General features: G+C 41.3%; 4 protein-coding genes across 4 annotated transcripts; all 4 read right to left on the bottom strand.

The window, feature by feature from the left end:
• Positions 1 to 42,404: 42,404 nt before the first annotated feature.
• On the bottom strand, positions 42,405 to 74,469 carry LOC310991506 (vasorin-like). The gene is made up of 2 exons (XM_083979235.1): positions 74,193 to 74,469; positions 42,405 to 47,431 (listed from the first exon to the last, which is right to left on the bottom strand). Exon 2 carries the CDS (start codon positions 47,408 to 47,410, stop codon positions 45,290 to 45,292), a length of 2,121 nt encoding a protein of 706 aa, XP_083835361.1. The 5' UTR covers positions 47,411 to 47,431; positions 74,193 to 74,469; the 3' UTR covers positions 42,405 to 45,289.
• A 12,335-nt stretch (positions 74,470 to 86,804) lies between these two features.
• On the bottom strand, positions 86,805 to 88,475 carry LOC310987288 (tripartite motif-containing protein 16-like; the record flags this gene model as incomplete). Its single annotated transcript, XM_083973478.1, has 3 exons — positions 86,805 to 86,992; positions 87,086 to 87,209; positions 87,402 to 88,475. 3 exons carry the CDS (start codon positions 88,473 to 88,475, stop codon positions 86,805 to 86,807), a joined length of 1,386 nt encoding a protein of 461 aa, XP_083829604.1.
• A 3,008-nt stretch (positions 88,476 to 91,483) lies between these two features.
• Positions 91,484 to 119,683, bottom strand: LOC310987180 (E3 ubiquitin/ISG15 ligase TRIM25-like; the record flags this gene model as incomplete). The annotated part of the gene is made up of 11 exons (XM_083973374.1): positions 91,484 to 91,585; positions 92,059 to 92,142; positions 104,055 to 104,207; positions 105,605 to 105,691; positions 106,478 to 106,543; positions 107,668 to 107,758; positions 108,467 to 108,575; positions 111,169 to 111,325; positions 111,665 to 112,142; positions 118,017 to 118,200; positions 118,294 to 119,683. The coding sequence occupies 11 exons, from the start codon at positions 119,681 to 119,683 to the stop codon at positions 91,484 to 91,486; spliced, it is 2,901 nt and encodes a 966-aa protein (XP_083829500.1).
• An 8,922-nt stretch (positions 119,684 to 128,605) lies between these two features.
• On the bottom strand, positions 128,606 to 132,542 carry LOC310989989 (beta-1,3-galactosyltransferase 5-like). Its single transcript, XM_083977192.1, has 2 exons — positions 132,463 to 132,542; positions 128,606 to 129,866 (listed from the first exon to the last, which is right to left on the bottom strand). The coding sequence occupies exon 2, from the start codon at positions 129,859 to 129,861 to the stop codon at positions 128,815 to 128,817; it is 1,047 nt and encodes a 348-aa protein (XP_083833318.1). The 5' UTR covers positions 129,862 to 129,866; positions 132,463 to 132,542; the 3' UTR covers positions 128,606 to 128,814.
• Between the last annotated feature and the right edge of the window lie 11,637 nt (positions 132,543 to 144,179).

Genomic DNA, 144,179 nt, shown 5'->3' with positions numbered 1-144,179 from the left:
GCAAATATCACACGTCAACCTGAAGATGAAAATGTCCCTTTTGGCTAAAATCTGGCGCATTTTGTCTGACTAATACGGACTAAAATAATCCAGCTCACCCCATAATGCACATTAAAATACTCGTCTTTCTCAAATGAGGGGACAGGAAGAGAAAAATGTGCAATGAAGACCTCCATCAGACAAATTTATGAGACTGTCCCGCTCTGTAGAGTCAGTGTCTCCCTCCCTGTTGAATCTCCGCGTACCTCCTCCCCTGCAAACTTTCCCAGGTCAATAAAAAGAGGAAAGACAGTGTTGTGAGATGGGAACGCTGTGCTGGGTTATTAGTGAAATGGGAGAGAGGGAATAACAAGTCACCTCCCCTGTTAGCCTTAAGTCTTGACTGCAGAGTTTTCTCTCGGTGGTTGAGATGATTGTTACCTTCCCTGTCGGCTCCGCGGCCAAATAAACAGCTCGCTGTGTAATATTTCACCCCGGCTGCACTCAGAGCTGTCTCTGCATCCACTGTAAGAGCCCTGTACTTTCGGATAAAAGCTCCTCCACCGATAATTAAGACTTCATGCATCATATATATCACAAGAGTGGATTGTGAAGGAACTTTTATGCATCTGTGCTGGAGACAGATGTGATGTTTAAGATTTGTTTGTCTGTACTTTTCCCATTCTTGTGAAGGCCACAACCCAGAAACACTTTGAAGGAACTTCTTTAAACTTACTGTAGTACAACCCTTCATTTGGACTCAAGGATGAAATGATTAAAAAAAAATGTTGCCCCCCCCCAACCCATACAGTATCACAGAGTAATAATAAGCTAAAATAATAATAAAAGAATAAGAGCAAGTAACATAAAAACACAAGACATGTTAGCGTCCAAACACACTTTTGCGTAAAGTCCAAATTGTCACTGCATAGCAGCATAATTTGGTGGTCAAAGGTCATTGTGATCTTAGAACACGTGGCCATGACCCCACAATTCATATACTATGACCTATTTAATAGGATCGAGTGATGAGATTAATATATTTCACGCCCCAAAAGGTCAAAGTTCAACCTCACTGTGACATCATAGTATTCTGCTGAAACTGTTATTCAACATCCTGACTGAGGCGGTGGTGATGAACTTGACAGGTAGGCGTAGGGATACGAGCGTGAAGCCGTAGTTCGAGTTCATCCTCTTATAAGACAATGAATGTCTGTTCTGGAAGTGTTGAAATGACAGAAGAAGTGATAGACGTCGAGAAAATGTTTCACGTCTTTGGCTGGACTGGACGCCACCTGTGTTGAGAGCAGACATCCGTCCACAGCAGAGCTCCACCACGCCCTCACTGGGGCCGTAGCTACGGACGTCACACTGTTCCCTGCTACTGAATGCAAGTTGCTCATGTAGAATAGCTTCATAATGCTGTAATTATTCAAATGGGACGTTGCTGGCTGAAGGCATACAGCAAAAAGAGCATGAGAGAAAACAACGATGAGTGGGTTTGGGGAGTTTTTGGAGGCAGATCCACAGAGACGACTTAGGTTGAGAGCATATTGAGTGTTGGGGGGGGGGGGGGGGGGGGGGGGGGGGGGGGGGGGTTAGTGGTGGAGACAAGTCTGACCCAGTGTCAGTTTTTGAGCTGAAATCAAGAGAGATTAAGAGAGAAAGAAGGGAAATATGAGGGGAAAGTTTCAGCCCCACTTGTCTGTTTGTGCTGATGTTATTAAAGCAAAGAATCCACAAAATAAATAGAAAATATCTCACTTCTCCGTTTGCACTTGGCCCTTCAATCCCCCTTTTCATTCCTCATCGTTCACAACCCAGTGCTCCTTCAACTTACTCAGCACTTTTTCATGAAGTCTATCGTCCGCCGCTCTCTGCTGTTTTGTTTTCAGTCGCTGTTCTCAAAGAGCTGCCAGAGGCAATTTAAGTACTCGCATATGCCCAGTGCTGCTGGCTCTGACACGTCCACCGGCTCTCACTGTGGGTCGCTTCACTATTTCACATTGCGTGCAGCTCGGAGCCGATCACCATGTGTTTGTCCTGCTGCTAACGGGCTGATTTGAGAAATACGCACTTCCAATCCGCACTAGCTAAGAGGTGGACACATAAAAAGAGAAGAAAGCTGTTTTATGGCATCAGACTGCCAGTGAGTGAAGCACTGATCCATATTTTTATATGAACTATTGATAAAATTATTGGACGTTTCTCATAGTGACTAACTCACAGAGAATCCACCATCTCTGACTACAGGTCTCCTCAGCTCTAAGGGACATTTTAGCTTCCTATTAAACTGAAGGTCCTCATGTGGTCAAAAATATAAATCAATGAATTGTGTTAAAGGACAATTCCAGGCGAATTCAACTCGGGGGTGTATTTTCCTATCATTTTAGGAAACTTTTCCCACTGCACCTGAACACACCGAGCACGGCAACTGGGTCTCGCGCGAGACTCCGGGAGACTTTGAATTAGATCTAGTTTTACAAACATGTCTGCTTGCTTGAAGTAAATAAACTTCTCGGTGCATGTTTGAGTCGCCATCTGCGGAAAAAAATTGTGGCTTTGAGGGCTGGAAACAGCCTAAACAGCGGAACTTACATCCACTTTCATTCATTGCTGCCGTGGCGATGCGGGGACAGACGCAACTACCGCAAAACAGGAGCGATTAAACTGAAAATCTTCAGATTCATTCTTTTAGACCTAAAATGTTAGGAAAATACACCCCCAAGTTGAATTCGCCTGGAATTGTCCTTTAAAGCAGTACTAAAGAACTTTCAGTTTTGGTTGAGTTTGGCGGCGCCAGTGGCCCAAAGCGGTAGTGTTTTGCCTGAAGGAAGACTCCATTTCCCATGAGCACTAGCGCGTAGCGCCGTAAACATCCTGATCTCCCGGTGCATGGAAATTAACAGAAGACGTCCAAACTAAGTTTCTGTTTCCAGCGGATCATTTCTCAGTAAACACACATACACAATCCGACAGAAAGGTGCCGCATTGCCTGCTCCCTCCTCGTCGTGACTCGCGAAAGTGAAAGTGAAACTTAAGTGAGAGCCGGGTTCCTACCATGCTCCTCAAAGCTGCTTAGTGCCAGTGAAGGCGATACAGACCCCCTCAGGCCATGACAGCGGTTTCATTCAACCTGTTGTAAGTCGATGTACCATCACAAAAGTTATGAAAATATTATATGAAGGTTGAAAAATTCCTTTGTGTTGGTTTAATAGGCAATATTTGCAAACATATTTATTGCAATAATTTTATAATGTGGGAATATGTGTATGGGAATATGCTGTTTTTTAGCTTGTGGTGCTGCCCCAAGTGGCCATCACTGAGGTTTAAAGGAGCTATTTGTATGTTTTTCTACCACTGCACAGCTAACGTTAGCATCACCAGCTGTTTACATACCAGCAGAACCAGAGTAAACATTGCGTTCATTCTTTGACTCTCTATGGAAAACAACAGCAATGCTGACTTGTGTCTATAACATTGTTTCTCCACTGAAGTTAGCATGCTAACCAGCTAGCCCCTGATAGCAACAAGACCAACATTTAGCAGCTGAGATAATATGCAGCCTCTACAATACTATTAAAAACCCCCATTAAAATAAAGTAACATATTAGCCTACTGCCATTTTCAACATTAAAATTAGACTAAGACGGGCTTAAAGCAGAATAATGTTCATTGTTATCAGTTGTTTGATTTCAGAACAAAAGTCACTTATATCTTCATAGACTTAAAGGTAGACTGAAAGATCACTGTTTATTTCTGCATTAAATAATATATGAATTCAGTAAATCGCATATTTTACTTCTCACTTTATAGCAAAGAAACCATCACTCGTCATAGCCTGCACTATTGTACACATACATTGAAATTCTTCGTCTTGCACTCTGACCAAGACAAATAAGAGATGGATTAAATCTTTTCTCAGTTGTGCAGGATAAAATAAACTCTTCGCACCGGTTTCCTTTGCCAAAAAGTTACGTTAATAGCCCAGAATGTAATGTAACAACAACATGGCATTTGGTTTGAGTGCAGGGCAGAAGCTGGAAAGAAAAAAAAAAACCCAACCTAATTCGTCTTTCCACTTACAGGTAATCAACAGCTAATTTAAGAGGGTTGACGTCCCAGAGTGTGGAAATCTTAGCGTTTAAGTGGAAACAGACGTAGCAGGTTGGAAAGTGGGTGCACCTTAAAGGTTAAATACACCGAGTGTTACTATTTTATATGAAGCGGCCATTAGGATCTATTATATCTGATGTTCCATGAGTCTCCAGTGGTGGAATATTCCCCTTAACCTCCTCATTCCCCCAGAGGAGCCTCTCAGTGGCCGGCAGTAGAGGGCTGTGGTTGCACTGGGAAACGTCCAACTGTGGATTTATATAACTGTATGAAGCGGTATGGTGCTAAAACAAGCATGTACACATTCTTGGAAAAAAATAAGAACCCCCAAAAAACAGGGTCACATCACCACAAACACTTCTCAAACCAAAAAAGAGTCGGTTCCTCTCTGCTCCTGCAAGGATCAAACCGTGGGCTCGTTGCCAACGGTCCTCCACGCCATAGCTTTTAGTAGCTATTAAGCCCGGCCCTCGCGATGATCAAAGTGATTATTTGGGAAGCTTATGGGGGACTGTTGTTGTCTTTGGCCAGTGGTTTCACAGCACATTGAGAATAATACTGTGTCTGGAGAAGCCATTACCAGTCAGCATCAACAACCTCAGGACACCAGAGCCTGAGCGGAGTGAGCGGAGCAGAGGCCGAGCTGAGTCCGAAAAAATATACCAGGTCTGTTGACAGAGACTACATGAGAGGAATGAGGAGTTATAGGAGATACAAGAAGAAAGAGAAGAGAAAAAGGGAAGAATGAAAACAGTCAAACACTGTTCTTTGTGTGTTTCTCCTGCATGTTTTGCAGGTATTCAGAAAAGAAAATTGAATTTGAGCCCATGATGGGTCTTAAAATTAGTGTAATCACTCATCTATCAGATGATGTAACCCGAACTTTGTCCAAAATTCTATTTTCGAGTAAATCCGTGGTGAAAGTGGGGTAGTTTTTTTCCGCGTTGGATAATGTAGGAGCACAAATTATGTGTCACGTTGCTCATGATTCATCAGCCAATGATATTGGATCTGTCAATCAAACGTCTGAGAAAAACGAGGGGTACGATGGAGGAGACTCCTCCACCACCACCGACAAACTCTCCTCCACCAGATCCCAGCAGTCCATCACTTAGCCTAGCTAGCTAACAGTCAGCTACGTTAGCTAAACACACACACACGCACACACGGGCGCATGGCGTCTGTCCGACTACCCATTTCTCCGACCATACATTTCTTTATTTTTGCGTCCATTAGTCCGACCTCCCATTTCTCCGACTTAAGTAGCCCTAACCCTTTACCTCACCCTAAACCTAACCTTAACACTGTAGAATGGGTAGTCGGAGAAATGAGCCGTCGGACTTTTGGGCAGTCGGACTGATGTATGCTCCCCCACACACACACACCAAGCTTGGTCCCGCCCCAAACATATCCCGACCGCTTGATAATGACCAATCAAATTAATTTTCCTTACTCAGGTAAACTCCTGCGGCAACTCGTGGAAACTCATTGAGGGAGGCGTGACAAACAGGACAATTTCTCATTTCTGAACACTTTTAACTTTTTTTTCCCAGTCTCTATGCTAAGCTAAGCTAACAGCCAACCAGCTGTAGTTTCAAGTTCAGCAATGACAATAATATCAATCCTCTTATCTAATTCTCAACTAGGCAGATTTCCCATAGTGTCAAATAACCTTGACAACCACATCCATACTGTAAGCTCAACTGACCTAAAACATATCTAGGCTATTCAAGGATAGAGGCAACAAAAACAGCCAACAAGGGTAGGATAATTCAGCAAGAAGAGTCACTCAGATTCATAATGGTTATGGTATTAACTTCACATGACGCCTCAACGTTTGAGGTTTATTCCCATGGGTTACATACGTCTGCACAAGTTTACTTCATAATGTTTGTCTGAGTCGATGAATAAACAGATTGTTTCTAGTTTTTCCTCCTCGATGTCTGGTGTCTGGTGTCTGGTGCTAGAGGTAAGACACTACGGCCGGGCAGCAAACACATCTGGAGGCTGAAGTGTCAATGCCGTCTTTGTACACTCGTTGTAATAAAAAAGTCACAAGTGTTCAGAGCCCTTGGACGAGTTTAGTGAGTGCAGTCATACTCTTCTACTTTTGTGACAGTTGGTTTGGTTAACCATGACCAATCTGAGCATGCTCCAACTTCCTCTTGTTCCAAATCATTGAGGCAGAACGAGATCATGAGATTCAGTGACATGGCGAAGAATAGAGGAGGAAGGAGGGCTACTTGAACGTGTGAAATATGTGAAGTCATGGAGGATGCAGACTTGGACCGGGTGTCACAAAGTGCTTGGACACATGTTCACCCATTAACGCCAAGAGTCTCCCGTTATTTACAGTGTTGTTTATGGAGATGCATGCGGGTGTGCATTTGTACTGTATACGTCTCCAAGCAACCCATCCCGTTTAAATCATTCAGAGTAGGCCATGCTTGTCGCCACAGGTGCAACACACGCTTGTCTTGCAGGAATCAGTCACAGTTTTACGCGTTTTTGACGTATGTGGTTGTTGTTTATATAAATTTTGCACAGTCTGGTGCAAATGTACAGATATCAAAAGAATATTATGGACCATCTGTTTTCACCGGTGTTCCCAGTCAAGGCAGATTTACCAAGGGAAGGACATCTTTTCAGCAAATGTGAATGTGGATGTTGTGTGTTTTGTCGTCCTGTCACAGTACACTTGTCAACATCCTCTCAGTGAGTAAACACACAAATCTGAAAATCTTTTGCAGCTTTGTCAAACCAAACCAAACCAAAAAATAAAAATAAAAAAGAAACACTGAAGTAACGAGCATGAAGGTGTCGGTGTGTGTAGCCTACGTGGTGTTTTGTTAAAAGGTTTTGTGGCAAACTATTGAAGGGAGGCCAAGTTAAACAACATTGGTGGTCTTCCCGCTTCTCACAGTACGTGTGGAAAAATATACTTGTTTCAATCCAGCGCTGAGATGAAACAGTGATGCCCCCAAGGCTGTGATTTATTTACACATCTCAGCGTAGAAGCAAAGATGACAGCCGGAGATGGTGACAGATTACATTCCTCTTACTGTCAGTGTGTGTAAGTAAGGACGTTTTCACAAAGGAAACTACTGTTGTTAAGACGAAAATACAGCTTTTTTTTATTTGCAGGCTGTACCTCTGATATTGGCCTGTAAGGTTCAAAGCACTTCCAGCTGTGCACTTTTTTCTTGGATCTGCTTTCTCTTCTCTTTTACTGCAGTTAGTTCACATGCATATTATTAAGGAGCATGTAGGGACTGACTGAATATGTTGTAGTTTGGAATCGAAGCTTGATTCAAGCCAAAACACGAATCTTCCTCCCTGATCATTACTATATTTCCTTGAATGTATTTTGACAACTCCCAGAGAGAGGAGATGTGTGGACTGCACTTGGGTGTACATGGGTATTATCTGTAATGAAAAGCAACATGGCAATACTGTAGCCAACACACGGATCACCATGCAATAGCTAAGACAGTTGATTTGATAAGAGATAACCAGTTAGAAACTGTGTCTTGGCCTTTGCAGTGATATTTTTTCTGGTCATTGACCAACTGAGGTCAAAAAACATTTTATTTATTCCAGTGGAATCATTATAAAACTTTATGGAAGCGCTCGGTCAGTGTTGTAAATATATCAGCTGATGTATTTTCAGGATATGTTGGTTGTAGCTGCACTGGACATATTTCCATCCCCATGGCCTAGAAATTGATGTACTACGAAACGGTTTTGGCACGTTAGAGGAATTGTAATTTTGCTGCCTGGACTCTCTTCATAGGCAATGTTTTTTTTTTTTTTTCTCCTGTTTCCAGTTCATAAAGTGTTACATCCCTGAAACAAACAAAGGGCTGTGGAGGAGGACGTGGTGCTGGTCGGTGGGTGTAGCCTACAAAGCACAGGCCATGGTGTTCACATCCTGCATCCAGCTTGTGGTTAAAGTTTGGGCTGTTTTTATGAAAGCGGGGGAAAAACTGTGGTTTTGGTTACATCAATGCAAAAAGGTTAACATCCTGCCTCGTGCCACCACTGACTGTTTTGATACCTATTAAGATTAACGTTTCCAAACTGTAATCAAAAGCTTTAACATAATGTGACCAGACCACAGTCTGAATATTGTGTAACTTTGCAGATATATTTACCTCATTACGCTGTTTAGAAAAACCATAATCGTTGTGGAATCACTTTTCTTTGCTTGTTGATATCATTTCCATGAGACCTGGATGGTATTTAAAGGAGCTAATTTGTAAGTTGTGCTATTGCTGCATAGCTAGTGTAGCAATAACAGCTGTTTACTCACCAGTCTAAAAGAAATGTGACAAGCTTAGCATCAAACTTCACCGGTTTACTCAACAAGAGATGTTTCCAGTGGTGGGAAGCAATGCCAGTGTTAACTCTTGTCTTTATCAAGTATTTTCTTTCATTGAAGTTGGCATGCTAACCAGCTAGCCCCAGCCCGTCTTTATCACTTATGATGTTGACTCGTTATAGCCATCAATCAAGACGCTATGTCAAGCTGCAGATAATGTCCCTTTGAATATTATAACAATTCTACATTGAATTGTATCTGCAATAAAAACAGGAAATAAAAACTTTAAACTTTTAACCCTAACCCCATCAATCATCAAATTAAAAAACACACAGTAGCAGTAGCTGAGGAAATGCAGCTAACGTCATGTCGAAGTCTCAGACTCAGAGTCACTAGTTTTCCAGGTTGGATTTTGTTCGTTCTTAGCCTACTTGAAGCTTTAAAAAGTGATGTAACGTCTGAACATTTGCTCCGTGCTCGCTGGCATATTCAGGACTAATTAGCCTAACATTTATTTGAGAAGGGGAAGTGCCTGAGTTCTGGTTTCCTGCTAAGTGGATACAGGGGAACACTAGTGTCTTGTCTATAGGGACATTAGGGAAATGTGAGGTGTTTTCTCCGCTGAGGTGATGTAGCAAACAGGCGGCACAGTGCGGAGACGCCCTGATGTGGAGATTTGTGGTCAGATTTTTTTTTAATGCTGCTGTAATGAGGTGCTAATGTAACAACCACAGTTCTCGGGAGAACATGTGCATAAATGCAGGCATGCTAACCTGGATATGCGCTTTGATGTTGTTCCCAATGCAGCCAGGAAAATACAGTGTTGCCTTTTGTTTTACGGACTGATATAAATCTTTAGTAAAATCCTGTCATGTGGTGACTACTCTCTCTCATCCCACTTCCCATTTTCCTATCTCTCAGTTCATCACAGGTTATTTACGCTCCCTTTTTCTCTTTGTTCCAGTTTTATCCAGGGATATTGAAATTGTTAAAGGCGCTGAAAAATGGTCCCCCTCCCATCTTCCTGAACCTTTCTTCTGCCTGTCTGTCCAACCACAATCCATCACATCCACTTCTTATCACACTATTCTTTATTTTTCCATCTGTAAAGTTGTGTGTTGCGTTTGAAACCACGTCGAAGTTTGCTGAAAGATCAAACTCAATGAGCAGATAAAGGACGAGAGAGAGACTGGAGATGAAACCAAACACTGTCATCGTCTGCTCCATCTCCTCGTCATCGTCGTCTCCTCACTGTCTCCTACACCGATCAAACGGACTAATGGGTCAAAGCTGTTGTTGTTGAGACGCTCTGTCTTGGATCTCAATGGAGAAACCACTGTTGTGTTTTTAGTTTACATTAAAGAAAGACATGGCTCTTGATGTAATGAAAAACTCTCATGACCTCATTTGGGGAAGCTTTTAGAAACCTGTCACTGATTCATTGGGTTTACTGTTGTCAGACATCATAATAAAAGAGCAGCAAGCCCACATATTGTCGCTTCCACATGATCAGAGGGACTCCTCTACCTGTGAAAAACCAAATGTACTTAAATTAGATTTCATTTTCATGTTTTACCTACTTTTCAAAGATGATTTCATAGCCATTTTGGGTGGGTTTAGAATTGGTGTGGTTTGCTAATTGGGAAAATCATAGTACTTTTACATATCGATCTGAAATTTACAACATTTAAATGTTAAATTTCTGTAAAAATCTTTATGATTCATAGTTTCTCTGTAAAACAAATTAACATTCAATTGAGGGAAAAAAATATGGAAGGTGCTACATTATCATGGAGATACAAGTGTTGATGTTTACACATTTATGGTACAAGTTTCTCATTAAAATTAAGGTTATTCTATTTGTTTCCAGTCGTTATGCCGAGGTAAGCTTAGCTAAGATTAACTTCAATCATATATCAATCCTCTTATCTAACTCTCAACAAGATGATGAAAAATTACCAGACCACATACATTTTAAATGAAACCTTTTATAGGAGTAGTAAGTGCTTGTCACTGTCATTCATGGTCTTTAAGGACCTTTCCACCATCCGTTTAAAGGCCAAGCTCCATCTCCTCATCTGCTGGTTTCCTGTGTGGCACAAAGCCTAGAAATCAAAACAAAACTGTTCAGACACTAAACTGCAAATCCCATGTTATTGCTGAGTAATTTTATCTCTGACTGTTTCTCGAACTGCAGTAAAATGCTGCCAATTTACTGTGTTTAGCCTAATTTTAGGAGCTGTATTGTTTTTGCAGCAGTGAAGTCGATGAGATGATGGTGGTTAGAGAGGATGAAGGTTGACGGGTTTGTCAGATTGATTGTTTCTTAAAACGTTTTTCCGAGAAAAGAATTCCACCGTCCAGCCCGGGCAGCTCCTCCAGTTTGTTTTCAAAAGATAAAAATAGAGGAGTGTTGTTTTTTCCTGATCATTCCATCAAGTGAGGGCAGAAATACCACCCTGCACCCCCCCACATCACCTTTGATCCTGTTTTAGTGCAACACACAAATACTACAAAGGTGACTGCAGGTGGTCCGGCCTTGACCTCTACACTATTAGTAGCAGGGTTAGTGAAGGGTTATGGAAAAGATTTGAGATGCCAGTTCATGTTTTATGTTGTACGAGTTTAGACATCTACTTGTCCTTTAATGTCTTTGAGTTGACACTGTAGAAATGTGGCTTTAAATGGCTCATTTCTGGTACCCTAATTTAAAACTTTATAGGAACAAAGACAACCGTGTATGCTCTTATTTACAATTTATTATATATTCTAATCGTTACTATTATGATTAGTAGTAGTAGTATCATCATAATTATATATTTTGTTGTTTCGAATCTTCATTGTATTGTTGTCATAACTACAGATGTAACGGGAGACAGTTAACGGACAGAGAGTAAATTGAAAAGGAAGAAAGGAGTGTATTTTGTTACATAAATGTAAATATCTTTGAGCACCTTATTGTGTCTTCTGATGTTTTAGGGATTGTGATTGTGTTGGTGATTTGTGTAAATATCTAGCCTACATTTATTGATTTGTGTATATTTTGTGTTCACGGAACAGCTCTTGCGGCGTTGATGTTGGCAAGGACGGTAGAACGACGTATTAAAAGAGCTGAAAACTAACGGCGCCTGGAAGTTTTCCAAAGTAAGTTATAGCAAGTGAGCAGACATGAAATATTTTTGGATTAATGGAACTCCTGTTTGGGAAAGACTGAATAAGTGTAAAAAGACTTTCACAGCAACAGCGACAGAAACCCAGTTACACCTTGCAGTAATTTTGTCAGGTATGGTTTGTACGGTAGGCTAGTGGCTGTATTTCATTGCAGTTGGAAAGGTATTTACTCTAACTGTCATGAATAATGGTGGAAAAACAGTGTACCAACAGACTCAGTCATCTTCAAATGGTTGTTGGAGGGTTATTGCCTCTGTGTTTTTTTTTTTTTTTGTTAAATTAGTTTGAGGTTTAAAGTTAGGGAGCTATTTTTAAGTTTTGCCATCAATACATGGCCAATATGAGCGGTTATAATACCCATTCAGCAGCACTTGTCCTTAGTTGTTAGACAGAAATCAACATTGACCTTTGTTTCCATGGAAACAGTCTGACTGAAAAGTGAGTAAAGGAATCAAGTTTGATACTTAAAGGTGTACAGAAATGGCCGTTTGTCCTGTTTGTCGCGCCGAGTTGTCACGAGCTGCAACACGAGTTTACCCGAGTAAGGAAAACGAATTTGATTGGTCGTTATCGAGCGGGCGGGATATTCAAAGCTTGGGGCGAGCCCGAGCTCCGTGTGTGTGTGCGTGTCTCAGACGTTTGAATGACGGATGACGGATCCAATATCAGTGGCTGGTGAATCGTGTACAGGCTGACGTATAATCCATGCGCCTGCATTATCCAATGCGGAAAAAAAAATACACACTTTCAGCCCGGATTTACTCAAAAATAGAATTTTGCACAAAGTTTGGCCTACATCGTCTGATAGATGAGTTATTACACTCATTTTATGACCCAGAGTGGGCTTAAATTCAATTTTCTTTTCTGTACACCTTTAACACACAACATTTCTTTCTTCTTGACTGGAAAGTAAACAATTATCATGTGTTATGTGCAAATGTTAGCTATGTAGCAATAGCAGTTAGTCGTGTTTGTGTGTGTGTGCTTCTGACACATTCCTTCTCCTCAAATTAAAGCAATAAACAACTACAAATCACAAAAATATGCTCAAAGTCTAAAGGAAAGAAAAAAAACAAGAAACAGTGTCGTCACATATTTTACTGATCAGTCATTTAAAGTGGTAATGAATGGTTTTGGATTCAGTTCCACCAAGAGAGAGAAAATTACCATTTGCAGATATGTGTGATATTTCTTCAAAGTCATAAATGTGCAGTGTGGTGCCTGTGGGGCTGAGGATGACTGTCTCCACCACAGCGCATTTCCTCTGGGATTTGGAGAAGTGACACAGTCAAAGATTCATTTGTTTTTCGAGATGACTCTGCCAGAAAGAGAAAAAAAACCAAAACCAAACAAAACACTTGAACGTTCACTCGATCAAGGCTGCATGCTGACTTGGCAAGAAATAAATATGAAATTATTACCTTGCAAAAGTCTGCAGCCTAACATTCATGGAGAGCGGGTTTTTTAGTTTTAGTTTGAAGAATGAAGTGTTGAAATAGACGGCTTGTGAAAACCCTGCAGCAGTTTAAAAAAAAAATAAAGTAGAGAAATATTTGTTTTTCCATTGCAGCACCACAGAGCAAATGAAAACTGCAGTGCTCAGTAATAATTTTGCTTTGGTTAAGATGAAAAGCTGGATTGAAAAGGAGAAGAGAGAACTAAAGAGACAGATGCTGTCTGAGAACGAAGTCTGAAGATAATTTATTAGTTTTCATGGAGCACACTCACTCTCAAGAATTTCCTCTCCTCTCTGATTCTCTTGTAGTTTCTCAGCATAAACACAATCACAGCTATAGTTAATGGGCCTCCTGCTCCTTCTCCACCAAACCAGATGTCAGTCATAACCATCTAAAAGACTTTATGGCTTTATTGATCATTGGCAGCTGGGCGTGTCCAATTGAATCAATCATTCCAGTCTAATGCATACCATCAGGTTAAGACAATGATAGAAACTCTTTAACTCACTGATGATTATAATATAGACTATTATTGATCTCCCTGTCGTCCATCTATCTCCATCCAATAACTATTGGGTGCCTACAGGTGAACAAGCAGCTCTGTTGTTGCACTAAGCCAGAGAACGCTAAATGCTAACTTTGTCTTGTAAACAATGATGATGCTAATCTGCTGATGTTTAGCAGATTGAATGTTTCTCATCAAGTTAAGCAGCAGATAAGAGATAATATCTTATCAAACAAGAGATATTTGCATGGGGAAAAAATGTTGTGAAGATAACTCTGGTTATCCTATCTGTGAAAACACCTGAGAACTGCAGTCTTGGTTCGACACCTTTGTGTTTTGAGATTGTGCTCAGATTTTGTTAGTCACTCAAACATAGATCTCCATTCATGATTCATCCAATTAGGCCGAAGTTTTTTTTAATCATATATTATTATTCATCATGAGTAGGGCATTCGTGTTTAGATTATTTGCTTCATCTTGTCATCTCTGTTCCTACTCTTATTCATTCAAGATTTAATATTACATGTTGGAATTATACTGTTATTCAGTCAATGAATGAAAAAATATACATAAACTAAACATTGTATTTGATTATTTGACAGTCACATTTGTGCCTTATACGTAGGTGAGGAACATATTCACAGCATGAACATCTTGTTCAATGTTTCTTTGCAGTAATTAATGGAGATTTCAATTTGAATAGAAAATACCAGCCCCATGGTGACATTAGAATAAAGTGACATGTTCAGACTGGTGCACTGACTTTTCTCCATTACTTTCCTAACACCACACCACTGGCATGATGAGAGAAACACATTGCTGCCTTGACTCTAGATATTTAATAGGTAATAGAAATGCTAAATACCACTGCTGTGACAGAGAGGAATCAGAGGTTGCCTCTGTTTTGCCACCATAAAATCATTGTTTGATGAGGCATCTGCCAGGCAGACTTGGTCCTTAATTCTGTGGATTTGATCCTTGACTCATGCAGACTTAGAGGAGGTAATGGTTTTTTGTGACAGCCATAAAAATGCCAGTTTCTGCTTTTCTTTCTGCCATCGGTACAGAAAGTTTCATACAAGATGTGAAGGACTGTGAATCAGCTTGAGGTCATGTGGTTAAAAACAAACAGCAGTCTGTATTTGTTTCATGCATATTAATGTCTTTGCCCATCTGAAGTCATGCTATCGTTCATTAGTGTGATGGGATCCAGCGCAGCCGCCTGCATGAGAATAAACCAGATTTATAACGATGGGAATCTCATTCAGCTCGTGAAGTTTGGCCTGAACTTGTGGCTCGGCCGTGATAGTTGTTAGCGTTTTAACATGTGTTGACAGTTGTGCGCCGTGCTCTGCCAACCTTGCAAAAAAAACAAAAAAAACAATACAGTCTTGGCTCTTGTAAATCAACATTGCATTAACAAGACAGGTTTTACTGGTCAGTTTACAAAGGGAAAACGTGAAGTTGATTTGGAGACGGTTTCTGGCAGAGTTGGATGTTCAACAGGAAGGTGTGTCCTGGCTCTATTGTCTCGAAGACAGAGGAGCTTCAGGCAGGATACTGATGGTCAAATAATGAGTGTAACTAACTCAGCAATAAAAAAATTAAAAATCAATAAGAATCAATAAACTGTTGATAGAAGTGTTTTCAGTGTTTGATGGAGAGGGAGACCTGTGACCTCCTGTGTGTGGGAAGGAGAGCGAGTTGGAGTCTCGCTGCAGTAAAGTCACATTCTGAGCTGCAGATGAGCCGTGACAGGACTGACAGCAGTGGGAGTCTTCATTATTAACAGCAACCAATAAAGACTAAGGTTTGTTTTTTTTCTGGTCCCGACCCCTGTGGACTCGACATTCACACCCTCACAGGCTCATGTGCAGTATGTTATATTCAGTTATATCTGTCCAAGTGCAAAAAAAAACAAACAAAAAAAAGATATAGACTTGAGGTGTAAGTCAAGGAAATGGTAGAAAATGAGATGATGTTTTTAAATGGTTAGATCATGAGGGAGAATGATGGACTGTAAACAAAGATGGACGTAGACTCTTTGGCGTCAGCTGTAGGTTACATAAAACTGGTTTATGACTAGTATCAGACAGTAAACATATTTAATTCTGCTGTACAGTTTTAACATGGGAGTCTATGGCAGGGCTATTACAAACAGGGCCGTGACAATCATGACATTTTAGTTGATGATTACAGTAATTGCCAAACAATTAACTGCAATTAATGATTTGTCTAATTATTTTCTGCAACTATTATAGTTTAATAATATACATACACCTTATGAAGGAGAAGAGCCATTTGTCAATAGATGCTCATTGAAATGCACTCGTCGAATATTAGAAATTAAGTGCCTCAGGATAGACTGTTTGTGGTGTTCATGACATTTCTGTTAGTTTCATCCAGCTGTTTTTATACAGCTTCCCCTTAAAAATTTGGTCACTTTTGACACAGGCACATCAAAAAGTGCACATGCTTTAACTGAGCAGGGTCCTATCAATACTTCTCTCCAATTTTATACTAAAATCAATCAAATCAAAACCCAGGAACACCTCAAAGTGCAAAAATAACAAAAAGTATTCAGTCTGTACTACCGTGGGAATTATGAAAGGCACATGAAATGTGTTTTTTCCCAGGTTTCTCTTTCCTTGCGGGACCACGAGATGGGCCACTTGGAAGTTGCTCCTGGGCCCCATGTGGCTCCTGGGCCGCCATCTGAATAGGCCTGGTCTATGACGCAGTTTTTGTTTCTCACATGTTCATCTTTATTTTTCAGCCTTGGAGGTGGACACTTGGGAATAATTATAATGGTTTGTAATTTGTCACTCTTGCTAGCATGTTATGTTTGAGGCACTGGAACATGGCGGGGGCTTTTTGCAACCCAGATGGTGCAACCGTGTATTGGAGGAAATCTCCAATGTGGAATTGTCCTATACTTAAAGATCAGAGTTTGGGTTAATTACCAGAATCAAAGCAAGATATCTACTCACCATCCTGGAGTTTGTCCTGCAGAACCTCGGCAGGCGGCTGGTTGACATACGTAGGTGTGTCCTCATAGATGTATCTCACCTGGATCATCCAGATGAGTCTTGTGCTTTTGCAGATTCAAACCTCAACAGCACATAGGCTATACTGTATCAATCATCCATGTGCTGCTTTCCTGGCTAGATCGCCAACACTTTATTTGTTATTTCTATTACCTAAGCTGTTTGTTTGTGGTATGACCTTTAACTGTTTTCCCATCTCAACACTCAAAAACAGCCACACGATGTCTTTATTACAAAGTCACCCCCTGCTGCATAACATTGATTAGCCTCGTTCTCAATCAATAAAAGTTTTTTCTTTCTTCAGCTCAGATATAATACAGTATGTAAAATGTGATTTGCACTATGCTGGTTTGTTACCCGTTTATATCATTATTACAAACCACTATTGAGCTGATACAGGTCGCTCTGAAGGTCAGATGATGTTGTTATTCAAATGTGAAATCGTGATTAGCACTGGAGCTTCAGTTCAACATTTGGTGTTTTTTATTAGATTTTATTGGATTTCAAAAGGTCATAACTTTAAGAGGACAAAAGTTCATTCCTGATCAGGAAGCAGTTTGCATTTTGTGGATTTTATTAGAAGATAGTTTGTTTTACTTCAAGCTCAGTAAAGGTGAAAAGCAGCAGGAAAAGGAAGAAGGTTTTTTGTTTAATATGTTTGTTTTTATATAACCTTCAGAGAGGAAACTTTGTTTATGTATGTTTCACATTGTTATCTGTACTTACAAAGGCCACACAGGCCTGAGTAAAAATCTACATATGATAAACACAGCACAGGGGCTCCTGTGTGGTGGGAAAGGAGGGTTTGGTCTTTGTAAGTGTGCGACCCAGTGTGGGGATGGAGATGCTTGTTGGTCGAGGGGGAGAGGAGAGAGGAGGGAGGAGGGAGGGGGGTATCCGTCACGCTGTGTCGTCTCTGATTCAGGTTGTCAGGGTCATGTGACGTCTTGACCCGACTGTTTGTCTTCACAGGGTTGACTGGGACTTGACTCCGTCTCTCAAATTGAAATCGATCCGCAGCTCTGTAATCAGCGCTAGGCAAACAAGACAAGGACGTCTGTCAAACACACACACACACACTGAAACAGACACACACACAGTCCAGTCCATTTAGTGTCCTTCTAACATGATCTTAAGTTACAAATGTCAGCTTGAGAGTAGCAAATTGGCCTGGCGTCTTCTTACCTGTAGCTGTGTTGGCTAAGAGACTCATGGGAATTGTAGTATTTAAAGCTCTTCTCCTGCCCAAACTAATGGAATAAATTACAATAGTCAAGCAGGAACCTGTCAAACCTGTCGATGTGAAATGTCTGTACAACAAGTCTCCCTTGTTGGGCTGAGTAACTTTTCATTAAGTGTTGAGAATTTACAGTTGTACAGTCGTGTACTTTCTTAATGAGCTTGTCACGGAAATATCTGGAAAAAAGACGGTTCCGCTATTTAGCCTTTTACAACCTTCCTGTTTGCAACATTCTTGTTTTAATTTTAAAGTCACAGACAGTCAACGTCTCGGCCCTCAGGCTCTCAGAGTGATGAAAGCTGTTTATGTATATACAGTAAAAAAAAAATGCACATTCACACATAAACTCATATTCAGAGCCTCTGTCTTCCTTCTTTTATGAATGCACTAACAGTAAATACAGGAAGCCCTCCAAGCTTGAATACGGGGGAAATTTGAGAATAAAAAAAAAGTCTTACTGGGACAAAATACCCGAGCCAACGAAGTCATAAAAGACTTATGGATATGAACTTTAAGGAAACAGACGTATGAGTTTTAGATTATGGGGTATAAATTTAACAGGAGTAGGCTGCGGACCCAGGAATAGTTTCGTCATCTCTGAATAAAACCTTCATTCAGGGGAACAAATTAGGGACAGGAGCGTCGGTTCACTAAGCAGGAGATGCAGTAAATCCATCACAGTTTACACCTTAAGTTTACAGCAGAGATACTCAGTGGGAAAGTGCTTCACTCCATCGATAACAATTGTTCACTGCTTTTTTTATTTTATTAATCCAGAGAAGGTTTTAACTGCTTCACCTAAAACCAACTCACACACATTTACACCCTCTCCCACATCTGTCTGAACCCTGAACTACGTTTTTACAATAACACCTCATGCAGTGGGAACGCTGGCTCCCAGTAAATACCACATACATCATTTTAAGGCTAAATGTCATCAGTCCTGTTGGTGCAGTAAAGAAAATCAGACTCAACTTGTGCCGATTTGGAATTAGCTGTCTACATATTTGTGGTCTTTTCTTTTCTATACAACAATAGTCCAGTTTTCCTCCTCTCCACTTTCACTGATTGTCTTTGGGCAACAACTGAGTTTGAAACAGATCAACATTTGTTTTCATCCATTCATCATCCACCCACAACACATCCATATGACAGCGATGCAAGGTTAGCTGCAGGGGCAGCAGCTGTAGCTACTGTAGCCGCTCTCTGACCTCAGGTAACCCCTAAAGGTCACTGATCAACATGTGATCCCTCCCCAGACTGTAACATGGCCAGCTAGGAGCAGCAGTTGCCATAGTCTTTTAATGGTTGCATGGCAACTCAGGCACATAACCCCACCTATAAAACAACACATTGTTAATTTTACGCATTAAAATGTTAACATGGATTTAACAAAAGAGAGCTAGTATGTTAATAATTAAACTTTATGGGTACTAATAGGCTGATTTTCTATTATCTTTTAATTATTTCTCCCTGTGTAAGGATAATGGCTCAGTATGTGCTGAGCCAACCGAGCATAGATTCTGTGTCAGCAACAAACTCCTGATATCTCACATCAGACCTTCTCTCTCTTTTGGCTTCGGTTTCACTGCTGCACTTATTAACACAGTTAAAGGTTGGGGAGGAGATCTTTTTCTGGAGCATTTTTTCCCTGTATTGCTTGAAATCCTCTCCACACCCCGATTGCAACCAATTCATTAAATGCTTTTTCACAAAAATGAAAAATCACCTCTGGCAAGGACAACCCTTTAAAAACACCATCCAATCCAGAGTCTTCAATGATTTACAATACGTTAAAGATGACGCTAGAGCTCATGCTAGCTTGCTGAATTCAACAAGACAGATGCAGCAATGTTATGGCAGAAAAGGACAAGCATTGCGTGATCCTGTGCTCTGGAGGCGTGGCTTCGGAGAGAAGTCTGATATTTTCAAAGTGTAGCCTGCTCGAACCGTTTGTCCACCGACTCTACCTTTAATGCTATTATGTAACTTTTTTGGAGGAAAAACAAAGAGTGTTATTAGACTGATGTGATCTGAGTTGAACAGATATTGAATTAGTGGATAAAGACGAGGAAGAAAATCAAGTGTAAATTCAAACAGATCAAGTTGAGACCAGAACTCCAAACTATTTTATACCATTGACACTGAGATGATATACGGTATCATCTGCATAGAAAATCCTTGAGAAAACTTAAGAATAGTAGCTCCCTCTGATTTCAGGACTTTCTAAATAAAATCCAAGCTCAAACAGATTCTTTTATGTTTCTATTTTTAGCTCGACATCCATGCACTTCCAGTTGTGACATGATTTGTCCGGGGCAGGATGAGGTTCAGTGGTTTTTACTGTCCCACAAACACAAAAACAAACCAAGACAACAAAAACGGCACAGAGTCGGACATTTTATTGGTCAGTTTCATGCAAGAACAAACTGACCACTTATAATTTAAAACACAGAGACATGTGGTTCAAGGACAAAATGAAAAGAAGAATTGAACTCCACATTTATTATTCATTGTATTCAGAATTTCCCCTCCTGACAGTTCATTCAGAGTTGTACTGTATACACACTCTGCTGTGTGTTATCACAACTTTTGACCATATGGCTTAGAAGAGAACGGTGCCAGATAATTTGAGCTTCATGAGTCATTTGCTAAAAATGCACCATCCATCCATCTGAACTGCGTCTTACCTGTTCCAACTTCCTGTATTTTCTCTGGCAGGGCCTTCATCACCGCAGTCTTCTCCCATGAAACCTCCGCGTGCATTAATTAAGACCCGCAACGATGTCTTTACGCCCACTGAGTGGCGGCTGATCCCCTCCTGGAGAGTGGGAAAGCCGGGGCTGATCTGACAAGCTCAGAGAGAGGGGAAAGGAAGGAGAGAGGGAGACTTATAATGCAATTTTGAAAAAGGGGGAGTTTGATTTCATCCTGCAGGTATTTGGAAAGCAGCGAGAGAGGCAGGCTTCAGGGATAAGGCTCTCCTTTGTGTAAACTTTCCACTGTATGAAAAAAGACCAACAGGAACAAAAAAAAAAGGGACTTACTTTGGTTTCTCTTAAAGAATACTGGAGAAGCTGTGGTGGAAAGTCAGGGGCAAGTGCCGGGCATGGTTTTGATTAAATGTTATGAGGCACTGAAGGGAGAGCTGCCAGAGGAGCTCGCACATTCTTAACTCGGGCCGTCAGTCAGCACTCAGTGTGCTCGTAGCTCAGAGAGCGAAGGACTAATGAGAAAACCAGATTCAGGTTCATTACTCAGATGGTGTATTAATCTCATTGGCTCATTTAAACCAATGTGAGTGGAAGAAGAAGAAGGAGGAAGAAAAAAAGGGGGTATTGTGGAGTTCATGTTTGCTAAGTGATGAGTGTGACCGGCCAAAAATGGACTAATCAAAAAAAAGCATTTGTATTAGGACTGTCAGTCTGCAAATTAATCACAGATTTTTATTGGATCATAATGTACTTTACAGGGATATTTTTCAACTGTTTAATAATGGACAAATATGATTCTTTATGCACATGTAACTTCATTATACATAATGACAAACAATGAAAAGTAGTGTCCAAAATACGTCAAAGACTTGGTAAAGAGGAATGTGCCTTAGATAATAACATGACAGCGTCATCTGGGTGGTAATTGTTAGCAGAGACGGTTTAGCTTGCGACATTGAACTGATTCAAACTATGAGTCGGGCCAAAGGCCAATGCCACAAAACATGCGTAAATTATGCGTTATAAAAAAAATGAGTGGCATTAAAAGGAATTTGCATAGACGTGTTATTATCGTGTTAACTTTGACAGTTCTGATTTATATTCATGATTATGTCCCACAGTAGTGGAAAGCTAATAAGCTAAGTTAGATAATTAGCTAATTAGTACTGTAGCAGCTCTGGAGCTTCCTGGTATGTCACAGTCTTCCTCTGCAGATGGAGGTTTTATGATCAAATTTGAATTTGCTCTCTTCAATCTTGCAACACAATCTCTTTGGCTTGAGGGGACTTTTTCTCTGTGAGCTGGAAGAAGCCGTTATAGGATAGTAAACGGTGGCTATAAAAGGATGCACATGGTCAACAACAACACTCAGATAAGCTGTGGCATTCAAGCCCTTTATTGGTATCAAAGGCCCAAATTATGGCAGGAAAACAAACCCCCACACGCTGTCCACAGTCCAAGCTGCTGGTGGTGGGATACACAAAGAGGCGGCTTGGGTCGATCGGTTCACGCCACTGCTGACACTGGGTTTTGGCTCGAACATCTGCATGAAATCGAACTTCATCAGAACAGGCTAAACTTTTTCCAGTTTTTCGGCAAGTCTGTGCCCACCACAGCCTCAGATTTCTGGTCTTGGCTGACAGCGGTGGAATAGGACATGGTCCTCTGCCGTTGTAGCCCATGATTAGTGACTGGATTTCTGACTATAACGCCACCTCCTTCTGCGCGCTTGACTAAGCCTGGTACAAAGCTACAGAATAGTGTTTTCTCAGAAAGTGAAAATAAAAAGTCACTTCAGTTCTCGTGACCTCAGATGCACCATGTTTGCTCCAGTGAGCTCCAATCATGGTGCCATTTCCCTAAAAACATACGGATCACATATTAATACCAGGTCTACTGAGTGTTCAGTCATGTATGGATCAGCTGTTGTGGTTGCATCTGTCAGAAAACATGACATGAGATGAATCAGGCTTCTTCAAGCAAGACAGCAACAGAGAGTAAGAAAACAATGAAAGCCAGGCATGTCAGATTGGATTTATGTTTTATATTCACTAACATTTCACAGTCCTCTCCACCTCATAAGATGGTATCACGGGAGGTGCAGTTGCAGCAGTGGTTTTGATTATCTTGCCTTGTGTAACACTGGCTCCTGTTTCCCAGTTAGTCCTGTAATCCATCTATTCATAATGTTATTTCCAAGCTTAATTAAAATGTTACATAACATACCTTTTTAACACAACGTTACACAACGGGAGATGATTAAGAGAGCTTGGCCAACGCAGAACAATAAAGTAAAAACATTGCACCTCACACTTGCAGAACTTGCTTTTTTGTGGAACAGTTTGTCGTTGCAACCACAAAGTTATTGGACCAGGAAACATTGGAAAATATTGGCAGCGTATCAGTTTCTGTTTGAGCAAAGGAAACATAGGGATACAAATCAAACTTTACGGCTTAAAGATGCATGTCACCAAACTGAGACATGAAGATTAGTTTACATATCTCAAGAAATCCTGCTTGAGATGTGTGACATCATCTGTGTTTTAGGAGGGGGTTTCCGGAGAGTTATTGTTGAAAAGGATCAAATCAGAGGTTTGAAGGAATTGGACAAGTGTTTTTGGGGCTTGATCTGCACCAACAGTCAGAATACCTCAGCCTCTGCTGCTGCGTCAGTCTCTTATGAGTCCCTCAACTTACCCCTCTAGATTGAGGGCCCATCCAGATGGAGATGAGCTCAGGGGTATCTGCAAAGGTTTAGATACTGTTTTGTACATGAAATCGGTGTTTTTGGAGCCCTATCTTCGGAAAAACAGGTCCAGCGTGGACAAATTTCAAAACGCCTTCCTTCTTTTTTCATGTATCCAACCAATACGCACCTTCTGTGAAGCAATGATGTCGTAGTCCCACTTCTCTAGCCTTAGCCACAACAACAATGGTGGACTACAGGCTTGTGTTTGTGCTGCAGAAGCTACAACAGCAGAATCTTCTACTCTACAACTACATTGAGCAGCAAATGGTCATGGACAACAACTTTAGCTTAAAGTGTAGTTAGTTTGGAGATTGCAAACAGCGAACAAACTTCATGTCTTCTTCTCCTTTTTTTGGTGTATTTCTGTGGCATACAGTTGTTTAGTTATTTTCATTGGTTTCGTCAATGTCCTGCAGGTGATCAAGGCTACAACTTCTAATGCATGATGGTCTCTTTCACTCTTTGTTGCATGTTCTACTTATTTCATGACACATGTCTTTCATCTACAGTATTTATAAGTTTGTTTTCATGGGACTTGTTCCTGTTGGATTCTTTATCTTATTTTTCAAATCCTCTTTCCTTTTCATCCTTTAAAAATCCTCAAATTTGCTCAAACTTCACCAGTTTGAGAGAGTTATCAGTTTATGTATATTGATAAAAACTTAATCTAACCACCTCTGCGTCACAACAGTCGGCCTGTTGAGTTTCCATATTTCGCATGGTTTTCGTGTCAGAATCAATGCATCAAGTTCATCCAGGAAATACACTCTAAACTGAATTACACTGTTGACGCCGTTTATTTAGACTCTTCACATTATGAGAGGAAGATTTGAAAAGCAGATAATGCAGAACAAATTTGTAGTCCTTCATAAGCTGCATCGGATCCTGGTGTCACACGAACACGAGAGGGAGGAAGCTTCTTAACAGATGAGCGTTGCATCATCATATTGTGTGTGTTTTCATGCTCACCATCTTGTTTGTGTTTAAAGCTTTCCCAAACAGTCTTTTTTTTGGACGGCAGATTCCACACAGCGTTGCTTTAAGTCCCCTAAGATTAGGTTGTCATCGTAGGTCTAGTTTTAGCCTCTGTTTGTTGGAACACGCTTCTGTTTTTCCGGTTCGACTGCTTCGGTTTTTATGCCGCACATCTGTCACAGCTGAATTAAGCAGGTTTGGCTCATTTGAAATGACAGGCTGACGATCAGTGGAGGGTTTTTTTTTTTTTCAGACATTCAACTGTGTTTATATGAGGCTTGCTGTAGCTTGAGGCAATGAGAGGAAATCATGCAGGTCAAAAACAAACACAGAAACCCATAATAACCTTATAATTAGCCTCAGTTGTTCTGGCACAAATTAAAGCATCATTCAAACTAATATAACCAGGATATTCTGCCCATATTTGCCTCTTCTAATGTATTCACGCACACATCTGTTTCATTAATCTGTGTCCTGTTAAAAATGCTTCCTCACCGGTTTCTCCCAGGCAACACATCACAACACACTCACACATCTGACCGATACATCCTGAGGCCTGGTTGCTTCTCAGTTCGACACCCTCTCATATCTCCTCTCAGCGGGTTCCACACAACTGCTGCTGAGTTTTAATATTCGATCTCTCCCACCCACCAGCTTTTCAGTGTTCACACAGTCCGCTGCTGATCCCACGCAATCCTAATCTCCCTGAGTGTGAGGAGGAGGCGGACGGTGATGTAATGTGATTAGTCTGAGTGTGTGTGTGTTGGGTTTCCTCTGGTACAAAACACTGAGAGAGAAGTTGGTTTATATTTAGAACTTCTTCTTTTTCTTTTTTAATTTTTATTATCAGCTGTCACTCCCTGGATCAGAAGAGTTCAATATTAATATAGACTTTCTCCAAATTTCTTCATAAATTATCCTTTTAATACCTTTTCTGTACTTTAAATCAAATGTAATACATTTTATGTAATCATGTTAGAAAAAAACAACTGCTTGTCTGCTATGAGTTTGAATCTGTCGGCCTATTATCATCATAATGACATCACATGTGTTAAAGTTATAAAGTTAGGTACCTTTTTATTAATGCATTCATTTTCTTTTACTGTTATAATAGCCGGTCTAATAAAACAAAGTCAGATTATAGAATTTTAAAATCAAGTTATTTTCATTTTTGCTCTCATTAACATGAATACACATGTGAATATGCAGGGAGTCAACACTGATGGTGGAAAATGAAAGTCAGAACAGTTTCACATCCGTCACATTCACTGTAAATGTTATATGCATCTAATTTGTCGGAGCCACAGAGTTCAAATCCTGCACAGCATGAAATGTATTTTCCTTTTACAGTACATCCAGCATGCTGTATAATTCTGTATTGATGCAAAACTAACAAGACATGCATAAAAAGAAACTCAGAGCAATAGTACTGTATATACCACTCTACTTAACAAAGTTACACAGTGCTTTACAGAAACAAGTGAGGAAATGATCATCTATACGATATATAGTGAATTCATTGTATTATTGAACAATAGAAACAACTGACGTTCCCGTCAGATGATGCGATGATAAAAGATAAATAATACATAGGTCAACTATAAATAATCATCAATCAGAAGAATCAATATGATGTATTATTTTTCAACACTACCAGAGTCTATATTAACTTTATTTTCATATTAGAGCGTAACAAAAGGCGACAAAAGGTGAAAGTACAACAGTGCGTGTACACAGTGTGTGTGTGTGTGTGTGTGTGTGTGTCTGTCTCTTACAATGGGAGCATAGCTGACCTTGTCTGTCTGGTCTCCGCGGTGAAACCATTGTGCCTTCAGTCGCCTGCACCTGCCGACCGAGTGCGAGTCTGAGGAGTTTTAAACATTTCATCGTTTCAATAGAGACGGAGACACAATGTCTTTTGTTTGAGGAGGAAAAACTCATAACTGAGAGAGGTCACTCATTTGTTCAGAGGCTCTTGGGGGGCCTTCTCTGTGTGAAAGGAAATGAGCTGATGTTTGTCAATCAACAGGCTTAGAGTGGCCAAACATGACTGAAGTGCAGATGTAAAATTAAAAAGGGGAGTTGTACGGACACTTTTCAGCACCTCTGTCAGGATAGTTCAGACGTCCTGCTCAACATATAACATTTAACGCAAAAAAGAACCGCTTTTATTCAGCGGAGGAAAGAAAACTATTTCAAAATGTAATAAGAAAGAGTGAAAGAGCACAATATGCTCGTAAAAGTGCAACAGTATGGGTTTTCATGAAATATTAGAAACACTGGAGACAAACCACACCCAATATGAAACCTTACATTTCCTGCTCTGGGTTCAGTTCAGTCTGTCTGTGACGTTCAGAGCCACGATTCAACAAACTAATTGAGTTTTCCACTGAATTCTGCAAATTCTCACTTGTTCGTCGTCTCTCGTCGTCTTTAACCTCCTCAGCAGGACGAGAAACCGGTCCAAACCATGTCCACCGTATAGGAAACAGTGAATGTGGAAGAAGACAGGCCCAGGAATTGGTTGCAGAAGCCACACTGAAAAAATAACAAACATAATCCTCCCTGAGTTAAAAACAAATAAGCATTACGACGGCTGCTCCGTCTGAAAAGCCACTGGAAAGTCCAGAGTACGTAAAACAACCTGACAGGAGTTCAAGAGGAGAAACCACAGAGATCTCTTCTCTTCTCTTCTTTTTAAATATCTCTGCTTCCTCTTTTTCTGAGCTTCGTTTTATGTTGACGGAGCCAGACTAACACCAGGAACACACTGTCTACAGCTTGCACATATGGTCACACTTGTTGTCTTTTTACAGAAAATGACACTGAAATAAAACTATAAACTAAACTGACAATAAACTATATGTCACTGTCCCTCTGCTAAAATGGAGAGAAAATTTGACTACAATAAAAGTTGTCAATTTTATGCCTGACATCAACAGGTTTTTTCTATGTTGAGACACTGAATGTGTGAAAAATAGGCAGAAGCTGAATCTGAGATGAAAGTCAAGATGTTCCACAGCTGCCACGAACAAGCCCCACATTCAGTACTCAAACTGTTTAACCTTGTACTCCCAGTCTTTGTGCTAAACTGATGCCGACCATAAACCAAAACTCTAGCATCCAAGTTTGGAATAAAATCTTCTTGATAGTTTGATCGTTTGGTGCAAACTAATTGTCTGACGTGTCTGAAGTCAGTGTTGACGTCTCGATAAAATCAAACATCTTGGCTCAGGGACATGAACAGTGTTAACAGGAAGTGGACAACCAAGAAAGTTTATTGTGAGCATATAGGTGCAAGAATGTAAGTGGTTTGGTGGAAGGCCTCACCGAGAACAGCAGGGAGGAAAGAGTGAATGGACACAGAGTGAAACCGGAAATACAGAGGAAGTTGTTACATAATAAAACAGGAAGTCATAAAAATACAAATTCTACACACTTATCTTTGAGCCAAATCATATATGTGAATTCCAATTCCCCCCTTAGCCCTAGCCCTCGGCCCTACCCCTTTGTTTTGCGCATTCACGTGAAGTGGTAGGGGTGTCCCAATTCTGGTTCAGACGAGGGTTAGGGGGAAGTGGTAGGGCTATCTGGCCCTTCAAACGGAGATTTTTCAGAGGCACACTTCAAACCGAGGGGTATGACAAGTTTCCCAGAATGCATCTCGCGGCAACCGGCAGCTGTTTTATTTCTCGCTGTAGCGCTGTTATTACGTCACTTTGTTAAGTTTTAATATTTTTTCATGCGAGAAAGTAACTGTTTAGATCCCCAATGTAAGGTCGGTTTATCCAAATGACGGCTGTTTAGACGTTTGCTCCGATGTTTTTCAGAGAAGTGAAGCTCGAGCAGATCAACGGCTGAGACACCACCCATCCAGAGAGCTTGTCAGCCGGCCAACCTCCGTCGTCATCCCGGGAGAAAATGAACTTACCCGCAGGTTTTTAGAGGTTTACCACCGGCTGGTTACATTCTTTTTAGGAGATAAATGCTGGTCTCATTGATGAACTGTAGCAATTGTGGCAGTCGCATTAGTTTGTTTAAATTAAAAGTGAAGGTTCATGTGTGTATTGGACAGAGGAGCAGCGCCTGGGGGCTCTGTAGCCTACGTACATAAATCACCACATTTACATTAAGTTAACATGGTTTTGAATACAGGATTTGTGGCAAAAGCTTGTCACGTCTGCTTATGTGAAAGCCAGCAGAGACTACAGAGACGTATGTGATTGTTGAAGGGGTGTCCCAATTCGTAATTCAATTCCCAATTCCTTGTAGCTCCGTTTCAAGGGGCAAGGGTTAAGGGCTAGGGCTAGGGGTAGGGATGAAAATTAGAATTGGAATTGGGCAGTACTGGTACTGGTTCTGGTACTGGTACTGGTACTGGTTCTGGTTCTGGTTCTGGTTCTGGTTCTGGTTCTGGTACTGGTTCTGGTACTGGTACTAGTTCTGGTTCTGGTACTGGTACTGGTTCTGGTACTGGTACTGGTACTGGTGTCCCAATTCAGGGGCTGCATCCTTCAGGCTGCGTCAACTGTTGGTAAATGGGACGGTCTAGCCTTCCTGATTGCGTCCCAATGCAATCGACGTCCTAACATCAAATTTGAGAGTAGCAGCTTTTTTACACTTTCCAATGGGTAGTCGGCTCCATGACATAGGGATATGTGCCTCCCAGCCGGCTGCCAAAGGTGGATGCCATGCTTACAGTGCGGTGCTGCCTCAACAGTCCAATAGCTAGCATGCTAGGTGGCTAATAATAACAGGTGCACAAAGAATCTTGGGATACGAGAGGCTATGTACAGTAGGATGGGTGCCGTGTGTCCACCTAGAACAGGCAAGAGAAGCCCGCATTTGGAGGAGCCTTCGAATGAGGACAGACCTTGCTGTGACGCTGTGACGTAATCGGCCTTCAAATGTGTCTTCCAAAGGATGCAGCCCCTGAATTGAGACATACTGTCGCTAGGAGCATGATGGAAAATAATCTCCAGGGGAGTCTAATTTTACAAAAGTGACTCTGCAAGATCTCAAAATCTCAGTGTGTGATGAAAAAGTCTTTGATTTCTCATTTGACTGAAGCACATATCCCCAAAACGTGTGTAACTAATCCGTAAGTCATGTGAGACACAGTTTGAATTTCAAGTTGACATGTAGTGACACAGTGTGACAGTTGTTTGCACAGTGATTGAATTACGTCGGTGATCACTGTAACAAGATGCAGTTTAAAACTAAAACACCAAATCTAATTTACTTTAAGAGATGTCAAATTATTTAACCATTACTTTAGATGCTAATTTACCTGTATCTCTGGAAGTTATGTTAAATAAGGATTTGGCGGCAGCTGTGATGACTCGACAGAAAACTTTTTGGTTCGATTTCTGATGAAGAAAAAAAAGGGGGCTGAGAAAAGATGAAAAGGTTGTGTGGCCTCAACTCACACAAGATTTGGCTGGATCAGCAGGAATGGCAGAGAAGAAATGAGAATCCAGTGTCGAAGCCAAGAGGGAAATTAGAAAATTAAAACATTCTTGAAATAATTAACTGGGTCGTGTCTGTCAGTAATTTTTTTTTTTTTTCTCTCTTTCTGCACATTTGGCTTCAGAAAAACCTCAAAGTCAAAACTGAACTGGAGCTTTAAGTTTTGGAGCAATAAAAATGCAAAAGAGGATTTAAGTTAATTTTACTTTAGATTCAATCTGAAATCAAACAGTGCAACACGCCCCCCAAAAAACCAACAAATACAATGGCAAATACGAAATCAACATGTTTGATATCGGCCAAATACAAATCACCACCTCCTTCGCCTCCCCCGTTGTTCCTCCCTCTCACTCCCCCCTGATGTCTTCCTGTCCTCCACCCCTCCACACCACCACCACCACCACCACCCACTTCTTCCTCCTTCATGCCAGGTCATGTCAAAACCTGCTTCACATCTGGCTTGACACAAACACCAATAAAACGAACCCTTTGTCACGGGGGGGGGAGAGGCGGCAATTCAATAACTCAATTGGTATCAATTTGATGAGGGGAGGGGTAAAGCCCAGAGGCTTACCAGACGTTTCCTGAGACCATGGGAGAAACAAACAGAACATGGGAGGGAAGGAGTAAGAGGTGAGGGAAAGAAAGAAAGAAAGAAAGAAAGAAAGAAAGAAAGAAAGAAAGAAAGAAATAAAAGTGTCTGAGCCAAATTGAGAATGAGCAAGAATGTCTCATTAAATTAAATAAAAACATACAAAGACAACGAGTGCAGAGAAAAATCAAAAGCAGCGTTGTAGAAGACACAAGAAGAAGAAGAAGGATGACAGAGAGCATTTAATTTAAAGTGACATGGATGGGATGAGTTACTGAAAATAGCTAAACACCCCAAACACATCCCGTCTTGTTGTTAGAAGTGGCCTGCTCCTGCTGAGGGTCAGAGGTCACCTGTTGAAGGGGGAAAGGTCAAGGGGAACAAGCCCTGCAGCAGTACGGTTTTTAGAGAGGGGCTTTGTTCAGTAAAGCTGAGAGGGATAAACTGAGAGGAAAAGAAGAATCAAAAGAAAATCTGTTTACTATCAACTGCTCAACCACCTGCAGGGTTGAAAGGTAGGTGTGTAAAGCCTGGAGTACGGTGTACATTTTAGGACATCCTCAGGTGTCACGCCGGGTTCACACCGGACGCCGAAGCGCCGCGAATAGCCGCGGAGCGGAGTCCGCTTCCATTCGGCGCCCTCGTTAACTGGTGTTGTAGTTCAGACTAGACGCGGAGCGTCGCGGTCCTCCGCGGTCGGCTCGCGCCGTGGAGCGCCAGTTTCGGCGTCTGCTCTATTTTGTGCGCGAGCCGCGAGCAATCGCGTCAATCTTGGCAGGAAGTCACACATGAAACAACGAGAGAATCCGGTCAATTTTCAAAATAAAACACTTTTCAAAATAAAATACAGCGATTGACAAATGCGACCGTATTTATATTTGTCAGACTCTCAACAGAGAGCGAGAGAGATGAAAACACACACACAGGATAGGGAGACACGGAGTGGGCTGGCTGCAGGGAGGAGGAGGGGGGGGGGGTCAAAACACACAAACAAACAGGGAAAGAGAGAGAGAGAGGCAGAGACGAGTTGTTGTAAAGTGGGAAAAAAAAGGAGGACGTGAAATTAATCTTGGAAGTGAAGTACAGGGAGTTGTGTGACCCACAGCACATGGTGTTATAATTATATGAGGTTATTTACTTATCCATGATGTAAAAAACACAGCTCTGAATGTGAGTGAACAACAGCTGAGGAGCAGAGGCGCTCGCGACCGCCGCGGAGAAATCAGCGTCTGGTGTGAACTGGAGGGACGCGGCTCGCGCGCGATTTCCGCGGCCGCTCCGCTTCGCGGCGCTTCGGCGTCCGGTGTGAACCCGGCGTGACAGGCTTCAGCCTCAGACTTTAGATGAAAAGGCATAAGGTCTTAGGAAAACCTCTGTCAGGTGTCCACTAAACAGCCTCAGAAAAAAGTTGTCAGACCAAAAGGCGTCAGACAAAAGACGTCAGAAAAAAGGTGTCAGAAAAAAAGTGTCAGACCAAAAGGCTTCAGAAAAAAGACGTCAGAAAAAAGGTGTCAGAAAAAAGACGTCAGAAAAAAAGACGTCAGAAAAAAGACGTCAGAAAAAAGATGTCAGAAAAAAAGACGTAAGAAAAAAGGCGTCAGAATAAAGGCGTCAGAAAAAAGACGTCAGAATAAAGGCGTCAGAAAAAAAGACGTCAGAAAAACGGCATCAGAAAAGGTGTCAGAAAAAAATCTGTCGGAAAAAAAGACATCAGATTAAAAACTGACTATTTTTATTTCTTCAAACTTTGATTTAACAGTCTGCAGACCATACTTTTACTTTTTTTTTTGCTCTTGTAAAATGAAAAACATCATGTTTTTAAATGTGACATGATAATTAGCACATACTAATTTCTTGTTATGTGTTGTCATGTAATTGCTCATCAAAGCTTTCTGCATAAATTTATTTATTCACATACAATCATTGAAACTGAAATTGTTGAATATTTAAATAGGCTATAACTTTATTTATAGGTTAAAATGTTGTAAATTCACGTCACATAACAAAACATGATGTTTTTCATCCTAGAGCAGTAGAAACAACAATAGCAATAAAAGTAAACCGTCAACACTCATGTCATGATTGTTTATTCAAGTTGTAGCCTATGACAGAATGACAGACATAACTATATAAATACTTAATGGAAACATCAGTACGACATATCCGCGCTGTTCTGGCAGAAGCGCTGCACAAAGGAAAATCACGCGCGAGCTGGAGCCCTCCCATTCACACCAGACGCGCATTTCTCCATGCCGGTCAACCAGCGCCTCTGCCTGTGTGTAGGCTGTGTGGGTCTGTCTTGGCTGCGTGTGTAGTGTATGTGTGGGTCGACTGTGGCTGTGTGTGTAGGCTGTGTGTGTGTATGTGTTGCCTAGGTATGTGTGTGTGTTCATCTTTCTCACGCTCTGTTTAGGTATATAAACACAAATAGATCACAAATGCAAACACACGGCTATTGTATTTGTCAATCGCAGTATTTTATTTTGAAAATTGCTTTAATCTTGAAAATTAACCTAATTCTCTCGTGTTTCTTTGGGTAACTTCCTGTCCAGATTGATGCGATCGTTCGTGACTCACACACAAAATAGACCAAAACGATCGCTACAGGGTGCGAGCCGGCTGCGGAGGTGCGCACCGCGGTGCGTCTGGTGTGAACAACACAATCGGTTAACAAGGGCGCCGGTAAGAAACAGACTCCGTTCCGCGTCTATCCGTGGCACTTCCGCGTCCGGTGTGAACCTGGCGTTACATATCGGAGACACGTGTTCCTTTCGGGGGCAGTCTCTTTTCTGCACAACAGCTCGTTACCGGTGTCGTGTTTCAATGACGTCATTAAATACAGCAATAGATAAATAATTTACTAGTCTGCCCCCCCCTCCAAAAAAAAAAGCCCCAACTGAATCAAAGTTTGAAGAAATAAAAATATAATAAAATAGTTTTTTTTTTTTCTGACACCTGTTGGTCTGACATATTTTTTTCTGACATATTTTTTTCTGACACCTTTTGGTCTGACGTCTTTTTTCTGAAACCTTTTTTCTGACGTCTTTTTTTCTGACGCCTTTTTTCTGACACCTTTTGGTCTGACGTCTTTTTTCTGACGTCTTTTTTTCTGACGCCTTTTTTCTGACACCTTTTGGTCTGACGTCTTTTTTCTGACACCTTTTTTCTGACGTCTTTTTTCTGACACCTTTTTTCTGACGTCTTTTTTTCTGACGCCTTTTTTCCGACGTCTTTTTTTCTGACACCTTTTGGTCTGACACCTTTTTTCTGACGCCTTTTTTCTGACACCTTTTGGTCTGACATCTTTTTTTCTGTCACCTTTTTTCTGACGCCTTTTTCCTGACGCCTTTTGGTCTGACGACTTTTTTCTGAGGCTGTTTAGTGGACACCTGACAGAGGTTTTCCTAAGACCTTATGCCTTTTCATCTAAAGTCTGAGGCTGAAGCCTGACACCTGAGGATGTCCTAAAATGTACTGGAGCTTGTTTACTTGGACAGTGGCAGTAGCAGTGAGATTCAGGTGGTAATTTTATTGCTATATTCTATTATATCATAATCTACTCTGCTTTGATTTAGCATGCATATGCACATTTGAAATTGCTTCAGTAATCTTACATAACCATTTCTGCAAAAAACGTTTATATAAAGTGATTTGTCGCCTTATTATTAAAGGGACAACGAGGAGTTTCTATTTGGTTATAAAAAAGTCTCACGTTAATGTGGATGAATCTACGTGACCCACACTTGGTAATGGCTTCATTTTTGATAAATATATCGTTTTGTCTCTATCGTTATTTTGTTATTATTAGTGGTGGGCGAGCCGACCGACGTTTCTTTACTTTAAGTTTTGTGGCGAGTCATGAGAATAACGCAGCCGAATCTCCGTTTATGGTCGGAACTACGACGGTATGTGATCGTCTTCGAACCTCTGACTTTAATTATTGATGAATGAAAACATGAGTCTGTCTTGCACCGGTCAAATAATTTCACGGTGCGCGCGGAGGCTCATAAATGTAGTGTGAAAACGCTTCGCTTTTCCAAAACTCCTCGTTGTCCCTTTAAAAGGAAAATTAGGTGTGAGTGCAGGAAGCACTGTGCTTTGAATGTATATAAGGTGAATGAAAAGGTCATAGGTCATATCCTTGAACAAACAGTCAACTTTTTATTGATAAGGGTACCATAATCAAGAGGATTTTTTTCCCCCAGGGCCTATAGTAGCAAACTGGCTTGGCACTGAATCAAAAGTGTTATTTCTGTTCTGAAGGTTTAGGCTGAAAGGCTGGACTTTGTTTAAATATGAGGTTACCAGCGCATACTTTCAGACCGCCTCTGCTGGAAATAATTCATAGAGTTCAGTTGTACTGATGGAAAGAGAGAAAATGTCAACCCGGCCTCCTCAACACCTCACAGCTCAGTGTGTCTGACACAGAGATGATTTACATGGCAGAGAAAGCAAAACTGTCACTGCACATGAAAAAAAAACTATCTGGCAGCACTAAAAAACAGTGCTGCCAGATAGTATATGTTATGATGACTTTACCATGTGCGAGACAGTCATTGATCTCTTCATTGATAAATTTAAACTACTGCAAAAAATATATTGCAGGTCTAAGAACAACCCTGATGTTTTCATCTTGTTTAACAAGCATTTGAAAGTTATTTTAAGGGTTTCAAAGGTTTTCATTTGACCAGATTTTTCAAATCCACTGAGGAGCATGTAATTATCATACTTCAAAAACATCAAAAATTGAGTTATATGGTTTTCACATGACAAAAATTCATAGTTTACAGGCAAGAAATTATAGATTTAACGTACAATACGAGCATAATCAGTGGTGTAACTGGTCCCTGCATCCGTGTTTCAGACATGCCTGCACGCATGAATGTGCCTTCCCATGCTCATGCATGATTTATGCCTCTTCATTGTAAGCTTATTTGCAAGCATATGGTTTACAGGCATGTATGCTGCACCGTGACGTATTATTAGTCTTGTGTGTTATGCTTTGCAGTGCAGGCCCGAAAAAGGTGCAAGTCCTCGATAATCCCTGCTCTGTGCAGTCATGTCACCTCCTATCACAACACGGCCCTGCCTGGCCCTGAGGGCCTATTGTTGTAAAAGTACTGGAGCCTGATAAACCCTCGGCTGCAGCTCCAAAGCCCAGCGTTCACTGCAGAAACTCTTCCCATCACCTACCTGCAGGTCACTTTTCTTTTCTTTCTGGCCTCCTTGTTCCTGGTTTTATCTCTGGTTTGAAAGAGAGGAATTTAAAGACTTTGTGTTCTTGCTCCAGTTTCTCCTCTCTCTCTTTCTGCTTTCTTCATCATCATTATTTCATCTCATCTATTAGTTTTAGTAGAGATGGCAACGACCCCAGTCCTCATACTTGTGGAAAATGTTTTTATCTAACAGTTCCAGTGATCTGTGACATCTCGGGTGGTCCTGTGTTGTGCTGTGTTAAAGACTTTTTCATGCAAGTTCAAATTCTGCCTCACAGAACGTGGAAGTGATTAAGAGCCCTGGGTAAGAGGAGACCTTTGAGTTCCTCGAGCAAATGAATGGCAATTAAATCTAATTCAATTAAACCTTGTGTTTTATTTCAGAGGGAAAAGGGGCCATCCACAACTTTATCCACTGTGATTTTCTCATGAGAATAAGGAACATGAGCCCTTAACCCAGACTGTGTGGGAAGCCATTTTGGAGAGAACTACAAAGCGAGGCTCTTCTCAAAGAGATTGGATTAGTCTGTTCCTCTTCAATCTAAAAGGTAACTTCCACACAACTGGATTTGGGATTGGTATTTTGCAAAGCGGGTAATTTAATTGAATCCCAATAAGAGTTGTTGTTACGTCATTTAAGTCAAACCAGAGTCAAGTGTCACATCTGTCTTGATGAGCAAATTCAAGCCAAGTCTTAAACCTCAAAGACTGACCATTAAATGAACAGTTTTCTTTAATTTGCCTGGAATTTATATAGGCCTAGCAGTATCCGATTTAACATTCAAAAGGGCTATTTGTAAATTGTCTTGCTGTTCAGGGTTTCTTGCTGGGTGCAGGTGGTGGCGGCTGAAAACTGAGCTTCAGCAGTTGTTGCATTTATAAGACGAGACATCTTCAGGCAAGACTGGAGGCTACAGATCACAGCTGGAAAGTGACGAAACAGACTAGAGCTAGCTGATTAGCATGGTAATGATACAGACATGTTGAAACATGATGGTTTCTACTACTGAAGACTAAAGAAATGAAGTTTGATGTTGAACTCGCAACTGGTAAGTTGCATGTGCAAAGTCTCAAAACCAGAGCTAGCTGGTTAGCATGGAGCTTTAGAAAGAAAAGACATGAAGCAAGAGTTAACATTAGCGTTGCATTACATTCTGCTGGAGATTTGACAGGAAGTCTTAAAAAGCCGGTGCTTTGGTTGGGTTTAGGCAATGAAGAAAGGTGTTGCATCCGTCTGTCCGTTCAGACTCCGCTTTTTGGAATAGCAGGGTCTTTAGAGAAAAAGGGAAACCCTGCCATTACTAAGAATGGAAGTCTATTTTCGGAACGGCGAGTTTTCGAAAAGGCGAGGTGTAACCCAAAAACACATTGGTCTGTTCCCTACTTCCCTCCTCTGTCTGCTCCTCACTGGTCAATATGAACTTTTAATAAAAGGTCACATTCTTTAAAAGTCTCAGTCGTATCCTAAACAGTTGGCAACTGTAGTTTTTAGCAATTGTTTGCCGTTGACTATACTCTCATCTTTGCTGTGATTGCATCAGCAAGGGACTGTACATGGGATCAACTCACATAAAATTACAGTGGGTTAGTTAATGAAAGAACATGTCACCCAGTGCAACACTGTGGTTCATTTATGTGTTTTTAATGGTTTTTGGACAAACAATGGAGCTCTATGCCACAGAGGAATACGATATCAGGCTTCAACTACACAGGCTTGTTTGTTGGATCAAATCATTGTCGGTTTTCGGTCTTTTAATGGGCATTGTTGACAAAAGGAAAAACACAAGTCTCCAGTCTTCCAGCTCTAGTTTCAAGATCAAGGGCATCAAAGTGCAGAGCTTTAAATTCTTGTATTTTACAGATGCCGCATTTGCGTTAATCATGTGGTTAATGCAGCTCCGGATCACGGAAAAGTCTTTCAACTGACAAATTTTGCCGCCTGTGACGAGTGAATGGAAATTTTATGGAAACTTTAGGAATTAGGAGTCATGCTAGATACAGTAGCCTGGTTTTTCAGATCCTGTTTGAGACAAGCTTTTTCTTGTTTGGTGGATTTAATGGATTTTCATTGCTTGCCCACATAGTTGGAGCCAATGATAAAGCTATCACAGCAAGACAAATGTAAAAGATTCAGTCAAGCAATCATGACTCATCATACTTTTTTTTTTTTTTTTTACTTTTCCCCAAAATATTGTTTCCGTACTCAATCATCCAATTGTTTACTGCCACAGATGCAAGTCCAGTCCCTGTGAATTGATGAATAAATGACTTCAGTACATGGCTGTGATCGGGATTTAGTGGGACTGGATCTGAGCTGAGGCACCAGGACATAAAACTTCAGAATTCCTCTTTAAATAGCAGAAAAATGTTCTGGAAAAGGATCTGTGTTATGAGTTAGTGCCAAAAGGTTTAGTGTATTAGTGAATGGTTTTAAACACTATGAAGTGCATGAATCCCTTTTTAACTGAGACATCTCTGCTCTCTGTGCCAGAATTTTTCTCCTCAAAATGCATCAACGTCCAACATCACATAAACCTTTGCCTTTCGTGTGCAAACAGCTGCAGTAAACATTCCCTATCTCTCGCTGGCTCTTCCTATATATATCACCCCGGTATGTCGGCATTGATAGAAAGATATATAGCAGCGCGGATGAGTTGCATATGGAATTCACAGTTGTAATGCGGTAAGTTAGGTGCAGTATTTGCACAAAAGTATGCATGCACACACTGAGCAGGGGGAGGGGTTGGGGGTTGGGGAGGGGGCTTAAGAGGCTTGTAAGGTCCGTTTAAACCATTATCAAGTCCAACAATCTGTCTGCAGTTGGATTTCACCGCACTCACTCTTTCCTCCCTCCTCTTTTCTCTGCTCGCTCCATCTATCCACCCCCAGCGAGCGCTGACCGCTTTCATTACAACCAGATTGTTCAAATAAATCAAGCCTCTCCCTCCTCCCCTGGCTTCTTTTTTTTCCTCCCTCTGTTTCTGTCTTTTCTCTTGGTGCCCCACAGCAGTCCATGTGGAGCAAGGTCTCCAAACGAGAAGCACATTTTGGGGCTAATAAGGGTGATGGGCTGTGAAGTTGGGGTTTGTTTTAATTTAGGGGCGTCACTGTGGCTCCACTGTACGCTGTATGCATTGTCCATTTTAATTAAGGAAGTTGAGCCAAAGCTTAAACCTATCAATGAAACCAACCCAAGTCAACCTTTGATCACGTTGGGAACCGGCCATGCTTTTTAATTCTTACCTTGGGTTGTGAATGTGTTACTGGCTCTGATTTAAGGTGTTTGTACTTGGAACCATTTCCACCAATGTGCGTCCAGGTCAATGTTGCATTGCCGAACCTACGCAGTAGATCAATAAAATGTCTTTACTTCATCAAATTTGCGTGTGCCTTTCTTAAATTCAGCACTCAAGTGGAAAGTTTTGTTGTTTAGAAACATTTTTTGCATTGCTGGTTACTAGCCAAATACCTTTAAGTAAAAAAAAATCTGAACATGGGTTGTGTTGTCTTTGCCAGGAGCAGGTGGTGGTGATTATTGCTTAACAATCTTGGCCATCATTGTGTTTATAAGACAAGAGGTTATTATTCACCCTCGGAGCACAGATACATCTTCAAGGCAGATTGAAGGCTGTGAGAAAGTGATGGGCTGGGGCTAGCCATTATCATGCTAACCTCTCTATGAAGAAAATATGTGGTACAAACAAGTGTTAAAGAGGAACTATGCAATATTTCCACCTTGATTAAACAGCTACGGAGTAGGTAAAATGACTTGTTACGGGGAGAATGGAGGCTCTCTGCCTTCCACCTAGCATATCTTGGCAGAAAACCTTGCAAAATCAGGGCCTCCGACCCGGTGTTTCAGATCTCGTCTCATGAGAAACATGGACTGCTTTGCAGCAGTACGACACAAACACACCTGGTAATCCGTAATCTCTTGTTAATGTTACCCACCTCAGTAGCCATTGCTCCATGGATTGCCTTTTTGCCAGCTTTCTTGAAAATAAATGCACATATCCGGGGGGCAGGGAGTAGGGTTAGCTGTGACTGTTAGAGAAAGAAAAGTGACCAAAACAGCGAAAAAAGCGACTGGACTTGTACAGTGACAATCTTTACTGAGCTTAGACTGATGAGAAAACAGTTCTAGCAATGTAGCAATAGCAAACCTTGATAAAATGCTAAGTAGATGAGTGTTCATGCCTTTCAAACTTTCCAAGTTTCAGTCATTTATGTGAATGACTGATTGACTGACTGAATGTCAGGCCTTGCCTCCATTAACACGAAACCAACAAGCTAGCTTAATAGCATTGCTATTTTGATGTGGCCCACTTGTTTCTCATCAGGCCTTTGTGGTGATGTGCGTCCTCCCCCTCTCCCAAACACAGAGTTTAACTGGTGGTCCACATCCATCAAGTTGGACCACTCACTCCTCACAGTGTAGAAACATCCCCCACATTTGTAAGTGACAAGTCTTACCTTTGATGCCAAACACATTTTTGTCTACACCTGCGTAAGAGCTTACGAACAGACTTGCCAGCGACCGCTTGGTTACCAAACTGATCTCATCTGTTAGATCAGTTACTGTCATCTTATATTAAAAAAAACTCTCCCAGTTCATCAGTACAAATTGTCTCATATCCATACCTCTGACAGGTTCAGACAGCGTGACACTGAATGCCATTCTAGCATTGTGGTGAAGTCTGTTATGTTTCTGGGGCAACATGTTGTCACGAACGGTGATCTGGCGCTAGTAAAATGTGTTGTCGTTGAATGGAATTCTTTTTTTTTTTTTTTCAGAGAAGAAAAATATTTCAGTCACAAACACGGTCCTCGTGGCTCCATGTCAGCTTCCTGTTATATCTCTCTGTGCTATTATTATGACATTTTATTAGATTTATATTGACTTTTGAGTACACTGCCCTCTGTTTTGCTGATTCCTAAAAAAAGAAATCTTTCCTTTCTGCCACAGTAATAGTACACCATCTGATGCCACGCCCTTTAAAATTAGGTCTAGTTTTAGCAAGCCCATAAAACAAACAAACAAACAAACAATCCTCACCCCACTAGTAATTTTCTGTGGAATTCAGGATGATAATCTGAAAGCCCGCCCTCTAAGCCACAGCGGCTTTAGCCAGTCCTTCAACTCTTTAAAAGAATCCCCCGAATTTTAATCTCTTTTTCATAAGAAACCAAAAGGCTGTAATTTGCCGCAGTATAACTAGGTATCTCTATTTCTTTATTGACTTCTTAGTGTTTATTCCTGGCCACTAAACTTGTTCGACTGATGCAGACCTCAGCAGGAGGTTGTGCTTAATGTCCTCCTGTATCTGTGTTTGTCTCAGCTGCTTGTAAACCAACGGCTGTCATGAATGTGCTCATACCGTAACAAGTGTCATTTGTAAATGGGGCACATGCTGCTAACACCTGTGGGGGGGGGATCAATTGTGCTCATGCAGATGTTTCCTGATGTGCTCACTGTTAGAAACTGCATCTGAGTCATGTGATTGGTGACTGTCAGGGTTTTCCATTTCTTAGGTCGTAATTCATTTTTTGACCTGTGTTTCTGTACTGCAAGAGAGCCTTCATCCCACCCCAAGTCATGGCCCATTGACCGTGTCTATTTTCTGCATTGAAAATATAGATTTTTAATCTCTCGATAATTAAGACTTTTCACTTACTAGCATCTGAATTCAAATGGAAAACATAATCCTTTGTCTCTAAAGCTCATCCACATTCTCACCACTGCTGCTTTATGAGTTTCCTCCAACAAATGAAGCAGAGCCTCTGGCGTCTGGGTGTGCCACTTCCAGGGCTTTGGTATTTTTGATGTTGGCTCACAGTTAAGTCTCACTGATTGATACCTGTGCACTGACCAATCAAAAATACTTCTCTTAAAATAGATCATGGAAATATAAATATAATTCTTCCAAAGCTCCAGAGCAGACATACCTGAGCAGTGAAGTCACTGCTGTCTCCATTTGTTTGGCCACAGTTTCTGATGAATGCATGTTGCTGAACCACAACTATCTGAATTAATAATCTGAACATCAAGCTGGTATAGGAATGATCTGCCAGATTCTCAGAAGAGAAATTAACCTTCTACCCTTACATGTTGCATCTTGTGTGTTTGGACTTTTAGTTTATTGTGTGTTGTTTTTGTTGCACTTAACTGTGGCTAACACGTGAAAAAATGTAAACTCTGAGTCAGCAAGCTCTGAGCAGCCACTGGCAAAGGCACCCGAGGTCTTGTAATCAAAATGATTTGGAAACTCTGTGCTATTTTGTAATTTTTTCCACTGGCATCTGTTCTTGGCGATTAGCAGGAAATACAGAAAATGACCTCCATCCACACACCAACATAACGTCACAAATAATCATGTTGTGGTTGAGGTTAGAGTGTGTGTGTGTGTGTGTGTGTGTGTGTGTGTGTGTGTGTGTGTGTGTGTGTGTGTGTGTGTGTGTGTGTGTGTGTGTGTGTGTGTGTGTGTGTGTGTGTGTGTGTGTGTGTGTGTGTGTGTGTGTGTGTGTGTGTGTGTGTGTGTGTGTGTAATGATGAATTGAGAGGTACAGGCTGTGCACAGTCTCATGTTGTTACTGGAAATCCTTTCTCAGTAGTTGTTTTTAACACGGCTTTATTACGACACCTCTGCACATTCAAAATGGACTTAATGGCCTAGAATTGGCTCAAATCCCTCAAATCCACAAGCAGGAGGGGGAAAACAGCTAAAGCCCTCGCTACTGAGCACATTAACATGTACATTACTGCACTATTAAATAACTCATAAAAGTGACTTGAATCTGCAGCCAACACCAGTCTTGATTAAACACAAAACCACAGGCTATTATTATTGTCGTCATGGCATTTTAATACTGTTCTTTTTCTCAGCATCGCTTTTCTGGCAAACATATACACAAAAACATAATTGACATAATTGACAAACATAAAACAGTAAGAGGAAAAAAAAAGTTTCCCTAAATAAACAGGGAAGGTATTGTAACAAGCATGTTGAAAATATTTCAAACATTTCCTGTCCAGCTCACTGTCCAAAGCAATACAGAGTGTCTTCCAGTTGATATATTGGAGGAAAGCAGATATATGAGCATCTGTGTCTGTGTTTATATTGGAATATTGACAGAAATGAAGGAAGGACTGAAGCCAGAGAACGGTAAGTTGATTTTGGACAGTGCTAGTGCATGTGTAGTGCATGGACTCAGTTATAAAGAAGACAACGTACTGTAGATGTGGAAGTAAAATCAAAAAGCAAAAAAAAAAAATGCAGACATGCACACCTGAACAAACGAACTGATAACACCCAGTCGTCTAAGCTTTCAGTTGAAGGATATCAAAGAACCAAGGAAGGTCTTTTTTCTTCAACCTGGATGAATTGATAACATTACATTTCATATTTCTTCATTTTTAGTTTGCAATGTAATATAATGCACTGTCTTGTGAGGCAAAATAAAGCCCCTTTTGTTTCTGAAAGACACATCAACTTGTAACATGACACTACAAGATCTCAGTAAGGCTCTGCACCAATGTTGCTAAGGCACGTCTCTGTAAGCCTGTTGTACTTTCTATTTAAGATTATTCTTTAACATCTTTTTAAAAAGAAATGATATCTCAGAAGTAAAAAAAAATAAAATAAAAAGGAAAGTAACACTAAAAGCTAGTGACATTCTCAGCCCCAGACAGGAAAAAGAGAATAAATACCTAAGAATGGTGCATTTCACAGTCTGGTTAGCAGTAAACAAGCAAAACAGTCTCCAAACACACGAGCCAGTAATCATTGTTGAGCACAAACACACTGGATGGTTAAAGTGGAGGGAGGTCAGAAAACCAGCAAAAGTGTGTCAGAGTACAAAAAGCTGCAGGGGACCTCTGTTTAGGGGGCGGCACAGTGGGTCAGCGGTTACCACTGCTCCCTCACAGCAGGAGGATTCTGGGTTTGAATCTGCCGACCGGCCTGCAAGGGTTTCCTCTGAGTATACCAGCTCCCTCCCGCAGTCCACAGAAACAGCAGTGTGGTTAATGACTCTTATTGTCCAAAGGTGTGAATGTGACTTCTATATATCAGCCATGTGATTGACCTGTCACCTGTGCAGTGTGTACCCTGCCTCTTGCTCTTGCCCAAAGTCAGCTTTAATTGACTCCAGCCCCCCATAAGCCTCAAAGAATAAGCGGTATAGCTAATGGATGGATGGATGGAATACTTTAAACCATATCTCAGAAATGTGCAGCTGAGAATGGAAACATGTGTCTAAAATTTACTGGCACTCACAGTAACTCACCACGAATGTCTCTTTTTTGGGCACGCGTGTGCCACTTTATATGAGTGGGATATGTGGCAAAAAGCCTTTGAACACGGTTTTAGGAGCTCTGGCAGTCAAATACAGTCTGAGGCTTGTCTTAACCATGGAAGCATTGGCAGACCTGGCAGAGACAGCAAAGTGTCTGCCACTTGACATTTAGATTTATGTGGTGACTTCCTCAGTTATACTGTGCACAGATAACAGCGTTTTAATCTTATCTTTTCATTAAAATTCTTATGATATTTGATTATTGCTGGTTGCTTTTAGCGCTGGCCTCACTAGTAAACTAGCAAGCATTTTAAAGAGGAAAAAACAATGACATTTCAAATGACAGCAATAACAAAATCTGAATGGACATCAACGACAAAAAAACACAGTAAAAAAAAAAGGAAAACACATGACAGAAACAGAATATTATATCAGCTAGATAAAAGAGCCTTCTAGTCACGGCACAGAACAATGCAGGCAAGTCCATTTACAATGGCTCTTCGTTCAGTCCATTTATCTTTCACAGCAAATTTATCTCCATGGAGCCAGAAGATTTGGGATGTGTGGAAAGAATTATTGTGGATCTGCTGACATAGAAAAATCCAAATCCGCATGTGATGAAACTTTAAAGTTTTGTTTCAGATTACATCATGTCAACAGCACTGTTTGGAGTAAAGGCAGCTTTTATGGTTATCAACCTATTACTAGCTTTATGATGTGTTTTTTTTTCCTTATGTGACCGTTGGTCTTGTGGCAGTTCATCACTGGGACATCAAAAAGGAAAAGGAATATTTCTTTCAGTGCAAGCTCTTTGTATTAATTCCCATGAAGCAGTTGGAGTTGGTTGAAAAAACCCCATTTTGTACCAGGACGTGTGGTCCAAGCAAGTCTGGATCCCTGTTTTTATTTAAATCACTGTCATTTCCTCCTCTTCTGTAGCCATAAATCTGGAGGCACTTCTCTCCTTACCGTATCTCCCAAATCCAGCAACAAGATTACAGCTCATTCACACAGTGTCTTTCATATAAACAAAGAAATATTCAAAAAATGAGCCGCCGATTACATTTGTGTCAATGCAAAAAGGCACTTCCGTTTTCACTCTGCTACTAAGACCCCTCTAGTCGATTGCACTTAGGTTAATCACTTGGTTAGGTCTCACCACCATCAAACTCGGCTAGTTGACTTTAAACCACACCCTGTTTATTGTCCCACAGTGGTTTAGCACATTTCCAATTTGCTACGTAATCTTAAATTCATCATTTAGTGTTAGCATTTGAACAAGTCCAAATAAGTAAGTGCCACTTTTCGAATTGTGGATTTGTGAAATTGGAATGAAAATCATATTTTGTACCACTAAGTGAGCCATAACAGGATCTCACAAGTCCCGATGGGCAAGCCCAATCACTCCAACATCTTTCCAAGTGTTTGTATTTTTTTTGCATCTCAGAAATAGGATGGCTTTAGGGATGCTATATTGTTATTTGATGGGCAGTGTCCTTGCATCAAAGGTACCTCATAGTCTAAGCTCCCATTTTGTTGCAACGATTGTGGCAGCTGTGGATTGTGACAGCGGTCAATCTCAGGCTGTTTGTGGGGTAGTGTACCATTTCCTCCATTCTCCAGGCATGCCTTGATCCCCTCCAGCTCCATGGGATCAGAATCAGCTGGGCCCAGCTCAAGCTCCATTCCTGCCTTGGCTTGCCTCCTCTTCCGCAGACAGATGATCGTCCCAGCCACCACAGCCAACCCCAGCACCAGTGCCAAGGCAGCTAGAGCAGGGATTAGAGTATCTGTTACCTGGTTCTGTGTCTCCACCCTCGGCTCTGAAGATGTCAGTGGGACCCCCTCAGTGCGAGCCTCTGTGCATGACACTGTTTCTACAGAGCTGTTAGCTCTTGAGTTGACTCTCAGGGGACTGGCACATACTGAGTAGGTACAGTTGGGTCTCAAACCTCGCAGAGTGTACTCAGGATAAGATGCCGGTACACTCAGGATCATGGGGCGGCGGTCAGGCCCTGAGAGATTGCGGTAAGTCAACCTAATGCCACGGATATTTGGTCGTGTCTCGATGAAGCGGTGCAGGTCCAGAAGGATAGATGTAGAGGTTACCTGCCGTGAGCTGATGGCATCAAGTTCAGCAGGTATCACAGGGACAACTACAGAGACTTCTGTTGGTGAAGGTTTTGGTGGTTCAGGAACTTCATCCACATTTTCACAGAAGAGGCCAGTGGTACCTGAGGGGCACACACAACTGATCTGACCCAGTGGGTCAAAATTACAAGTACCACCATTGACGCAGATGTTAGATGGGCAGATGTGCTGCTCGTGTTTACCGCTGGTGGTGCTGGGGGAGACCGGAGGCTCTGGTGGAAGTGGGTAGCTGTCTGTTTTGGAGGAGACTGTTTCCTCACTGGGTGGAGGAGGGGGAGGAATGGCATTGGTATGGGTAGTTTCTGGAGTTGTGGTGGGCATCAGGGGAACATGAGTACTTCCAGTGGGCAAGCCAGTCAAAACTGTTGTAGTTGGTGGACATCCAAAGTCTTTGTGCTCCAGCGCTGAAAGCTTCTTCCCAGCATTAACTAGAGGGAAGTGACACCTGGTTTCCTCAGGCCTTCCAAGATTCACACCTTTCTCTTTTAGCCACACAGGGAACCAGGCTAATGGACACAAGCAGTTGAATGGGTTTTCAGCTGCTGTCAGCTGCATCAACCGAGGGAAGCTCTGGAAGAAACCCTGAGGAAAACCTTGGAGATTGAGTCCACTGAGATCTAATTCTTGAAGTCCAGTCAATTTCTGGAAGTCCTCCATCTTCAGCTCACCAAATGGATTGGTTGCCAGGCTAAGCTTGATCAGCCCTTTAAGGGAGTCTTGCTTTAGGGCCTGCGGCACCTCAGTTAACTGGTTTAAGGAGATGTCCAGCTCATGGAGGTTCCCGAGGGAAGCTATGAGATCCTCATCCACAGTGGTGAGCCCAAGAGAGGCAATCTTCAGTGCTTCTAGGTGGGGAGTCTGGAGGTCTGGGGCTCCCAGGTTTGGGATGTTGTTGTTGCTCAGGTCTAGAAGCAGAAGTCTGGGGAAATTAAGGGACGGCAGAGAGGTGAGCTGGTTCCCTTGGAGCTTGAGTTCCAGTAGCATCTCTAAACCATCAAAAGCTTCATAATCTATACTCTGAATGCGGTTTTCATGGAGATACAACCTCTCCAGCTGGACCAACCCAGAAAAACTGTCTTTTGAAATATGGGTAATCTGGTTAGAGGTGAGATCCAAGTTTTTCAGCTTTGACAGCATCTCAAACGCACCATCTGGAATCTCTGCCAGCTCATTCTGACTCAAGTCTAGCATCTCCAACTCCACCAGGCCTTTGAAGTCATCTTGGGACAGAGTGCTGATACCGTTGCTGAAGATGTAAAGGTCTCTGGTGGTGAGAGGAACATGGGGCACAGTGCTGGCTTGTCGATGATTGCACATTATTGAGTCCTGGACTGGGCAGGAGCAGTCTGCAGGGCAGTCGGAGGATAAAACCAGACCAGATGAGAGGAACAAGAACAGGACGTAAGGTAACATGGTGACGTCAGGCCTCAGACTCTGAAAGACATAAAAGAAGAAATGGTTTGTATTAGTCACCACTTGAATACTCAGGTGGTCCAACATAAAAGTGACATTTTACAGTACAAAATTAACATTAAGTAGAATGAATCAAATAAAAAGGTTATACATTTTTTTCTCAGTCCTATTTCTAAAGCTGCACAATCTAGCAATGTAACCCACAGGCATACTGTATATGCAAACAGTGAAATTACTCTCTCATTGTAGGGATTTTATGGTTTATATCCTTAATGACCAGACACCCCAGGGATCAGGACCCATAGGCCAAGGCGACAGGTTACCGCAGCCCACCCAGGGTGACCCCTCCTGGGGTAAGTGAGAAACCTATTCAGCCTTTTTCCTGTGTTTATGACACAGTCCTTAGCCCATGCAATGCAGTCTGCTGTAATGCAGCTGGACGCCCACACGGCTTCAACATACAAACATACCCAAGGCAAATATGCTGTGAGGGTGAAGGCACACACACGCATACACAAACATTCAATCATATGCTTTGACATATTTGCCTAATCATGTTACCAAAAACATAAGCAGAACACACCAGACTGCAGGGAATTGCTGGGCAAGCGGTGATGTATGAGTGTAAATGTGTTGGAGAGAGTGAGACGATGGAGGTGAGTGCCAAGCTGTAATTTATCATAATAAAGCACACAATGAATGTGTGTATTTGTGCACACGTTTATGGCACAAAGTTTTATCAATCAAACTATCTAAACACATCACGTCACTGTGCAAGGATATAGACAATCACACCCTGATCTAACCAGACCTCTTTACTTTCTCATAATTTGATATAATTGTATTGTGTGATTGCTTTGTAGCCACTTGACGCATCCATTGACCTGGTTTGTGTTAATAAACTCTTGCACTCTTGCCCTCTTCAAGACTCCTGAGGTGGAAGTTGAGGAGAAACCTGAGATGTTTTTATTAAAGTCAGGAACGTACCTCTGGCCCCATGCCCCCGTTCCCCTTTCTGCCCTTTGTCTACTCCATTTATTCCCTACGCCTCATAACATGCACCATGCAATGTCAGGTCTTGTCAGTCTGGCAGGAATTTGCAATATACCCTTATGTTCTGCCTTTATTTAGCACAGTAGAAAAAAGCAGGAAGAGGGGGGGTAGGAAGAAAGAAAGTGGGAAACAGAGAGTTTAAAGTGACTAATGTATTCTAGTGGTGACCAAGATTTAAAAACCAAAGTTGGGACTTCTAAAAGCAGCTAATATAAACCAGAAGTTGCAGTGGTGTGGTGGTAGAGCTTCAGTGGGTAAAAAGGGAAAGATCAAACCTTTCATCTTTAATCTCTTACTTGACAATACGTGTTATGTTTTAATTAGCCAGTCCATGAATAGCAGTTCTCAGCTAGATGCTACCACTTTTTTTTTTAACATGCAATGGTATTTACAGCAGGCTACAGGAAATCTTACAAGTTAAGTGTTCAAACTGGATTCCTTTAATTGTAAGAGTCTCTCATTTTACGCATGTTTTACTTCTCTTTCTAACGCTTCTTTTCTTGTACTGAAGTTAGCATGCTAACTGGCTAGCCCAGGCTCGGTTGTGCTGTCAAATCACCTTCTCACTTGACAGTCCGTAGTAGTTTTTGACATCTCATGAAAGACAAACATGATCCAAAATGCAATGTGATGCTTTGACAGTTCACCACAGGAGGAAGTTGAGTCACCAAGAAACTGAAATGTTTGTGTGACAGTGATGGGATTAGTTTTACTTTGTGCAAAGACATGAATAGAGACAAAGGCAACCACCGCAAACAAATGTCTGGCATCATCTGAAAGTCACCAAACCACTCCGTCACTGGAGTAATGATCATTATTCAGACTCAAGGCTAAAGCCAACGCCAAAGGACATGCACGTTGAAACTGTCGGACATCATGCTCCACTGATGATGAAGTATTGCTGCTATGCTCTGCAACTGCTTTTGTTTAAGGTGCATGCCTCAGTCGGCCTACAGACACACTGTGCTTGGGAATCCAGATCTTTCTTTGTGTGCACACACACTGTTTATAGAACAGTAACATGGTTATAATAGGAGCTACTTGTCATTCCTCTAAGGGTGCTGCTGCCGCTGGTACATTTTGATTGCAGGGGAGGAGAGAGGAATGACTGGAATATGAACGGAGGAATAATTGTGTTTCAGAGTCAAGGAAGAGGGAGAGAGAGGTTTTTTCTTTGAACAGTTTGCATATTAAATACGAAAGATAACAAAACAAGCTTTTCTTCCACCACTACTTAAAATAGATCCTTTTAAAAACCATGTCTGCCATCTCAAATCCAAAGCAAACACTGTGCATGTGGTCTCCTGGCTTGGCTGGTCCAACATATGTCAGAACATGCACTGTTGTAAACCTTCCAGAGAGGATGTGTCATCACTGTATAAGTTTACTGCAGGGAAACACACTGGCTGCATGCTCTGTGCAGCCAGGTGATGAGGTGGAAGCACCTTCAGCCGCAGAGGATAAGGATTCAAACCTCCATGACTGCGAATATCCGCCCTTCTGAAGCTTTCTTGTTTGAAAAACTGAATCTCCTTCACACTTCAGGGATTCAGCAAATGATTATTGTTTTTTAAAGCTGTTTTTTTTCCAGGCATTATCGTAGTTGCAGTGAGAGAGAGGGACAGGAAGGAGGAGAGAGGGGATGACTTACAGCAAGGGGCCAGAAAGAGCTTTTATTTTCTTGACTCCTTTCCTGAAAGATTACTCCCACAGTGAAGGGATTGCATGTTATTACAGCAGACTTTAGTAAATTATGCCTTTAAACGTCACCTTTTGACATCTGTAAATGTCAAAGCAGCTGATTTTAAGACATTATTATCAGTGTGTCACGGCAATTGTCTTGACTTTTTTTTGAAATCTTTGCAGAATAGAGTTAGTAGCTGGGAGGAAATGTCCTAAACACAATATTTTCTGAAGAACTTGCATTAACTTCAATCACAGCTGCTTCATACACCAGTACACCTCCTCTTATTGTGAAAGCTTTTCAAAGGAATGACAGGATCAAGTGGGAGGAAGCAAGGATGCCCAGAGAAGATGAAGTGAGGAACGAAAAGCTTACAGCTTAATCTGTGCGTGCCTACTTCAACATCTCAGCCTTTTGGTCCTGTTGTTTGATACTGAACTGGAGCCCACATCGCAAAGCCAAGAATCTGCCATCCAGCACATGCAATCAGTCCGGCGTTACGCTGTAATAACAGAACTCTGGAGTTACGTTCTCTTTGCTCTTTCATAAATTCATAATTAAATGTGACAGTGAGCATTCTGCTGCTAAGACTTCGTGGCACGCAGTGAATCCTCTGCTATTTGTATGAGAGCAGATAAGGCCGCGTGATGAAAGAGAAACGTCGCCGTCAGGATGACATGAAACAGGTCAACATGCACCCGAGACCTGTAGAGCACTGCACATGTACACACACACACACATACACACACATTCCTGCACATGTTCACACCAGCAGACACACACACACACACAAACACCGTCTGCAACACAGCTGGATTCTGTTACCCACAATACACTGCAGCCATCTCTCACTGTGAGACAGAATGAAAGGCCCACATAAACCTTTGTCCTCCCCCGTGATAGGAAAAAGGTAGAGAGAAGGGGAGACTAATAGACAACGAGTGAGGGAGGGAAAAGGACATGAGACGACGGTGCAAGAGAGAGAGAGAGAGAAATTTGGTGTTTTAATAGCTAGTAGCTGATGACTGCCTCCATTCATCCAAAATCTGCTGTAAACAAACCGACTCCAACGAGCCTACAGAGTAAAACAAAAACCAGATATGACATTCTCTCAGACTGAGGACGAGGGAGTCCGAGAAAATCCTGTTCAAGCACAAATACTGCGACCTGGCCAACTACGACTCCTTTAAGTTATATTTTTTGTAATGCACTGGAATTATGTTGATGCTCCGGAAAGCAGAAGTGCACTGCGTTGATCAAAAGCAAAATACAGTGCAACCCTAACCCTAATCTTAAGATGTAACAGGACTTGTTTGTTTGGTTCCAAACCAACACAAATCAAACGATCAATTTCATATTTTCTTATGTTAAAATGAAAAACAAAATAACCTTTCTCACTGAAATGACATTATGCCCATACAGTATCATGCAGCCCCATAAAAAAAGACCTTCACTGGTGCCAAGGAGAGTGGAAATTATATGATTTGCAAAACAAAATACAAAATGTTGATATATTCTTCATTCATCGTAGCATTCAGTGTTACTGCCCAAAATGTGTTGTGTGATCGCCGTGAGTATCACAAACAATCACTGCATCTCTGTCCTTACAAAAAGCATCCAGTTAAACCCATGTGTACTTCTTCCAAAACAAAACAAGAGCCAACTCCTAACAAACCCTTTTCATTAGCTCTACTTCGGCCCAAAACTCCTCAGGTCACCTTTAAGTAAATGCAACTGTGCAAACAAAACACAACACAGCTTTCAGCAGAACGCACTGCTCCACTTAGCTGAACCTTTTTTATTTACAGTAATCAACTCTTAAAGGATTTACACCAGCCTCCTTAATTGTGAGTAAAAAGAAAAGAAAAGGTTTCTCTTCCCTTCTCCAGCTTGGCCGGGGGTTTTTGCCGGTCATTATTAGAAGTCTTTAATTGATGTCAGATCTTCAACTCCTTTAGTTCTTTGTCATTTGTTTGTATTGTTTTTCCACTTCATTCCTATCAGGGGTGAGCACTATCAAAGGGAGGATGCGGTTGAAACCAGGACATGGAGGTTTGGTATTCCTTATTTACACTCCACGCCATCAGGGAGCATTATGGAGATTAAAGAAATCCCCAAGACGACTTGGAAACACTGCTAACAAAGGCAACCACAATAAAGGAGCAACAAAAGGAGCAGTTCTGCCTGCTGCTTTAAAGTTACAGGTATGCAGGTATGACTTAATGCTTAACGCCGTCTAGAAGCAGGGGCATGCAGGAGGAGACTGAAGGACGGAGAGAGTGGATCATTAATCCTGTCTGGAGGTCCGTCCACAGGGAGATGACCTCACTTTCGTGGAGAAAAAAAAAAGAAGGTAGAAGTGAGTTAGTGGTACAAACTTTACCTTAACTCCCTGTGGTGAAGTATCTAGTTACCTCATGGCTGAGGAGCTTGAGGGTAAAATCAGTTTCACCACTTCAACCTGTTGCCTCAAAAGCTGCAGCTAAATGTTCATATACTGTACGAGATGGTACACACACATCTGGATCACTACACACACACACACAAAATGTCTAAGATACTTATTTTGATCAGGTCAAACCTTTTCCATCACTTGTATTGGTTCATTCTTAAAGGTACAGTACACGGTGCGTCCACAGTTATGTGATGGGTGCCGTGTTAAAGCTGCTTTGCATGACATGAATGAAGTGAATGAGTAAAGCTGCATTTGTGCCATTGTTGTTATAGGTGGTGACATGTTGATGATCAAGTCCTGTGAGTCAGAGTTCAAACCAGGAAATGGTGCCACATTAATGGATCAACAACTCCCTGCAGCTGTTGGTAAACACTTTAGTAACAGTGGATACAGCATGGCGGCAGCTCTTGCAGTTTTTTAGTGTTTTTCTTTTTTTAAATATGCATTAGAATTACTCCAGCTCTAAATTAAACTCATGAAACTTCAACATCTGTCATGTGACCACTGGAGTTAACTTGATTGGCTGGATGGAATTGATTGATTATTTCCAGTATCCTGGATGTTGAATCGGACGTTTTAACTCAAATCTTGTGGATCTGACCAACTTGAATATAATTAACTTTTTTTTTTACCTTAAATTTTTCATTTTGAATTTGTGATAATTGAAAATAGCCATGAAATGACTTATTAAATGTTTTTATATTGAATTTCAAGATGCAGATTTGAAAAAAACAACAACAAATAATAGAAAATGTGATTTTCAGTGCAATTCAGTGCAACAAATTCACCGCTTTTTAATTTCCAGAATCTGATGATACAGATTTGCCTCCATGGCCAAACCAATGGGAGTTTGATACTAACACATGCTTGTTTCCGCTGCAGTCACACTTTAAAAATGTTCTGCAAAAACCGAAGTGCTGTTAAATGTGAAATGGCAAGAATTTATGATGGATGAAGAGACGGTCATGAGGAGCAAGTTGAGAAAATTAAAAACAATAAACACATTGAAATCTCTCATTAAACGTCGGCAGAGGAAGACGTGTCCGTGGCCTCGACATCGGAGCGACTGTACGCCCGCAGCGAGGCGAAACAAAGCAAAAAACCTCGACCGACACCAGCAGCACATAAATATGTCACAACAAACACAATGGACTGTGTGAAAGAAACAATCAAACACACGCTAAGTACTAGTGTAAAAACTTAATTACAAACACAACCTCCCACACAAAGTCCTCTTTCTCCAAAGCTGCACAGAAAGCCTCAGCCTTTCATCTAAATAAAAACACACACAACTACACACAAAGGAAGTAAAACCCGTCAACTCTCCTACAAATCAATATCTCAACATGTCACAGCTCATCAGTAAAACTGTCTAAAGGTTTCGTTGGCAGCTGATCCTGAGTCAGATGTCTTCTTACCTCCTTTTATTTATCGTCTTTCCCTCCACTCATCCTTCCTCTGTGCCTCTTCCCAACTCTCGATCAAATCAACATCTGCTGCTCCGTGCATCTCTGTGTCCACATTTGTCTTTACACAAAAGCAGAAACAAGCATTTTTATAGCAAAGTCACTATTTCTCCTCCTTCTGGCCCTGTTCGGTCCCAGTCGTTCTTCACGGCAGAGTGCAGATCAGTGATATGACAGAACCACCCAGCAAACAAGCTGGATTATTGTCTCATGATCAATCATCATTCGAGAGTGATTTAATCTTTGGTGTCGGGCCATGCGGCTGCCTCACTGACGCATGGCTGTTTTCTGTTGTCTGGCAGAGATGCCAGCTACTGTATGCTGCTGCTGCTGCTGCTGCTGCTGCTGTTCATGCTGCTGTGATGGAAATGCAAAGCAGCACTTGAACACCAAGCTGCTGCCCGTCAAACCTCGAGGAAACATCGCTGCGAGGGGGTGTGGAGTAAAACACTACAACCTGCCTGTTTACAACCTAATCTGTCTTTAGCTGGAGGTGTTAGTGGGCACAAGCCAACAGACACTTTTTTATTATTATTATTGATTTTTTTCCCTGCTTAAGTCGTTGTAGACCAGACTTGTATCGTCAAGTCCCAGATATTAGTCTAAGTGGAGCGCGCACTGTCTGCCAGTAAATCATGTTGATGTTTAAACTGCAGGTACAGCAGTCAAGAAGTTGTTGCTGGTAAAATCATTATAAAGGCAGAAATATTTCAGTTTGACACTGACCCGTCTCATTTTGATTTATTGTGCATTTTGGCTCATGACACTGACGACTGTTGCTTCATTCCTTCGCGGCGTTGCAGATATACTGTACCTGCCACTTCTCTGGTTCTCTGCACACTTGTAATGAACTATGGTCTAAGTGCCTGCAGGTAAAAAAAATAACTGAAGATGGTTTCGTCTCTGTAGTTTTGCCGTTTATTCTCCATGTGGATGTTGCTAATCTTAGAAACCAGAGGTTAAGGTAGCACGGGTGCAGTAGTCATCAAGGCACCATGTGGTGTTTTCACTGGAAGCAAATGAAGCATGTGAAGGCCGAGGTTACGCCTCTGGATAGAACTGACGCTCTCTTGGTATGATGTAGGTGTGGCCATCATCGTAGCCTGACATGCACCTACGACGCACCTCTGACTTCAACAACTGTGATTGGTCACTAATAGCGTCACATTTCGTCCCACTGTCTCTCAGCTGTTAGACAGAAACACAGGATTCTCCCTCCTCCCGTCTCAGTTGGTTCAACATCTCCAACGTCGCCTGTTTTCGCTGCAACTTCGCTGTAATCTCAGTAAAAGATGCTAATGTTGGAGGCTCCAACCTCCCCAGCATGTGGAGAATTCTGGTGTGGAAAATCACACATCCAGATGTGTTTAACAATAGGTTCTAACAGCTGGATGTTTACTTCAAACATTTGCAACTCCAATTTCCCTTAATGCTTTTGAAAACTGTCCCATAATCATGATTGTGTGTCATTATCCTCAATGAGACTACTGCAGCAGTAAACACACCACAGCAGGCACTTCTCCTTGTCACTGGCTTTTTAACTATTTGTGTGAAACAATAATAAGCTGAAAACTACACATCGCAGATTCTTTAAGTATGAAAATTTGACAGTGACACTTTAGTATTACTTCACACTTTGCTTTCTTTCCAAATGCAGTAAATCTCTAACCATCCTGTTGTCCTCCTGGGTCAAGGAAGGAAGGCAGGGAGGATGAAGGGAAAGAAGGAAGGACGAAGGGAAAGATGGGAGGAAAGAAGGAAGAACGGAGGGAACAGATTGGGTCAGTTGGGTCAAAAAGGAAGGAAGAAGTAAGGACGAAGGAAGGAAGGAAAAAGGATTGTGGAAAGAAGGAAGGAAAGATGGAGGGAGGGAACAGATTCGTTCAAGGAAGGAAGAGGGGAAAGGAGGGAGGGAAAAAGGATTGTGGAAAGAAGAAAAGGAAGGAAAGAAAGATGGAGGGAGGGAACAGATTCACTCAAGGAAGGAAGAAGAAGGAAGGAAAGAAAGAAAGAAAGATGGAGGGAGGGCACAGATCAGGTCAATTGGATCAAGTGGAAGGAAGAAGAAGTAAGGATGAAGGAAGGAAAGATGAAAGGAAGGAAGGAAGGAAGGAAGGAAGGAAGGAAGGAAGGAAGGAAGGAAGGAAGGAAGGAAGGAAGGAAGGAAGGAAGGAAGGACAAAGGGAAAGATGGGAGGAAAGAAGGAAGGGAAAAAGGAAGGAAAGATAGAAGGAGGGAGGGAACCGATTGGGTCAGTTGGGTCAAAAAGGAAGGAAGAAGTAAGGACGACGGAAGGAAGGAAGGGAGGGAGGGGAAAAGGATTACGGAAAGAAGGAAGGGCAAACGGAAGGAAAGAAAGATATGTCTGTGAAGGTTCTCAGTCATCCAGGTCATCTTATTCTTGTGGAGTTTAGTAAAAAAAAGCAACGTGACTTCTTCTCTTGTTTGAAGAGACTCTCGTTCAAACAAGAGAAGAAGTCCAGGAAGGAAGGAAGGGAAAAAGGATTGTAGAAAGAAGGAAGGGGAAAATGAAGTAAAGAAAGATGGAGGGAGGGAACAGATCGTTCAAGGAAGGAAGGAAGGAAGGAAGGGAAAATGATTGTGGAAAGAAGGAAGGGGAAAAGGAAGGAAAAAAGATGGATGGAGGGAACAGATTGGGTCAATCTGACCCATAAGGACAACAGGACGGTTGCTGATGTACAATGAAATGGCCTTCTGTTGCTACCTTCACTCGGGTTACCTTTACCTTTAATAGGTGCAGCTGACAGGAGAAAGCAGAGCGGAAACTCACTGACCGACCTGGTCTGGTATTTCCTCGTGGCACAGTCGGTGCCACCGGTTTTTCCACTTTGGCTCTAAAACTCCGAGCCGGCGGCAAGGCGCCACAGACACAGTTGGCCATCGAGCAGCAACCGCTACAGCAGCGAGTCAGTCGTAAATGTCAGAAGCCGTGTGTGTGTGCGTGTGTATTTGCATGTGAGTCTTCACACTTCACTGCCTGAGAGTCGGTCCTGTCTGTCAGCAGTTGGAAATGAGCATGTCACCTGCACTCAGGCTTCACACAGGTGTGCCAGCAAGCACCTGGCAGTGGAGGCAAACCTCTAAAACACGCCTGCTCCTTCCTCGTCCTGCCCTGCTGTCAGCCGCTGCACATCTGATTCATTATCTGAGGGAAGTTACTAAACCTACAGCTTTACTTCCCTACATGCAGTGTGACATATAATGATTCCAACAATGTCTATGCAATTATAAGTTGGCATTGATTAATACTTACTTTTTCATTTATATTTTTCCAAGTTAAACAGATTAAACTCAAGTATGTCGATAACTTCTCACCCTAAAGCGGTGAGTGTGGGTGTTTAGTCCCTCCCACATCACCTTCAGATGTGTCAGGCCTGCCGACACTCGTTGCCCATCGTAATGAGTTGTTTACATCTGGAAGCGGCATCTCACCTGAAGCTGAGGTGCCGACAAAGGTCACAGAAGCAGCAAGTGTTGTTTCAGTATTGTAGCAGCAGGTTTTAACTGGTCCTGTTTTCTTTGCACCTTCTTTATGTCCCATTGTCACTGTTGTACAATTACATGTTGAAACCTAAAAGTCAAATACACTTCATTTGCTGCTGCTGCTCCTCGTCCACTCCTCTCCCTCCAGCTCAGGTCCTGATTACTGACTCCATAGGGATCACCTGCGGGACTCTTTCCCAACAGGGGCCCCGTCATGCTTGTGAAAGCAAACTGTCAGTTACCCATGTCTGGCCCCTGGCAGCTACAGACTGGGCTGGACTGAGGGGGAACGAGGGAGGTGATTAATGCTCCCCCCACCAAACGTATACATGTCAGGACAGGCAACCGCTACAGCTTATTGAACAAATATCAAACATATAATGTCTATTTCTGATCAACTTAAAGGGATAGTTCAACATTTTGGCAAATTGGCCCATTGCCATAATCACTATAGTCATAGCAGTAGGTTTGTTACCTTTAATTGTCGGTGCAAGCTATTTTTAGAACGGCGTAGCAGAGCCGTGAGCTGCTCAGAGCTACGCTACGGAGGCTAATGGGATTTCTTGGTTTCCCTCATCAAACTCATCAAATACACAATCCAACAACTCCAAAACACTCTGGTGGACAAGTTGTGACCTGCATTCGAACGTTATGAGACAGAGTTGTTTTCGAGGTATACTAGTTAAAGGGACAACGAGGAGTTTTGGAAAAGCTAAGTGTTTTCACACTACATTTATGAGCCTCCGCGCGCACTGTGAAATTCTTTGACCGGCGCAAGACAGACTCATGTTTTCATTCATCAATAATTAAAGTCAGAGGTTCGAAGACGATCACATACCGTCGTAGTTCCGACCATAAACGGCGATTCGGCGGCTTTATTCTCATGACTCGCCACGAAACCGAAAGTAAAGAAACGCTGGTCGGCTCGACCAGCATTTCCACCACCACTAATAATAACAAAATAATGATAGAGACAAAACAATATATTTATCGAAAATGGGCCCATTAACAAGTGTGGGTATAGCGGAGATTCATCCACATTAATGTGAGACTCTTTTATAACCAAATAGAAACTCCTCGTTGTCCCTTTAACAGGCAGCTGTGAGCAGAGCTACTTCCTCTGAAATCTGCAGTGCCTCGGTATCGGAAAGTAACAAAGTTGGCCAACCGGGCTGGGACTAGCTGGTTAGCATGCTAACACCATTAAAAGGGGAAAAAAGATAGAAATTGGACCAAAACACGAGAAGCTTGTTCTGAATCAGATCAGGAAATCAATACATTACTTGCCAAGCTTTACCAGTCCCTTACCCATCAATCTAAGTAAATATACACAAATGTTTTTGGAGGTCATATGTCAGAGCCTCCGATCCACAGTGACATCATGGGACTTCTGCCTTCACCAAAACATACTCAGTAATTTCTGCAGGAAATGTGCAGACATGGCAGAGTCGCTGTGCAAAATCAGCAACAATCAGCGTCGTTATTCACAATCACACGTCCTCATATCATATTTGTCCCGTGCAAACTCGATTTTACGCCATCATGAACGCTGCATTTGGCTGCGCTCGTTAAAACCCTGCATGCCCAGAAGCCTGCACACACACATAGGCTACACACACACACACACACACTATGCAAAATGAAACTCATGACCCAAAGACCTCTACCAACCGTCCCCTGCTGCTGGATCACCTCATTAACCCAGTGTTAGGTCAGGGAGTGTGGATGGATTTACTGCAGAGAGAGACTGTAAGAGAACTGCCAACACACACACACACACACACTGGCAAACCGCATGAACACAGAACAATTTATTAATATGAGACATAAGGCACAGTTTATGTGTGTGACTCCCTGAAGTGTTGTTTCTATGTGTGTGTGTGGGTGTGTGCGCGTGAGGGATGGGTGTTTACTTTGTCACTTATCTATTTACTTAAACTCCTGACAGATCCTTTAAAGTAAACACACACACACACACACACACACACACACACACACACACACATCTCTGTTGAAAAGGGAATCAATTAGTGGAAACTGAAGCACGCGTGTGTTTGTGTGGCTCGGTTAAAGCCACCGACCTTGGCTGGTTCATGACCCAGAAACAAAGGCTGCATTTTTTTTTTACACAGGAAGAAAAAAAAAATCTGAATTTTAACTCTTTGCGCTGCGGGTTCAGAGCCACGGCAGGTCGTCTGCTCAGAGTTTACAAGACCAGATCTGATTCCCGGTCATTATTTTCACAGTGTGCAAGCTGCTACAGACACGTAAAACGTGTCCTGGGAGGGCGACTCTGCTGAGAGCGCTTTGTGTCTGCGGGAGAATATGGAACTCATTCCAGTTTGGACGCAGATCGTCCTGAGCTATTTGTGCGAAATGTCACTGACAGAAAATGAGTTTTCATGCTGCAGTCATGTAGAGTTTGATGTTTTACAGGACGTTCTTGACTTTTTATTAAGAAAACTCACATTAGCAAACACTAAGCACAGAAAAAAGTGGCTGTTTCAATCTGACATCATAGTTGATATTCATCTAAACTCACAGAGCAGATTGTGTTCAGGCCTCTGATGACATCACACTCACACACATCGGGGAGCTTATCTCTTCAACAGAGCATTAATCAAGACGGGAACCAGGCTCTTTTCTCCGTTTGCATCCGCTTCACTATATGAGCCGTAAACGTTCACCTTGAATAAAAGACCAAATTGCGACCAAAAGGCATTGAAGGAAAAGCAGCCGGGATTACAGTTAAATGTGGTCAAAGGTCTGACATCTCATTGTTTTAAGAAGGTGGGATGTTTATATCAGCCCCTTGATACTGACATTTATGTATAGTTTTTTACTATTTTATGTAAGATAAGTAACTTCAGGTCATAATTGTTCAGATTTTCATGAAATCAACATGTTTTGTGTTATTTCTGGTCTGATATAAAGCCAATTTGAATTTAAATTTTAATTGAATACCCCTGCTGTAGCCACACGTAACTCATAAAACGTTAAAGCGCCATTAAGTCAGACGGAAACCAGTACAAACCAAATGTACAGGCTCTCAACCATAACAACCCTTAGCAAAAAGTAGTATACTTGAATTGTATTAAGTATGCTTGAGTGTAAGTATTAGTATAGCAAGTATACTATGGACCATGTACTTGTAGCAGAAAGTATACTAATTTAATACTTCTTCTGACTAAATTGGAACATTTTAAGTTTATGAAAGTATACATTACAGGTCATTTTAAGGTGTGTCGAATGATTACATTAGAAAAAGGCCAGTTTGTGTCTTTGTCCAGTTTACTGCCCTTTAATCACAAATCTGCCAGTGGACATGTTTGCGAGCCTCGCCGCCACCGCCGCCGCCCTCGGCAGTGGAACTGGACTCTGAGGAGAAATGTGAAGGAATGGCAGCGACACGCTCGGCTGCAGACCGGGGCGCTGACACACGACTCTGGATTTAAAAAAAAAAAAAAAAAGTGCCCGAGGCTTGTGGGGATTTGGAGAAGGAACGTGGGGGGAGAAAAATAGCGTTGTTGTGTTTTCTGTGGATGGATGGAGTGTGCATAGGCGCAGACACACACACAAACACAAACAGAAACACACACGCTAGACTCCCACAGAAGCCACAAGTGACCTCGTTTGATTTTGCACAGATAACACAGACAATGGTTCCTTTTTTTAAACACAGTTCATGCAGAGGGGGATGAGGCGATTCGGCTGGTTGATTATATTTCTGGGTTATTTTTGTGCTTCAACTATTTTTTTTTCCTTTTAAACACAGCAAAAGTGCAGGAGGAGATGGCAGAGCGTAAAAAAAGTGACAAATATGTGTAATTGCCAAATTATGGTTTTAAAACCCAGTGGAAACAGTCGGATGTAATTTGAGTGTTTGAAGTATTTTTTTGTGTTTTTAACTTTAAAGAGTTTTGAAGGAGTTGAAATGCTCCAGTGGAAGCGTGACCATGCTTCTTTCAGATTCCTTTACAGATAGTATCTGCTCTGTTCGATTTCATGGGAAGATCGGAGTATGTGACTGTTTGAACTATAGCCGAGGAACATGTAGAAGCTGAACTCGACAACAACAACTTCAGTCCGTCCTCGTTATTTTCTTCTAGACGTCATTTTTAGATCATTTATTTTTTACATCATGTCACATATTCTGCTCTCTTTTTTTGCTCACTTTTCACAAATGAAGTCCACATTGTGCTGTCGCTTCAGATCAGGGCTACATGTACAGAAAGTGAATCTCCCTGCAGGTTTGATCTAGTTCTTTGCGACTCATGTTCGTGTGGTTTCAACTCCATTTAAACTCTGCACAAGTCAGAGGATCCGCTGAGAACATACATTGTCTAAAAGATGCGAGAGCAAAGTTAAAACAAATACATACATTCATATCTCTACAGCTGTACTTCAAGCTGCCAATTGGAAAAATACTGTATGTTTGTTTCGACTGCAGCGACGTTACTGAGTCAACTTACAGTTTTTGACTCCGTGTCCACTGTTGTTTGCTTACTCAGCTGTCCTGTGTGCCGACCCTGATGTGTTGTTGCCCTCAGCTGACATCACATATAAATAGTTTTTTTCTATCCTGAAGCAGAAACATTAAGGAAATCTTAAATATTAAACCGACTACATGTGGTAATCTATATTGCCTTTGTCTGGGCAGATCTGGGGGAGACGGTGTCCCTTCCTGAACCACCACATGCACACTTTGAATAATGGCAGCAATCACATTTTTAACGAGCGGGGAGTTTAGCGAAAACCAGAAGTGTCTGAACCGACCAAAGAGCCCGACTGGAAACCCAACACATTTCTGCTACGGCGCTGGGAAACGGCTTCATCAGTCTTTGCTACCTCAATTCATCTAATACGTCCCATCTGTTCCAATGAGAGCGAGTGTGAGAGTCTGGTGTGTCTTGGCCTCGTCGGAGGTCTGGTCTGGAGCAGCGTCTGTGCGGCTGACTGACCTGCTCACTGCTTGTCTTGGACTTGCAGCGGTCTGTGTGTGTTTATGGACTGTCTTGGTTTAGCTATAGCGGCCAGCGCTAATGCATTGGTAGGGCAGCTACAATACTCGCGACAGACACAAAGAAATAAACACGGTCTGCTGTCAAACTTTAAAACAGACCCTGGCAAGTGTCAAAAGTACTGTGTTTAGTTAATGCAAACTAAAATTAATAAACTGTGCCCTGCAATTATTTAATATGTTCCCCCAGACTAATGATTTGAACACACAAATTAGCAGAGCAGACACAGTTATAGCAAGAAGTTGTTTTTGAAAGGCAGTAACAAAAAAATATATAGGCTACTGTAAATGAATCAAAAATAACAATGTGTTCCTATTAAACACTGGCAGCCCATTTAGATTGTCCACATGTTTGTTTTTTGTCTGTATTTGAGCAGCATGTGTAGCCTACAGTTAGATAATGTTAATGTTAAGGCTAAGGCTAAGTGAGCTTTGAAGAGAACATTTGTCAGTTTTCTCTGCCACCGAGCATGATTTCTTGTCTGGAGTGGGTGCTGGTGACTGTCACCTGACAAGAGTTTCAAACTGATTAGAGACTAAGTGAGTCGATCTGTCAAGGCCATGGCTACTTAAAGACAATACATAGGACTAATAGAGATAAGTATCAACATTGGCACTGGCCACCTCTGGAGACAGATGTTGGTGAATAAAGGAATAAAGTTTGAAGCTGAACCCACAACGTTTCTTCTTGCCTGTAAGCAAAACTATAGGAATAATGACTCCTTTAACACAATAAAAAAGCATGATAAAGTGTTCATTTTTAGAAATATTTATAGCCTATTCATTGATACTGTATAAGCTATACTGCATTGAGTCATTTGAGCATGAACCATGAATAGAAAAGCTAGCATGCTGCTAACTCCTTGGTAACTCACCAAGCTAGTAGCTCCATAAAACTTCAGTTTAAAACTTCAAAACATGTCACCTTTTGTACCTTCCAGCTTCTTTATTATCCTTATAACATTTAGTGTGCTTTGTTTTTAGGTGCAAATTTGTATGTTGCCTGTTTTTGTATTATTATTACACACTGCACACATGCACATAATAGACTATATACACAATTATATTATTCACTCCTTTTGCAGCCTGAGTGCACTGAGGCTGCTCCAGCCTCACTTTTGATCCGCCTGCCCTCTCTTTGAAGTGGCTTTCTGCTTTCATTTGTGAACAAGATGTCCAAATTAAAGATACCACAGGCTCGCCCACAGCCGCAGTTTGCTACGCTGGGTTCAGCGGGCAGACTGGTGTTTCATCTCAGACAGCACTAACTCAGCTGAAGCTGGGGGGTAAAGTGTTGATAAGCTGCGATGGCTTTATTTTCAACAGATAAACCTGATTTTTTTTTGCCGCCTTTTTCACTTTTTAGCGTTTTAGCAAAGAACGTGAAAGCTGTTTGTCTTATTCCTGAAGTGCTCCTCGGCTCTACCAACACACCATGTGGGAGCAATAAGGAAATAATTTGTGCTTCGCTGACTCAAAACAACAACTTTAACAGTGTTCGTTATAAACATTCACAACTGGTTCAAGCTGACGGGGTGTTTTCGAGGATATTATTGCTCTGTAGAAGTATTCTCAGCTTATTTTAATATTTGTGTCCCTGTTTTTTACATTAAAGCAAAACTCTGCTATGTCACCCGAAGGCTGCAAAACACATACTTTCACAGCGGGACGGGACAGAGCTGTTTAATTTGGAGAAACACTCACTTCAATCATAGTTTTCTTCAGATACTTTATATTACACGGATCATTAAGTCTGTCACTTTGATCTTTTGTCCATGATTTACTGGATGTTTTTAAGACTGCCGTCAGTGCAGGGCTCATTGTTGCAGCAGTGGAGACAGATGTTGTCGGGCCTGAAGAAATATATAAAGGATATGTTTTGTGTGTTACAGTAAAATGTGCATCTGTCAACAGACTTTCCTAATGAGATGGAAACAAATACATCCAACAGGTTTTGGCAGTTCTCCGCTGGGGCTGACCACAGGACGTGCCTTCCCGGGAAAATGCCACACACTTTGCTGCAAGCGCTCTGACGACGAGAGCCAAGTCGACTGTTGAAGTCGTGACCTTAACCTGTTCTCATTACGATAAACAAGTGAGTAACAGTTATAAGTCTTGCACAAGCCCCGGCGTGCTGGTTGGATCTGTTTGTCTGTCTTGAGCTAAGTATCCAAGTATCATCAGAGGGTATCGGCTTAGAGCCAGGTGGGAAAACGTGGTGAACCACAGAACGTAACTGTAGGGTTGATTTTTGTCATTTGATTGATCTGTTTTGTACGTTTTTACTCTGATTCAGCGCCGCATCCGCACACCTCGCTTTACTGCAAGTGTTTTTTCTGCCTTGTCAGTTTCTTGTCGTGCTCTGTGGGCTGACTGGTTCTCCCCCTTTGACTCCTGACCTCTTAATCCCCTGCCAGCTGCAGCGAGGCCTCCACAAGGAGGACTGGTTGTGTGTGCATGCATGTGCGAATGTCTGTGTGTGAGTGTGTGACAGAGAGAGGACAAACTGTCTTTGCAGGAATGGATGTGTGCAAGTGCACACGTAGTATCTGTATTCAGTGTTGTCTAAAAGTTGCACTTGAATGTGTGTGTCTCTACATTAGTAGTGTGTGGATTAGTGAGTGTAAATGTCACTGATCCTCTTGCCAGTCAGTTAAATAACAGATTATAACAATACAACTGGGTACAGCAAATACACACAAACAGGCTTTGAGGCTTAAGGCTGTTTTTTCACAATAGAAGAGTGACAATTCCTGTTGTGTGTGTGTGTGTGACTTGTAGCCAAACTATAAATAAAGTTAATGACAGTTTTCCGGGTTGAATTTGCGGAGACTCAAGTGTGTGGTAGCTACTGTACCACACCTGCAGTCACAGAGTTGTTGTCGTTCAGTTGTTGTTCAGCAGTTTGTCCTCGCAAGTTGTGTCTCATCACGCACAAAAGATAAAACTCTACAATCTATAATTTGGTTGAAGTGCATCCTCTGACATTTCTCCGTCAATACTAATCAAGAGGCATTTAATTTGTTTGTGGTGAAGCAGCAGCCGCAGCTTCTTGGGATGAAATTATAGGATCCTCATGAGCGGCTAAACAAGCTGCTGTAGATCATTTTATTTTGACAAACCAGTGGAACCACAGATTTTAATTTATGGTTATTAGTGCATACTATGAAATTAGAAGAGCGACAAAAAACCAAACACATAAAAGTATCCAATGCCGTGGCAATTGATCACAAAAGGACGACATGATAAAGGATTTGTTCCTAAAAGGTTAAGAAAGGTCGAGTAGAGCTGCATCAAAATCTGTGAAATTTCACAGCAATGTAAATGAAATGAATCTGCAGTAGATTTCAACACAAACTTCCCATTGCACAAGTTTGTTCCCTCCATCAACAGAAAGCCTTGTAGCGACCACACAGAGAGGACGTCAGCTTCTGGCGCTCCATCAAACACGAATGGTTGCAAATTATAATAAGTCGTATGATACAAACTTTTCTGACAGTTAGCACACATGCTACCTCCAGAAACTCTTTATGAAAATGTAAAAACCCTGAAAATATTATGCAAAGGTGGTAACAAGTGCCTCGTAACATAAGTAACAGAAAAAAGTGCCGTGTTAGCAGTTAGCTTAGCGGCTAAACCAGTCAGCTGGCTCTTATTCCTGGAGCCAGATGTTTAGCCAAGACACACTTAGACTGATTTTGCTCAGGCCATAATTTCATAGAGGTAAATTAAACAGTTATGATGCAGAATAATCACATTAGTTGATTTGTTTGGGTAAATTAGCTCTCTTGCCAGGTTTCCACAAGTCACCTCTTTCTCCGTCTTAAAAACATTAGCACATCAAAATCTGCAGTTTTATGTGAAAACAAAACGTCTCCCCTTCGTTACTCGTCACATACGTACACTTAATGTTTCTCCTAAATGTTGGCTCATTCCACATTCCTCCCATAGTTACGCTCAGTCCGATCCATTTTGCTTGTTTTCTATGTTCACTCCCACAAACCGAGACCAGTTTTATACGGTCACTATCAAAACTACTGTTTATTTTCTCAAGGCTGCTGTCAAACAAATGATAAAACCATATATATATAAGTGGTATAGTTAATATTTCATGTGTAAAAACATGTCAAGACATCTAGATTCATGGGCTTAAACTCATTTGTCATTCCAACATGGCTGCATTTCTTTGTGAAAAAAGGCCTTCATATTACATTTGGGATATATTAAATGGCCTACATGGTCTCTTGTGGTAAAGCTGCAACAATATGTATTAAAGGGACAACGAGGAGTTTTGGAAAAGCGAAGCGTTTTCACACTACATTTATGAGCCTCCGCGCGCACCGTAAAATTCTTTTGACCGGCGCAAGACGGACTCATGTTTTCAATCATCAAGAATTAAAGTCAGAGGTTCAAAGAGGTTCACATACCGTCGTAGTTGCGACCATAAACGGCGATTCAGCTGCGTTATTCTCATGACTCGTTGCGAAACCGAAAGTAAAAAACGCTGGTCGGCTCGACCAGCATCTCCGCCACCACTAATAATAACAAAATAACGATAGAGACAGAACGATATATTTATCGAAAATGGGCCCATTAACAAGTGTGGGTAGCGGAGATTCATCCACATTAACGTGAGACTTTTTTATAACCGAATAGAAACTCCTTGTTGTCCCTTTAAAGTGCTGAAGGCAATAACAAGAAGAACCTCATGCATGGTAGCCTAGGCCTACATGAAAGACAAATGCGGACATGCAGTTGCACAAAAGCAGGATTTGATTGTCGACTCGGCAACAAGAGGAGAGTCAAAGTAAAGGGAACATGACACTACATGTGCACCTGAATGCAGACACACAACAGGCACAAGACCCCGCTCCCCTACACTCACACCTGAGGCGTCTGTACGGCTCAGTGACACATGTGGAGCTGCACATACACAAGTAGCTATATGAACTTCATTCAGCAGCACACGCGCCCAGGGTAACCAACACCAGGCAGGGAGACTATACTATACGTCCTGTTGGTTAAACGGCGTCTCTCTTCACCTGTTGTGGCGGCGAGTTGTTCAGGATTTATCACAGGTCCAGACGTCAGTGCTTTGAAGTGATTTGTGAGTACCTGTCTGTGTGTGTGTGTGTGTGTAGAGGAATGAGGGTCGTTGTGAATGGGGATGAAAGGGGGTGTGTGTGTGTGTAGCCTACACTATGTGCCCTCAGGGAGAAACAGAGGAGTGGGGGCTTAGAAAAGGGGGTGTAGAAGGTGAGGTTGACTAATCTCCTCTCACCCTCAGGTAGTGGTATATGGCTGCTGTGCTGTGAGGGGAGGGGAGGGGAGGGGAGGGGGATGATGCCTTATCTTATCTAAGTGTACTGTAAGGTCTGAAAATAAAAAAGTGTCATCCCTGAGTCTCAACGCAGCGAATAAATGTGTTTAACTCTCAGTTTTCTGGTTTGTTAAAGGAGGTTTATTTTTAGATTTACAGAGCCAGATAATCATCTTTGATCAGAAGATTTACTGTTTTATTCTGGAGAAAATTTCAAGGGAACATTTTATTTGATTTTTTTTTTCTTCTTCTTCTTCTTCTTCTTGAGATCTCGGGCACAAAAAAATGCCAATAATGTTTCCAAATTAATGAAATCAGACATGAGGTCTGGTAGATTAAATCTAACAAAGCCGTCTTTGAGAGAACAGGAGCCAAGTTTTAAATAAACTTCTCTTCAGTCTCCTTTTAGCCCCAAAGACTTTGTTGTAACCTAGACTGGACAAAACAGTGAATTATTGATCCATTTTCATTTTTTATTTTTTATTTTAGAGTTATATATAAAAAGGTCTTAAACTGACTGTATCTGCAGCTCTGGTTCTACAGTATTGTTGTAATAATGAGTGAGTGTGGGGTTGTTGTGCTTTGTTTAGCCTGTCGTTGTTGGTATTGCTAACACTGTTCTGATTATGATGTTAATGTCTTGATAGCAAACAGCAGGAAAAGATTAAAACATATTTGCTTCATCTGTGCTAAAGGTGGATGTGATGGCTCCACTTTGTTGAAGAGAACTTTTATTGTCATACAAGAGGGAAAAATGTAGAGGATTGACAAAAAGTCCTAAGAATAAATCATTTCCCCTTTATTATTCATTTTATTTTTTAGCTATTTAGAATCTGTTTTTATTGTCGTGCTGTGTGTGACTAGTTCGGTGAGAGCAGTTGACCACATCTGAATTTCCTTCAGGATTAATAAAGTCTGTCTATCTATCTATCTATCTATCTATCTATCTATCTATCTATCTATCTATCTATCTATCTATCTATCTATCTATCTATCTATCTATCTATCTATCTATCTATCTATCTATCTATCTATCTATCTATCTTTTCATGCCTGTAAACAGTTGTCATGATGTTTCGAAATAAGATCTGTCATCTAGAGATTGTGAATATGAAGATCAATTTACTAATCTTGTGTGGTAGACTGAGTCGCATACCTACAGTCAGGCTGCTGGAGGCTAAACAACACTGACATATTTTAGTCTGGGTGTATTTGTGAAGAGCCAATCAGCCTGAGGGTTTGTGTCTTTCACCATTTTCCGCCCAAATCCTAAAAAAAAATGTTTCTTTTACTCTGCAACTCCCACGTTTTAAAGATAAATCCAACACGTCACAATGCGTCCAAGCATATATCAAGTCCAAGATGTGTAATTCTTTTGACACTTTGTGCGCTGAGAGGGAAAACTGATCTGACAGTATCACGTTATCAAAAGACTGATCGCCGTTACAGCCTGGGCCTCGTACAGTACTGTACGTCTGTGCAGGGAAACCTGAGCGCTGAGCTGCAGTTTGAGGCATCTTCTCTCCTCTCCTGGTGTCTCCTGGTACCTAAGAGGAATGTTATGAGGAGTCTATATGTGTCACGCTCTTTACCTTCCTACTGAACCACCGTGTTTATACAACACACTGCGAGGATGAAGGAGGGAAGGAGGGAAGGAGGGGGAGGGGGGGGTACTTAGAGACACGCTTCGTGGGTTAGTAAAGGGGCAGCAACCCCTAAACCCTTCCCTGGGGGGATGGAGGAGGAGGAAGGGGGAGGAGGAGGAGGCCGGGGGGTCGAGTTCTAGGAAAGCGAAGGTTCCCCCCGTTGGTGGAAGCATGTTGAGTCTCGGCCTGTTGTAGGCCGGAGTGTAGCATTCCTGCGGTGTCAAGGAAGCTTGTAAAGACGTAACGTGAGCCTTTTCATGTCGCTGGAAACAGACACCAAATCTAGCAACATCCCCGATGCTATCAGTGAAGTCATATTATATTCAGCAAGTTCATGTTAAAACTGCAGAATGTCAGAAATGCATTTATACGTATGGGAGGAGGAGGAAGAGTGTCCATTACCACTGACTTACACTGCACACACTCTTATATATGTTTAAATTCAACCTGCACTGCTTTGATTAATTGGATTTTGATAGCCAGTAATTGATCTAATTATGTAATTTATCAAGCAATAATTCTCTGGTTCTGGTTCTGGTTCTTTTCTCTTTTATTTTTTATCTGTATTTATTGGGTATTTTTTAGCACAGGCACACTTTTCACTTTACTTGACTGTTTTAACTGGTCTTAAATGTTTTAATTGTTTTATTTTACTGTCTTGTGTTGTCTGTTTGAAGTGGACGCTTTACACTTTACACTGCAGAACAAGTTTACCTACAGGTACAATAAACACCGCTGGTCACAGTTCACAGTATTGACTGATTGCAGTTCAGGCTTTGTAGGCTGAATGGTGTATATTGCTGTGTTATGTTAAGGTAGCGGGGCAGGCAGCAGGATCTGGTAGACTTATGAAAGAGGGAAATGCTTGTTCACAGGTATTTTTCTATTTTTTTAATTGATCATGTTTCTATTGATAGATAACTGTATATCATTATCTAATTATTGCCCAGCCTGAACCTGAACCTGAACCTGAACCTTATGTTATTGCACATAGTCTGTCTCTGAGTTTGGACCTTTCATCAGATAAAACCAACACCTTTGGTTCTGGGAAACTTTGTGAATCAGTCATGAAAGTGATCGTATAAATTTTTATAGTTCTGGATAGTTTGGAAAAATGTATTAGCCAAATAACTCGAGCGAAAGTGGAGCAAACAAACCGTCGTCAGCAGACATTATCAAAACGGCTCGTTACTGTAAATGGTTTCAGTGTGTCTGCAGAGTTTCAGATTAGGCCTGTTCACTAGAGAGAGAGAGAGAGAGAGAGAGAGAGAGAGAGAGAGAGAGGGGGGGGGGGGAAATCAGGCCCTGAGCAGCGTAATGACTGAACGGAGCAGCAGTGATTTATCAGCAGTCAGAGTCTTGATGCTGGACGTCCGCTCCATCTGCACGGTCCCCGCTTCCTTAAACGTTCCCAAATGAGCCGACAAGCCGCCCAGGCCACCCCACCTACACATCTGCATAGCAGCAAAGAAGGAGGGAGCGAGCCAGATTCCTCCCACCTGTTCTCAGTGTAAAGTTTGAATTTTTGGAGGCTTTAAATCCAAATGATAAAAACATGAGGAAGTAAAGAAGCCAGTGAGTTCAAACCTATATCTTATGGAGCAGGATTAGAGGTAATGAAGTGGGAGTAACCACAACGTTACTTACACATATTTCATTAACCTCAAACACACCGATGCAATGTGTAGATACTGTGACAGGAAATTAAAAAATAATTAAAAGTCCCATAATTTAACTCTTTTCCTGCAGCTGTAACAACCAAAAACCATCTCAGTGTAGTTTCACATCTCCTCTCTGCAACTCTAGTGACAACAGATACATGAGCCAATAAGAAGAGATTTCTCTGATTGGCTGGCTGGCTGTTTTGGGAGTAATGGACTTTTCAGATTTCAATCAAAACATTCACATAAACCAAATCCTGCAAGGTTAGCTTGTGAGTCCAAGTGGGCGGGGCTTGGGGCATGATTGACTGCTTTGTGACATCACACAGTTACAGAAGTCCTGACGACTTGTTTCAAGGCTCAGTTTCTATATTCTAATATTTGCAATTTCTCTGTGGACTGAAGCTTCGATTCTGCTACTACTACACAGTAACTCAACCTGCTCTATAATCTAAAAACACATGGAGATCCTGCATTATATGGGACCTTTAAGTTACATCATCACAGCATCGGCTTGTATCACCAGGATCTGAGCGAGTGTGACAGACAGTCTGCTCCACAGGAAAGAGAAACCCAGAGACGATATTAGCGCAGCAGCAAAATGGAAAACAGATCAAACAGAGCAGAGCGAGGGCACAGGAGGGTGAGGCTGGAAACGAGACGCTCCGCTGCGGTAAATGTGTCACGTCTGCACATGTCAGACACCGTGGATGCAACAGTCAAAACAACAACAACAGCAACAACAGCAACAACAGTAACAGCAGCAGCAGGGAGACACTTTCTGGAGGGAAGGAAATCACTGCCACAGGTTTTGAATATAGAAAATAGTGTGTGTGTGTGTGTGTGTGTGTGTGTGTGTGTGTGTTTCAGGAAGTGAGACGTCAGATGGTTCGACAGTTTGGTCATGTTTTATTTCCCTATATAAATCTCCTCAGCCAGTGGTGCAGTACAGTGACCGAAATCTGACCTGGGGTGTGTGTGTGTGTAACATCAGAGCACCACAGGGCACACACTTAAATCCCACTAAGAGGAGGGGCTTTCAGTTGGTGTGCTTGATAACAACTCTTTCTCTCTCTCTCTAACACACACACACACACACACACACACACACACACACACACACACACACAGACTCTAGCCCATCCATGTCCCAATCCTCTTCACCTTGTAGCTCTTAACTTCCTTCATGGGGTTATTAACTCCCTGATTGGGGGAGCTTTCCTTTGGGGTCCCCTCTATTTAGTTGTCATGGTGGCATGACCCGAACACTTATTAGCTGACCCTTGGGATTAGTCCAAGCTGGAAACGGGGGGAGATGAGGGGGGAGATGTGGTGGTGGTGGTGGTAGTTGGGGTTAAGCCTTCACCTCGAGGTGCTCGCTGCAGCATCTCACACAAACCTTAATTAAATTGCTGAGACACCGAGTCAGGAATGTTTGCTTTGCTCTCCCTCCCTCTCCCTCTTTCCCTCTCGTACGGTCGGCCGTCCATCCCTCTGTCTCCACCTTTCTTTGCTTTTCCCATACTCATACACCACCACGCTGGGTTTGTTTTCCTGCCAGTGCAGCAACCAGTATATTGACTTGGAAAATCTTTATTGTACCTGAACACCTCACAGAAGGACGACAGGTCCTGGCACTTTATATATCGCCAGTTTATAAAAGTCAATAGAGAACACTAACATCTGATATCACTATGTAATATGATGCTTATAATGATGTTCTCATCTTATAATACTTTAATTGCACATTTTACCACTGCCAGAAAAAGAAAAAGTTTAGCACTGCAGATCCACAGCTACAGCTGCAGCTGCTGATGATTCATCCCTCCATTGTTGATTATCATTCTTTAAAATGTCAGAAAAACATTTAAAAATATCCATCACATCTCCTCAAAAATTCCTTTTCCTTCTAACCCTAACCCAAAATTAAACCTCATTCATTTACAGTGATGTCAAATGAATAGAAACTCTTCCCTGGGGGGAAACTGTGGGCATCAAATGTCTGGCTAATTGTTGCATTGCATCTCTACTCTGAACAACTCAACTCAAACAATTTATTTTTATATCCTTGTAACATCTTAATTATCCTTAATAAATAATTAGTAGTCACTGTTATTGTACATAATGCTCAAAGCAACAGCTTCAACCTGTTTTATTTATCAGACCATCGGTCCAAAGCCGTAGAGAAGCAACAACTGGAGGAGAAAATCATCCATCCATCAGTCATAAAATCTAATCTGTGAATAAAAACGCAACATAACCAGGCAGTAAAACGCCATAAACGCATCATTCCTAACCCACAGACACGTATAGGTGCCAAATGGGAATAATGTGATCAGTCTGTGAGGATCACGCAGATTAAAACTCTCACATCGGAGGTGAGGAGAGAGAGGGACCGTGGAGGGGCCAGATAACGACCTCTAATCCGATACATTCGCCACAAACACGGCGTGGAGCAACGGACAGCGATAAGAGCTAATCCACTTTCCACATATCTCTGCAGGAAACCTCCTCCTCCTCCTCCTCCTCCTCCTGCTGTCCGTGCGTCCCTCTCTCCGCTCGTCTGGCCGGCAGATCCTGACCCGAGATAGTAGTGACCCGTGCGCCGGGACAGGAATGCGCCGTGGACACAAGACCACAAGAGAAGCTTTCACACGTGAAGCAGCCAGATCTGAGCCGAGCCGAGCCGAGCTGAGCTAAACTGAGCTGAGGCTGGATCAATTATCGGAGGCTCCGAGAGCGTCAGAGTTATAGACTAACTGATTACCCGCGTGCTGCTATAATCGATATCACAGCATCTAGCAGAGCTCTCACACACACAAGAGCAGCTCTGTCATTTACAAGGTGCTGAAATCGCATTAATCTGAACCGAGGAGCAGAAGGAAGGAGCTGTTGTGTTGTTCTGTTCACTAAACACACGCAAAGCGCAACAACAACACTCAAGAGGCAAAAGGCGCACGAGAGGCGGCTTACCTTGGCAAAGTAATCCAAATTTCACCGGAATGCGCTCGTGCAGCTTGTGCCCAAACTCTTTCTTTTTTTTTTATCCACTTTGTCCGCGTGCAAAAACTCCAAAACTTTACAAAAAAAAGAAGAAAGAAGCGTCTTCTGGTTGCAGCGAGTCTGGAGTCACTGCGCTCACACACTCACACTCACACACCTCAGACCGAGAAGGTGAATCACTGCAGCGCTCAGCTCCGCTCCGCTCCGTCTGTCAGAGTTGGAGACCGAGAGACACACACACACTTTTTCAACAATAGCGCTCATTGAAGTGAAGGAGGAGGCGAGCGCTTAAACAAGCTGGAGAAGTGGGAGGCGCCGTGTGTGTGAGGCACCGGGGAGCGCGCAAAGCCATTCCGGAGCGCGTCCCCGACTCTGGCTGCACCTGCAAAATATATAAGATATAATCCACCACAGAGGGGGAAGATGGTTTATTCTCCCCGTCAGAGCTGTGAAGTCCGCAGGTTACACACACACAGAGATCTGCATGACCCTGTTTACAGCTTTATGTCTGATGTTGTTATGTCATTGTTCTCTATCCTTTCTTTTTTATTCCCTGGATCTTTGAAGCTTTATTTATGAAGCGACTTTATAGGAATCTGACCTGACCTACTCTGAGGATCTGATGTGAGGTAAGGTTTATGTTCTGTTGGATATAAAGTTTTTTTTTATGTTGAACAAAAAACTCCTTAAAGCTGCAGTCACTGATTCCGTGGTTTGTCCACTTGGTGGCGCTGCAGCAAACTGTAACACAACACTGACGTTTCACCTTCCAAATTTCACCTGGTGCACTTTTTTTTTTAGCATTTCTTTCATTTAGTAACTTATTCAAAAGCAAGTGAAGGAACATCAGTGAATATTAAACATTGAATGTCACATCTGGGGGGAGATTGTTCAGCAAACAGTCAGTGAAACATGTTTGGGTCTTTAGGAGAGTAGATGCTCTGAGAAGAGATGAGTTTTCATGAGATTCATGAAGGTGGAGAGAGATTTGATCATTTGTTCCACCATCAGAAAACCACAGATGAGAACAGTGTGGACTGAGAGTCCCCTGTGTGCAGGGATGACGACGCCAGACGTCTGACAAGGAGCATGAGGCTGCGTGACTCATTCTGGTGGACAGTGTGGCTCAGTGCAGGTTGAGCTGTTTGGCTTTATGACAGGGGGATCAGCAGGTTGTCCCATGTGTTATAGATTTATGTATGTATGTATAGTTGTGTGTAGGATTGGGCATAAGCACTATATGAAAGTGTTTCAGGTTTGGAATGAATGAATGACTTTTATTATTGTGTCATGCTTACTTACATTATGCCCAGCCCACAGAGCACATCATCAACACATCAAAGTAATGAGAAAACAAACAGGGGTTCAAAACCTTTATCCAAAATGCATTGCATTTCTGAAAGTAAAGACAATATTCAGACTATTTCTTCAGGTTTTTACCCACTCCTGGGGGAATATGTTCAAAATCTTTGCTTGTCATGTGATCAGTTGTTAATATCAAAAACACTGATCAGAGCAGATTCAATATGTTTTTTGTTTTTTTTGCTGTAACCTGAACACACTGGTAACACCAGTTACATGATGGCTGATAATTCAGTGAGTGTATTTTAATCAACCACAGGAAATGACCTTACGACACAAGGGCTTATGGGTATATGAGGCAAAGTGTGTTGATGTCTGACAACCAACAGTTCTCCTAGTACACTTTGAAACATGAACACCTCAAAATTTAAGCTTTGTCGTTTTTGGTTTTTCTTAACAAGAAGCTCAGTTACAGCATTTATATGATCCTCTCTAGTAACAAGGAGAACACTGTTTTCAGTTCTGCTGCTACAACCCAAATCTCCAAATGGATCTCCTCCACTAAATTGACTTTTCAGTTTCTATAACTTTATCTGCAGTGAAGCACATTAACCAGCATGGCATGTTGGTAACAGTACGTTCTCTTCTGCAGTTTGAGGATTATTTACAGCTCCGACTGTGATCACTGTGTCTTTTTCCTCTCATTACTTCATTGTTTTGATAAAGCAGAATCAAAAAGCCGCAGCAGCTTCAATCCCTGTTTTGACTCAGCGTTTCCTGTTAGCTCCATCCCATAAACACTACACTCACAGCAGCACAGAGGCTGGAGGACACACAATAAACAACAGTGATGGTGAAACTCTGGACAATGAAAAACACTCGGCTGATTTTGTTTTTCACCTGCTTTGCTTTGCTGCTCCTCTAAAGAAACAACAACACCACCACAACTATCCATGTCACCACTCTTTTATCTACAAGTTCTCTCTCTCTCTCTCTCTCTCTCTCTCTCTCTCTCTCTCTCTCTCTCTCTCTCTCTCTCTCTCTCTCTCTCTCTCTTTCTCAAGTTTGCATGTCCATTTTAAGCCGGTGTATTTATACTCGGTCTTGGGAAAAGTTAACGTACTTCCAACATTAACCAAATACTTCCGTTCGCCACCTGAGCTGCAAATGAGCTGCGGAGCTACGGAGACACTAAACTCAAACGCACACGGGGCCTCGGTGCTGCCTTCACAGGCACACAGTGAAACCTGACGCTCTAATCGTTTTCACCAGCGCTCCGGCCTGGAAGAAATGTGTGTGTGTGTGTGCTGACAAAGACGCACACACACAAGTAGGCTACACACAATGTGGTGTCAAACATATAAACAAACACAGCACAGTGGATATCAAAACAACAAGAGACACGCTTGTAAATATGTAGTAAATGCATACAGAATACATGCAGGTTACACACATGTGCAGCTGCATGTACATAGATGCCTCTGACACACACACACACACACACACACACACACATACATACATGCACATTAACACGGTGACATCTGAGAGTCTAAAACGAGGCGGTCAGTCAGACAAGCCAGGACTTGCATGAGCTCTGTCCAGATGAAATCCTGTTTCCATCAACATGACTCACACAATAAAAACACAGAGGAATGTGCTCAGTTCGCCAAAGGTGATCTGTCTGATTTTAGTGAAGAAAAAAAAAAGCTTTTAGACTGTTTTAACTAAAAAATGTTAAACTGGACCTGAACCAAAAGAATCAACAGCAGCACGAAGCCAGGGCTTTTCTTTAATGTGGTGCTTTTTGTTTCGGGGCAGTTTGAGAAAGAGTTACAGCAAAGAAAGTCTGTTATAGACGTTTTACCTCATCATCTCATCAGTGCATGTGCTTATTTTCCATTTGATATGAAGGAGAACATTTATCATATATCTAAACCAGGAAGGACGTCATGATTGAATAAAAGCAGCAATCTGATTGATTGGCTCAAGCTTGTATCATTTGCAACCTGCCAAATACATGGAATAAAAATATAACCTTGTTATATAATTCGGTTCCTTTCCTTTAGTTTGCCTCCTAAATGTATTTGCTGCTGCAGTTTATCTGTATTTTCTCCTGAGACTCAGATACGTTTTTGTCCTCTGCAGTAGACTCATACCCAGAGGCGTTGCAACAGGGCAGTCATTTAGTTTCGGGGGTCGGGGGCCTCCAAGGTGCCCCTTGCCCGGGGCCTCCAGAGTGTCTAGAGACGCCCCTGCTCATATCTCTTATACTGTCCTGTTGTTCCTTAATACGAAACGATGTAAAATCCATTATTCAAATCAAAAATCTTTCACATTTGAGAAGAATCGAATATAATAAACAATGTACTACAGTGGACATGTTGTAAAAATTGAATGAAATTAAGTTTTCATATATTTTTTTCTTTGCAATTTAGTTTTTCACCACCCTAGCACTTAGTAAATCAAAATTAAAACATGTTTTTTTTCCCTCTCTGGGTCTCAGGAGGACCGGCTGGCTGCAGGCCGAGCGTGTCAGGTCCCATCAGCTGTTTCATATGTGCTTCACAATCATCAGCTCCGTCGTCGGCAGCGGTAACATCATATTCATGCTGATGTAGAAAACAGACGTTAGAACTCGACACTCGTCACTGTTCCTCTGCTGATACCTTCATGCCCCCACAGCTCCTCCTCCTCCTCCTCCTCCTCCTCCTCCCTATGGTGCTATTTTAGGTGTTGTTGATTTAACTGAGATTTATACGTATGTATGTTTATTTAGAGGGATGAGCTCTCCCAGCAGGACTCTTCATTGTTGCATATGTTTCCTATGTGGACTTTTTATCTGCCTCATTTAAATCTGAGCAAAATATGAGCAGTGGTGACGAGGGCAATGCTGATTCCATGTTTAAAACTTGACATGTTTTGTTTATTTGTGGTGAGCGGTGAGGAAAACTGGAGATGAGCCTGTAAATGAAGACGGACGTAGCCTCCATGATGTCACCCATGGGTTTTCTGAGGAGCGGTTTTGAAGCTCAGGGTGAGCTGCTCCGTCAGACGCCACCAAAATACCTCCAAAAAGAATGGCAAAGAGCATGTCGGCTTGTGTCAAGCATGAGCTCCCCAGCCTGTCACTCAAAGAGGCCACACCCTTAATTATACACAACTTTAAAAATTCATCATAAACGAGGAGATTAGTGGTAGAGACCAAAACTGTTTATGTAGCAGGATGTAAACATGTTTATTTCTTCTGTTGGACAGTTTAACACGGGAGTCGATGGAGACTGACTCACTATAGGAGCAGACCTCTAGTGGCCATTCAGAGAAGTGCAGTTTTTCATATATTATGTTGGCTTCAGAGTTTAGTTTAGTTTATTGGTTTAAATATACAGAGACAATGAACATTAATAAACATTTCTGTAAACATGCCGGTTTAGCCAAGTTGGCTAATTTTCAACCGCAGTCTCTGGGGCAGGTGACTTGAGCACTACAATAATTAAAATGCATTAAAAAAGGAAACAAAAACAAAACAGTACTATGCCTACTTATAAAATACATGGTATACAATACATTACAATACAATATATTACAGCTCAACCACGGTAAAATCAGGTGTGGCCCTTTAAGAAAATTCAGCTTGTTAATATTTAATTATTTTACCTTCATTCTGTATCTACTGTAAATGGCCTTTATCCATTATCAGTAGCCTGAGCTCCCTGCACAAGGCCAGCTGGGCTGTGGGATCAGTAACTGTGTGTGTGTGTGTGTGTGTGTGTGTGTGTGTGTGTGTGTGTGTGTGTGTGTGTGTGTGTGTGTGTGTGTGTGTGTGTGTGTGTGTGTGTGTGTGTGTGTGTGTGTGTGTGTGTGCTGTCTCGAGGTTGAGAAAGAGGAACAGATTTTGACAGCAGTGCGAGAAAACAAACACAACGACCCTGATCCTTCACACTCCTGTTTGATCTGCTGCTTTTACAATGGAAACAGTGAAGTGGGATTTTCTCATGGGAACAAATCGATACAGCAAACTGATGAGGTCACGACAAGCCGAGGGTAGATAACTGGGTATTATTGAACTCAATACTGAAGTGTAAACATGCCAGATAAATGGAAAAGTGAGATTAAGTCATCAGTCAAAGTGTATTTTTAGTAGAAAGAAATAAAAAGTGGAATTAGTTTTGTTTTTGTTGTTGTTTGTTGATTAGTTGAGTTTAAATCAGTGTGTATGAAAAGAAATAATAACGATATTATGTACAGTAGTGCCAGGCATATTATGTATGATATAAAATAACATTAAATTAAACGTATTCATAAATTGTCCATCAACAAATCTCAAGCTATAATTGATTTGCTGAATTCTTGCATTGTTAAGGTTGATTTCAATGTTTTTTTTTAATAAAATGTATTGAAATGTTCTTTTTGAGGATAAAATGAAATAAAAATAAAGTTAAAAGTAAGCCATTTTCGATCCTTATATACTTTACAATGTGCAAAAGTGTAATACTGGGAGATAAAAGTTGCAGTAATACAGTATAATGGAAATGCTCAGTTAAAGGGCACTCAATCAATTTTGCATATAGATGTCAGTTAATTCACCACAGAAATAAAAAACATATCATTAAATTGTTATTGTTCAGCTTGCAACTTAATTTATTTGACAGAAATAAACAGCTATGTCATAAACCAGTGAAGTTTTTAAAGTTTAAGGACAAATAGAAAGTTTAGCTTGAATACAGTGAATTTTTACAGTGTGGGTGGCGTCGTACAGTGAAAACACGTCCGTCCATGAATGATCCAAGATGTCTGAGTGTTGATGGACGACTCGACCCAACAGAGTGAATCCTCTGACAGTCACGGTGGACGTGTGGCCGCTGCAGCGGAGCAGTGGGAGTGTTGGACTCAGAGTGTTTATGTGATTCACACAGCCGGGGCTGGGGAAGGCTTGACCCTTCACAGACCCCCCACCACCCCCACCATCCCCCAATACAACACAACGGAAATGACTTGCTTCCATGTAAGACCCTTGTGTTTTCTCCTCTCCGTCTCCTCCCAAACTCCCCATCTCCTCCCTGCACTCGTAGCTTTTGCAGGAATGTAAATAAGACGAGAAAACACAGAGGGATGAATGATAATGTGTGTGTGTGTAGTACAGTTACTGAATGGCTGTGCATGTAAACTTGTTCCCATGCTGCCTATATGGTGAGTTTAACAACAGTGTAAACAGTGGTAAAGGCTCTTTAATGAGCACACACACACACACACACACACACACACACACACTGGGTTTCAGGGAGAAACGACTGTGGCCGAGAGGAAAACATGAAATAACACAAAGGAATCCAGGCCTGGAGTTATACTCTCCCCAGGGGAGGAGGTCGGCTCGCTGTTTGGTCCTGAGCCAGGAAGCAAAGAGAAGAAGAATAAGATCCATGTTTCTCCGTCCTCTAACTTTGTCTTAGTGTCTCTGCAGCCGTCTCAGTGGGTCGTGTTATCATGACTCGTCTCTTTTTCCTCATTAACCCACCTTTTTTCTCCCCCTTCCTCTCTTCCTCTCGTCTTCCATATCACTGTGTCATCTCCTCTGTGTGTGTGTGTGTGTGTGTGCGCGCGCTTCTCAGACTCTGGTTTATTAATAGCACTTTTCTCCGCTGATGATGAAGTTGCCACCTGTACCCTGTCACAGTCACACATGCACTGTGGCCTCTTTGGCCCTGCCTGCCTGCGTGTGTGTGTGTGTGGCAGCTCTCCAGTTATATTGCCTGAGTTATATTTCTGGTCATTGCAGAGCAGTAAAGATTGTATTTATTATCATATCATCATTACAACGAAGTAAACAATAAAAGTCGGTGTCTGTTCAAGAACATGGGAACAAAGGATCATAAACCTGAGGAGTTATGTCATTCATTAATTAGCTACATAAATAACAAGACAGAGAAGAAAGAAAACGTATTTTTCATTTATCGTATTCAATGCTTAATTTCAACTCTTCTGGTTAAACTGAATTATTCAAATATCAGATAAAAATTACTTTAATTAAATTCTTCTTGTAAAGTTACCTTGTTGAGCTTTTTTAAGTTTATTATTAAAGGACTCAACTCAGAGTCGCATCAACTTTGTCCCATAGAAACTAGAGGAATACAGCAGCCCTGATTTATTTATTTATTTATTTAAAAGGATCCCCATTAGCTGATGCCAAAGGTACAAGCTAGTCTTCCTGGGGTCCGAAAAACCTTACATCAAAAAACAGATCATATTTTCAGTATCACAACAGTCAATTGGACATCCTTATACATTGTGTTTGCAGTAATGCACACTGGTGCTGTGAAATCTTACCAATGATAAATAACCAGTAAGTTGCAACTATCTGCTGCCTTGTTATCTTTCATCATGCTGGGAAATGAGATGTGTATTGTCATGACACCGCTGGTTCCTGCTTTAAATTATAATATACAGCAAAAACATAAAACAACAACAAAACAAACAACATGTGCAGATTGCGTGAGCTTTAGAGCTGGTACTCTTTTTCCTTTCTTGGCACTGTAGCAAGACAGGTGTTTGCTGATGTGGACGTGTGGATTTTCAGCTCACAGTAAAAAGACGTCTTTAGTTTCTCTTTTGCCACCAAGCTGCAGGAGTGACCTGCATCTTATCTCTGACAGGGAGAGGAGTGATGAAGAAGTAGGGGAGGGAAAGTAAAGATAGATACAAGGACAGAGAGAGAGAGAGAGAGAGAGGAAGGGAGAGAAGGTGAAGAGGAAGACGGGTGAGATTTCACAGTGGACAGTGAGTGGGAAGGAAGAAGAAAAACAGAGGGGAGGAGGGGTGGGAGAGGGAGAGAGGAGGGGGTGACATAGCCATGGGAACCTATATTTGGTCCACGCTCCGGCCCCTGCAGTTGTCCGCCTCGTCAGTGTTGTTGTTTTGTTTTCACATGGCCTTCAACCTCGCCGTGGCGACCGCAAACAGATGTTAATGACGTTTCTCACAAGCAGTTTCTGCTCAGAGTCGTCAGCGGCGTTAATGAGCTGTGGTGAGACGCTCGGCCAAGATGAAGACGGACGCCATCGCAGACCCCGCAGCAAAAACTGTACGGGCGGGAAGTTAGAAAAACAGAGAGAGGAGAAATATCCCAGAGGTGAAAAGAGAGAGAGAGAGAAGGAGAGAGAAGGAAGAGAAGGAGAGACCAGCGTAGTGATAAAGTCAATCATCGACATATTTTAAAGGCAAGTTTAAATGTGTGTATATAGAGTCATTCAGAGTGCTTTATGGTGGCCCGGAGAGGTCAGAGGTCATGTACAGACACAAACACACTGTGAACTTAACACATGCTGCAAAAAAATCACACAAAACAGATTCAGTTCTATAATAAAATCGCTCACACAGTGGATACAGAGGTGGAGGTGGGATCCTGACATCAACAGCCCATGTTCAAGTCTAACCAATTGCCATTTGTGTGTGTGCGGTGCATTTGCATGTTGTGATTTTTTTACTTTTCTTTTTCAAAGTGCATTTGTTATTGAAGTCAAAGCCAGTTTCATCACTTTGGTTTGGTTTGTTTGTTTAAATTTTCTGGCTTTTTTACGCCTTTATATTGAAAGGACAGTGTGAGAGACAGGAAGTTAGGGGAGAGATAGAGATGGGGGTGACACGAAGCCAACGACGCCCCACGAAGAGTCAGTTTCCTGTGTTACATGCGGTTTCTCCATGACCCCGTCCCTTTAGGAGATCAGCAGCAGCATCTTGAGTCTATTGACTCCAATGAGCAGTGATTATGGTTGATCACAGAAGTAAATATTGGAGTCATTTCTCTCAAGCTACATCTCTTCTGAACATTTTGATGGCAAAAAATGAACTTTGTTCCAGATCTGTCTCTGTTTCAGCAACAAAGACTGTAAGAGTGTGGATCTGCAGTTTGTTTGTGCGTTTGCATGTTGTGATTTTTTTCTTTTCATTTTTAAAGTGCATTTGTTATTCATTTCGCAGTCAGGTTCATCACTGTGTTTTTTTTGTTGTTGTTGTTGCTTTTGTTTGTTTAGATATATTTTTTGGCCTTTCTATGCCTTTATTATGAAAGGACAGCATGAGAGACAGGAAGTCAGGGGGGCGACATGAAGCAAAGGACCGCTGTGATCAGGACAGTGTGGGCTGAGCCACCGGAGCACCGAGGTTCATCACTGTTTACTTTCCCCTTGAAACACTTCTGTTGTGTTGTGTGAATCTGCGGCATGTGTCACACAACACAACAAAAGGTGTTTCCAGGGGACGGTAAACAGTGATGAACCTCGGTGGCTCATCTTGTAGATCACCCCGTAAAGATGTTTCCTGAATTTGCAGCACGTTTGTGTATTTGCACGAACATTATTCTCTTAAGTTCTTAAGTTGCAGTGTTTTTGAGCTCTCGTGCCTTTGTGATCCTTTAATTCATAAAAGCACCATTGTATGTGTATGTATTGTATTGTTTGTGCATGTTGAAAATTAGTCAACCTCCTATGTGATGACTTTACCAACAGTATTTCCAGCAGCAGCAACAACAGCCACTTATGGCCACAGCTTCTGCTCTGCTGCTTGTAACAAAATTTCAGTCTCTTGGCAACAATGTAAATTATCACAGGAAGTATCTGCTTCATACAGTGAAGTGTGCAAGGAATTTGTTTATCCAAAAAGACAAGACGAAATGTATTCATAACTAAACTATATAACTTCAGCTTCCTTAACAACCTGTGCACAATATTTTTATTCCCTTTTACATTATTTCTGACCATTGATTTGTGTTGAACATGTCGGCGCTGGATGAAATCCTGTGTTTGAAGAAGTAAATAAAGTATTTACAGTTCAGCAAGCGGAGCGTCCACACGTTGCTGCTGGAGCTATGTTGAAACTAAACAACAACAACCTCTTCAATAATGTTAACTCCACAGCAGCTCCTGAGTGGAGACTGAAGGTCGGCCGGTGGTGTTTAAGTGTTGCTTTAGAGCAGGTGGAGCTTGTTGACATCAAACACAACATCAGAGGGAAAGTTAGTGAGAAGACTCAGAGATGCTGTTTCCACAGAAGTCCCCTCTGTGCTCTTCAGGCCGCTCTCCATCACAGTCAAATGAAGAATGTAAACAGGACTGTTGGTGGTTGCATGAGGCGAAACATGTTGCTGTAGCTCACAAAGTGGAGGAAGGATCACAATTACAAACACAAGGAGAAAATGTTGAGACTGCCACGGAGGTGCCATTTCTGTCAACATGGGAATCAAACGCACGACCTTAAAGGGATAGTTCAACATTTTGGCAAATTTGCCAATTGCCATAATCTATATGGTCATAGGAGTTCAGTTCAGTTCAGTTCAGTTTATTTCATGTCCCCAAAGGGCAATTTGGATTGCAGCTCATAGAATCACATAAAGGTAAAAAACATACAACACAAAGACATATAAGAGAACGTTACATGTGGTTGTGTTTGACAGAGACTTGATATAAATGTATGGGAGACAGGGGTCAGAAGTTGATTAACTGCATTGATATCAGAGAAGTGACTTAGATAATCAATTGGTCTCAGCTGTGGTTCTCGTCTGAAGCTCAGAGGTTGCCACGGAAACTTGAGGGGGCAAGTATTTCCTTGTCAGTGTTTACTAAAATAAGTTGTCACCTCCTCCAGAGTATATTTAATTTCCATCATCAATCTCCTCATGAACTCATATTTGACCCATGATCTTAAGAAGAAAAGAAACATATCAAAGCAAAACATTTTTGTGAGTGTTTTATTTTTTTGATGTTCAAATGGTGACTGTTCAATGATTTATTTGTACAAAATCTTCACAACTGCTCCCTAAAATTGTGACCAAGTAACAACACTTCAACATACATTTTATAGATTATATTTTAAAATATAGGAAAATCTTAATTCCATACATTTTTTTTGATTGACAATTTGTTAATTTACTTTACATTGCTGTGTGTTTTTTTCTCCATAAATGAAAGTAAAGTGAGTTTGATAATATCATCACAACCACAGCGGCAGCACAATCTGTGGTCCATACAACATCAGTGTAAACATCAAATCATACAAGTCATATTCATGATACAAACATCTGGCAGGTGATCAATGTGACATTGGGACATTTTCCATTGTCCATCATGTATCAACATGCTGAGTGCAAATTTTCAAAAAAATTTTTTTCACAATTTCATTGTTATCTGTATCACTGTGGACCAGTGTTGGGCTAAGTACATAAATTATTGATTACTGATTACTCATTTTAAAAGTAATCACATCACATCTGATTATCGGTATGTATATTTATATATTTTCTCTTTTTTTTGATGTATGTTGTGTTATTTCAAATTGAGCCATTTGCCACTCTGCACTTTTTTTGTAAAGCACTTTATAATTATAATTGCAAAAAGTGCTATATACAAATAAAGATTACTTACTTACTGATTACTTTGTTTAAAAAAATTGTCACTAATTAATTAGTTACATCAGTGGTTCTCAAAGTGGCGTTCAATGGGGTCCTTTCTAGAAAATTTCTAACTTGTTTTTGAGAGATCATCTTTTTTTTCTTTTTTTTTAACCACTTTTTCTAGAATTTTTTAAAACTTTTTTTGAGAAAATTTTCCATGTTTTCCTGGGAAAAAATATTAAACTTTTTTTTGAGAAATCATAATTTTAATTTTTTTTATTTTACGGTACTCCTTTTTCTAGAATTTTTAAAAAACTTTTCCGACTTTTTTCAAGAATTGTTTTTTGAGAATTGTTTTCCAGAAAATTCTCCACAATATTTCCAAAAATGAATGCCATTGGCCCTAACTTGAATGTACATTGACTAAAAAAGTAATCTTCTTCAGTCTCAATGTAAATATTTGTGTATTTCTGATGTTTACTTCAAAATTTTGTCCAATGGGGGTCCGTGGTCTAATTTGTGTCGATTTAGGTGTCCTTGATGTAAAAAAGTTTGAGAACCACTGAGTTACGTTACTAGTTACTCCATTCCCTCAAAAAACAAAAAAACACAACCTCTATCAGGTCAGGCAGGGCAGACTGACACGGTGCATCTCAGGACGGGTGCGTGAGTGAAAGCAGCGTAGAGACTGGCATTGGTGACATTTACCTGGGGTTGTAACTACAATCTAATTACTATTTTAGAAATTATAAACCATTATATTACTCCGTTGAAAAAAGTAAAGTTGAAAAAAAGTAATCACATTACAGTAACATGTTACTGCCCAAGACTGCTGCAGACAAACCAAACATACAGTCCACTGCGCAGCCTCATGGATGAATCACACTAAACACTCCAGTCTACCTGAGCTGACACAACTCAGCTGTGTCTCCAGGAGAAAACGAGGGAAGCCAGAATCCAGGATGAAGAGGCTGAGTGAACCTGGTCTGGACTCTGTGGAGCAGAGTCGTGGTTTCTGTGACGCTGTAGAAAGACAGAGTTCCTGCCCTGTGATCCAGGTACACGCCTACTCTGGAGGACAGCGGCCCTGAGATGGGAGTAATAATACCATTATGTATGAACTGATATTCACCACTGCGACAGTGTAATGCCCAGGATCTGTCATTCAGTCCAAACCCACATTCGTTCCTGGTCCCTGCTCTGCTGATGTTCTTGTAGGCGACAGCTATAAAAACGTGACCACTCCACTCCACTTCCCAGTAACAACGTCCCGTCAGACCCTCTGTGCTCAGGACCTGAAACCACTGAATGAACGGTTCAGGGTGAATACAAAACATCTGTTCCTCACTCATCAGTGTTGCCTTTCTGTTCCCATTAGTCAGTGACAAAAATGTATTTGCAGTGAATGGATCCAGTGTAACATAACAAGCATAAGCCAAAAGATCAGTTCTGGTTTGGGGTTCATGATGCTGCATCAGCTCATGAACTCCAGAGACCTTTGTCTGCTTCTCATTGAAGGCAGCCTGAAGTTTATCTCTGGTCTCTGACAACGCTGCTGTCACTTCCTCGAAATGTGGTCGCTGGATGCTGAGTACATCTATTGCATCACTCAGATTTGACAGAGAGTGGTAGTTGTTTAGGAAGTGGAAGTGATCCTCTGTATGCGACAGTTTTGCCAGACCGGCGTCTTTCCTCCTCAGCTCAGTGATCTCCTGCTGCAGCTTCTCCTTCAGCTCTTGGACTTGACCCACTTCAGTTTTCTGTTGAGATCTGATCTGCTGCTCCACCTCAGACCTTCTTCTCTCAATGAGTTGAATCAAGTCGTCGAAGATCTTCTCACTGTTACTTACGGCTTTATCGGCAGAGAGATTGATGGCCTCCTCCTCCCGTTGAAGCACTTTCACATCTTTCTTTATGTCTTGAAGTCGTTGTTGGATCTTTCGACGACTCACCCCGAGCTCCTTCTGCTTCTCAGCGCTTTCTGCTACAGCTGAGACTGTGTCGTGGCCTTTGTGTTCTTCCATGGAGCAGAGGTAACAGATACACTGCCGATCGGTGCGGCAGAAAATCTTCATCACCTCATTATGGCGAGGGCAGATGTTCTCCAGAAGTTTCGAGGATGCTTCGACCAGCTTGTGTTTCTTCAGTGGAGCCACGTCGTAGTGAGGCTGAAGGTGCTGCTCACAGTGAGAGGCCAAACACACCAGACAGGACTTGAAGGCTTTCAGCTTCCTCCCGGTGCAGAAGTCACAGGCCACGTCTCCAGGTGCGGCGTAGGAGTGATCGGGTGGAGCAGCTCGAAGTCCTATTTTCTTCAGGTCCTCCACTAACTCTGCAAACATGGTGTTTTTCACCAGTGCTGGCCTCTGTGTGAAGCTCTCTCTGCACTGTGGGCAGCTGCATGAGTTCTTCTTCTTTTTCTTCTTCTGATCATCCTCCCCCCAGTAGTTTTTAATACAGCTCATGCAGTAGCTGTGACCACAGGGAATAGTCACCGGCACCTTCAGCAGCTCCAGACAGATCGAGCAGCTCAGTTTTTCCTGATCCAGCTGAAACATTTGCTGTGCCATCTCTCCTCCAGGGCTGTTGTGAATGTCAATAAGTTTCACTCTCGATTACCAAGAAGCCGCACCAGCTCTGACACGTCACTTGTTTACAGTTACAAGGTTCAAGGTTCTTTTTTTTTTTTTACATTTGTAAACCTACTCTCACATGAAGTTAATGAAATGTGTTGCTCAGGTCTAAATAGGGCAGTAAAGTGACTGAGTAAAAAGAGGAGCAGTGAGTTACAATGTACTGGCATAAACCAGGTGGTGATTGACTCAAACTCAGACAGATCATACAGGAAACCAAATAAAACATGAAAAAGGCATTTATTGTTTTTTGAAATGCTGTTGATCTATTTATTAACACACCATACACATACACAGCACAACATCCCTCCATAACAATGGGAGACAGTGGTCAGAAGTTGATTACTGTAACTGCAAAGATATCAGAGTCCTTGAATAATGAATTAGTCTTGGCTGTGGCTCTCGTCTGAAGCTCGGAGGTTGCCACTGCAACTTGAGGAGGCAAGTATTTAGTTGTCAGTGTTTACTAAAATAAGTTGTCACCTCCTCCAGAGTTTATTTAATTCCCATCATCATAGCACCCTGGAATAGACTTTCCCCTTGAGGCTGAGGAGTGTGATCCCCCGATAGTTTGAACACACCCTCCGGTCCCCCTTTTTGAAGAGAGGGACCACCACCCTGGTCTGCCAGTCCAGAGGCACTGTCCCCGACTGCCACGCGATGCTGCAGAGGCGTGTCAGCCATGACAGCCCCACAACATCCAGAGACTTGAGGTACTCAGGGCGGATCTCATCCACCCCCGGTGCCTTACCACTGATGAGCTTCTGGACTACCGCAGTGACTTCGGCTTGGGTGATGAATGAATCTACCTCTGAGTCCTCAGCCTCTGCTTCCTCGACGGAAGGCGTGTCAGTGGGATTGAGGAGATCCTCGAAGTATTCCTTCCACCGCCCGACGATATCCCCAGTTGAGGTCAACAGCTCCCCGCCTCCACTGTAAACAGTGTTGGCGGAGCACTGCTTCCCCCTCTTGAGGCGTCGGATGGTTTGCCAGAATTTCCTCGAGGCCGACCGGTAGTCCTCCTCCATGGCCTCCCCGAACTTTTCCCAGACCCGAGTTTTTGCTTCCGCGACCGCCCGGGCTGCAGCACGCTTGGCCTGCCAGTACCCGTCGGCTGCCTCGGGAGTCCCCCGAGCCAGCCAAGGCCAAAGCTCTCCCGGAGGTGGGAGTTGAAGACCCCCCTGACAGGGGATTCTGCCAGAAGATGGCTACAGATGTGCAGATGAAGGCTACAGATGTACAGGAGAAGGCTACAGATGTACAGAAGAAGGCTACAGATGTGCAGAAGAAGTCTACAGGTCTATAGATGTGCAGATGTACAGAAGAAGGCTACAAATGTGCAGATATACATATGTACAGAACGCTACAGATGTGCAAAAGTTCAGATGTACAGAAGATGGTTACAGATGTGTACAGATGTGCAGATGTACAGGAGAAGGTTATAGATGTACAGATGTGGTCAGGGCCGGCCCCTGGCATAAACACTCTATGCGGTTGTTTAGGGCCTCAGCCGACAGGTGGGGCCACATGATCAGAAGGTACTGGGATTCAATTCAAGTCATTTTAACACTGCGGTCGGCGCGCGCGTTTACGCAACAGTCTTGATATGTTTTTGTTTATATTTCGGTCATTTTACGCCGTAGAAACGCGGTTTAACTGCTCCCGTGACCGAGGGACGGCTCTCCTCTTTCAAATACACCCGCCCTCGATGACCTACGTTATTCACAGCCAGGGTTTGAGAGCCAGTAACAGAGCATGGTGCACGCATTGTCCCCTCTCACTGGCCCTCATTTATCAAACTTGCGCAGGATCTGGTGTAGATTCTGGTGTAAATATCAGTGTACGGCAAGTGTGTCACGTGTGATTTACTAAAAGTGTGTACGCTGCTGATTTCAGCGTAGAACCGGCGTGGTGGTGATAAATCCGGCGGCTGAAAACGAGCGTCATTCAAATGTCACGCCCCGATATATTCCTGCTTTAGAGGCGTCGCCCTGCCCCTTTTACGACATGGAGACACGAAAGACGGCCAAGAAGAGACTTTACTGACATTACCGCGTTGAACAGGGAGAGGGCGGCAACATTAAATATCTGGACATTGATAGATTGATAGATTTTGTGATTGATAAGCGTCATCCCGGTGGATGGAGGCTGCAGACGCACGTGTCACCGACCACGTCAGGAAACCCAGCGATCTCATGAAATGCTCCTGCAGTTTACTAAACACAAGTGACTGAGGAGAATCACGGCCCTAATATGCCTCATCATATAGGCATATTACTGCTGCGAACGCGACTTTATGACCATCAGCACCGATGATATGGTTCGGCTGATGGAGGGATGTGAAACACCGGCTCGATCTCCCGCTGACAGGTCCCGGTGACGGGAAAAAGAAAAGAAAAGAAAAACACTCCGCCGCGGAGATCAGCTGCACCTGGACAGGTAGCAGTTTTAAGCAGTGTATGTGATTTGGTGTTTGCGCTTAGAGTGGGCCACAAACAAAAATCTTGTTTAGGGCCACCAAAATGCTAGGGCCGGCCCTGGATGTGGTCCTTGGAGCTTAATCCTACAATCAACATATTCAGAATAATCTCTGACCTGAAGCACCTCAGCTCCAGCTGTTCCAGCTGCTGCTCCTGACAAGTTTTATATCCCTCATTGATTTTATCTCAAAGTAAACATGAAGTCAAACCGGTCTCTGCACTGATCAGATTAATTTATTTCAGCTCTTGTTCATGGGCGTCTCTGTACATTTCTCATCTCTATACAATAAATCACATATCTGCACAATAAAACACACTGAAAATATAAATATAAAAGCAACATTTTACCCATTATTGTTCTTATATCAAATAATATTCTTGTTCTTATATGACTCTGACTAAAACTGGCTGGTTTTCAGTATTTCACTGATCATCTGTGATCATTAACACATCATCCATACTAATTCATGTAGTTTCAGTGTGGGCCTTTTTGAAATCGAGGATGAACTGACGGATCAACTCAAAGAGCTCTTGAGAGTCCTGAGCGGTCCGTTCTCCAAATTTAACCTGGACAAGACACAAAGAGAGAGAGAAAAACTAAGTATTAGAAGTTAAAAACCTGAGTCTGATACTAATTACACCTTCAGACACAATCGAGCGGATAAAATCAGTTTTACAATTAAGTGAAATCACTTTTCATCAGCAGCTGGACGCCACAATATGACTATTGCACCAACATTGAGTGTGTAAATCTATGCCTCGCAACAACCCAACCTCCATGGCCCTCCCACCTCTAAAATGAATCCAGCGCCACTGGCCGGACACATTATATCCTCATGTAAGAGCTCAAGGATAGTGCCAAAACCTTGGGGATTTCTCCCTCTGAAAATACTATGTACTCTCCTGGTGAAGGAGGGAGGTTGGGGGGGAACAGATCATAAATAATAGAAGAGGGGCCATGCAGACAGTAGTGCAGAAGACCACCATCCATCTCTGCGGCTGCACAACAGAGATACTGACATAATAAGTCAAGGATTTACCAGAATGTCGGAGTAGAGTTTCTTCATCTCGTCACGAGTCTTCTTCAGCACTGACATATCAGTCTTGTACTTTTCAATCACGTCCTGTGGAGTCAGAAAGGAGACTGTTCATCCATTCATACCGTCCATCACTTAAAGAGATAGTTCACTCAAAATTCAAATTTCATTATTTACTCACCCTCATGTCAACTAAGGGTTGGGAGAAGTTTCAGAGTCCTATGTGCCTTCTCTGAGTTACAGCGGGGCTCCATGCAGCACTGCATGTCCATACAGTATGACAGTAGCGAATGGGGCTCATTTTTCTTCATCCAAAAAGACATACCAAAAAACTTCCAAATACCTCCATAGTGCTTGTCTGTAATGTCCCTCTTGTATTGAAGCCCCAACATGAGAAATTGTTCTGAAAAAAATTAAATAAGTCTATATTTTAAGCTTGTTTGTAGCGGAAGCTCCCAGTGTTGCTCTGCCGGAATCTCGCGCGATTTGCGGAGCCGTGAACTGGGTGTCAGTGCAAATCGCGTGAGATTTGCACAGACACAGGCAAAGCAGTGAACTGAGACAACTGATACAAACAAGCTTAAAACATTTTTTTTTTTTTCGGAACAATTTCTCATGTCGGGGCTTCAATACAAGAGGGACATTACAGACGAGCACTATGGAGGTATTTGGATGTTTTTCGGTGTGTCTTTTTGGACGAAGAAAAATGAGCCCCGTTCGCTACCGTCATATGGCAGTGCAGTGCTGTGCCGAGACCCGCTGTAACTCAGAGAAGGCACGGAGGACTCTGAAACTTCTCCCAACCCTTAGTCGACATGAGGGTGAGTAGATAATGAGTGAAATTTCAATTTTGAGTGAACTATCCCTTTAAGTCAATCAATAATAATCACTGGGGGGTTAAACCTAACAATTACATTTTGGAGCTTTCAGAAGTAGAGCAGAGTTTAATAAAATAACACAAACACATATCTCAATAACTTTAACTTAAAATGATTAGCCTACTATCTCATACTTTTAAGCTAACAATTAGCCTGACCTGTACCTGCTGCAGCAATAATCAATAATAGAATGAACATTAAAAAAAAACGTTATAATTAGATGTAAAGTGTCTTTTAACGTCTTTTAATGTTTTTATATGTTATAATGAAAGGATTTCAACAGTGTGTTATGTGACTTTAAACTGGCTGCTCAGTGAAGTCCCTCGAATTAATTTTGGCGAAAAGCAACAACGTTTACAAGAAGAAGAAGAAGAAGTAGAAGAGGAACACCAGCCAGTGGCGTGCACAGACTTTTTGAAGGGCAGGGGCGAAAAGGAAAAAAAAGGGCACCTAATAGCGCGTCCTCGCCACTGAAGAGGGCACTTTAGCACGCGTTTTGGCTCCTAAATGTGGCTCCTAGAGGGCACTTTCAGGGCTGCCAAGTTTCAGAAAATGACAAGAGTGAGACTGTAGTGACATGGTGCGTTTGGCCGGCGACCACGGTGGTTGCCTTTTTTTACGTTGATTTGGCCTGTTTTATAATATCAATACCCTAAGACTAAAAAACGTTGATGTGGCCTGTTTTAACACGTGTTTTGGCTCCCAAGAGGGCACTTTAGCACACGTTTTGGCTTCCAAGGGCACTTTAACATGTGTTTTGGCTTCCAAGAGGGCACTTTAACATGTGTTTTGGCTTCCAAGAGGGCACTTTAACATGTGTTTTGGCTCCTAGAGGGCACTTAAGCACACGTTTTGGCTCCTAGAGGGCACTTTAGCACACGTTTTGGCTACCATGAGGGCACTTTAGCACACGTTGTGGCTCCTAGAGGGCACTTTAGCACACGTTTTGGCTCCTAGAGGGCACTTTAGCACACGTTTTGGCTACCATGAGGGCACTTTAGCACACGTTTTGGCTACCATGAGAGCACTTTAGCACACGTTTTGGCTCCTAGAAGGCACTTTAGCACACATTTTGGCTACCATGAGGGCACTTTAGCACACGTTTTGACTCCTAGAGGGCACTTTAGCACACGTTTTGGCTACCATGAGGGCACTTTAGCACACGTTGTGGCTCCTAGAGGGCACCTTAGCACACGTTTTGGCCCCCATGAGGGCACTTTAGCGCACGTTTTGGCTCCCAAGAGGGCACTTTAGCACACATTTTGGCCCCCATGAGGACACTTTAGCACGCGTTTTGGCTTCCAAGAGGGAACTTTAACGCACGTTTTGGCTCCCAGGGGGCACTTTAGCACGCATTTTTCAACAATTGGGCCCCCCCCCCTGTGCACGCCACTGACACCAGCTGATGTAAACAAGGCAGGCTGTAAATATCCAGTCTGAGATAGAAACACAATGAGCGGCCATATTTGTTGACAAGAAGACGGACGGCGCCTTCGGAAGAACGAGTAAAAAAATCAGAAAAAATCTCTCTCTCTCTCTCTCTCTCTCTCTCTCTCTCTCTCTCTTCCCCTTTTTCACTTTATGTCTTCACATTCACTTTTGTGTCAAGTTTGTCTCATGCCACTGTATTGTTGGTACTATTTTGCATTTTGTATATTGTATACACACGCACATACACACACACACACACACACACACACACACACACACACACACACACACACACACACACACACAAGCCATACTCACAGACACAATCTTGACAGAATCCCACCTACATTAACATAATACAGACGATTAACTTAATAACATGGAATGTGCGCGGTATTCGTACCCGGCCCAAGAGGACAGGAATCTTAAACCATCTAATCAAATTAAACGCAGACATCTGTTTACTACAAGAAACCCACCTATCTGACTCCGAATCACATTTACTCAAATCTCAACAATTCAATCAAGCTTTCGCATCCAATTACAACAGTAGACAAAGAGGTGTTTGCATTTTAGTAAACAAAAGAATCCCTCTGATCCACCATTCCACGATAACTGACCCAGAAGGACGATACGTCATAATTACTGCGTCCATATACAACAAAAAATTCACAATTGCAAATATATACGGTCCCAATTCCGACAACCCATCCTTCTTTAACACATTTTTCTCCACACTACAGGAATCTACAGATATTATAATTGGCGGCGATTTTAATACAGTAATTAATCCTACAATTGACCGATCAAGCAGGGCAGGCAATTCACGATCATGGCACTCTACTGAACTAATAAAACAATATATGACAGATTTTGGTCTTGGCGACAGTTGGAGACTGAACAACCCATCATCAAGAGAATACACTTACTTTTCTCCACTACATCAATCATTCTCAAGACTAGACTTCTTTCTGATCAGTAATACATTTCTAAGTAAGGTATCTAAAACCATTATACATCCAATTATAATCAGTGACCATGCTCCAGTATCCATCTCCATAAAAATTGACTCAGCTGTAAAACACTCTCCCCGTTGGCGCTTCAATACATCATTACTCAAAGACTCTGATTTCACTGTTTTTATTCAGAGAGAGTGGGCATCCTTCCTGGAAGTGAACGACATCCCAGATATCTCAACATCAGTACTATGGGAAACCGGTAAGGCAGTAATTAGAGGACAAATAATTTCATACTCAACAAACAAGAAGAAAAAAGAACAAGAACGAGAAAAACATCTGGAACAAAAAATTAAACAACTAACAGACATTTATTCAGTCAACCCCAACGAACAATTAAAAAAGGAACTAGATAGCACCAAATTTCAGCTAAATGAAATCATAAACAAAAAAACACAATTTTTGATACAACAACTCAAATATGATAACTTTGAAAATAGCAATAAACCAGGCAAGTATTTAGCTAGTCTACTGCAACGTAAAAAAGAGAAAGCAATAATTTCAACTATAAAAAACTCAACGGGTGAAACTACCCAAAACCCCCAAGAAATAAATAAAATTTTTCAATCGTTTTACACTAACCTATACTCTTCAAATACAGACCCCAAACCATCCGAGATACAATCATTCTTTAATAATCTGGATTTACCCAAACTATCTAAACATGATGCAGAAACACTTGATAAACCATTAACTCTAGATGAACTTTACAAAGCACTACTTCAGATGCCCAATAATAAATCACCTGGACCCGACGGTTTCCCCCCAGAATTTTATAAACACTTTTGGCATATATTATCCCCCCTATTTTATAAATTAACATTAGAAATTCAAAATACATCACAAATTCCTTCCCATATGAATACATCTGTTATATCAGTTCTACTCAAACCCAATAAAGATCCAACGCAACCTTCTAGCTATCGTCCGTTATCACTTATAAACACCGATTTAAAAATTATCACCAAGGCCCTAGCCATCAGATTAGAAACAGTTATCTCCACCCTAATACATCCCGACCAGACAGGATTCATTAAAAAAAGACACGGCTCCGACAATACACGAAGATTATTCAATATCATGAACCTGGCACAACAAACTCAAACCAAAACAATAATCGTATCGTTAGACGCAGAAAAGGCATTCGATCAAGTAAATTGGACCTTTTTACTACATACACTACACAAATTTGGCTTCGGAGAACCATTCATTCATTGGATTAAAACACTATATACTTCACCTAAAGCCACTGTCACCACAAACGGGATCACATCACACAGCTTCACACTCCACCGTGGCACCAGGCAAGGATGCCCACTCTCTCCATCTTTATTTGCTATCTTTATAGAACCACTCGCTGCCGCCATACGTCACAACACCCTCATTAAAGGAGTCAACACTACAAACCATCAACACAAAATAAGCCTTTACGCAGACGACATTCTGTTGTACTTACAGGATCCATTACCATCAATAAAAGAAACCTTTAATCTTATTAATACATTTTCTAAAATCTCCAACTATACAATAAACTGGAACAAATCCACCATATTACCACTATCGGAAGATGCTTGGGATTCTGCAGGACCAACACTCTCACTTCCACTCCATACTGGGAATATTAGATATTTAGGTATTGACATTTCCCCCAGGCTGTCAGAGTTATTTCACCTTAACTACAACCCATTACTAAAAACAATAGAAGACAACCTACAGCGCTGGATGAACTTACCACTCTCACTACTAGGAAGAATAGCCACAGTCAAAATGAAGATACTCCCCCACATTAATTACTTTTTTTCAATGCTACCCATCATACCAACACATAACTGGTTTAAATCCATAGACTCTAGCATTACTCATTTTTATTGGAAAAATAAGAAACCAAAAATTAAACTATCTACTTTACAAAAAAATAAATCCCAAGGTGGCCTAGATGCACCAAACTTCTATTCATACTACCTCACAAACCAAACACAATATATTGCAAAATGGATCCACCAAACCAACCACAACACTTCATGGTCAGACTTAGAACAGCATTATTGTCAAAACATCTCACTTGCAGACTTACCTTTTCTGAATACCACCATCAAAAGACATCCCTGCTTTAAAAACACAGTTATCGCCACAACTCTGACAGCCTGGTGGAAAATCATTAAAGGCCCCATGGCATGAAAAATGTGATTTTGGTTATTTTTTGGTGCTTGGGGAGGTCTCTGGGCCACGTATATACTGCCTCATGCATCAAACTGGTCATAAACGGAGAAACGCACACCGCCCATTTGTAGGAACTGTCTCTTTAAGACGAGCTGATAGCACTTCCTCCTTTCTGTGATGTCACACACAAGGTAACTCCGCCCACCGTGACCAGTTGTTATTTTTCAATTTTTATGAATGCAGCTTAGGCTTCAGTTACTTGCCTGTGATTGGCCCGACCACATGCCACTCAAAAACAGTCAGCCAATCAGAGGAGAGGTTCTCATTCTCTCTTCTGATTGGCCAAATGACCTGTGCCTGCTAGAGCTCCAGAAAGAGGCAACAGAAAGGGGCAGTATAACGATATTAAGCAGATCACAGGTACTCAAAACCAATGATACATCTTGTTAGGGATATCAGCAGGTAAATAAACCCAGAGAAAAGTGCACAGCATGGGGCCTTTAAGATCTCCAACTCCACTCCAGCACCATGCAAACACACACCAATATGGCACAACCCGGACTTTCAACTCCGAAACAATCCTCTTCACTATCACACATGGGCACAAAAAGGTATCACTCATCTCCGACATCTTTTTTACAATAATCAGTTTATAGATTTCAAGGACCTCATACAGAACCACGGGATTGACAGAAACCAGTTTTTAAATTATTTACAACTTAAATCCATACTCAAATCCAAAATTAACATATCTGACAACCCACTTGAACCCCCGGAAATAATTGACAACATAATGCGATTTACAAATTTAAACAAACTGACCTCCAAAATATACCGATTAATATCAGCCCCGGATAACTCAATAACACTCCCAATAGCCCACTGGAACACAGACTTGGACATCTCTCCCTCACCAGAATTTTGGATAGACATAAATAAAAACATATTTGCCATGACATCAAACACAAACCTTATGTTAATTCAATACAAAATCATCCACCGAACACATATCACACAATACAAAATGCACAAAATGGGATTAGCAACAACAGATATTTGCTCACAATGTACAATAGGAACATCAGATAATTATTTTCACGCACTCTGGGCTTGCCAACCGGTTCACTCCTTCTGGAACTCTGTCACAATAAACCTCTCCACCATACTAGACTGCAGAATCCCTTCATCTCCACAGCTATGTTTACTAGGAGACACCTCATTAATCACCATACCAAATAAATACAAGAATAGCTTGCTCACCTCTCTAACTGTCGCTAAGAAAATAATCCTCCTAAATTGGAAATCAAAAAACTCAATAAACATTAACCATTGGATCAACCTTCTTCTGGAACATATTGCTATGGAAAAAATCACCGCTTACAATAATAACAAAATAACAGTCTTCACTGAAAGATGGTCCCCATTCCTCTCCTTGTTGGGCCGGTAATTATACCAATCCCTCGCACATTCCTAACACCGTAAAACACATCACAGTTTAATATATACAGAGAGAGAAAAAAAAAGAAAGAAAGAAAACACACACACACGCACACACACACTTCATCATTTACTCCTACTTTCTTCCCTCTTATTTATTTATTTATTATTATAAAAAAAAAATATATTTTTATTTATTTTTTTATTTTTTTTAAATTAAATTTTTGGATTTATTTATTTTCTGATTGACTTATTTTTTCCCTCTCTCTTTCCCTCTCCTTCCCTTGTCTCATTGGCCCGTATTCTTCTTAATTAAAATACAATTTATTTACTAATTACTTTAAATATTATTTCTATTACTCGTACTTTTTTTTTTTTTTTTTTTTTTTAAATAATAGAATTACTTTATCCCTCTCTTATCGTTAATATTATCAGTATTTCTCCATGTTTACATTCATAATTATCATTACTAACCTCGCTTGGTTGACTGTGTACAAATATACCTACGACTGATTAGTAGGATCTTGTTTCTGATTGTGATTATTGTTGTTTGCAGTATTATTATTATTACTATTAGATAGACAGACAATTATTGTCTGTCTATCTTATTTATTTAGCATATCATCATCTTCAACGTTATACTTATTGCTTCCTCCTTCACACTGTATGTTATTATTTTGTGTATGTGTGTATATGTATATGTATGTGTATATGTATATATGTATATATATATGTATATATATTCGTATATATTATTTCGTTCTTTCACCATGTAGTTTATCTAATTTACTTACTTTTAATTAGAGTTTTATTTATTTACTTACTTTTTCCCTTTTCGTTCTTCTCTCTCCCACATCACATAGCTTATCTCACTTACTCACTTTCAACCAACCAATTATTACTGTTATCATTATCGTGTTATTTAAGAAAAAAAATATATATATATATTATTATTATTTTTTTTTTTTTATTATTACTTTTAATTTTTTTATCTTATTATTTGTTATTATTATTATTAATGCTATTATTATTATCATCATTACTACTATTATTATTATTATTATTATTATTATTATTATTATTATTTTATTTTTTTTTATTTTTTTCAAGGGGGGGGGGGGGGGGGGGGGGGGTTGACACAAACACAAGTAACATGATTATTTATAACAATTGCCATGATAGTGATGGATTAATAAAGTATAGTAAAATGGGGGGTGGGGGGTTGGGCCGGGCTGGTCGGTCGGGGGGTGGACCGGGGGTCCGTACCCGGCCCCCCCCTGGGGCTTGGCGGGACCTTGGACGGGGGCGGCTGGGGCAGAGTGGTGGAACCAAACCTTTCCCCCTCCTATCAAAATATAAATAAATTAAGAAATATAATGAAAATTACAAATTAGGGCAAGATTGGAGGGAAGAGAAGGGAAAGAGGAAAAATAATAATAAAAAAAAAAAAATAAAGAAAAAATAAAGCCTCCCCAAGGGCCTGGGAGTTGCCTTGACTGGGATAGGCTCAGTGAAGATATGCAGTGGACCAGCACCCACCTCTGGGTTTGGCTGCGGTCCAGGGCACGATTATCATCACCCAAATTTAAATCAAAGATGGGGGGAAAAGAGGGGAAAGAGAGAGGAAGGTGAATAAGAGAAAAATAAGGGGAGGGGAAGGGGGAGGAGAGAAGGGAGATCCTCTCACCCTGTGGATCTCCTACTGGGGTTCCCGGCTGGGCTCCGGGGCGGGCCGGGGCGGGCCCCTGCTTGCCCTCCTTCCGGCGGCACGACCTGACCTCACCTCTCATTGCAATTTATCACTATCATGAAAATTAATCTACACAAAATTAATCTACACAAAGGAAAATGATTACATGCATCTTTTTTTTATTTTTATTATTATTATTTTTTTATTATTATTATATTTTTTTTAATACAAATTATAATATATATATATGGGCCTATATATATATATATATATATATTTTTTTTTTTTTTTCTTTTCTTCTATTTATTTATTTATTTATTTATTTTTGCCCCTTTATTTTTAAAGTCTTACTTTATCATTATATACATGTATTGCTCCTTTCTCTTATTATCTATTCATTATCCCTAATATTATCATTATTTGTTTATTTTCTTTTCTTTATTATTATTACTGTCACTATCACCGTATTATATACCATATTGTTTATAAGTAATAGCACTCCACTAACCTCTCATCCACGCACACACACGCACACACACACACACACCTAACACTACATTCAGGTATCAACGTGGCATGTCTTTTCCTGTTGTTGTCTGTACTTATGTCAATTGTTCGTATGTTTGTCTATGTGGTTATATGTGCTTATAACGTTTTTTGTCCCTCACGTCACCTTGTCTATCACTTTATCACCAATAAAAAAAAATAAAATAAAAAAAAAAAAAAAAGAAAGTAAAGTGTTTGCTGCCTCACCTTCAGGTCTTTGGAGAAGTTTGGGGGTTGAGTTCCATCATAGCTGTAGTTGGATTTTTTTTCATTGTTAATTATTTTCTGTAGTTCATTAGTCAGGTCTGAAGCGACACACACACACACACACACACACACACACACCTTGGTTACTACTGTATCCATCATATTTGAGTGCTGAAGCGGATAGCTGCTTTAAATCGGACGCCGTCTCCTGAGTGATCCTGTCTGTAAGTCGACACATAGACAATATATTGGATCGACCCCGGACGGTCCCAGGACAATCAAACAAGTAAACTGGAACTACAATTACAGGAAGATGGAGCAAATGTTACTGTCACACTTCCTCACAGAAAACTCAAGAAACCCAGAAATCTCAGTCAGTACATTAGTAGTAAAATGTGATCTACTCACCATTCACCTCTTTGGTCAGATCCGTGATGGAAGCTGTCCAAAACACACACACACACTATATGAAACCACACATTTAACTCAACAAAGCCACAATCTTTTATTTAATTATTATTCACTTTGATTAAATCTGGATCAGCACATACCACCAGAGACAGTTTCAAATTCTGCCAGCTCTTGGGTAAAAGAGGCCAAGTGTGGTTCGTGCAACATGATCTGCTCCACAAGGGCATGGAGCAAGGAGAACTTCTTGTCTGTCCCACGGAGCCCGGTGAGCTGGAGGAGAAGAAGAAGAAGAGAAAATACCCTGATAAAATACTGTACACACAGACTGACACAGACTGGTTTAATTGGCTACTCAGGGAAACTGTCCACGCCTGGAACTTGATTGTAATTAGTGTCTGTGACTCTGTGTATAAAAAGTCAATGAGATTCTGCACATTTCATCCATTGCTGCACTGACTTTGCTGGATTCTGAGCCATGGGGAAAGCAAAGAACTGTCAAAAGTCCTGAGGGAGAAGGTTGTTCAACTTTATAAAACAGAAAAAGGATTAAAAAGATATCCATAGACTTGAGAATGCCAATCAGCCATGTTCAAGCTCTCATAGCGGTGATTCGTACCCGTGCAGGGAAGTTACATAGTGCAGTTTCAGCCGATGCGACCCCGCTCAGGCCATCCTATTAACCATTTTTCTACCATTGCAATGAGTCTGGAAACATTATTTTAAGGCCGAAAAACTCCACAATGTTACTTTAAAAGTAACTAAGATTGAAAGTTACTTAATTTGTTACATTCAACAGCTGCTTACTAGTCAGGTGCAAATATGACTTGACCCTAAACAAATTCTAACAAAAGGTTTCTCAGTTGTTTTTTATAGTATTAGATGTCCTTAATAACATACTAAAAGTTTACCAAAATTTGACCACTAGAAAGGTGTTATTTTCAAGATGGCGTCCAAGATGGATATGAAGCCTGGGGAGACACCAGAGGTGAATAGGGTAACATTTTTAACTAACAGATATCACCATGAAACTTCCCAAGTTTATCACTTACATTAAGACAAATATTTTTTGTATTACAAGTTTTGTCAAATTGTATGTTTAAATATGTAAATCTCATTAAATATGCGCTAATTTGCATACATTTCCAGAACCGAAATCTGAACAATGGATAAAAGCCACTTTCAAAATTCTTGTTTTATTTTGTTGACATACTAGAGTCAGAAGTTTTTACAGAGGGGATTTTGGATATCTCTCTTTATCACTCTGTCCTCAATTTCCCTGAGGGTAACCTCCAAAGGGATCAATAAAGTACTATAGACTATAGATAGTAAATGAGAAAATACTGTCACCAGCCCTAAAAATTCAAGTTGGTCGTGTTTTTAGGAGTAAAATGTTGTATAAATCAGGCTATGAATGATATTTCAACAATCCCCTCTGTAAAAACCTTCAGAATATAGAAAGGGATCAAACTGGAAGGTTTGGTGTCTGTAAGTGCTGCTGAAGTGGAGATTTCGGGCTCTTATACAACATTTTACTCCTAAAAACACGACCAACTTGAATTTTTAGGGCTGCTAGTATTTTCTCATTTACAGAGTGATAAAGAGAGATATCCAAAATCCCCTCTGTAAAAACTTCTGACTCTAGTATGTCAACAAAATAAAACAAGAATTTTGAAAGTGGCTTTTATCCATTGTTCAGATTTCGGTTCTGGAAATGTATGCAAATTAGCGCATATTTAATGAGATATTGCCTAATTTACATATTTAAACATACAATTTGACAAAATTTGTAATACAAAAAATATTTGTCTTAATGTAAGTGATAAACTTGGGAAGTTTCATGGTGATATCTGTTTGTTAAAAATTTTACCCTATTCACCTGTGGTGTCTCCTCAGGCTTCCTATCCATCTTGGACGCCATCTTGAAAATAACACCTTTCTAGTGGCCAAATTTTGGTAAACTTTTAGTATGTTATTAAGGACATCTAATACTATAAAAAACAGCTGAGAAACCTTTTGTTAGAATTTTTTTAGGGTTAGGTGTTTTTTTTTCATATATGCACCCGCCTTAACAACCCCCCCCCCCCCCCCCATCCGCTGGCTCAACATAAAAATGATAATGAAGATGCTCAGGAGCTCTGCTGTGTATATCAATGACTAGTCTTATTAGCCTGGTGCTGCAACTCAATCAAAGGTTAGGTGGCGGCGGTGGCGGCAGAGTCGTACTTTACTTAAGGAGGAGAGTTGGAATCCCTTGGCCTTTTCCTTCCCGGCGTTCTCATTGAGGAAATTGCCGATGGCAAGGAGGTACTCCAGCACGGAGACAAATGACCTGGAGTTGTTCAGCTGCTTGCACATCCTGATCTTCTGGTCAATCAGCTGCAAGACAAACACAGAAAGGGAGGGGGGGGGGCGGGGGGGGGAGCACAGAGCAATGTGATTTTGTTGAGTAATCCGAGCGCATATACTGCAGGCTCCTGCATTAACAACTTCACAAAATTTACGGTAAGCGGAATGAGGATGGAGCTTTGTCTTTGTATTGTTTGGGGACTACAGATGAAGTTTAGCAGCAGTGCTAAGTCCGGTGTTACAGTGAGTACTCATGTGCTCTACCAACTGAGCTAGACACCGCCCCAGAATCAAAGGATATAAAGCATTCAGCATCAGCGGCGGCTGCGACCTCAATACGAGAAAAAAGAAAATAATAAAACTAAATATTTTTTTTATATAACCACAGCAGAAAGATAAAGCAACCAGGAGTAAATTGAAACTTAATGAAATTTGCTAATCTTTCTTGTCGACTTCTCGTCTCCACAACATGTTTGTCTTCGCAGTTTTTTAGACAAAGAAGAATTACGGTCGCCGTCGATGGATTACAGTGCTATCATCATTCATCCTCATCCATTGTTTCTGTTGGTTCGCAGACAGTCAGCAAGACAAGAGATTACAGGACTGATGCAGTGATGCTGAAAGAATCACAAGCTGCAGAGAATCAAATAAATAAATAAATAAAAGAAAACAAGAACAGGTGCTTGGAGGTGTTCGTGTCTGTCTGCAATATCTTCACACCCTGCAGAGCTGCAGCGCTGATAAACAATAATCCTCTATCAGAGTCTTATCAATTAGTCTGACTTATGATATGTATATTGTAGCCTTGTGTTCTTCTTCACGTATTAATTTAAGACAAACTAGAGAGTGCAGAACTTTGCAGAATGAAGGGAAATCGTGAAAAACATGGATTTTCATCGAGATTCTTATAAGATAAAACTTATTTTATTTTTTTTAATTATTTTTTTTTACATCACCTTCAGGAAAATGGGAACTTGATTTGATTTAGATTAATCTATTACTTCACTCTCGGTCAAATCAAGAGAGAGATGTCTTAAAGTGCCTCTCAAAGCTTTTTTTCACTTCCAGGACACTTAACCATCCTGCAAATAGAATAGAAACGACTTCAGACGCCACTTCAAACATAAAAACTCAAACCGGAGGGGGAAAATTTGTTTGTGTATTAATGTCACTTCTTCCCCCAGATGTTCTTTTCTGAACGTATCTGGACATTATGGAATAAATCTACATGGTCGTGTTTTATCATCAAGGGACTGTGGTTGGTTTTAGCCTGATGGGCTTGTGGGAGACGGGCCAGACTTAAAAGGCAAGGCAAGGCAATTTTATTTGTATAGCCTGTTTTTACAAACCGTTTGTCTCAAAGGGCTTTACATGGCATCTGATTAAAACGTTTACCGCCGCAGCAGCAGGTGATCGGGAAAACTCACGGACTGCCGGTTGTTCATGCTGATGCGGAGCTTTCTCAGACTCAGCAGCAGGTCAAGTTGTTTGCTCAGGTAGGGGATGTTGCACATCTGCATCAGAGGGGGGTAGAAAAAAGAAGAAGATGTGAAGCATCAAAACCTAAGAGCAGTGGAGCCGTTTGGAGACACAGCACAGGCCACAGTGTGATACAGTATAGCCTGCATGATTAGCATTTGACTGGCTCATTTATAGAGAACAAGTCACTGCTGCAACACTTTATATAGTGAGATGTTTTTAAATGCTGCAAATTCTTTACTCCCATATTGTTTCCTCCACAGACGTCCAGAGATGACGGTGATGATTTAAAAGTAAAAGTCTCTGGAATCTGGTACCTAGCCAGCCGGGACCAGCAGGTCAACCTCCGTCGTCATCCCGGGGGAAAAAGTGATCTAGTGAAGTTACCTGCAGCTTTTTGGAGGCTCTCAGAGCTCTAGACATCACCACACTTCAATCAATGAATGTTTGAAAATGAACAGAGCAGTCTATATTTTCTCTCTACTCTTAAGGTGGTGCTATCCTGTTATGCAAACGACCTCCAGAATAGAACCTGCCATATTTACTTCAGTGACTCTGGAGCGAAAGAATCGACCATAATCTGAGCTCATGTTCACTTCTCCCACTGGAGTCAATAGACTCAAGACCTGCTGCTGCTGGTGGTGGTCTCCTAAAGGGGGCGGGGTCACGGTCTGCTGGTCTCCTAAAGGGGGCGGAGTCATGGTCTGCTGGTCTCTAGTCTCTGCTAGTCTGACCTCTGACATCTGAGTCCTCAGCTGTCACAGGAGAACAGGAGCAGATGCTCTGGGAGGTTTTAACTCATGACTCCTGAACCATCAGACCTGGACCTGGACGTCTCCAGAGTTTCCTGTAACTCCCTGACAGGTTTGAAGAGCCGAGTCCTGCTGCTGGAGCGAGGACACGGTGCTCAGAGTCAGAGTCAGAGCAGGAGGAGGAACAAGGAGACGTCACAGGGTTAATGATGAGGAGAGAAACAGATCAGGAGTCATGGAAACCTGGACAAAACAATCTGCACCTGAGCCTCAGCCCCGGCAAAGATCCTCTCTATGACGAGACGACTTATTACAACCACCAGAACTGGAAATGAAACTGGACCCAGGACTGGAAAGGGATCAGGACAAGGACCAGAACCATAAGCAGAACCCAGGACAAGAATGAAAACCAGAATTGTAACTGGAACCAGGATAAGGACCCGAACTGGGACAAAGACCGAATCATCAGACCCAGAACCAGGACTGTGAACATTATTGGAACTGGAACCAGAATCAGAACCGGTAGCAGAACCAGAACTAGAACCAGAACTAGAACCAGAACCATGGCCGGAACCAGAAGCAGAACCGGTACCATGACCAGAACCAGAACCAGAACCGGATACAGAACCAGAACCAGAACTGAAACCAGAACCATTACCAGGATCATGACTAGAACCAGAACCAGAACCAGGACTGGGACCAGAGCTGGTACCAGGACCAGAGCTTCACCTTTAAGTGTGAATCAAAGATCCTCTACTTCTCTGACAGACAGGATGACTCACTACAAGCTGCTTCAACGATATGAAATGTTACAGCTTCACTTCCTGTCTCCTAAAGTCGGCGGTTTTTATTAAGTGCAGTATGTGAATAGCAGCAGCAGGAGCAGCAGCGAAGAGGCCTGTTAAACGTTGTCTCTTTAGCAGCATCCAGGGCTGATGAGCTCAGTGCTGCTGCAGAAACACAAGGACGTAGACATGAGATGCCGCCCTGACATTGACGTTGTACATATGGATATATGGTCAGAGCCGCTGTGGGCTGATCCTGCTGTTCATCTGCTGCTGTATCCTGCAGCCCAACCACCGACGGGTCAGACAACCACTGCCAGGCATGCTGGGAGGTGATAAACAGATGAATGGTGACGGAGCTCGCCACAACACCCACGTGAGTGAAGCTCGTTAAAAGGACACCGTTTGGTGTTGCATTCAAATCAAAAAAGGAAATTATAGTTAGATTCTAACATATGAGGAACTGTACAGTACCTCCATCATGTACTGGTCCACAATGTGAAGGTCGGCCACTGGTCCTTTGTGGGATTTGTACATTTTCTTGTCTTCCAATCTGGGGGCGTACCTGCAACATGAACACAAACAATAATATTTAGATATTATATCATTATTATAACTAGGGATGTACTGAATCCTTATTTTTTGGGGTTCTGCAGAATACCAAATCCATACTGAATCCTACTCCTACATACAGTACAGTAGACACATTATATATGCAGAAAACATCACACAGTGTGTTTTAACTGTATAAAACAATGGGCAATAACTTTCACCTCTATGCATTTGAACCAAATGCCCACACACATCACCAAACATTTAATTTTCAAGTCATTCAGGTGACAGGGTTTAGTAATTTTTTTCTCATTAAAAACAAGAAAGAAAAAGACCAAAAAAAAAAAATTATTTTATTTTTTTTAAATTTACAGTGATGATTTGGGTTTGGTTGATGTTCTATAAGGTTCGGCCCAAAATTCATCGAATCCAAAACTGAATCCTGTATGTGGTAATAATAACAGTTCTGAGATGATGGGGTTTTTTACATTTCCTGCCAGTGTAAGTTGTGTTTTTGGGCATTAATTGATATTTCCTGCTCCTCTCTGGTGACAGTTGTTCGGATCGACGAGTGGTTGGACTGTCAATCAAATCTGATCAAACCACCCCAGTCCAGCAGTGGTTAATGGAGATGAATGTTAAGTTTGTCATTTTTAAACTCTGATGTTATTTATTCAGTCACAAACACCATATTTCTTTACGCCGTGCTTCTTCCACATACTTCTTCAGAAAGGTGATGTGCTCATCAGACAGGCCTCCTTCTTCCTCAATGACGAACAGTTTGTCCTTCAGCTCTCCTGGCTGCACGGGGAACCTTTTGAGGAAAATGTCTGGCAGAACAATAGATTAAAAAAAGTCAACACACTCAATAGTACATGAAAGCGTTCCTCTTGACAGATAGTCTTCTTATCCTGCGATGAAATGACTCAAAAAGCATTGTGAAGGGTCCTTTGCTTAATTACTCTCTCTCAAATGCCGAAGGGAAATGCACAAATTTGCATTTAATTAAGTCAAAGCTGATGTGATTTTTCTTTCTTTCTTTTCTCTTTTTTCTATTTTTTACAGAAAATGTCTCTGCATAATTCAGGAGCTGAGAGGAGAATTAGGAGCCTTCGTCAAGAGTCTTCGACATGTATATAAAATAGACATTGTAAATTTTACAAAATATAGTCTGCGCAGCTTTTCTTTGGAAGTATCACATCCATCTTTCTCTTTTTCTTCAAGTGCTAGTTAGCCTAAGTTGTTTTAAAACCTTCCGAAGAAATCTTCACATGGTGTTTTCACAAACATACACAAACAAGTTGATGTTCTGTTGTCATTCTTCTTCTAGATCTTGTTTTTAAGCTCTACTAATGCTGCATAGCCGACGTTGGCATCAACAGTGGTTTACTTAATCATGGTGAAGAGTTTCAGTCATTGTTGTATTTTATAAGACAAGAGGTTGTGATGGAAAGTGGTGAGCTGGGCTACGGATAACGACTTAGCATGCTAACTTTGAACATTGAGAACTTGTGTTTGTTATTAAAATCTAAATCTAAATCAATAATCAGAGATTAATGAGTAGTGGTTCTCAAATCTGAGGTGAGAGAGAGAAAAGCAAATCCTCAAAAGCTTCCTTAAAGCAGAAGTAAGCGGAATGCTTGTGTTAATATAAGTCGTAAATAGTTATATCCTCTGACAGCAATCACTTACATAGAGTGTTTGATCTGAAACACGGGTCTGTCAGTCACTCTGATCTGCTGTAAACTGAGGAGAAAACTTTCCTTGTATCCTACAACCTTTATCTATCTATCTATCTATCTATCTATCTATCTATCTACCTATCTACCTATCTATCTATCTATCTATCTATCCAGGGGCGGAGTGGCCATCGGGAGGACCGGGAGATTTCCCGGTCGGCCGGCGGCCAATAAACCCAAGTGAGCCGGCCCGCAAGCTGCTCTGCGTGGCCGTGTGGTGATCATGAGTTAAAAATAACTATAGTCACAAGTCCCCATGATAATCTCCAAGCTCTACCTCCATACTACATTAAAAGTCCACCCTTTATTTATACCCCTTCATGTCTCTCTACCTCTCACTCATGGTTGCGATAGTGAAGCAGACTCTCATCAATCCAGCCTACTAAATGATTTTTGTTTAGCCTCCTATCTTTATATAATTATTTTTACTTCAATGTTACAAAACCTCCATGACCACAAAATATAAAATAACCAGCAATTTAATTAGTTTGTTTGTTCTTAAAGTAATGTAGAATGGTGCAAAGCCTCATGGGAAATGCGTCAGCCTGTCACTGTGAAAGTTATCATTAAACTAGCGGCTACGGCTAAAAACAGAACGACTCACGGAAGCCAACCAGCAAACCTGATCAGTCCTGCCCGTGTGTTACGTTATCTATAAGTTATATTAATTTAACAAGACAACAAAGTCCGTGCTTTACTGTAAGTGGGCCAGTGCGCGTCGGTACGCGGACCGCGGTACCGTTACGAGCCGGAACCTCTCACATCACAGCAGCAGCCTACTCTGTCTTCTCCATGGGCACCGAAGCATGTTGGTGAGTAGGACAAGACCCGAAACGAAACCGTGGCGTTTGCAGCGCGCTGTCAGTAAAATCCATTTGTAGAGTAGTTGAGAAGGGGAAATAAAGGAGTAAACATGACTGGATGTAATGTTATGGTCAGCAGTGTTAAGTGGGCTAAATCTGCTTGGGAGGCACTAATTGCAGCTCTTTCACATGTATTTCTGTTTTCTTTCCTTTTTTTTTTTAGCTAGATAAAAGTAACAATGTGTTAAAATCATGGATGTATTGGTTAAAATGCACCAGAATATGGGAAATGGTGTAGCCTTTACAAAAAAATTTCTGGGGGAGGACCCCCAGACCCCCAATTAAGTTGTTTCACCCACATTTTGTTTTTTTTGCTTCTGGCACTCATATATTTTGCCATATGGAATGACACATAGCTCTGTTTGCGCGGTGAGCGGTACAGAAATATGTAAATGGTGTGTGTGTGTGTGTGTGTGTGGGGGGGGGGGTTGGGCCGATGGTGGGCCGGTGCGGTCAGAATTTTCCCGGTAGATTTTGGTGCCCCACTCCGCCCCTGTATCTATCTATCTATCTATCTATCTATCTATCTATCTATCCCAGTCTACTCTGTCTTAGATACACTACATGGGTTGGGGGTGATTAGGGATGGGGCAAATAACAGTTGTATCATAATATGAACCCTGATCTGATGGACGCTGAACAATTGTATCACTGCCTCTATTCATTTGGAAATGACCAATACATATTTGATCATAAAAAAATTAAATGTTTCATCACAACACGGTGGAAGAGTCTGGTCTTTATCCTAAAATGCTGAAATTCATCTGTTGCATTGGACAAAACAACTTCACCACAGCCCTTGTTGTTGTTGAGCTACTCACTAAAGTTGTGTGCGATCTTCGGGTCGAGCAGGATTTTGACGGCCCTCTGCTTCGTCGCTCGAAACACCACATCCTGAACGGCAAATTGCTTGTATAAGCGCGACGTGTCAATTTCAATCCTCCTGGCACATCCTTTTTCCCAAAATGATTCTGCAATCTGGCGAGAAACACAAATTAATTCAGTGCCAAGGTGACTACGTTTTACTGGGAAATCAATGTTACGTAATATTACAAAGGGAGCAGCGACACTGGGGAAGTAGTCGAATTAAGAAGTGACGGACAAAACAAAGACTAATTCCCAACAATGATGCAATATAGAGGAATGATGAAGAGAAACTGAGCTTTCAGTGTGTTTGCCAAAATAGTAAAAGACGACATTTAAATATTGTATGAGTAATTCACACCAGGGACACCGTTTGTTAAGTTTTACACTTAACTGTGAAAATATGCAAATTTAGAGTCTTCTACAGTAATCAATAAAAGTTTGAAAACTTACCTTTTCTGAGCTGAGCGTGTTCCAGTGGAAAGCCTTAGTGCGTATTTTTCTCAAATTTGTCTTGGGTATACAGGGTAAGGTTGGAGCTACTGGGATGTCCAGGGGCTGAGGAGGCCCTGGGACAGTGGAGGAGGGTGAGGTGGGTGAGGATATGGGAGAAGTTGGAGACAGGACAGGAGGTAACGTGTCTTGTCCCGTAACTTGAGTATCCACCATCTTGCAGCTGCGAGGTGCAGGTTCAGGCTTTGAATAATCAGCAAAGGGATAAATGATGGAGCCGCCGCTAAATCCACTGATTGACTCCAGATCTGGATTGGTGTCTCTGCGTCTTCGGCTATGCTTACATGCTATGCTCTCTAATAAGAATTCATCCCTGGACTTCCTCTTCCAGCCTGAACACAGTCTGTGGACAGCCGTCACCCAGTCGTCTCGCTCCTTCTGAACAGCTCCGGTTTGATCTGATGCAGGAACCTTGAATCTGCAATGAATCACCCAAATTGCCCTTTAATACAAGCAGAGATCTGTCTGGCAATAAACACATCTATACGTATAAAAATCTATCTATCAATCAACTAATCAATCTCTACATTTTGGTAGCCATTCGGTTCCAGTGTCTATTGAATTTCAACAGAAGTACAACTCACTCTTTTTAATGAGGCACTGATCAAGTCATATTTAATGTAGATTATAAAACCACTGCTGCGATTAAACATTGGGTTTATTCCACCAAGGTTGATTTCTGAACCAAGTTCTTCCCAAGTTAAAAAGTGAATGTTGTGTTGTTTAAAAACAAATATGAACTTGTTTTTTGGTTGTTGTTTTTTTGCATTATTATTAGTGTGAATGCACACTATTGTTCTTGTGTGGGCCATCTTTCTTTATTAATGGCCGAACTGAATAACAATAATGTGAATGTTTCAGCATTTTTTTCTTCCGTTCGTTTTTGTCCTTTAACTAGTCCTTCATACATCAAAATGTACAGCTTTTTCAGGACATTATTGATGTTACTTTTCTCTTTAAAACTATTTATACTTCTTAAATTATTTAACTTTTTCTAATTTTTTTATCCCATAGGAAATAAATTGAAACAATCTTCAAAGTCTTTAATCCTTGTGCTTCTTTGAACCACTATAACTTCAGCATACTTTCTGCTACAGACTTCATTCAACTTCTAAACGGTGGACAAAATTTTTAAGGTATTCCTCTATTGCTTAGCTTTTTAATATTTTAAACTGTTTATGATTTTTGGCAGTTTTAAAATCATTCAAATTTTTGACAAAATCCAACTTTATGGGGGGGTTAAGGGTGTGTATTGCGCCCAACAAGCAGAGCTTAGAGTGGTGACATCATCATCGGAGTGGAGGAGAGGCAAAAAACATTCTGTAATTTTCCTCTCTAACCTGTCACCATGGCCACAAATAAAACTCTACACACATGATTTTCTCCATCGTTGTAGCCACACTTACTGTACCTCATGTGATGTGCTCAAAACAGCAGTCGGACTTACAGAATTTTATTACTGAGCCTCTTTGTGCAGCTAGACCCACACCACTGGCTCATTGACTCCCATAACAAAAGGAGGAGCTGATTTTTTGAGAAAAGCAGGAATGACTAATTTTTCTAACTCGCGATTTCAAGAAAAATATGTGCCCTACAAACATTTGATTTACATGTAAAATTCAGGAAGGTCTTCTGATCCATTTAGACTTTACCACCTTCTGATAAGAGGTACTGTTCTCTTTTATCAGCTTTCATCCAGGAGGTGCACCGAGCTCAAATCTCACTGCTCTGCTCCTGCTCTGTGTTGTGCAGGTGGCCAGCTGTAGGGGCCAGCTCGTTATCAACGTCTATAAATAGAACAGGTGCTGGTGGAGCCTGACGCTCGTTAAGATGATTATAAACACAGCCCCACACACACTAAATCAGACTGACATAGGATACAGCTTTTAACATGTGTGTCAAGTCTCTCTTTCTCTGTGTCTCTATCTGTCTCTCTTTCTGTCTTTCTCTCTTTCTTTCTGTCTGTCTCACTCAATTTCTGTCTTTCTTCTTCAGCGCTCACTCACTCGCTCACACTTACCCCTCCGTCAGCAAAGTGACCCATACAGCAAAATGTAACTGTGCCAGATCAGGGCCGGACATTGAACACAATTTGGTGCAGATCCACGCCAATACCGATTTATTATTATAACCTTTATTTAACCAGGTTTGTCCCATTGAGATCCAAAATCTCTTTTGCAAAAACAATTGAATTTTCAAAATTAGTTCAAAGAATTTATGAGATTAGTCAAACATTTGCACTCAAGTAAAACATTTGCACTCCTGAAGCCTGGATGTGATGGAATTTATCATGGACTTGAATACATTCAGAGATACCAGACCTTGGAGTTTGAGCTCTGACTGCAAACTGTTCCATGTACTCGGAGCAGAGAATCTAAAAGCTAACCCTGTTAGTCAAGATTAGAAGGGATGATAAATAAGATGGAATCATCTCAAGAATGGCCTTGTAAATCAGCACATACTAATGGCCGAGTCTGCGCACATATAAAGATGGCCAATTTACTTTACTGTACAAGACAATTTACTTTACTGTTCTTTACTGTACAAGGCACAATGATGAGTTAGAGCTCCACAGTTTGTAATAGAGCACCATGATACACAGATCCAAATTACTGATCTGGAACAGATTTTGGCTAGTCACGGGCCCAGTACAGTTAGTAAAGCTGAAACATGTGGATTGGATCTGGCACAGATCCGTGATCTGTGCTATGATATGGGCAATATCTGAATTTTTCCATTGCTGTTATATTGCATTGCTATTATATTTTTGTGTATTTGATTAGGCCTGCACTCATGCACTGATCATTAAACGAACAAATCAGAGGTTAGGTACAGTTACTCAGTACTTGAGTAGCTTTTTTACAAAGTACTTTCTCACTTACTCAAGTAAATGTTTGAATGGCTACTTTTTACTTTTACTTGAGTAACATTATTCTAAAGTAACTATACTCTTACTTGAGTAAAATCTTTGTACCCACCTCTGGTCTTGAGCGTTTCAGTAGCAAGACTAAGACAGTGATATCTGTTGACCAGAAAATCTATTATAATGTGTAAAATAAACACATCATGTTGACCAGAATATTATAGAGAAAATACAGAACATTTCTGAAAATATACTTGTAAATCATTTTAAGACTGAAAAGACAGTGTAATCTATCAGATGCAACCTACCTTCGTGTGCCTGCTGAGATGTATGTCCTGCTTGAATCGAAAGAAAACACTTTTTACTTAAGAACTAAGAAAGGCTTTGACCACATGACAGCGTGCGTGACTCAACTTCCTTCTGTGTTGCTGCTTTGAATGTTTGATTTCTATCTGTGTCCCAACTCAAATGATAAAAAATTAATTAATCCAGCCTTTTCTATGGATTAAATTAATGTAAGGTTCTTTATCAGTATGTGAGAAATACTTTAATATTTGTTGTGTTTGTTGTGACAAACAAGGTTATAGGACCAATGTGTTCATTCCGAGGTATGGAACTTTGCAGAGAGTGGTTATCTGAATTACCACAGCATTTCTGTCAGCTACAACTCTTCAACACTTACCTCTTGGCTGGTGTTTGTGAAAATTCTCATAAAAAATTCTTAAATCAGCTCATTGATCTGTGGGAAGTAACCACTTCCATTTCTACTACTTTACAAATCATACAGGTACTGCAGTTGTTCTGTATTTACAGTAACACGCAAGCAACCTCCCTGGTGAGAAAATGTCAAGTCAAATACTTAAACATTAATTTGCTTTCATTATGACACAGTTGAGATTCAACAGATTTACAGTAAATGATCAGGTTTCCTAAATACATACACTCTCATGCTGTGTGTGTGTGTGTGTGTGTGTGTGTGTGTGTGTGTGTGTGTGTGTGTGTGTGTGTGTGTGTGTGTGTGTGTGTGTGTGTGTGTGTGTGTGTGTGTGTCCATCCATTTGTTTTTTCCTGAACGTTGGCAAAAACTTTTCTTGAAGTCACGAGTTAGAAAAGGGGGTCATTTCTGCTTAAAAGATCATCTCCTACTTTTGTATTGAAGTCAATGAGCCACTGGAGCAGATCTAGCTGCTTAAAGTGGTTCACCGAGACAATTCTGTAAGTCTGTCTGCTGTTTTAAGCACATCGCATGAGACAAGACAAGTGTGGCTACGAACGTGGAGAAAATCATGTGTCTAGAGTTTAATTTGTGGCCGTGCTGACAGTTTAGCCAGAAAAATTCCAGAATGTTTTTTTGGTCTCTCCCACTCTAACGATGATGTCACGCACTCTAAGCTCTGCTCATTAGACGCAATACACACCCATTATAAAGTTGGATTTTGTCAAAAATTTTAAAATAAGTTGTCACCTCCAGAGTTTATTTAATTCCCATTATCAATGTCCTCATGAACTCATATTTGATCCATGATCTTATAAGAAAAGAAACATATCAAAGCAAAAAGTTTTTTTTGTTTGTTTGTTTGTTTGCTGTTCAAATGGTGACTGGTCAATAATTTTATGTTGTACAAATAAATTTCACAACTGCTCCCTAAAATTGTGACCAAGTAACAACACTTCATACACATTTTAAAGATTATATTTGTAAATATAGAAAAATCTTAATTCCATAAATTTATTTATTGACAATTTGGACAATTTACTTTATATTATTGTGTTTTTTTTCCTCCATAAATGAAAGTAAAGTGATTTTGATAACATCATCACAACCACAGCGGCAGCACAATCTGTGGTCCATACAACATCAGTGCAAACATCAAATCATACAAGTCATATTCATGATACAAACATCTGGCAGGTGATTAATGTGACATTGGGACATTCATGCTGAGCCCAACTGATGATAACATTTCAACAACAACAACAAATATTTAAGGGAAATAAAAATGATAAGATGAATTATTTCTTCATTTCACAATTTCATTGTTATTGTCGAGACAAAGAAAACATCACTATCTGTATCACTGCAGACCAGTGTTGGGCTAAGTAATTAAATTACTGATTACTTATTCTAAAAGTAATCACATCACTCTTCTGATTATCAGTATATTCTTATATACATATTTTTGTTTGTTTGCTTGTTTTTGTTTTTAATTTACTTACATTGTAAATACATAGTGTATTTTAGTGTACTTACAGGTCCTTGTTACACTTGTAATAAGAAATGCTTGTGCAAAGAGAGAGGCCACTTTGGCATTTCTTATTACAAGTGTAACAAGGACCTGTAAGTACACCAAAATACACTATGTATTTACAATGTAAGTACATGTTATTACATACGGTTACATAGGTAATTACACTAATTAATTAGGTAGATACACAGGAACAAGGACCCCTTAAAATAAAGTGTTACCAAGGTTACTTACTTACTTACTGATTACTTTATTTAAAAAATTGATCACTACTTAATTAGTTACATCAGTGGTTCTCAAAGTGGCGTCCAAGGAACCCCAGGGGTCCTTGGGAGGGTTCATGGGGGTCCCCAACTTTTTCTTGAAAATGTACCACTTTTTTCTAGAACTTTTAAACTTTTTTTTTTTTGAGAAATTTTACCACTTTTTCTAACTTTTTTTGAGAGATCATATTTTTTATTTATTTATTTTTTTTAACTTTTTTTGAGAAATCCTTCCACTTTGTTTTAGAAATTCTTTAACTTTTTTTTCCAGGGGTCCTTGAGAGGGTTCAAGTGGATCCCCAATTTTTTCTTGAAATTTTACCAATTTTTCTAGAACTTTTTTTTTTTGAGAAATTTTTATCACTTTTTTCTAGAAATGTTTTTGACAAAATTTTTTCACTTCTTTCTGGAAAGTGTTTAACTTTCTTTTGAGAAATCATTATTTTTTGTTGAAATTTTACCACTTTTTCTAGAATTTTTTTTAAAGAAATTTGAGAAATTCACGCCATTGGCCCTAACTTGAACGTACATTAACTCAAATGTTCTTCAGTCTCAATGTAAATATTTGTGTATTTCTAGTGTTTACTTCAAATTTTTGTCCAGTGGGGGTCCGTGGTCTAATTTGTGTCGATTTAGGTGTCCTTGATGTAAAAAAGTTTGAGAACCACTGAGTTGCGTTATTAGTTACTCCATTCCCTCAAAAAAAAAAAAAACACAAGGCAAGCAGACTTGGGGTTACCTGGGGTTGTAACTATGATCTAATTACTATTTTAGAAATTATAACCCGTTATATTACTCCGTTACTAATAATGTAATCCCATTACAGTAACGTGTTACTGCCCAACACTGCTGCAGACAAACCAAACATACAGTCCACTGCGCAGCCTCATGGATGAATCACACTAAACACTCCTGTCTACCTGAGCTGACACAACTCAGCTGTGTCTCCAGGAGAAAACGAGGGAAGCCAGAATCCAGGATGAAGAGGCTGAGTGAACCTGGTCTGGACTCTGTGGAGCAGAGTCGTGATTTCTGTGACGCTGTAGAAAGACAGAGTTCCTGCCCTGTGATCCAGGTACACGCCTACTCTGGAGGACAGCGGCCCTGAGATGGGAGTAATAATACCATTATGTACGAACTGATAGTCACCATTGCGACAGTGTAATGCCCAGGATCTGTCATTCAATCCAAACCCACATTCGTTCCTGGTCCCAGCTCTGCTGATGTTCTTGTAGGCCACTGCTATAAAAACGTGACCACTCCACTCCACCTCCCAGTAACAACGTCCCGTCAGACCCTCTGTGCTCAGGACCTGAAACCACTGAATGAACGGTTCAGGTTGAACCCAAAACGCCTGTTCCTCACTCATCAGTGTTGCCTTTCTGTTCCCATTAGTCAGTGACAAAAATGTATTTGCAGTGAATGGATCCAGTGTGACATAACAAGCATAAGCCAAAAGATCAGTTCTGGTTCGGGGTTCATGATGCTGCATCAGCTCATAAACTCCAGAGACCTTTGTCTGCTTCTCATTGAAGGCAGCCTGAAGTTTATCTCTGGTCTCTGACAACGCTGCTGTCACTTCCTCGAAATGTGGTCGCTGGATGCTGAGTACATCTATTGCGTCACTCAGATGTGACAGAGAGTGGAAGTTGTTTAGGAAGTGGAAGTGATCCTCTGTGTGCGACAGCTTTGCCAGACCGGCATCTTTCCTCCTCAGCTCAGTGATCTCCTGCTGCAGCTTCTCCTTCAGCTCTTGGACTCGACTCACTTCAGTTTTCTGTTGAGATCTGATCTGCTGCTCCACCTCAGACCTTCTTCTCTCAATGAGTTGAATCAAGTCGGCGAAGATCTTCTCACTGTTACTTACGGCTTTATCGGCAGAGAGATTGATGGCCTCCACCTCCTGTTGAAGCACTTTCACATCTTTCTTTATGTCTTGAAGTCGTTGTTGGATCTTTCGACGACTTGCCCCGAGCTCCTTCTGCTTCTCAGCGCTTTCTGCTACAGCTGAGACCGTGTCGTGGCCTTTGTGTTCGTCCATGGAGCAGAGATAACAGATATACTGCTGATCGGTGCGGCAGAAAATCTTCATTACCTCGTTATGACGAGGGCAGATGTTCTCCAGAAGTTTCGAGGATGCTTCGACCAGCTTGTGTTTCTTCAGTGGAGCCACGTCGTAGTGAGGCTGAAGGTGCTGCTCGCAATAAGAGGCCAAACACACCAGACAGGACTTGAAGGCTTTCAGCTTCCTCCCGGTGCAGAAGTCACAGGCCACGTCTCCAGGTGCGGCGTAGGAGTGATCGGGTGGAGCAGCTCGAAGTCCGATTTTCTTCAGGTCCTCCACTAACTCTGCAAACATGGTGTTTTTCACCAGTGCTGGCCTCTGTGTGAAGCTCTCTCTGCACTGTGGGCAGCTGCATGAGGTCTTCTTCTTTTTTTTCTTCTGATCATCTTCACCCCAGTAGTTTTTAATACAGCTCATGCAGTAGCTGTGACCACAGGGAATAGTCACCGGCACCTTCAGAAGCTCCAGACAGATCGAACAGCTCAGTTTTTCCTGATCCAGCTGAAACATTTGCTGTGCCATCTCTCCTACAGGGCTGTGTGAACGTCAGTAAGTTTCACTTTCGATTCGGCACCAGCTCTGATACGTCACTTGTTTACAGTTACAAGCAGTGGTGTAGTAGTGTAGTGCACGGCCAATACCCACTTATTTTTCAGTCAATAGGCTACTCATCCCCTCTATAGGATCCAGAGAGTGGATTTTCAGGCGGGATTGCTGTCTTCTTCACAATAAAACATCTTTGGTGCAGCGCATCACACGTCATTTAGCCAATCACAATCAAGATAACAGCATCGTCTCGTGGTTTACCGGCAACTTTTCGTGCTACGTTACTTCTATGGACACCGAGCCACTCCGTGTCCACCCCGTGCCGCCGCCTACAGCTCCGACTGACTGACAGATCCAACAGTCACCTGCTGATGTTGCGTCTGAGCCCAGAGCAGCTGGAGACCCGAGATCCCCGGATCACGGGAGCAGCTGATGAGATAACAGCCGTGTATGAAGTGAGATAAAGATGTAAATGTAACACATCACTTGGCTTTTCTGCAGTTGATTTGCTGTTCATCTACTGGTTTTTTAAATTTATTTTTCACTTCCCGTTTTTATGACTTCCCGTTTCTGATGTGCAGCATGAACACCCTTGATAAACAATGGTGTTAATAGAGACCTTTTGGGGTTTTTGTTTTTTAACTGAAGCAATTATTGTTTTTTTTCCGTTATCTTTATTCATGCTTTCATGAACATGGAGTTCATGAAATGTGTTGCTCAGGTCCAATTGGACAGTAGCTAAAAAAGAGGAGCAGTGAGTTACAATACAGTGGCATAAACCAGGTGATGATTGACTCAAACTCATCAAGACAGGTTTTTAAAATGCTGTTATTTATTGGATATTTTAGCATTTATTAGGACAGGACAGTTTTGAATTTGTATTAAATCTCATGTTTGTATGATATTGATGTTTGATTACTGTATTGGGGATACAATCTACTGACACGCATGCAAAGGAACTCTCCATAAATTAGACACAATCTATTATTCTGCTATTCGAATCAGGACTCACCATCTGCTTTATTTTCTGGTCAAATGTCCTTCTTTACACACTCACCGTAGTATTACAGTGACTGGTTCACACTTACCTATATAAAACTCTCCTCGGTCATTCACCTCCATATTTAAACCAGCTGTCTCCAATATCGACAGCCAAGTACAACACACTATCACACTACAACCAAAGTCTTTCTTTGGACAACCATCCTTCTCATTTGCTGCATCAAATGACTGGAACCTATTACAAAAACACAAAAGAAAAACTCAGCTCATCTTGGTTTAAGTAGCGATACAGTTTGTTTTGTTTTCTCCTTCTTCCCCTACAAGTGATTTTATGGCAGTTAACAGGCCGACATTGTACAGTAAATATGAGTTTTGTTCTCAATGCTTTGCCTGGTAAAATAAAGGTAAAATAAAAAATTTGATTCTTGGGGTTTGTGCTGCAAACAGCTCTATTTGATACCTGCACATGTACCTACACCCAACACATATTCTGATTAGAGGTAGATGTGATAAGTGCTGCAGATCCAGGCCTGATGCTGAAACGTTTCTCCAACACGAGCAGCAGCTGTGTTTGTTTTGAGAGAGAGAGCGAGGAGTAGAGGACCGAGCACATTAGAGAGGAATCAGGGCGCCGAGGAGGCCGAGTGTGCCATTATGTACGCTTGTTTGAATCTGTGTATACACAACATACGTCGACTTGTGACATGTTTGTGTGTGTTTTTGTTTGCGTCTGCCGAGGGGAGCGGACCGCAGCGTGAGGGAGGGAGGGAGGGGAGGGAGAGAGGGAGAGAGGGAGGGGGGAGGTGGTGGTTCTCACAGCCCACAGAGTGACTCTCTGACAGGGATCGTGAGAACCTGAGTGGCAGGGGTCCATGTGGTTGCGAGGAATCCAGCACAATGTTACTAAAGAGAAGAAAAACATCAGTGTTTGTAGATGTGAGCAGCAGAACGTAGAGGGAGAGAAGACATTTGACAAGGAGGCTATTTCTGGATCAAAGGACACAAACTGCAGCTACACTGACACATCTGTGGACACATCTGCTCATCCATAGAAAGATAGATAGATAGATAGATAGATAGATAGATAGATAGATAGATAGATAGATAGATAGATAGATAGATAGATAGATAGATAGATAGATAGATAGATAGATAGCAATAAATCAAAGAATAGAAACAGAGTAAAAGAAGAAGTATAAGAATATGATACATGATTGCAGTACAGGTTTATACATATGAAGCAGTTCAGTCCAGATACATTCTTACAATCAATGAGTTAAACATCCCACTTAAGTGCTGATTAATTGGCTTATAACCAAAATATTAACAATCAACAACAGGCAATCAAGGAAACATTTACTGATTCCAGTCAGAGTTTTTACTGTGAAATGACGAAATAACAAAAACTAGACATGCAAAAATGATTTTTCTAAAATCAAATGAACTGAAAATCCACTGTGTTTACAAAATCAACAGATTTTAACAAAAATTATCGAGAAAATCTTTTAAGTTTTCATCTGTCACTTCAAATAAGTTTAAAGACTCATGGTTCAATGTGTTTGTTGTCATGACTCCTCAACAGAGAAACTAAAATACAAACTAAAGCAAAACCCTAAAACCAAACTAACATTAAAAACTAAAAGTCAAGACAAAATAAAATGAATAAACAATCCAACTTCTTAAAGGCAAATGCCGTGTTTTATATCACTGATTACTTAACATGTTTGTCATAACAGTATATATGGACATCTTAAAGACAAAGTGACTTGTTTATGAACAAAACAATTGGCAATGTAGTTGTTAATGAGACACAATCAAAGTTTCTGAAGGTGAATATTCTTCTAATTTTTCGGTCCATAAAATATAAACTGTCCCATTTTCTGACTCAGACCTTGAACCTGCAGGACGTCCTCCCTCTGTCTCTCTATTCCCACACCTGTCTTCTTTCTCTCATCTCTTTCTTTCATCCTCTCAGGTCATCTAAACACTCCTCCTCCTCCTCCTCCTCCTCCTCCTCTCTATCTTCTTCTCTCTTTCTCAGACTGCAGCTTCCCTCGTGTCACTGTGTGGTTATTTATGGGCTGGTGAAGGCAGAGAGAGATAGTGTGAGACCCCAAACTTGGCCTCTACCCTCTCACTGTCTGCGACCCCTAAATCACCACTGCATCTGGTTAACTTACTTTCACATGAGCAGTTTGTTGATAGTCGGTGTGTGTGACAGAGAGAGACAGAGAGACGTGAGGACGTCATGTGATAAAACATCCAGCTCTGGGTTTGTTTGTTTAAAGGGGCAAAATCAAATCCAGCAGATTCACTAAACTTTGTGCATATGTTTCCCACAATGCAAGTTAGAGTTTTCAGGTGTGTTGTGTGAGCACTGGCTGCAGAGATGAAGAGCAGGACAAATAATCTGTTAAATTAATTTCTCCCCCTTCACTTTAATGTGTCAATGTCAAGTGTCAAATAACAACAAACACAACAACAGCTCATCTCAGCCTCTGGAGAAAATGGTTTGTGACACCAAACTGATTCATTTCTAAATCAGTGCAGAAGTCCGAGAAATGACTTTCACAACCTTGTGTCATCATCATCATCACGCTCCAGGAGTCTGCTGGTCTGGACCAACGGAGGGTGAACACGTAGTTTCATGTCCCAGCAGGTCACAAGTCTGGTCCCTAGTGAAATGACTCAATATAAACACAGCATTTCATCTGAAATTAAAGATTTAAAGCAGCGATAGCACAGTTTGATTTCTGCTTGTGGGCACAAACTCACAGTGTCCGTTTCAATAGCATTAGCATTAGCCACTTTCCTTTTAATTCTGGTTTCTTGAGGAACTCCTGCAGGATGTGAATATGTTGTCCTTTCACTTCTAATCTTTACATCTAAAACAAGTGATCATTCAGAACCTCAAAACTAATAACTACGATTAGCACTTAAATCAGTTTAGCACTCCAGCACTTTAACATTCAATGGTTACTTTATTCTTGGTCTGTCACAAGTAACAAGATTCATTGTCTGTCTATGATGTACTGTAACTGTCACTCTTATTGTTATTGTACTGCTTTACCCTTTTACTGCTAGTATATCTCTGTCCTATTAACTACAATGTCAACATCAACCTGCCTAGGGACAAAGGATGGAAATTAGCTGATTGCTATAGCGTATCAAAATAATTATTCATTCACAATCAATCTATCCTGTAAAATCCCTTTTATTTCCTCATAATATTATAATAATATATATTATAGGTAGTAAAGTTATATGAGGTCTAGCCCAAGGTCTAACTCGTATGTTCACTGTTGCATCGATTGTGTGTATGCAACATCTTTGCCGTTAATGTGTTTGGCCTTATATGTGTTTTTGAGTCTGTCACTGTTTATGATTTGGCACCGTGTTTCTCCTGATGGAAGTGGTTTGGATTGAACGTTGCCATGAGTTTGTCCTCATAGGCCACCGTATTTATTTCATTTAAACATGTCTGAAGCAGCAGAAGAGAGCGGTCAGGAGTCAGATGATGACCATCAGTGGGTGAGTGGCTCCATAGAAGCTCATCAATAAAAAAAAAACATTTGTTATTGATACCACGGCTTTAAAAAGACACTTAGACAAACAAATTACACGCATCGTTCAAGTTAAAGTGTGTGTGTTTGTGTGTGACCAAAACAGAACGGACTAAGGTTCATGACCCCGCCGTGCTCTGTTTTCTCAGGGTGACAGAGAGGACAGCCGGTCTGCAGAGGGCAGGGCAGGGAGGGGGTTAAAGTGCAGACGTATCTGTGTGTGCTGCCGCTGCGCTCGTAAAAAACGACTCGTCCTCATGACCAAGAAATATAAATATAGACGTAGCTCAGGGTTGAAATATTAACTTCTTATACTTGCTGCACATTGTCGGACTGGTTCTCAAACATTTAACAGAGTTTCCATCCTCCAGAGAGAAATAAAAGACCTTTGTTTTAAGATGAGGATGAGAATATAAATAATAAAGCCCATCCACACATACACACACATAAATATTACATACTAAAGGAATGTATCAACTCAATCCTGTCTGAGCATCAAAGGAGACGAAGCAGATGAGCAATTTCCTCTGCAGTGGTGGGCGTATGTGCGTATGTGTGTGTGTGTGTGTTTGTACAAATTGCAGAGCCTATGAGAGTTGTGTGTTTATACCTTAAACAGCGAAGCAATAAATGGGCCCAGTAACAGACTCAGACCCAAACAAACTGTCTGGCGGTGGTGGTGGTGGTGGTGGGCACAGACAGGAAGTAGCTAGATGAGAGGACAGATAACAGTATGAGGATGAAACAGAAAGCAGAGACGACGACGACGACCTCGCCTGGTTCAGTTATAAATGTGAATCTGTAGAGCAATCATGAAGGTACTAAACTCCAAACTGTGCATGAAAACCACAATGTGCTGCACCATTAACAGGATTCACACAGACGGGTGTGTGTTTACAGCGAGTAACATGGCACTTCTCTCTCTCACACACACACATACACACATACACATACACAGCGGGCAGAGCCACCGGCGGTTGATTTATAACATTTCCAGCCACTGAGCCGGACGGATCTTTGACGTTAGATGGCAGCAAAAACAGTGAATGATGTGTGGATCCTGGGTTTGGGGTTTTCAGCATGTGTGTGATTTATGCCGGCTGCAGTCGGCAGGAAAAAGGAGAGAGGAGAGGAGAGGAGAGAGAGAGAAAGAGAGAGCAGGGCCTTTGACTTCAGGGATCCTCCTCCCTTATCTGACAGGGAGGGAGAACAGAACAGATCATAGACAGCTGCAGATGAATGACAACACATGGGAGGAGGAGGAGGAGGAGGAAGAGGCCAAGGTTAACGTCACTGTCCTCCACTGGCTTTGATTTAGACCGAGATTCATTACACATATTATACAGCGGTTTAGATGGTGGAGCACGGACCATTAAACCTCAGTCCTGATGGGTTTGAATCCAACTCATGGCTCTTTGCTGCACGTCTTCCCTCTTTCCCCCTGAGTTTTATAGTGATCCATTTGCCCATAATCAAACTGTTGTGCACACAGGATAACCTACAGTATGAAGTGGTTCCTCCAGAGTCACAAAGTCTGGGGGTCATCAAAGTAAAAAAAAAAAAAAAAGTTGTGTTGTGTGATAAACATTATTCATACATGTGATATTAGTTAGACGTATCACATCACAGTTGAGTCAGCTTTTATCAAACCAGGTTTTCTTTTTTCCTGAAAACGCCCCGAAAACAGGAGTCAGTGTCCAAGAGGTCGGAGCTGCAGTGAAGGACTGTAGGTTGGTTTTATCTGATGTTAGTCTGCCCCCTTGTGGACCAAAGGCAACTGTGAAGCAGGATCTGATCTGATCTGATCTGATCTGATCTGATCTGATCTGATCTAATCTGATATGCAAACCATTAAGGATCTTGAAAGTGTTTTATGTCCAACAGGTTGTGACTTATATTCCTATATCATCAGCAGTAACATGTTGTTCGTAGTACACAACACAGTTAATCTTGATTAAACATGACTCCAATAGTGAAAGTTGTTCAGTCAAATCTTTAAAGTTTGAATTTAAATACAGCAGGATTTTCCTGAAACACAAAATATAGACTTATACAAAATAAATCCTGCTTAATCATCACCTATCGGCATCTACTCATGTGTGGTGGACTGTGTCTGCAGAGTACAAACAGTCCATTGTTGTATTGTTCCCGATCTGGTACAACCTGCTTAGTTACAGCAGAGCAGGTAAAATACTTTAATACATTCATTTCAATAGAGCTGTAAGAGCCAAAGTGTATAGATGGACATTTAACTTAATGTCCATCTATACACTTTGGCTCTTACCGCTCTATTGAAATAAATGTACTGTATGTTTTCATGGTTTTAAGCTTTTGTATAAGATAGGATTATAAATGCAAACTGTTCATTAATAATGCATGTATATTTAATGTGAGCGCTCCTTTAGTCAGTGTGGTCATCTCATTTTTCATCTGTGTAAGTGTTCCTACAGCTCATTAGTGGCTTTCTGTCGCCACAACAAAAGCTTTTAGCTGCTCTAAAAGCTCGACTGAAACAGACATAAAAACATAATTGAATCCACAAAAGAGCCGTTGTTGCTTTTATACTTCAGCTTTTTTTTTTTTTTTGGTGCATTGATGACGTCGGGTTGTAGTAAACAGCAAACATTTAAGACCAAAGAAATCTTTATTAAATTCTATAATTTCAAACATCATTAGACCTGCTGTTGCCAACAAGTTCAAAGTGAGTGAATGCAGCAGATTGGACATCTAACATCCCCACAGTGTATTGTCTGTCACATTTTCAAAATAAAAGACGATTCAGATCTGACTAAGAGCTGCTTTAAAGTCACAGTGTACTGCATAGATATGTCATCAGTAGTGCAATATTTGTCTTGTAGGTGTAATGGAGTAAAAGTTAAACTCTAGTAAAGAACAGATACTTAAAAAATATACTTTAAAGTACAATACGGTACTCAAGTATTAAACTGCAGCAAACATTTTTTTAAAAGGTGAACTATGCATGTCAGGTAACTTTTTCTCTGTTTCCCGTCGCTTTTTTCTCTACAGAGCTCCTACAGTTTCAGAGTGCGCATTTTCATGTCATTAAAAAGACACTACTAGCTTATTCTGGAAAAGTAGATACTGTTCTGATTACTTTATTTCAAAAGTAAAAAGCTACATTACTAGTTACATTACTAGTTACTCCATTCCCACAAAAAACAATAAAAACAACCTCGAGCAGGACAGCCAGGTGGAGACTGGCCATGGTAACATATAGTTACCTATAATCTAATTACCATTTTAGAAATTATAACATGTTACTAGGGCTGTCCCGATTACCATGTGTAATCCTTTTTTCCTTGGACCAGTGATTGACGTATCGGGGTGAACATGTGCTAACGTGTTTGATGCGTTTCTCGCGACGCACCGCGCATCTGTGAAATAGCGCCGACGTCTGTTATGACAGTTGCTGGCAGCTTTGAGGCTCATTACCGCCACCTGGATTGGAGTGAGGACTTGACTTTTTTTTTTCTTTCTTTTTAAAAAAAATATTCATTCAGACATTCGTCGTGTGACTGTGTGCACCGAACCGTGACGGCACGGGACGAATACATATACCGTTACACCCCTATCCAGACCATTACTAAAAAACGTAATCAAATTACAGTAATATGTTACTAAATAACACGTTACTGCCAAACACTGAGGTCAGAGGCGCTGATCTTGCATACTTAGTTGGTTGCTTCTCCCTGTAACAAGTCATTTAACCATCACAATTACTCTGAAGCTGTTTAGTCAAGATAAAAATAAAAATCTTGCATAGTTCCTCTTTAATTCTTTGGTCCAAAACGATTGTCAGTGTGGAGCCTTAAAGGGATAGTTAACTCAAAATTGAAATTTAACTTATTATCTATTCACCCTCATGTCGACTAAGGGCTGGGAGAAGTTTCAGAGTTATCCGTGCCTTCTCTGAGTTACAGTGGGGCTCCGTGCAGCACTGCATGTCCATATGACGGTTGCAAATGGATACCACTTTTCTTCGTCCAAATCTCGCGCGATTTGCGCTGACGTCAGTAATTGCACTGACGCGGACCAGGAAGAGGAGCTTCCGCTGCAAACAAGCTTGAAATATAGACTTATTTAATTTTTTTGGGAACAATTTCGCATTTCGGGGCTTCAATACAAGACGGACATTACATACGAGCAGCATGGAGGTATTTGGATGTTTTTTGGTGTGTCTTTTTTGTTACGGTGTATCCATTTGCAACCGTTATATGGACATCGAGACCCGCTGTAACTCAGAGAAGCCACGGAGGACTCTGAAACTTCTCCCAGCCCTTAGTCGACACAAGGGTGAGTAGATAATGAGTGCAATTTGAATTTTGGGTAAACTATCCCTTTAAAATCTGTAGTGTTGCAGCAAGCTGATGTAGAAAAATCTGCCTTTTCGTTTTTTTTTTTTTTAATCATAATTTATGATCCATCTGATTGTCTCGTCTGTGTCTGTGATGAAAGAGACATAAAACATAAAACGTCTGAAAACACGTCATATAAATAAACTCCTGAGTAGGCTACAGTAATTCAGCATTTGGCTTCCGGCTCTCTGCTCCTCGTCCAGTAGCTCGTCATCTGTTGGACGCTCGTGGTCATCACGGCGACCGCTTTGGAGAGGCTGCAGCCGCTCAGCGGGTGACGGGGGTCCACGAGGAACATGGTCGACTCCGGGGGGTCCGTGGGGGAGATGTTCAGGCGTTTGAGGCACATGCCCAGGTAGGCGTCCTCGATGTAGATGGGTCTGATCTGAGGCGAGACCACCAGGATCTTGGCGGGCAGGTCCAGGGACATGACGTAGGCCATGCCGAGCGGGTACGGCGGGTACTCGTCCTCGGCGATCACGTGTCTCGGCATGTAGAACTTCACGAAGGGGTTCCTCAGCACCGGGCTGTGCCACCACACCAAGCCGGTCATGTAGTTTGTTGTGCGCGCCGTGCCGGGGTCCTGCAGCAGCTTCACCAGATTGGGCACGTGGAGGAGCACGTCCGAGTCGACCTTCATGGCGTAGGCGGCCGCGGCGGCGCAGCGCAGCACCAGCCACTCCAGCATCACCATGGTCTTGATGGTCAGGTTGCCGTAGCTGTCCCGGAAGCTGCTCTGGATCAGGTCGCGGTGCCGCTCGTTCTCCCGCCGCAGCTCCTCCTGCTGCTGCCGCTCGGCGTCGGCGTCCGCCCCCGACGGCCGGCCCAGGACGAAGACGGTGTCGACCTGCCGACCCAGAACCTGTTTCTCGCTCCCCCACGTCTGACGGATGGCGTCCCGCGCCGCCACGTTCCCCGGCGCTACCGGAACCATGAGGATCAGGAAGGGAGTCCCGGTCTTACAGGTCGGAGTGTCGTCCATGATGAACTCGTAGTTTCCTGGATAAGCCACATAATACGGCGATGGTGGTAATGATGATGATGATGATGATGATGATGATGATGATGATGATGATGATGATGATAATAATGCTAGTGATGGTAAAGGTATAGAAAATGATTTCCAATCGAAGCTGAGGTAGAGGAGGAAGAGAATCCCTGTTACCGGGGCGCAGAATAAAATCCACTTGCAGTATTTCCTCTTAGGCTCCATTAAAACTACAGAGAGAAGAGACTCATTGTTATCACACAGAATAAAACAGTTTACAATGTTGTAACATCAGGTAGAACATGGTTTTGTAAAATCAGTGAGTCATATTTAACATTTAGCAGTACTACAGGCTTGAAGCTTTGACTTTTTTCAATCAACCAACCAGATGTTTCTATCACAGTGATTGATTGTGTATTTGATGAGTTTGATGAGGGAAACCAAGAAATCCCATCAGCCTCTGTAGCGTAGCTCTGAGCAGCTCGCGGCTCTGCTCTGCCGTTCTAAAAACAGCTTGCACCGACAATTAAAGGTAACCTACTGCTAAAGACTATAGGGATTATGGCAATGGGCCAATTTGCCAAAAATGTTGAACTATCCCTTTAAGTAAAAGTATGGAGTGGTAATTTCTTAATCTCCAACAATGTATTGAAACAAAAGCTAACAACTTAATCTGTCAGTAAGTTGTCATGTGGCTAAAGGACGTCCACTCTGTCTTTCTGCTACTCGTCCAGTCTCTCCTTGTCTCTGTTCAACCTGCTGATGACTCTCTGTGACACTCTGAGCTCTGTGGACACTTCCACTTCCTTCTTACAACATCCCATTGTCTGAAGCCTCGACATGACCCATATTGTTGATGGATCGTTATACAGGTGTGGTCTTGGTCTCATGGTGTCAGAATGTGAACAGCCTGATGAAGAGGACGGCTTCAATACAAACTGTCCCTGAACCAGATTCATGGATCAGTCTGTTGTTGTGATGTTTGTGGTTAATTAATCACCTTGTTAGAGAACAGCATGTTATGTTATAAGGACTGAAACACTGGACAGTTGGACAGGACATGTGCATTCAAAGGTTTAGAGAAGGTAAAATTAAGTTCATCTGAAAAGGCTATAGTGCATTTTGAATTTTCATTCCATAGCTCAATATCCCTAACTTTTTGTGAGTGATGTAGCTGTATACAACACATTTCCTCAATATCCACCAATATCCACACATATGGGCAATACAAAAAAAGAAACTATCAAAATATAAAACCCATTCAAGATATTATGTTACATATATACCTACTTTCTTACTTTTCTTATCCGCCCGATGCATTTAACTTGTATTTCTTACTGTAAGATAATGTTAATGGAGAATATAATAAAAGTATTTAGTAACGCGCCACTGTGGTAGGATATTTACACACGCGGTGGAAACTGAATCAGCAGGTATCCTAATAATCAACGAGGAACAGTCACGCGCCATGATATCACCATATGTTCAATACGTTTCTATTATTGTAATAGAAACTATAGGCTACGATATATATAGAACAAATCTCAATAAAGACGTCACAAGGGCCGGAAACAAGGAACCCGCAGGATAACAAACATTAACAGGAGCAGAGGATGAGGAAGTGAAGCTCGCTCCTCCTTCAACAAACTCCACCACTTTTCTGATTTCTCTTATTTTCAGGCGCCAGTATATTAACACTCACCGTCATTTTCCCACAGCACAGACACACACACTCTCACACACACATAATCACCGACCGAAAACACACACAGACTTGAGCGGCTCCGGTCCAGCAGCTCCGTCTCCCTGCCCCTGCTTCAGTTCCGCCTCCGCCCACAGCAGATACACACTGATACACACTGATATACACTGACGTATTGAGACACACACACACACACACACACACAGCCAAATGTTCACGTTGTTTAAATCATTTCCCTCTCGATTAAACAAACCCAAACTAATTAGCTAATCGATTAATTCGTTCAAAGATCCCATTATCCATATGGCTTAGATGATTTCAGAAAACTTCACTTTTAAACTTCAGTCTAACTTCTAATTAAAATCCTTATACATTTGGTGTCTGTGTCTGATTTACCTCAAACATCATCATGTCACCACATGTCTCACCTGTCACCCGAGATATTAGCCTACCTTAACAGCTCTTATATTAATTTCATATTCTGTCATCTAGCACGCCTATATGTTCACTTACATTTTTCTGGAGTCGTGCCAGGAAAAGGCACCTCAAGCCTACAAACCACCACAATCTCCATCTCTTTGCACTTCGATAATGAAGGCTTCAGCTCTCATGTGTAGATTAAACTCACTGTGGTGGTTCATGTTCAGTTGTTTTGCATTTTGACTGTGATACTTCAACTGTCTCCGAGTTCATTTTCCATCAGTTATCATTCAGATGTGGCCTGCAGCTGGATAATTACTCGAGGATAATGACGCATAAAGTTTTATTTCCTCCGTGTATCAACGTTTCATGTGAGGAAAAGTCAAAATGTATGTTTCATTTAGCATAGCCTATTTAAATATTTGCATTGTTCAGTCAACATATAGCCTAGATAAACCATTTGTGAGGAGGTAAAACAACAACATCTTCAGTCTCTGCGCGGTAGACCTACTGGGTAACAACAGGTTACTATGGAGGCCACACGTGTGGAACTGATTGAAACTCAACCTCCCGCTGAGTTAGATTAACTTTTTACTTTTCCTGCTGTAGCGATGACTCACCGACTCACGGCCACGCGGAGGGCGGAAGTCAGTCACTGTGGGTCTACAAAGTAAACAACACCTGGGTTATAGAACCACCTGTACCTGTGGTCTGTGTGTGTCACCGTGGTGCTTCATCCCCTGCTCGGTCACTGCTGCTCCTCCGGTGAGTCGAGCTGACCGCGCGGACATGACATGATCTGAACTTACAGTCACGTGCAACTATCGGCTGCTGCTACTTCCTCACCTGAGGCTGAGCTCCGCCCACACTTTGCCCCGCCCCCCGGTGTGACCCAGTGAAACACACTGCTTCATGATTTCATGACTTAGCTGTATTGTCCTGGCCTATTATAATTAATATGGTCCAGCTCCTTTTGTTCGTGGTAAACCAAATAATTTAGCTTCCCTTCGAAATTATTGTTTTGTCAACCAAAATATTGATAGAATAAATCCATGATATGAGGATTAAATATGTGCAGGTGTGTTTGATTTATTCATTTGCACTATTTTGGAGTTGTAAAAACACTTACAATAGATTATATTTATCCTAAATTGACAATTTTGACATGTTTCTCACAAATCCAGTCAGACTTCATTATGCATTTAAAAAATGTTACAAGACGGAGTTTGTTTTCGAGGCAAATACAGAGTCTGCTTGCCAAAAAACTGCCCCTGATGGAAATGTGCATCAGTGGTTTTGCACAAATTTACCTCTAAAACAACTAACGTTCCATTATTATCTCATAGCGTTTTGGAGTTGTTGGATTGTGTATTTGCTGAGTTTGATGAGAGAAACCAAGAAATCCCATTAGCCTCCGTAGCATATATCTCTGAGCAGCTCACGGCTCTGCTCCGCTGTTCTAAAAATAGCTTGCACCAACAATTAAAAGGTAACGAGCCCACTCCTAAACCTATAGGGATTATTATCCGCCAAAATGTTTAACTATCCCTTTAAAGACAGTGATGTTCACAGTCTGGACAGGGAAGACAGATGGTTTGAGAGAGGGGTAAAAGAAGCCATGCGTATGTGAAAGTGGGAAAACCTTCCCTTAACATAGGAGGGGGTTCACATCACAGTCTCTCCCATATCTACAACATTGTCCTTTCCTCTTTAGCAAAATAATTAAATACATCCTCAAAGTGTCAGAATCAGACACAACCAACCCCATGATGTGACACAACAAGTCTCAATGATGGTCGTCGAAACCAGACTCCTGTGGCACCAACTTGGATGAGAGTTGTTACCTGTAACAACAATCATCACTGGTGAAATAGAGCGTGAGTCTCATGTGGGCTTATAAGAAGAAACCTGGGTGTAACACTCACAGAGCTCAAATACCTGTCATTCACCATTTTTTCAGACCTGCCAGTCGAGTCTACATGAACCGATGATTTCCTAAAGATACTATTAGTTCATATTTGCCAGTATGTTATTAGAAAATGTATTCTTGCATGACTACTATGGAAATTATCTGGAAGTCTAAAACTAATTGTTACTTGTACAAACCAAACAGTTAGTCAAAGCTCAATCACAGAGCTCTTCAAAGTGTTTAGGCCTAAATGAAAATACTGTAACATACAAGTGCTTTTAGGCATCCTGCTCCTGACTGAACAACATGTAATAGCCTTTCTCCACCACTAGGTGTCACACTGTTTTCAATATTGACAATTTCCAAAAATGACCACTAGCTACTGCTGTTACATAACCTACATGATGCAGCTCTCACTCATCTGAAGTTACACAGCTTTTGTCATGTTTGCACCTGAATCAAATACATTTTGAAACTACAAATTGAAACTACACCATAAAATTCTTATAAAGTGACCTAGACCTGTAGTTCTTGAGACCGGTCTTGGTCTCAAGACCACTTTTTTGTGGTCTTGGTCTTGTCATGGTCTCGACAGTGTTTGGTCTCGGTCTCGGGTCTCTCGGTCTCAGGTCTCTCGGTCTCGCAATGTCTCGGACTTGCAGAATGGTCTCAAAGGGATTTGTAGCCTACACAATATCCAGGCAGGCATGCCTTTTATTTGGATATCATTATTTATATGCCCCCTTCAAGTGGTACCAATCACATGCATTTTGTGACACAGACGTGTTGGCACTTGTCCTCTCGCGTTCTACAACTCATGCGGAATAGCAAAATATGGTGTAACTGTTGGGTTTTTTTGGTCTCGTTCTCGGTCTCAGTCTTGAGCTCAACTGGTCTTAGTCTTGACTTGGTCTGTCTTGGTCTTGGTCTTGTCTCGGCCTTGATACTCTCTGGTCTTGGTAGTGTCTTGGTCTCGGGTCAGGCGGTCTCTTGACTACAAGTCTAAAGTGACCTTAAGTTTTGACTGGTCGTGAACACCGTGCTGATTCCCATCATGCAAATCCCACCAGGGCAATAAATGATCAGCTTTAACAACTGGGCCTAATAATGTGAAACAGATTTTTCCCACAGATTCTCTTCAAACTGAAAATATACAGTATATATAAACACTTAGTGAAGACTCAAAGACATCTGAGTCCGAGCTGTATCAAATGTCACGCTCTGACGAAGACACAAGGTCATCAACATTATCTGAAAGGAGATGAGTGATACTGTTTGAACGTCAGCAAACAATGACACTCCAGACCTTGAATGTAACTTGATATCCCGTCCGTGCTGGTGTCGCAGCTTGACACCTCAGACAGCTACTCATTAATATATAAACCTGATGAACAGATGAAACCTGATGTACTAATTAAAGATTTAAGTGGCACGTTTTTTAAAATAAACATTGGGTAACACTACATAATACAGCCCGCGACTTAGAGCGTACCTACCGCTCTCTTTCCGCATAGGTTGCCCCTTATTTCACACAAGTACTGAGTAACTGCGGCTCACTTCCCCCCTTGTTTCCCCCGTGCATTTACAGTGTAACTAGGCTGCGTCTTAGCGTGTAACTCCGGTTAACTTACATCCTGCTTTACACCAACTTCCACACAAGTACAGAGTAACTCTCGCTCACTTCCCTCACGGTTTTACAGTATAACTAGGCTGCGTCTTAGCATGTAACTCCTGTCCTACTTTACACCAAATTACACAGTAACTCTCGCTCACCCCGCCACTATTTCCCTACATTTTACAGTATAACTAGGCTGTGTTTTAGAGCGTAACTCCCGTACAATTACGTGCTACTTTGCCCGGACTTACAGTGTAACTCCTGGTCATTTCCCACCAATGATTTTAACCAATATTAGAAATTAAATAGTCTACTGTACAATATGAGCACAATAGTTACAATCCATTTTTTTGTTGTCAGCAGGAAAATGTCACCTCTATTCCAGAGATGTATTATTAATTAATTGTATGGTTTGGAATACTGAGAAATTGGTATAGAGCATGGAAATTGGTCAATAACAGGCTGGCTGGTAGCAAACTTACCTCTCTAAAATGCACGAAAGTCTAGTTCTGTCATCCAAGGGCAAAACACAAACTATACAGTAATACATCCACAATAATGAATCATTCAGAGATAGAAAATGTTTTTATTATTTATTCTTTATTAAACAGAAAACACATGACAAATCCACATCCATGATCATTCATAAACTTTAATGCAAGTAGATCTTAATTTCCCTGTAAATGAGCACTGTTATCCTGTCCTTAGTGTGCAAATACACTGTAGTTGTCCTGGAGTTACCCAGTAACTACAAGGTAGCGGGCTGTATTATAAAGTATTCTTTGTTATTCCCTCCTTAGTGTGCAAATACACTGTAATTGTCGTGCAACTACACTCTAGTTGTCCTGGAGTTACCCAGTAACTACAAGATAGCGGGCTGTATTATAAAGTATTCTTTGTTATTCCCTCCTTAGTGTGCAAATACACTGTAATTGTCGTGCAACTACACTCTAGTTGTCCTGGAGTTACCCAGTAACTACAAGACAGCGGGCTGTATTATAAAGTATTCTTTGTTATTCCCTCCTTAGTGTGCAAATACACTGTAATTGTCCTGCAACTACACTCTAGTTGTCCTGGAGTTACCCAGTAACTACAAGACAGCGGGCTGTATTATAAAGTATTCTTTGTTATTCCCTCCTTAGTGTGCAAATACACTGTAATTGTCCTGCAACTACACTCTAGTTGTCCTGGAGTTACCCAGTAACTACAAGATAGCGGGCTGTATTATAAAGTATTCTTTGTTATTCCCTCCTTAGTGTGCAAATACACTGTAATTGTCCTGCAACTACACTCTAGTTGTCCTGGAGTTACCCAGTAACTACAAGATAGCGGGCTGTATTATAAAGTATTCTTTGTTATTCCCTCCTTAGTGTGCAAATACACTGTAATTGTCGTGCAACTACACTCTAGTTGTCCTGGAGTTACCCAGTAACTACAAGACAGCGGGCTGTATTATAAAGTATTCTTTGTTATTCCCTCCTTAGTGTGCAAATACACTGTAATTGTCCTGCAACTACACTCTAGTTGTCCTGGAGTTACCCAGTAACTACAAGATAGCGGGCTGTATTATAAAGTATTCTTTGTTATTCCCTCCTTAGTGTGCAAATACACTGTAATTGTCGTGCAACTACACTCTAGTTGTCCTGGAGTTACCCAGTAACTACAAGATAGCGGGCTGTATTATAAAGTATTCTTTGTTATTCCCTCCTTAGTGTGCAAATACACTGTAATTGTCCTGCAACTACACTCTAGTTGTCAGTACCCAGTACCTTCTACTACAGCTGTAAATACTAAGTAGAACCAGTAAGTTAGAACACAGTTTGTTTCACGAGATAACATCATCTGAAAGTACAGTAATACAAAGACAAAACTAACTGAAGTGTCCCCGACCCTGACATCATAAAATAACAGATTTCTACTGGCTTTTGTTATTTACATTAAAGTTGAGTTTTGTTCCTTCTGTTATAAACTGTTTAATTTAGTTTTGATCCATCTGTCTGGTCCTTCTAAGTCTAAAATAGTCAGTCAAGTCAGTTTCATCTGACAAAATGTACTTTCTAAGTTAGAAGAGTCAAGTTGAAAAGATCGTTGTGATACTACTATCACACCGGAGTGTGACACTCAGTAATGGAGAATGGATGGGCTCCTCCATAAAAGGTGATCTTGATCTTGATCCAGCTCCTTGGGCCAAAGCAGAGATCAGGGTCATGGGTGGTGTGCCCTCTCCCTCGTCAGGCACCATTTTCATGGCATCTCAAAAACCTCACCTGTGTAGAAACATAATTATATATTGTATCATCAACTTCATCACATAAAATGCATCACTGTAAAACAAAGTGAGAAAATTAATAACTTTGAACGGTACAGTTTTTCTCATCATGGAATACTTAATCCCGGTTTTACCTTTCACATCATGAATCATTAGCCTTTTAAACCATAACTTGTGATTTTTAAGCATATAAATCAATTACAAATTATACATATTTTTTTCTTTAACTATTGAGTAATTATTTTAACCATTTAAAAATCTTAAATTTTACAAAATCAATGCTATTACCATACTGTTTCACAACTGTAGGCTGCACCAGTACATTAAAGCAGATATCAGCTTCACGGCCGTTTCGGCTAATGCTGCGTTCAAGGCAGGCTTTTGAAACCGTAAGTTACAGCTTCAAGTCACAACTACGACTTGGTAGCGTTCCAGGTAACCCGTAGCTCGTGTTTTTACCATCCTGTTGTCTGTGAAAGTTCCCTATAACGGCCACTCGTAACTTCCGACCCGTGAACTCGTACCAGATCGAACTGGTATGACTTCACAGGAAGGAAAAACACAAAGTACGAGTTTCCTTGAACGCACCATGAGTTAGCAGCCCCCGCCCTTGTCAGGCATCATTGGTCCTCGTGCTACGTCACCACATTCACGCGCATCCCTTGGCTGCACACACAGCCCTTCATGCCGTTCTCTCTTCTCATTGGATAACACTTGTATCCCACAAGGAAAATTTTCCCCTCGGGTTACAGCAGAGCAGAGTGACGGAGAGACTCGTGTTTAGGCTGAAATACTTCATGTAAGTGATTGCTGACGGAAAATAGGACTATTTAGGACTTATATTAACAAAAACATTCCACTGATATCTGCTTTAACTGTTAATATTAGTCTTGACTGTATTCATCATAAGTTAACATTCATGACCAACAGTAACGTTAGCTAATGGAGCTAATGTGTACAGTACTAACACAAATACAACCTCAAAGCAAAACCGCAGCACTTACAGTTCCCGGTTAGCGTGGTGCAGGGGAAAACACACACTATTATCTTTAGCACAAGCTAACATTGCTAGCTGCGTTAGCATAGCTACTTAACTCACCAAGAGGTTGATAACACGGTGAAACTGCCGTCGCACAGGTCCTGGGTTCATCCCTCACGTCTCCCGGGGTGTTTGCTCTGTGTTTATATCAACATATCACATCGTAGACATTGCATAATTTCCCTCATTTCTCCACTTCGTCTCCTCCTGTCGTCCCTGCGGCGGTGTCAACAAGCTCCGTCCTCGCTGTGAGGGTGGGACTTTCTACCTTCTCAACAGGCAACCAATGACAGGTGAGCAGCTTCTGGTCTGACCAATGACAGATGGTCAAAGGTGAGTGACTGTGATTGACAACTTATGTGATCAATGATGAGCAGCGTAGTTGTTGTCATTGGTCAGACCAGAAGCTGCTCACCTGTCATTGGTTGCCTGTTGAGAAGGTAGAAAGTCCCACCTCACAGCGAGGACGGAGCTTGTTGACACCGCCGCAGGGACGACAGGAGGAGACGAAGTGGAGAAATGAGGGAAATTATGCAAATGTCTACGATGTGATATGTTGATATAAACACAGAGCAAACACCCCGGGAGACGTGAGGGATGAACCCAGGACCTGTGCGACGGCAGTTTCACCGTGTTATCAACCTCTTGGTGAGTTAAGTAGCTATGCTAACGCAGCTAGCAATGTTAGCTTGTGCTAAAGATAATAGTGTGTGTTTTCCCCTGCACCACGCTAACCGGGAACTGTAAGTGCTGCGGTTTTGCTTTGAGGTTGTATTTGTGTTAGTACTGTACACATTAGCTCCATTAGCTAACGTTACTGTTGGTCATGAATGTTAACTTATGATGAATACAGTCAAGACTAATATTAACAGTTAATGTACTGGTGCAGCCTACAGTTGTGAAACAGTATGGTAATAGCATTGATTTTGTAAAATTTAAGATTTTTAAATGGTTAAAATAATTACTCAATAGTTAAAGAAAAAAATATGTATAATTTGTAATTGATTTATATGCTTAAAAATCACAAGTTATGGTTTAAAAGGCTAATGATTCATGATGTGAAAGGTAAAACCGGGATTAAGTATTCCATGATGAGAAAAACTGTACCGTTCAAAGTTATTAATTTTCTCACTTTGTTTTACAGTGATGCATTTTATGTGATGAAGTTGATGATACAATATATAATTATGTTTCTACACAGGTGAGGTTTTTGAGATGCCATGAAAATGGTGCCTGACGAGGGAGAGGGCACACCACCCATGACCCTGATCTCTGCTTTGGCCCAAGGAGCTGGATCAAGATCAAGATCACCTTTTATGGAGGAGCCCATCCATTCTCCATTACTGAGTGTCACACTCCGGTGTGATAGTAGTATCACAACGATCTTTTCAACTTGACTCTTCTAACTTAGAAAGTACATTTTGTCAGATGAAACTGACTTGACTGACTATTTTAGACTTAGAAGGACCAGACAGATGGATCAAAACTAAATTAAACAGTTTATAACAGAAGGAACAAAACTCAACTTTAATGTAAATAACAAAAGCCAGTAGAAATCTGTTATTTTATGATGTCAGGGTCGGGGACACTTCAGTTAGTTTTGTCTTTGTATTACTGTACTTTCAGATGATGTTATCTCGTGAAACAAACTGTGTTCTAACTTACTGGTTCTACTTAGTATTTACAGCTGTAGTAGAAGGTACTGGGTACTGACAACTAGAGTGTAGTTGCAGGACAATTACAGTGTATTTGCACACTAAGGAGGGAATAACAAAGAATACTTTATAATACAGCCCGCTATCTTGTAGTTACTGGGTAACTCCAGGACAACTAGAGTGTAGTTGCACGACAATTACAGTGTATTTGCACACTAAGGAGGGAATAACAAAGAATACTTTATAATACAGCCCGCTATCTTGTAGTTACTGGGTAACTCCAGGACAACTAGAGTGTAGTTGCAGGACAATTACAGTGTATTTGCACACTAAGGAGGGAATAACAAAGAATACTTTATAATACAGCCCGCTGTCTTGTAGTTACTGGGTAACTCCAGGACAACTAGAGTGTAGTTGCAGGACAATTACAGTGTATTTGCACACTAAGGAGGGAATAACAAAGAATACTTTATAATACAGCCCGCTGTCTTGTAGTTACTGGGTAACTCCAGGACAACTAGAGTGTAGTTGCAGGACAATTACAGTGTATTTGCACACTAAGGAGGGAATAACAAAGAATACTTTATAATACAGCCCGCTGTCTTGTAGGTACTGGGTAACTACGGGACAACTAGAGTGTAGTTGCAGGACAATTACAGTGTATTTGCACACTAAGGAGGGAATAACAAAGAATACTTTATAATACAGCCCGCTACCTTGTAGTTACTGGGTAACTACGGGACAACTACATTGTAGTTGCAGGACAATTACAGTGTATTTGCACACTAAGGAGGGAATAACAAAGAATACTTTATAATACAGCCCGCTATCTTGTAGTTACTGGGTAACTCCAGGACAACTAGAGTGTAGTTGCAAGACAACTAGACTGTAGTTGCACACTAAGGAGGGAATAACAAGGAATAGTTTATAATACAGCCCGCTACCTTGTAGTTACTGGGTAACTCCAGGACAACTACAGTGTATTTGCACACTAAGGACAGGATAACAGTGCTCATTTACAGGGAAATTAAGATCTACTTGCATTAAAGTTTATGAATGATCATGGATGTGGATTTGTCATGTGTTTTCTGTTTAATAAAGAATAAATAATAAAAACATTTTCTATCTCTGAATGATTCATTATTGTGGATGTATTACTGTATAGTTTGTGTTTTGCCCTTGGATGACAGAACTAGACTTTCGTGCATTTTAGAGAGGTAAGTTTGCTACTAGCCAGCCTGTTATTGACCAATTTCCATGCTCTATACCAATTTCTCAGTATTCCAAACCATACAATTAATTAATAATAAATCTCTGGAATAGAGGTGACATTTTCCTGCTGACAACAAAAAAATGGATTGTAACTATTGTGCTCATATTGTACAGTAGACTATTTAATTTCTAATATTGGTTAAAATCATTGGTGGGAAATGACCAGGAGTTACACTGTAAGTCCGGGCAAAGTAGCACGTAATTGTACGGGAGTTACGCTCTAAGACACAGCCTAGTTATACTGTAAAATGCAAGGAAATAGTGGCGGGGTGAGCGAGAGTTACTGTGTAATTTGGTGTAAAGTAGGACAGGAGTTACATGCTAAGACGCAGCCTAGTTATACTGTAAAACCGTGAGGGAAGTGAGCGAGAGTTACTCTGTACTTGTGTGGAAGTTGGTGTAAAGCAGGATGTAAGTTAACCGGAGTTACGCGCTAAGACGCAGCCTAGTTACACTGTAAATGCACGGGGGAAACAAGGGGGGAAGTGAGCCGCAGTTACTCAGTACTTGTGTGAAATAAGGGGCAACCTATGCGGAAAGAGAGCGGTAGGTACGCTCTAAGTCGCGGGCTGTATTATGTAGTGTTACCAAACATTGTTCATTTAATCTCTGTATAACAGGCCCCGCCCCCTTTTCTTTCCCCCTGACCATTGTGAAGACAAACCCAACAACAGGAAGTCCACACTCAACACCTCACCTTTGTGTAGCAGCACGTGTGCAAAAGCCAAGAGGCCTGTGAACGTGAGCGCTCACACAGCTCTTTTTTGCACGTCCCCATTAAAACTGGTGTGTTTAACGTTATTGTTTTATATTTTGTTTCAATTTCATATTTAACTGAAGTTATCTCCCTGCAGTAGCTTTAACACTTCCACCTGACAACATGTGAGCATATGCTATGTTGCAGCAACATAAAGTTACTAAACTTTTAGATGTAAAAACATGTTTGCACAACAGGAGGCTTAAAATGAAGTACCCAAAGATACATTTTAGGTTTGATTTGAGGAGAGTGGGTGAGTTGTGTTTTCGTCTCTTTTCTATAGAAACCAGTCAAAGCCAGCAGGTGTTTGATGCCTCGTATTATGGGCTGGGACCCTGTTTGTACTGCTGATGAAGTTTGGTGCTGTTCTGAGCATTATTTGTGGCTATGAGTGGCTTTTTTGATCGCGGTTGGCTCGTGGAGGAATCAACAGCAGTATATTGCTATCTTGTGGTCTTTGCAGAAGTTGCTACAACTAGAGTAGTCTCTCTAACCCTTCTACTGTGTCTCATGGTGAGTTAGACCACGGGTTAAATTTACACCGTAATATCTCTTTATGAAAGGTTGTGTAAAACAATGAGAAGCAGAATTAGAAACTTGTGGTTTCATTGCTGCTGGTGGTGCAACTCACAGGAAACATGGTCACACCCTGCTCTTCCTGAATTACACTGACGCAACATCATTTTTTGTCAAACGTTATCAGGCATCACAAGTTGGTCTGTGACCATTTGGATGAAAAAAAAAAAGGTACTATTTTATCAAAATGTTCATTGTTGTCATAATTAGCATATGCATTTGTGAATCTTTAACCTCTGATGACCACATCCTCACTCCTTAAAAAGGAGGGGGTGGGGGATGTCCTATCTTACAATGGCAAAAAAAAAAAAAAAACACAACTTAAAATGAATAAATTGTACAAAAACTGTTTGTTACTGTATATAGAACTATTGTATTTTATATTTAGGTATTTCCAATGTAGATTAAAAAAGTTTTAACATTAACATGTATTTTTTCTATGAAGAACGAGTGAATTATTCTAACTAAACCATCTTCTGTGAGAGGTGTAGGAAGACCATTGCACTAATGAAGTTAGTAATGAAATATAAACAATGTTCATTAGGATTTGTTTTTCTAACTCATTTGGATAATTAAACATGCAAACATCATGGCTGTCCACTGAGAAATGGATGTTTCCTCCAGCAGCAGCAGCATATTGGTTTTATTGTGGATAAGGGAAATATCACTTCACTCTCCTCCATGATACAGTATTTCCCATGTTTTTCTTTTCTTTTTTCGTTTATTTGCTCCTGGTCGTTCGCTGTTAATAAAAATTAACCAGAGAAGGTTCCAGACCGACCTCCTCTGTTTGAACAGTGCCACTGTGAGATATCGTCAGCTGTGAATTGGCGCTGTAAAAAATAAAATCAACTTTTCTCAAACACATCGGACAAGCAGTCACACCGTGTTGTTGCCAATAGTGTGTCGTCAGCCGAGTAGAGTCCAGGCTCCTGCCAATCACAGACAAGAGCTTTTCCAATCTCCAAGCTCTTTATTTTGCCTAAAGAGCCCATTTTGACATGCTTTCCTCAACATTATTCAAATCCCCACTTCCTGTCCTGTCCACCTTCACTGTCGGGTCACCTTGAAGCTTAGCCATAGGTGCCGTCCGTTAAAGAGAGAGATTATTCAAAGGTCAGCCAAATTCTGGAGTGATCCGACTTGTAACTTTGTAACACCAGTAACAGATGCAGCCGGTAACAGATTAACTTCCTTGTGCCTCTGGCCGTTATTTCCCTGAATTAATAAATGAATAACAGCTACGACTTGGTACAAATAAAAATAAAATAAAAACTCCTATATTCAATCCTTCCAAGACAGAAGAAAGTACCAAGAACGATACAATTG

Source organism: Trachurus trachurus (assembly GCF_905171665.1).
Source record: "Trachurus trachurus genome assembly, chromosome: 1".
In the NCBI taxonomy this organism is placed as follows: Eukaryota; Metazoa; Chordata; class Actinopteri; order Carangiformes; family Carangidae; genus Trachurus; species Trachurus trachurus.
This window is presented reverse-complemented; position numbering and strand designations above follow the sequence as displayed.

Coding starts and splice junctions, on each gene's coding strand:
- LOC310991506 (XM_083979235.1), bottom strand. CDS start 47,410: ATGTTACCTTACGTCCTGTTCTTGTTCCTCTCATCTGGTCTGGTTTTA.
- LOC310989989 (XM_083977192.1), bottom strand. CDS start 129,861: ATGGAGCCTAAGAGGAAATACTGCAAGTGGATTTTATTCTGCGCCCCG.